General features: G+C 39.1%; 7 protein-coding genes across 9 annotated transcripts in view; 4 read left to right on the top strand and 3 right to left on the bottom strand.

Moving 5' to 3' along the window:
• The window catches only part of zgc:113054 (uncharacterized protein LOC541322 homolog), a 10,076-nt gene extending 7,959 nt beyond the window's left edge, over positions 1-2,117 (bottom strand). Inside the window, exons 1-4 of the mRNA XM_034690272.1 lie at positions 1,912-2,117; positions 645-834; positions 462-553; positions 124-356 (exon numbers count right to left, since the gene is read on the bottom strand). Of these exons, the coding sequence (XP_034546163.1) occupies positions 124-356; positions 462-553; positions 645-834; positions 1,912-1,927 (531 nt within the window). The 5' untranslated portion in view covers positions 1,928-2,117. The remainder of the gene's footprint in view (positions 1-123; positions 357-461; positions 554-644; positions 835-1,911) is intronic.
• A 3,408-nt stretch (positions 2,118-5,525) lies between these two features.
• eevs (2-epi-5-epi-valiolone synthase) lies at positions 5,526-10,225 on the top strand. Its single transcript, XM_034701694.1, has 5 exons — positions 5,526-5,719; positions 7,011-7,644; positions 7,920-8,150; positions 8,480-8,732; positions 9,230-10,225. Exons 1-5 carry the CDS (start codon positions 5,577-5,579, stop codon positions 9,322-9,324), a joined length of 1,356 nt encoding a protein of 451 aa, XP_034557585.1. The 5' UTR covers positions 5,526-5,576; the 3' UTR covers positions 9,325-10,225.
• Positions 10,226-14,061: 3,836 nt separating this feature from the next.
• On the bottom strand, positions 14,062-22,388 carry mitfa (melanocyte inducing transcription factor a). 2 transcript variants are annotated; one of them, XM_034700978.1, is made up of 9 exons: positions 22,219-22,388; positions 17,889-18,101; positions 17,693-17,788; positions 17,480-17,588; positions 17,030-17,113; positions 16,648-16,704; positions 16,131-16,206; positions 15,749-15,896; positions 14,062-15,039 (listed from the first exon to the last, which is right to left on the bottom strand). In XM_034700978.1, the coding sequence occupies exons 2-9, from the start codon at positions 18,039-18,041 to the stop codon at positions 14,641-14,643; spliced, it is 1,122 nt and encodes a 373-aa protein (XP_034556869.1). In that variant the 5' UTR covers positions 18,042-18,101; positions 22,219-22,388; the 3' UTR covers positions 14,062-14,640. The 2 variants fall into 2 exon arrangements, with proteins under 2 accessions (XP_034556869.1, XP_034556791.1); XM_034700900.1 differs by lacking the exon at positions 22,219-22,388 and adding an exon at positions 19,051-19,275.
• A 27,259-nt stretch (positions 22,389-49,647) lies between these two features.
• Positions 49,648-105,129, top strand: frmd4ba (FERM domain containing 4Ba). The gene is given in 24 exon segments (XM_034688144.1): positions 49,648-49,868; positions 72,108-72,173; positions 72,783-72,877; positions 73,038-73,130; positions 73,428-73,512; positions 75,336-75,392; positions 75,730-75,752; positions 82,707-82,790; positions 83,435-83,500; positions 84,851-84,908; positions 86,363-86,449; positions 96,015-96,091; positions 96,899-96,933; positions 96,936-97,036; positions 99,144-99,285; positions 99,412-99,545; positions 99,631-99,747; positions 100,088-100,316; positions 100,415-100,471; positions 100,574-100,709; positions 101,285-101,449; positions 101,543-102,291; positions 102,381-102,519; positions 104,073-105,129. Coding segments are annotated over 23 exon segments (2,889 nt in total). The 5' UTR covers positions 49,648-49,868; the 3' UTR covers positions 104,167-105,129.
• Positions 105,130-108,503: 3,374 nt separating this feature from the next.
• arl6ip5a (ADP-ribosylation factor-like 6 interacting protein 5a) lies at positions 108,504-114,301 on the bottom strand. The gene is made up of 3 exons (XM_034682906.1): positions 114,074-114,301; positions 109,879-110,096; positions 108,504-109,737 (listed from the first exon to the last, which is right to left on the bottom strand). The coding sequence occupies exons 1-3, from the start codon at positions 114,250-114,252 to the stop codon at positions 109,562-109,564; spliced, it is 573 nt and encodes a 190-aa protein (XP_034538797.1). The 5' UTR covers positions 114,253-114,301; the 3' UTR covers positions 108,504-109,561.
• A 21-nt stretch (positions 114,302-114,322) lies between these two features.
• Positions 114,323-121,703, top strand: trnt1 (tRNA nucleotidyl transferase, CCA-adding, 1). 2 transcript variants are annotated; one of them, XM_034682871.1, is made up of 8 exons: positions 114,323-114,429; positions 114,741-114,870; positions 116,041-116,234; positions 117,494-117,632; positions 117,712-117,838; positions 117,974-118,167; positions 118,499-118,752; positions 121,155-121,703. In XM_034682871.1, the coding sequence occupies exons 1-8, from the start codon at positions 114,418-114,420 to the stop codon at positions 121,398-121,400; spliced, it is 1,296 nt and encodes a 431-aa protein (XP_034538762.1). In that variant the 5' UTR covers positions 114,323-114,417; the 3' UTR covers positions 121,401-121,703. The 2 variants fall into 2 exon arrangements, with proteins under 2 accessions (XP_034538762.1, XP_034538771.1); XM_034682880.1 differs by having other exon boundaries at positions 114,336-114,469.
• Positions 121,704-121,979: 276 nt separating this feature from the next.
• Positions 121,980-130,259, top strand: LOC117812237 (oxytocin receptor-like). The gene is made up of 3 exons (XM_034682894.1): positions 121,980-123,040; positions 127,315-127,475; positions 130,061-130,259. The coding sequence occupies exons 1-3, from the start codon at positions 122,212-122,214 to the stop codon at positions 130,145-130,147; spliced, it is 1,077 nt and encodes a 358-aa protein (XP_034538785.1). The 5' UTR covers positions 121,980-122,211; the 3' UTR covers positions 130,148-130,259.
• Positions 130,260-144,179: the final 13,920 nt, after the last annotated feature.

Here is a 144,179-nt window from a genome sequence, read left to right as displayed (position 1 = left end):
CTTGTCTTCTGACCACTCAAAGCTCTCAAAGAGGAGTCAGGGTTAATCTTCTAATGCTTAGCAAATTACAGAACCCATTCTCTAACAGGTCTTAAATATTGATTAAATATTTCTACATCTCACCTTTAGGGTGTCCATGGCAGATCCAGTATGGACTTCAATTTTTTTTCCATGTGGAGACTTGTCAAAAATCGGCTGGGCAAAGTCTTTGAGGTATGGCTCCAACTCACAGGCAACTAAGCGACCATCTTCAGGAAGCCCTTCAGCCATCGAGAGTGCACCATAGCCTGTAAACATTCCAACCTCCAGAACCCTCTTTGCATGAGTAATGTGAACCAGCATTTTCAGGGTCTGGCCTGCAAAAAAAATAAAAATAAAAATAAAAACAAAAACAGCTGAAATTGCAACATGTTAAATTAGTGAATTTAATAGCAATGAACAGTAAACAAAAAAAGTCAAACCTTCAACACATCCAGTGATGCACTCCTTTGGAAGCTTGAACATGGTTTTGCCTTCCTTGTGCACCTGGTCCCAGTCGTGGCAAATTGTTTTCCTGGAATTAAGAAAGAATACAAATATGGAAAAGTTTGCCACACAGGGTTAGTATTATTTATTTAACATGTGAGCAGGAGGCCAAGCCATACTTATAGAGCTCTGCAAGAGGTTCACTCTCCTGTGTGGACATCTCGTCCAGGTAGACATCCAGGCCACCAGCTATGTCCAAGGCCTTCTGCAAGTAGTGTGTCAACTCTTTTGGCACATTATCACTTTTTGCAGCTATCTCATTAGCTTTTGTGAGAAGATCAACAAGGATTTCCACTGGGGTGTCGGGAGCTATAACAAATGATATAAAGCAATGAGTTATCAGTTAAGTTATCAACATACAATGGTCCCCCACAGCCAGCTTTATTTCTTGCTTTGTCCTACACACCATCACTCAAACTCCCTAAACCTGGTGCCCGCAGGTGCCCTAATGTCCGAAAGAAATTGCGATTAAGTGCCCTCTTGGATTAGATAAAACATTACAAATTGCCTTCTCTGGTGCCCTTTCATTGAATAATGCATGCAAAAGTGCCCTCTGGATGTCCCCCAAATGTCCAAAATGTAAAAAAAATATTCCTGAGTCTATAAATTGTTAAAAAGTGCCCTCTGGGTTCCTCTTTGCTGGACTGAATGCACAAATGTGCCCTTTGGATGCCCCTCCGATGAATTGAATGTAAAAAAAAAAAAAAAGCCCTCTGGAGGCCCATGTAGTTTATGATATATTATATTAATTATGTATGTAATCAATTATGTAATCAATAATATAGACATATATCAATTGTATAGTGTTTTTCTTTTTCATAATTTAATTTCCACCACAACTGGTCACAAAAATACTCATTGCAATGTAGGGGATATAGTTTTAGATGCTGAAAATGTTCTGGGGGAGGACCCCCAGGCCCTTTTGTTACCTAACTGTGAAAGGAGGTGCCCTTTTATAAGTTTCAGCCCCCCCGAACAGCCCGAGTACGCCGCAGGCTAAAACAAACTGTAATTTTCCCCTTTTCCATTTATGCAAGAACATGAAATATTATCACTTCTAATAAAAAAATATCATGTTATAGATTAATTAGTGGAAAGTTGAAATAACGTCAAAACGAGCTAGCTCGACTTAGCCTACACGCATGTAAGTATACAAACACTGATTAACTAAACGTTGCCAGCTTTTGACAATCTATTGTCCGAATTGTTTCCAGCACCAAAAACTTTCAATCCACTCCGCAGACAAGACAGCAGACTGTGAAGGCTACAATGTTGTGCCAAATACTCACTAGACTCCAATACAGCTGATCTTTAAAAGTTAGGACATGTGTTGACACCTTATCTGTGCAGCGCAAAAACGTCTCCATACTTATCTGGCAATCATACCTTTGTCGGCTGGCATGTTATTCTTTTCCTGGAAAGATGATTTCAGCTGAGGTCAGGCGATGTCAAGCGACGTTGTGATAGAATGCCAGTTAGATCAGAGATCTGAGATCACACATGTAGACTGATGCGTCGGGGAGTGACTGATAGTATGCACAACAGACGAAACAACCAGTGCTTGCTCCGTGTCTCCGTGTCTTTATAACTTTGACGGGAGCGTGCCTGTTCCCACAGCCCTATGTCCCCTCATTTCTAAGGTTTTTTCTTCAGCCGAAACCCTTTTCCATCAGCCTATTTTATATTATTTTCCTGAGACCCAGAAGAAAAAAAGTTTTGATATTATTATTTTGTCTAGGTAATGTAAGTATTGGGGTTGAAAGAAACAATTCAGTATGTAGTTTCTATCATCTGTCCCTTGTAGCGGACATAGGTCTTGATAAGTCACAGAATATAATTGTATTATTTCATGGATTTGTGTATTTCTGTTAAGATTTCGTGTCATTTCATGAACATTAAAACACTTATATAGTGGGAACACATCAGAACATTAATATATAATTTATCATTTTAAAATGCATACTGAACCCTTGAAAGTCACCTAAATAAAAATGTATGCTGATTTGATGTGTCAATGTGTGTGTGTGCATGTATGTATGTGTGTGTGTGTGTGTGTGTGTGTGTGTGCGTGTGTGCGTGTGTGCGAGCGCGTGTGTGTGTGCATGTAAAATCCTATCTGCCTCACTCAGCCCTCTGCTTCCTGGAGTACGGAAATTGGTTAAACACAGATGTATTTAGTTATGCTGTCCACTACAAAGGACACAGAATAAAAGCTGTGTTTTGAAAGGGTTAAAATTACTGCACATTATTGAAATGTGATAATATAGTATAATATAATAACCCAGGAGGATGTGATTGTGACAATTTCTGCTGCTGCTGATCGAAATAGAATTACTCATTCATTGATTTACTATAAAGTGCTTCCAAAAAATATTGTGGTAGGATAGGGCTTAAATTGAAGGTAAATGCAGAAACACAAGACCTAGTTTTGGAAATTTCCTAGAAATGTGGGAACATAGTGCCGTGGGAAGACGGACGACCACACTTTGACTTTGACAGGTGTGAAGAAAAATGCAGTTAGGCAGAACTGCAAAGGACATTCCGTCCAAGATGCCTTTGGGCTTATACATAAGCAACGTGTAATTTCACGTTGAGTCTTTTTTCTTTGCTTTTGTAATCTAGCATTTATGCATATGCATAGGATAAAGACCAAATATCTGTCACACATGCAGTTGTTTATCAAGGTTTAAAAATGACCTGTTCCACGCGGGGATCGTTGGAGACAAACTGGTTAAATTCTCTGAGAGCCAGTCCATTACTATCTGTGGTGTCTTTGAGATAAACCTTGGCTTTGAATAGTGAGTTACACATATGAACCCTTGGAATCTGAGCAGGTTGTTGTCCAGAATGAAGTTATAATAGATGATGCAGTTATCCTTGTCAGCATCGATGAAGACCATGTCAAACTGCTCACCTGCAGCAGCCAATTCCTGGAAAGCATAGAGTGTTATTAGAAAACTAAAGTTATTAGAAATGTTTTCATACACTGATGGCAGATTATGCTATGTATAGCACCCATTAGTATTCATGAATCATAATTCCATTCACACACCAATGGTCCAGCCTCCCTCTTGCCCAGAGACACTTCGAACAAGTGGACAGCAAGAGCTGGGACCCAACCCCAGGGGCTTCCAACTGAGAGACTATATCGACTCTACCACTGATCCACAGCCGCCCCACAAACAGGAAAGATGAAAATAAAAGAGGAGTCAGGGTTAATCTTCTCATGCTTAGTACATAACAGAACCCATTCTCAGTTCTTAAATATTACTACATATTTCTACATCTCACCTTTAGGGTGTCCATGTCAGATCCTGTATGGACTTTAATTTTCTTTCCATGTGGAGACTTGTCAAAGATCGGCAGAGCAAAGTCTTTGCCTTTGGGCATATACGAAAGCAACATATATTTACACGTTGAGTCTTTTTTCTCTGCTTTTGTACTCAATTCCAAGTATCTGAATTTTCATAGCTTACTCACAGCAATATACATTTATGCTGTGAGGACTGTTAGAATATAACTTCAGAGAGGGGAGGAGGGTGATGACTGCAGACTGACAGAATAACCAGTGATAATGAACATTTGTCGACCTTGTTTTACTAATCTCACCATACAGGGTCAAAGGGGGATGTTTTTTTATGTCTGGCTTCTCTCTTTATCTGTTTTGCTATTTCAAAATTGATTGCAGTTCATGCTATGTGTTGCACGAGCTGTGTGCAACAAAAAAGTGTGAAGCTATTAGTTAGACTGTATGTGCCTCCAGGGCCTGCAACACTGAAACTGGTTTCTCCTACTAAGTTCTAGCCATACCTCGATAGAGTTACATTTCTTTAAACAACAGCATTTGTTGACTTTTCTCTGTTATTGTCCATCATTTTTCTCATTATTTTATTATACATATTTTATACAAAGACGTCAACCAATCAATCAGTCAATTATTCCCTCACTCCAAATTACTTTTGAGTTAGTGAATTTGTTTATCTGCATCATTGTTCATTAAAAATTACAGGAGTGACTGCATGACAGGCTGTGAGATGTATTGTCCTGTTTCAATACAGTAAAAAAAAAAAAAAGAAAATACTAAAAAGTTTTCTAAAAGTTCTTCTGACTCTCCCTTCCCTGTTTCTCTCTCTCTCTCTCTCTCTCTCTCTCTCTCTCTCTCTCTCTCTCTCTCTCTCTCTCTCTCTCTCTCTCTCTAGATCTTTCTTTCTATCTTTTTTTTCTCACCTCTTTCTCTCTCCCTCTCCTTTTCTCTCTCAATCTCTCTTTCTCTTCCTCTCCCTTTCTCTTAATTCAATTCAGAGGACTTTATCAGCAAAGGAAACATTCATTCAGATTACCAAATCACCTGAGCCCCCCCCCCCCCCCTTCTCTCTCTCTCTCTCTCTCTCTCTCTCTCTGTCTTCCTCTCTTTTGATTTTTATTTCATCAGTCTCTTGTTTGATGTAAACTGATTCCTATCTTCCTCAATTCACTATTTGCCAAAGCCCTGCAATTTTACAAAAAAAACACTAGAGGTATTTGAATACATGCTATTTATTTATTTGTTTATTTGTTTATTTGTTCAGTTATTTGTATTTTTTATTATTTTATAAATTATATTTAAAAATCGGTCAAAACCAAAAATGTATTTGCATTTATACATTCACACATGAATGCCTATGATGTACTGATAACTCAACCACATGGTAACACAAAGTCACACTAAGTCAGCGTCATCAAACTAGCACCATACAGCAAATCTCCGAGTACATTTTGACACCCTGTCAAACCTGGATTGAAAGCCCACAGCAAGGCTGCTTCTTTTTCTTTATGCACAAACTGACATTGTAGAGCCGCAAAAATGAATAATTAAATCCTGAAGTGTTACCTCACAAGTTACACAAATCTTACACAAGAGGCAAATCATGTAACTCCATATACTGGTTCCAGATGCTCCTCCTTACCAGACAGGCACCTAAATACTATAAAAGAGTCCTGGGGCGGGTTTCTACTTACAGACTTGTGTGAGCTCTTTTTTTCTTCTCTCTCTTAACCTTCTAACAGCAAGAATGGGAAAGGTTCATCTGAAGGACAAAGAAATTAAAGAAAAGAAAACTGAGTTCAGCTTGGTGCGGGTAAAAAGTACCTGGAAGTGCAAACCAGGAAAAAAGATTAATAGGGATGCAGTTGACTGTGTCTCTGATGCAAAAATGTAAGTAGAACATTGTTATTTGGTTAAAGTGATCTAGGTCCTTAAAGATACATATGTACTGTATTATACTGATTTTTTTTCATTACACTTCACTCGTTTCTTGGTAGGGTGGGGTGGGGGGTAGTTGCTCATATTCTTTATCCAAATGGTAGGTTTTCTTCTGTCACTGACTGTCTTCTAAGTAACGATTTTTTAATGATGGTGTCCATCCGGTTACAGTAGTAGGCTGAAAACCAGTGAATCTGGTTCTGCTAACAGTTCTCCTTGCCGTTATAGACAATAGCCTGCTCTGTATGCAAAGTAAATATTTAATAGAAGTATACATTACTGTAAGACATTTGCAACTACATTATTCTAATGATTTGGAGCAAAATAAATAAAAGTGATTAACATAACATGACTTTGACATGACATTTACATACATTTTGTGCACATGTTTATGTGTATATGTATATATACTACCTGTCAAAAGTTTGGACACACCTTCTCATTCAATGGTTTTTATTTATTTTAATTATTTTCAACATTATAGATTTATACTGAAGACATCAAAACTATGAAATAATTACAACAGTAGTCTAATAGGGCTATCCATTGTGTACTAACCCTAACTCTGAACAACACAACTGATGGTCTCAAACACATTAAGAAGGCAAGTCATTCTACAAATGAACTCTTGACAAGGCTCATGTTAATTAGAAACCATTCCGGGAGACCACTTCATGAAGCAGACTGAGAGAATACCAAGAGTATGCAAAGCTGTCATGAAGGAAAAAGGGGGCTACTTTACAGAAGCTAAAATATAAAACCGATTCTAATTGGTTTAACACTTTTTTGTAAATTAAATAATTCCATATATGTTCTTTCATAGTTTTTATTTCTTGGTATTAATCTACAGTGTTTCAAATAATTAAAATAAATACAAATCCTTGAATGAGAAGGTGTTTCCAAACTTTTGACTGGTAGTGTGTATATATATATCATTTTGTAAATGTTTGAATATACGTATAATTTTGTATACATGTTTATATATGTATATATATACATGTTGTCTATATGTTCATATATTTGCATGTGTATATAAAATTATGTATACATGTTGTATATATATATATATATATATATATATATATATATATATATATATATGTAATGTACATATAATTATACGTAACATACTGTCAGTAGAGTTTATAAAGTGCATTTGACTCCCTGCAACCTAAATTTTAAATTAATGATTCATGTGTCATCACAATAACTATTTCTTCATTGTTTTGTTTTTTTGTGGCAGTTCTGAGAGCAACACAGGAAAGGGGACTACTTGGACAGTCAAGAGCCCCATTGTATTTACATACAAGGTAACTGAGAGTCCAGGCCTGCTGGACCCAAGCAATGACACACTCTTACTTGGCCACATCACTGACCCCCAGCAGTTAGAGGACATTAAAAAATCCAACAAGCCATTAAGACGCTTTGTAGTCATTGACCAAGATGTCTACAAAATCTATGGTCCCAAGCTAACTGAATATTTGGAGGCCAACAATGTCAAGTACAAGATATTGGCACTCCCCACCACTGAGGAAAACAAATCCATGGAATTGGTTTTGAAAATAGTGGAAGAGGTCAACAACTTCTCTCTTGACCGCCGCACAGAGCCCATCATTGCTATTGGTGGAGGGGTGTGCCTGGACATAGTGGGCCTGGCTGCCTCACTCTACAGACGACGCACCCCTTACATCAGGGTCCCAACCACTCTACTCTCCTACATCGATGCAAGCTTGGGGGCTAAGACAGGGGTAAACTTTGCACAGTGTAAGAACAAGCTGGGTGCTTATATTCCTCCTGTCGCTGCCTTTCTTGACCTGTCCTTCATACAAACTGTTCCACGACGACACATCTCTAATGGGCTGGCAGAGATGCTAAAGGTACATTATTAAGGTTACTGAATATTTACTCGAAGCTGTTACAAATGATGATAATCAAAACATGATAATCAGCTTTCACTTTTACAGCATTATGAAAATTAAATTTGATATAGCCCTGATAAAAAATGCAGAGCAGTTGTTTGGTCAAGAAGTCAAAAAAGGAAATAATTGTCTTGTTCAGACAGTGACAAGTCTTTCTGACTCTGAGTGATAAAATGAGATTGTTAAGATCCCAAGATGCTCATCTAAGTTTTTCATGTGTTTTTATTTTACAGATGGCCTTGATGAAACAGAGAGGCCTCTTTGACCTTCTTGAGAAACAGGGCCGTATGCTGTTGGACACTAAATTCCAGGCTGACAACACTGTATGCGGACAGAAGGCTGCATCACAAGCAACATATATAGCCATCAAAGTCATGTTGGAGGAGCTTGCACCAAACCTTTGGGAGGACGATCTTAACAGACTTGTGGACTTTGGTCATCTAATCAGCCCTGCATTAGAGATGGTAATTGTCCCTTTAAAACTTGGTTGGGTCGTGTGATTCACAAACATGGTTCTCGTATGATACATCTATTTCTTGCAAAATTCTACAAATACCTTCAAATAGTTTTTACATTTTGCTGTGTTTTGAAGAGAGATGCAGTGTGTTGTCAGCTCTGGCTAACTTTCATTCAACAGCAGACCGCATCATGGTTTCCACCATGTGTCTGATTTTAGTTTTAGTTTTTGTCAATGTTACTCCGCAATTTAGGATTTTGAATGGAGCAATGATTTCTTCTTTAAGTTGAAAAATACCTTTACTAATTAAATCACTCTTTCTTTTTTTACATACAGAAAGTTCTCCCATCTCTGCTGCATGGAGAGGCAGTGAACATAGATATGTCTTACATGGTGTATGTGTCCAAAGAAAGTGGTCTACTGACAGAAGAAGAAAAGCAAAGGATCATCAACTGCATGGTGGACCTGGAGCTGCCTGTCTGGCATGAGGCCTGTACCATGGAGCTCATACAAAGGTCTCTGCAGGACAGGCTCAAACACTCTGGAGGGCTGGTCAGAATGCCCTTGCCTGTTGGTCTTGGTCAAGCTGGTAAGAATAATTTCCTTCACCTGAAACTGTACAATGCTATTTCAGTCCAAAGATTTATCACCAACTAATATGTCAAAGCTTTCTGGAAAAAGAGGCCTGCAGGTACAGCTAATAGGGTTTCCAAAGAAAAGGCAACGTGCTTGAAGCTATAGTGCAGAGAATAATACAATAAAAATGCAGAGATAAAAAAAATGGCAGAGATATATGTAATGAGAGATTGGCTAAGAATAAATAACGAAAAATGTCCAGGTAGTTACAGATCTTATGAAGTGACAGCAGTCTCCACTCTAATAACTGTAAACCCAGACTTTTATTTTCGTAACTATAAAACAATACTTCCAGGGTGTCCTCAAGTGATGCCAGAAGATGAGATTAAAGAAGTCTCTTGTGAATCCACTGAGATGTAAATTATGTTATCTGTAAGATTTTTTGTATGGACTTCAAATGTATAGTATAGCTAAAACATCTAATCTTTGTTCTCTTTTCTTTCAATGCAGATATTTTCAATAACACATCTAGTGAGATCCTGCAAAGAGCTTATGAAAAATGGTGTGATGACTTGGGCGTCCCCTCTGACAACCAGGATGATTAACATGCCCATGCTACAACTACCTGCTTCTGTAATATGAAATGAATGGAATTCATAAAATGTACTCTTCATAGAGAAAATTATATTTTTGAAAATAAATTGTAATCGAAATAATTTGCATGCTGTATTTTTTACTTTACGACATCATAGACCAGATGATGTTATTTGTTATGATGCTTCTAAAAGCTTCGATCAAACATGTATTCTTGCAGTTTTTCTTTGACAATGCTGACAACACCAGATGCTGCATGTCTGTCAATGAATTCAAAGGAATGGAAGTAGATCAATTAATAAAAAAACACCTGATTTCACTGTCAAAAAGGCTGCCTGTTGCTTTAAGACAGTGGAGAGTGATTAACCAGCCAATCAGTGGCCACCTGGCCAGCAGAGGAAGCTACCCAAACACAGCTCTCACACCATCAGTGCCTGCTGCATGTAGGATGCAGAATTTACACATTACTTCTCAGTTCTTTGTAGAGTTTTTGGGGCTTGTTAGTGCGTGCTCCATCTCAGGTAATTTGTACGTCCATTGAATAGTAAGTTGTCTTAACTCTCTGTTTATTTACTAAGTTAGAAGTTCCCCTGCTAATTAACCTGATAGGTTGCAGTTTTGTAGTTTTGCATTCCTGTTTGACACTTGTAGCGTTACATTTGATGACAGAAGCGTGATTAAGCACACAGTAAGATTTCACAGTTAAGAGATTGGTTTTCATAGTTATCTTAAAGATAGAGTATGTAAGTTTGATGTGTGTACTTTTTATGTTCTTTAAGAGACTATACACACACACACACACACACACACACACACACACACACACACACACACAAACATACCTTTATGAAGAAGATTGTTATGTCTGGAAGCAGATTACAAGCACTTTAAGTAATAAAAGGACACTTCTACGACAGCGAGCCCTGGTTATTGGAGTTACCTCTTAAAGCAAAGCCATAGTTAAGACTCTCCACAACAATTTGAATTATCCAACTTCACTAGGCGTACTATTTTTCACTTTATAATTTTTTTTAGATTAGCTGCTGGTAACAAGCAATGAATCAATCAGCTTGCCAACCACTGGTCATGTGAATCAAATGTGTTGTATGCCTCATTCTAAATTGCCATTGGTAAATATAAAGGTTATATGCTTTATGTTAAAGCAGACCCAGAAAATGTTTGACATTCTTACCTTATTTTCTGTTTGAAATATAATAAAAAGATTTTGAGCAATAAGTTGAGATCAGTGCAGACGTGGAGTTTAATGAACTATAATCCTTCTATCAATCAATCTTTATTTATATATTCACAACAAATGTTATCTCAAGACACTACAAAAAGAGCAGCTCTAGACAATACCCCTTGTTGATATTAGTTGTAAGGACCCAACATCAAAATAAGATAAGAATCCCGTCATACAATAAAATAATATGTCTTATTGCATCTTAATCCACCGTGAGCAGAGCACTTTGTAGCATTTAACAAGTTGCAGCGGCATAAAAACAACTTACTTTTAACAGAAAGAGAGCTTAAGCAGAACCACTCATCTTGAACAGACATCTTCCTCGATTGTGTTGGGATTGGAAAGGTACCGTGGCCCTGAAGGTCAAAACAAATTTACAAAAGATGAAACACTTTTACAAAGTTGGAGACAAATTTACATTTTGGAAAACGTTTTTACATTTTGGAAAACATTTTTACATTTTATAAAACAAAATTACATCAACAAAACACTTTTACCAAGGCCAAAACAAATTTAGCAACAACTATAACAACAACAGCAACAACAAAAAAACTGCTCATTCAGACTAATGATTATTAATGATAAAAGTAAAAGTAATGATATGTGTATGTTGATGATAATGATAATGGACTGATCTTTATGTTTATGGCAGTTAAAGTCAACAATTCTAATATTTGCGTTTACTATAATGATGTTGATAATTGGGATAGGAATGAAAGTATCACTTATAGCAGTTAACAGTAGCATTGTAACAGGGATGATAAAAGTGAGACTGATATTAGTAGTTGTAACAGCTGGAGTCTGGCAGGTCCACAGCAGCAGGCCATCTACATCAAAGATCCAGAAGAACCTACGAGACAAGGGAGCACAGGGACTCCAAGCAAGATCTGTGGTTAGTATCTGTAATGGGACATGAAGATTTAAAGTTAGTGAACAGCAGACAGAGGAGAGAGAGGGAAAGACAGGAACTGAGTGTGCCAGTTTCCCCAGCTGGATAACAAAGGATAACAATAATTTGATCATCACTGATGAGAGAATTAAGGAGCAGAGTGGAGCATCTCAGCTGTGGTCTCTCAGCCTTTCTCCCTCTTATCGCCCTCTTCCTCTCCTATCTCCCCTTGTATTTTGTCCTTTCCTTTCTCTTTCTTACTTTGTCTCAAAATGTGAGAAAAGCAGGAAAGCTGAAAAGCTTCTATGGTAAATGGATCCTCACTTGATGCTCCAAATTAAAACAAGGTCAGAGTTCATCTGTCAAGGAAGTTCAATGCGCTATCATGCTTTAGGTGCATGTTTTGTCATTTAAAACAATAGATGTACTTCAAACATGCACGTTAAACTGACTTGACACCCGCAGTCCAACCCCATTTTGGTGAGAGCAAAAACACTTTCTGTAATGGGTATGAAGAGACAGGAGGGCTGGAGACCTTTAGAGTTAAGTTTTGTTTTGGGTTGGACTTGTTGCATGTGTTAATAAATGTTATCATGAAATAAAAGGTATTATTAATGGCATTGCAATCTCCAGCACTATAAACGTATTCTCATGTCAAGCAACCCCTCATCCTTCTGTGTGTTTGAGCTGCATCCAGCACACCTCAGATGACCAAAGGTGAAAGGTTGTCATGTGACATCAGTTACCAGCTAATTTTGTCATTAGCAATATTACATGAATTGTATTTTATTTCTTTTCATAGGCATCGTTTAACCTTGTGTTTTCCATGGAAGCTATGTATTTAAGTTATATGTATGAAATCATGTTTGATTATTATGTGTATTGCATGTGTTTTATATGCTTGTGGGGACTGTTGCAAACCAAGTTGCCCCTTAGGAACAATAAACATTTTCCAATCCATAAAACAGGCATTTAGTCTTGCCCCTTCAAAAATAAAAAATATAAATGAGAAAAATAAAGTCAACTAAAGTCAACTACCATCTCCTTGGTTTTGGACACATTTATTTCTAAAAATAGGATGTGCACTAGTGAACAAAAATGGCCAAAACAGAGCCATGATCAGCGTCATGGTCACTGGTAAAAAGTGAAACAATCACAAGTGTAATGACATGACTCCTTTTATGTTGACTGTTACATTCAACCGTGTATCAATAAATAAAGCAGGGATAGAACAAAGCCATCAAGAGAGATAATAAAATCAGACAAAAACGTTAACCTTAACATGCTGTGATCTTACATTTAAAGAGTCAATCAGCCAGCATGTCAGACCTGGCCAATGATGTAGATGCTCTATGTTTTTCTGTCAATAGGTGGGGTTGGATACAGTCAAAAGCTAAAGATCAATCAATATAAAGTAATAACACAAATATTTTACTTCCTCAAAATGCTTCCTCAACAGCTCTGCTTGACCCACAATCTGAAATGGGTCTATATTAATATGGATAATAATAATGATAATAATGATAATAATGATAATAATAATAATAATAATAATAATAATAATAATAATAATAATATCAATAATAATGATGATGATAATAATAATAATAATAATAATAATGATTAATAATTATAATAACAACAAAAGTATTATTCTAATTAAAATACTAATAATAATAAAAATAATAATACTACTAATAATAATAATACTAATAATAATAATATTTATTATTATTATTTTTACTATAAAAAAACTACTACTACTTCTTCTAAAAGTAATTCTTATTATAATGAAAATAATAATAATTATATTTGTCATGAACTTGTCTCCCTTTTTGGGATCTGAAAGATTAAGTTGTGATGTTTGAACAGACGTTGATTATTAAAATAAATTTGAGAAAGATTCTGAAAAAAAAAAAAAAAAAAACTTTCCCTTAAGTTCTGGTGAATATTAAAAACAAGAGCTCACTGCACTTCATAACCGCCCCATTTGTTCCATGTGTTTGGTGGATTCTTGTCATTGACAGAACAATAAAGAGCATGTTTTACACCAATACATTTTAGTTATCCAGTCTATGTGACAGTAGATTTTAGTGTTGCTCTCTTTATCCAACCCACAAGTCAAATGTTTCTGAACTGAACCGTGTTTACAACATGAAAATAAGAAAGAACTTAAATGTCAAAATTAAAATACAGCACATTTACATTGGTGTTCACGTAAAAAGACAAATAGATGAAAAAGAAATATACAATAAAAATAAGATAGTAATAGCTACTCAGTACTCTAGTAGTTGCCCACATTACCTACACCGCCCCTTTATTGAGAAATTCACCTGTAAACCTGTATGGAGGCTCTGTTGTCAACTTTACTACTAACTTTAGCAAATTTATCAAAAAAAGTGAGTGCCTTCATTAATGTAGACGTAAGTGTATGCTATACTCAGAATTGTTTCAGTGCTTTTCTTTGCTGTCAGGAAACTAATTCGTTTCGGCACTATTTTCAGGCATTATTTTCAGACACTATTTTGTTCTTCTGCCTGCAATGCACTGATAAGCTGTTCAGGTCTTTGGGCTTTAAAAGAGACAAAATATACAACCAAACTGAAAAATAAGGGATTTTAACAGCGACAATGATTTTATTCACTGTGAACTCGAGAAGACAACTTGATATGACAGGGTACAGAAAGGAACGATGTGATTCAACGAACCCTCGGAAAGAGGGGAACAACTTGTGTGCCAACTTGTGTAAAAGAGAGATAAGTTACCTGGTGGTGCAGATGTGTAAACTATGAGCCCATGCACATGTGTTGTCATGAATGGGACTTGCTAACATCAGTAAACCAGGACTGAATCAGGGGATATCAGTGGCTCACATACACCTGCAAGTTGACATTATAGAAAAACCAAACAGTGCACTGTAGATGGAGAAACATGCATGAGAAACAGAGCTCAAACAACATGACTGTCTGATGGCAAAGTAAAGCACTAGAAAGATTCTAAATATAGTTTAGGTCAGCCTTTATTACAATTAGCTAAGTTACAGTTGACCCTTGCATCAGCTGCTAGCTTAGCTCCTGTGTGGGTCCACTGGCCAGTTTCTCAATAACATGGCAGAGCTGATTAGCTTCTCATGCAGGTAACAAGTACCTCATACAACCCCATTTTAAAAATACCAAACTGTCCCTTTAAATGATGCTAACAGCCTTGCTCCCTTTCCTCCATACTAGAGCTGGAACTGTGTTGGCTGCTGCTGTTGCCACCTGGGGACATTGCAGACATCAGAGGATCGCTTGGAGAAATTGGTGACAGGGTGTTTTCCCTTACCAATTCCTTCATTTTACAAGTCCTGGAATTTCTATAAGAGCCAGGCTCCCCAGAATCTGCGGGAATACGGTCAAATGTGATTGTTCCATTGTTAAGGTCAAGTGTCGTTGGTGGAGACATGTCAGGTGCTGTGTTATGCTGGTAGAGATCTGAGGGGCAGTCACCAAGGAGAGGCTCCTGTTTAATGGATCTGGACATCAAGTCTGATGTGCAAACAGAAGAGGATGGCACCACTGTAAGTCCATGAGCTCGGGCCTGGATTTCTAACTCCTAAAAGAGTACAGAAAAGAAAAGGGACAAGAAAAGAGAAGTAAAGAAAGACACAAAATAAAAGTTGAACAATAGATATTGTTTAATATATTAAATACTACCCTGAGATTATTATTAGCCATATAAGCTGTTCATTGAGTCCTTTAAGATACAGTACATGCTTATGTAACATGCAACTTCATATAATGATTATGAAACATAATCTTTGCCATCTTAGCTAACCATATTTACTTGCTTATAACTGCTTTGAGTGGTAAATATAAGTCAGGAAGTATAGAGTCAGGGGGCTGTTAATTTAACAAAGGTGCATATATCTTATCATCTTCATCAACATCGACATTTAAAAGATACTGTATCGCCCTTTCTTTCTCAATAGCCAAGCTTTGCTCGCTCAGTCTGAAGAGTGCCAGCTTCCCTAAATCTGGGATATTTTTTTTTGTTATCAGGTAAGTTGCCAATAAGAAGACTCTTTATAGAGACTGATTGTTTTTGCATAGTCTATGTTTTTTCCTTTGCAATTTGGTTTTCTTTTTTGTTGGTTAAAACTTGGTTAGTCCATATTTGGTTGGTGTTGAGGTCCTTAGGCAGTCTGAAGAATGCTCTGTTGTATGAACAAAGCGTCATGATCAACTGGCTGAACAACTTTCCATTCAACAGCCCAGATATCTGCCTGAAGACAAAAACTTGAAAACCAAAGACTATGACTTACCTGTATACGAAGCATGAGATGGCGGTTAGCATGCTCCAACTTCCTTTGCCGGCACTCAAGCTCCTTGGCCCTCTGCTGTTCCCGCTGAAGCCTCCTGATATAGTCCACTGAGGCTTTTAGAATGGTGCCCTTATTCCAGCGCATGTCTCTGGGGTATTCAGAAGACAAAGGGTACAGTCAGAGTCAGCTGACCAGCTGACCAGAAAGGCAGTCTTTATGGCCCCACAAATAAATCATTACATTTTTAAGGTCACTAGGAAACTAGGAGGTGAGAGAAGGACAAAGATGTTAGAATTATGGTTAACAAATTGAAAAAAGGCTGATAGATGACACACAAGTGTCAAAGTGTAAACACAAACAAAAACAATTTAAAAAACCTCACGGGTCATTTGACTTGGGTATCAGGGTTCCCAGTTCTTTGATGCGATCGTTGATGTTGAATCTTCGTCTTCTTTCAACTGAAATATGATTTGAAAAATAATACACAAGGAGTATATTAGCTTTTGCAGTATTTCATTTATGAACACAGAGATACAAACGGTTTTTCTTTTTACAATAACCTAAAATACAGATTCACATCTAAAATTGCTAATATTTAAAATGATCTGTGCTTCTTTATTCTGGCAACAACTCTTTATAATTAACAAATAACTGAAACAAGTTAACCTTAATATTGACTTATATTAACCTCAGAAATTAAGGTTATTATGGTTTTCCATAAAATACCACATAAACCTGCAAAAATTGTGAAGTAGTTCAATGAAGTAATGGTAGAACTAGAAGTTCAATGAAGCAGTGGTAGAACTACATGTGAAGTAGTTCAATGAAGTAATGGTAGAACTACGTGTGAAGTGCACAAAATTTTGAGGATACAGTTGTTTCTATTTTAGATGACTCACTTAAGTTGTGGTTGTCTTTCTTCTGTCTCTCTTTAGCAAGAGCACGTACTTCAGCCTCTGTGAAGCAAAAACATGCCAATGTCTCTCTTTTTTTAAGTGTTATAAATAAATTGATTCATTCTTTCTCATAGCACATGGGAAATATATGTATTTGCTGTGGAAGGTTTGATTTTCAAAGCAAATTAAACATTTGAATGTTTTGTGGAGTGATTTGTAGACATGGATTAGCATTAAAACATGCCAATCTCAATTTCTACAGTAATAGATCATTAATTGTGTGCAAATTCAGTAATACACAAAATGTGTCATTTGCAATTTCTGGTGAGATCAGACTTAAAATAACTTTTATAGTTTCAAAGCATCATCGTTTTACGTTGCTTACCTACTGGAATACCCTCTGGCCTGTGGAAGCTTTCATATTGGCCACAGGATCCAGTCTTGTCCAGCACTTGCTTCATGCCAGGAGCTGAGGTAATTATTTGGCAAATGTATTAATAGTAACTTGTGCATTTCCAAACTGCACACAATATTGACATTTGCGAAGAGTCATGAAAAGGGCTGATTTTATCCTTTGATAAAAATTCTGTCATGATAAACAGTTATCTGGATTAAATAAACATAACAAACTTTATTCCAACCTTACTACCATTATCAAGAGCCAAGTGTGTGGTCACAGAGAAGTGGACGAATTTGACTATGAAATATCACATTGAGGTCTCCATGGCTCCCATAAAAACAAAACCCAAATGTATGTAAGAATAGAAAACAACAATTAACAGAATAATGACTCATAACCTAAAATAAGCGTGGAAAGATGTGTTTCAAAGTTTACCTGCATATTCTCTCTTGACGTTGGGTTGGCAGGAGTTACTAATGCCGAGACCCGGGAGTTGGAGTCCTTGGTTGCCATACACATCAAGAAGGTGACCAGACACGGGAAGCTGAGGAGTAAACGTCACAAAAATGAGAAAAACATCTCTTTTGTTTATTTTATTGGCACATTTATCAACAGAATCTTTAAAAACTGAATCGTGTGAAGAATTACCGGGTTGTTCATTTGGAGTCCTGGATCCATAAGTCCGAGTACATCTTCATTATAACTTGACTCTAAGCTTATAATATCATCAATGACATCATCCATCTGTATGGTGGGGAAACATGTTTTATTCAGAAATGACAGTTTATTTGGGAATCTGAATTTGATAAAAGTAAAAGTGTTGGGTGGTAATGAGCAGGCATACCTCTTTCTCACAGCTGGAGCTGAGAGTAAGCAGGGCCATGGGACTGTTTGGGGCACTGCTGCCAGGCCCGGGTGGCATGCCATGCTCAGTCGGCTGGCTGGGGCACTGGCTGCCGGCTTTTCCACCCAAGGTGGTGGATAGATAGTGCCTCATCTGCTGCCTCTGAGCCTGCTGGATGTGGTACTTTGTGGGATTCTCAAGGTGGGACTGCACCTATGTGAGTAGGGTGTAAATATTACTGAATTAATTATTTGTCCAAGTCCAGCATGTATTTATAGAAGTTCAAAATGAAGGGCCACAGATCACAAACTACAGCTGACCTAGGAATGGTTCTTGAAAGTTGTTTAAAAATTGTCAGATTTTGATTTAAAGCACTGCTGTGTATATGCTAATGAGAATAAAGAATAAATTGCAAAGAAACCTTTAAAATCTTAAGCTTTGTTTCGATCACTTTATATTCTATGCTTTTACTTTTAATCATAATCTAAGACTTTGCCAGAACAAATAACAGGACACATCGAGTTACACGGCTGTGTTGCACTTACATTTTTAATACTTTGTGTATGAAGATGAACAGTCGATCTTGAAAGTCAATTTCAAAAGTGAGACACGCTTGAATTTTAACACAGCTTTTGAAGTATCCTAATATTCACGCAAAGTTGTTGGAACTTATTTCAAACAAAACGTTTTCATTTCATTACAATTCAATTATTCAAATGACAAGTGGAAAAAGTGTAGAGGCCAAACTGATCTCAAATGTGACGTTTTCATCAGTGTTAACACTTCCATGGGCCCATTTTCGTTTACTTGAAACACAAACCCCCCACAAAGATGAGACTCAGAAGTTTTGTTCCATTATCTATGACCGGTTAAAGTTCCTGCAAGACTTACAAAACAATAGAGCAGATAAAAAGTATTTTTCTTTCCATAGCTTTTAAACTATATATTACATGTAGGTTTTGGTAAAGTGCAGCTTTGAACCAAAGCATTGAAAACAAACTAAGAAGGCTATTGACACCGTTTTGGCAGTCTATAGGCTTATATAATGTTAATTAAACTGTTTTAATAACAAGTTAAAACTGGTTTAACCTCTTCCTAAACCCTTTCAAACTTTCAGTTTTTCTTATTCTATCAAATAAAGACATAAAACAACCCATCTTACCTGATAGTGGCTGTATTCCAGCATCTCCAACATGTTATTTGAGTAGTAACTGATCAAAAGTATTCACATACGGTTCATATTCCCTTTATCCTGTTAGTGTTCACTGTGGACGGTGAGCTAGATCCAAAGAGAAATCACTAGTCTCACTAAATGTATCTGGGGCTTAAGGCTCATTAGTTATGCAAGTTAAGAAATGGAGGAGGACACTGAGACTCATCCTCCTTCTGTTGTGTTGTACCAGCTCAACTATGAATTTATTTCTTTATACATCTCAATTGACGTCACCACCTCTTGCTCACAAAGGAGTCCTTTTATTTGGTAACCAGTAGTCTGCGAACTAAAGCTTGCTTAAGGCCAACTATCGTTTAATCTTTAGTTCTGCTCATCTAGCATAAAACATTATTTGTTCTAAGTTCAGGGAACACAATAAACCACTGTTTGATTACAACCCAACCATATGAAAACCTAAAAGTATGGTGTTTATCAGCTCAACCAATTTGGGAGGGATGTTTAGAGGTTAATTACATGTAAATGTCAATTTTTATGCAGTTGCAATCACAGGGCAAACCTGTTTGACTTTCCAGAAAAACATCCTTACTTAAGGAGCATTAGGAAATGCTTTAGTCTTCCCTTTATAAGCTCTATTTGTGGTGGAAACTAAAATATAAACCATCATATTTATTAAGACAGAATTATTATATTGATAGATAGACGGTATATTTCTCTTGAGAGGACATATTTGTGAATCAGTTATCCATGGCACCAATCCAAGTCACCAACTGGTCCTTCAAGATGTAAATTAATACTGATAATGCGTGTTTATGTGTGGAAGAGTTAGATATATAAATAATGAATAATTAGATGATTTATCATTTCATTTTTGTATTTGTAACTTTACATGTCTAACTCTAAATCTCATCCATTGTGTCAACAAATGTAAGCTTTTTTGATGCAGCCTGTAATCATTATATTATCAGATAATTCCCAATTGTAAAGTAAAATAAGGAAACATCTGCAGAAGCATCAGACACACAACAATTGAAAATACTGTTGGAAGGGGAGAAGGAAAACAAATACTTTAAACTATCGTCAGAGTTTGTGTAAAAGTGGTCAACTAAATGAAAGTCTTCCTTCTTGGAAATGTGATTCACTCATCTAAGGTCTTGCAAAGTAATATTCTGCATATTTTGCTGCCTCTAACTTTTCTGTGAATTTTTGGAAAAATTTTCAAAGCTGACACAAATGATTTTCCAGAGAAACAAAAACAACTTCAAAATCTAAATCTAGACTGCCTGTCTTTTTATGTTCTGCTCCCAAGGACCATAGACCTTCACTCAAACTATTTACTTTTCTATCCTTACAATTCCAACTCACAATTTTCACCGTCAATGACAAGGACTGTGTTTACAAATTGCACAAGGATAATTCACTGCTATGACAGCAAATTTCATGTTTGTTTTTTTTGTCATTATGAAATATTTATCTAAATGAATAAGGCAGCTTGACAAGATTTTCATATAGGACCTTATCGCTTATGCAGTGTATGTACTTAACATCTGCTACTGCATACTTGTAATACTGCTTGAACACTGAGTATTCTATCTGTTCCTGAGCTATTGAAACTCTCCAGGAGCTGAGCACAAACACAGGGGAAGTGCCCCCTGGCTGGACAAACCCTTGTATGATAAAACAGAGAAAGAATTCTTTGTACTTCATAGTAGAGCATTCATTTGTCTCCCCTCCGCAGTGTGCTCTTTTTCCTTTAACCAAACCTTTGGGTTGGGTTGGAAGAAGGAACTATTAACAAGGGATGTTTTTCATTTATCCCTACAGCTAGCCAAACCATGACTTTATTTATAGACACTTTCTGAGACAGAGGTTTTATTACCTTCTCAGGGGGAGCACATGGGTCCATGTTTTACTTATGCCTTGAGGACCAGTAACATTTAGAGAGAAGCTCGTCACTCCCTGACCCATGAAATGAAACAGATCGATTCATATCTCAACCAGTTCCCCTCTGCGTCGTTCTTTATTGGCAACCAGCTACACGTGGAGACATTTCATCAAAAGAGGATGCTAAAGATTTAATGTGCAAGACTAAAGCTGAGTTGCTGACCAATGAGACTTTGAAATCACATCAACAGAAGCTGAGTGGATGGATGTATAGATGACTCTCATATTTTAAAAAGTAGGCACATCCTGTTTCAAAGCGATGCAGAAAAACTAGTCCATGCATTTGTTACCTCCAGGTTGAATTACTGTAATATGCTCTGACGCTGATCTAATTCATTCTCACCTTGTCTGGAGTCTTGGGTTGAGGCTGCTTTGACTTCCTCAACCAATGGAGGTGAAAGCAGTTGATGGACACTAGAGAGTGACCTACAGAACTCAGACACTCACCTTCCCTGATTCCCTCTTTAAGAAGCTTAGTTTCTACATTTCTGATGCCCCTCAACCAGAGGTGTCACCTTACTTAAGTAGACATTTTGGGTATCTATACTACTTCTTCTTACATTTTCATGCAATTATCTGTACTTTCTACTCCTTACATTTTAGAAAATAGCCTCGTTACTCCTCTTTCACTTTAGCTTGATTTCATTCCGGCTCGTCATCGTTCAAAAAAACACATTTATGTACATTGACATTCCAATAAAGGTTTTTGATAACATGCCCGTGAATTCTGACGTTTTGCACCATTACAATACTTATAGGCAACTAGTCATCATATCTTCCGCTCCATGAAACACGTTAATGCTCAGTAGTACACATATATGTTCTTTAATGTATTTGCCTTGTACCAAAATGCGTTCATTTTCAATGGGCATAAATGCGGCTGAAACAGGTGCAACCCAAATATTTCAACATTAACATATTAATATAACATTATAGTCATTATGGCCTTTAGAAACATGTTTTTTTGGGGGAGGTGGGGTAGTGCACTACAGGCCCCTGTGGCGCAGCCTACGCTTTTGTCCTAAATGACATTTTTTCCCCTTACATTACTTTTATACTTTAAGTAGTTTTGAAACCAGTACTTTTACACTTTGTCTTGAGCAAAAAGCTTGAGTTGATACTTCAACTTCTACATCAGTATTTTTAAACCCTAGTATCTATACTTCTACTTGAGCAATGAATGTGAAAACTTTTGACACCTCAACATCAACTCACCCTGGGGCATCACAGTTCAGATTCTCCCATGGGGGCAACCAGAACTGTCTTCTGTGTTCTGTCACCAGAACACTTTAAATTGATGATTACTTTGCTTGTACTAAAGGTGAGAAAGTTATTCCCACTTGTCTTGGCTTCCCCCTTGTTACCATGATTGACATTGCCTCCTGGGGGATGCTCTTTTCCCAGCCCTGAAACTCATGGCATGCAGGGACCTGTAGAGAATTTATAGGGGCAGGCGCTCAATTAACAAAAGGCATTTTGCGAATGATTGTAAAAATGCTTGGAAAAACTACCACTGAGACACTACTGAAGAAGCAATACAATATGTGAATTTATAACAAACTCATGACTGTGGATATTTCAAACAGTGATAAATTAAAGTACATGCAGATAATTTGTGGGAACCATTCCAGCAGTTAAGAGTGTCAAATTTACTGTCGCCCTCAAAGACCTTGACTTGTTCTTAAATGTTTGATAACTTTTGAACCGCTAATCCTATCAACAAACTCTAAAACTCAGTTAAATTGGACATTCTCAGCTTTCCATTGATACCACATTTGTTTCATTCAGCATATTCAAAATAAATCCAGGAGAGTCTGGCGCTCCCACGCATGGTCTAGGTCTTTAAGGGTTAATTGTTTTACAATTTTATTCGGTATAATTTCTTATTTCATGCTTGTTTTGACAATTGTTTTGACAATTTTGCCAACAGTGTGACACACTCTTCCTGCTTCACAAACAGAAAGCCCCCTGGAGCCTATCCCACGTTGGGCAGAAGGCAGGTGCACCCTGGACAGTTCGCTAACCTGTCACAGGGCTAATATGGAGAGACAGACAACCTTTCACGCACACACTCACACCTACGGGAAATTTAGAGTGACCAATTAACCTGGTGAGGATGTTTTTGGACTGTGGGAGGGAGCCGGAGTACCCAGAGAGGACCCACGCATGTACGGGGAGAACAGGAAACTCCACACAGAGTGCTAGAGTTAAAAACTGAACTACTCTACTTAAGTAGACTTAACTGTGAAATTGCTGCAATCCAGTAACAGCCACACACAAAGATACAACTACCACTACCACTACAGAAAAATGACCACATGAAAATGTGGACTGCACTAACTACAATACAAAATGGTCACACTGTTTTCCCCTCTACAGAGTAATGCTGCAAATTTACACCTAAGAAGCAACTTACATGTTACCCACAGAATGTGGAGAACAGTAACCGGGACAAAAGCTCACTTTAATCTCCTTTAATTGATTAATCTAACAGCTGTCAAATTACAGTTCTCCTCTTAACCTGCCTCACCCTGACAAAACTTTTTCTCTTTTTAAACTAATGCATCTAGCTGACCAGAAATTGATATCAGGTTTGTACCAAGTCTTAAAATCTGCACAGTTTCAGAAACTTCATACTTTTGCTTGTTTAATATCTGAATTGAATAGTTTCCCTAAACTTACCTGCAGAGAGAGGTTCACTGGGCAGACAGTTTACGACTCTCTGAGCTGCATTTTCATGTTTGATGAAAATTAGTTAATCAAAACTTCAAAACATCTGACTAAATATGTCTAACGAATCTCCAAACTAGGATAAATCGAGTAGTTTTTACTGAGCTATTAAAAGTAACAGCAGGAAGAAACGTCAAATATTCGTCATTTTCACGAACGTCACACACTTTCAAAATGACAGTTGTTGTTCAATCAAAAGTGCAAGCTGACGAGGAGACAAGCCCAATTATGCTTCTGAAGAATCCCATTTGAGAAAGCAAATCCTGTGAGGGGGAGATGTGGATTAATTATATTAGACGCTCCTCTGTCCCTGGTGAGGTACAAAACTTTGGAGTTAGTTACCTTATAAGAATCAGAAGTGACACCTGCGCTTTATTTTGCATTTATTAATTAGTATTGACATTTGATTAGAGTAATTGATCCTAAAATTAGTAGCGTGTGAGTATGGATATATCAATATCACAGAATCGATACGCCCACCACTACCGGACACTCTTATCCTGACACTCTGGTGATAAGGTGTTCTTAGGTAAGTTAATATTTAGTGTTGAGGCTTGACAGTGAACTTTTGGGAGATGATGACGCATGATCGATATCAGTCACCTTTGCTTTCATGACAAATAATATCTCACCTTGCAACCTTCAAACTGCAGAGTTACTGACCCGACTGGATTCAAAATAAATGTATCTGTCTGAACTTTTATAGGCTTTCATCCTGGCTAAAGTGTAAAGAGAAGTACTCTTGTTGAGATAAATGTAAACATCACCAATCTGAAGTTCTGGCAATGACTTGTCAGGTGATAATAATCAGCCAAGAGATGGACAAGCCTGTGCTGCAGCTCCATAGAGCGCTCAAAAGAAGGCGTCATTTTACTATACTCTTTTTTGCCCTGCAGGCTTCCGCGCTGGTAACGTGACTGAAAACTATAAATTAAACAGCCGTCCCCCCCGGTAGCTGGTTGTGGCTTAGTCACTAACACACTGGGAGTTAAATGATCAATGAACTTGAGAAAGATGCATGGAGATAGTGAGAACTTGTACCGACAGCCCATTTGTTGCAAGCTAACTCTGCAACCCTCAACTATCTAATTCAGCCTGTCATATGACTGCATTGCTTATATTTTGAAAGCCGGGACACATGAGGGAAAATATCACAGGTATTCAATGCTTGGCAGTCAGCCACTAACATTTGTGTCTTGTCATTGTCTCGTTTATGAAAAAGATTTGTCAAGTATCAAGTATTTTAGTTTGTCATCGTCTCGTCTTTGTCATGGATAAAAGGGTCATTGAAGAACATTGTCATAATTCTCGTTTACAAAATTAACACTGCTCTATGCCTATCCACAGCCCACCCCAAATGTTATAAATACAGAACAGTTTGGAATTGAATGCTGTACATAAAGATAGTCACCAGTATCAAAACAGCATTTTGAGACTGTAAGAACGTTTGTATTTAAAGCAATGACATGACTAGACCAAGCATGAATGAAATGATAAAGACAAACAAATGTGAGAAATAGGCAGAATAAGCTCATAGAAGGCTGGCACACTAAAACAACCTGAGGACACCTGTGTGCCTTCCAACTTCAGCCTAATTGTTCAAGCAGTAAAAGATGTAGCAGGCTTTGATGCAGACAATAACATCTAAAAAACTCCACATTTGGGTCAATAACTTGGTTATAGTCTCAAGAATACTGCAAATACTCTTGAGTGAGAAATGAGAATGGCAGAGGACTTTGTTTTAAAATCCAGAGTGGCGCCAGGGCCTCTATGAGGAAAAGTGGGAAGTACGTATGTCATCAAGTGCCCCAAAAAATCTCTAAAGCAAGGGAAATAAAACACCCTCTTATCCTTTTCATAGTAGATGCAAAGAACATGTAAATGCACGCTGATATGTGCAGAGAAGAATATCAAAGCAGATTACAGAATGATCCGCATAAGAAGAACTGGTCTAAGATGGCCAGTTGGATTTGTTGTGAGGAAATCGTTTTTTTTAACAAGAGATGAGGAGGTGAGCTGACAAAGAAGAAACCTTGTGCATTTACCCTGGAGACACTTTCAGAGCACAAGCAAAAGCATTAACAGCATTTTTAGTGCATCCAAACCAGAGGGCGGGGAGACAGGAAATCCTCTAACCCCAAATACAGTATGCTTACCTCAATGGAAACCTTGGTTGCATATCAGCTGGCCTGTGGTGGTCCGGGGGGAAAAAATCCCTTTTTCTTCCCCAGACCTGAGGGGGAGACCCGTTTAATAAGGTACTGATTCCTATTGATATATGAACACATGCAGGCTTGACACTAGTGCATTGGCAGAGCAGATTTAAGATTAGATATTATCAGTGTGCAAATTTGTGGGGAAAAAAACTGAGGGAGGGATGTTTCCAAAAAATGTTTCCAAAAATGTTTATTAATTCTTGCAGACTTAAGAATGATGATGAAACCACCTTTAACACAGTAATGCTGAGCTAATATGTCTATTAGCATGTTTAGCTCATGTATTCAGCTAACAGTAGTCATCACATAATTTCTGTTGGATGTCTGACTGTGTTTTATAATTGCTGGTTGATGTTGGAAAGACGGGCAACTCTTGAAGAATGGGATGTTGTAAGGCATTGCACAAGCAGATCTGTTAACTTCAATCTTAACTGATTGGCTGTCCTCCACACTGCTTACAATTTCTGTTCATTTGAAATGCACTTTTGAAATGCGACTGACACTGTCCATGTTTCTGATTTTGTCATTTAACCTTTATCCGGTTTTGGGCGCCAGGAGACCAGACCCCTCCACTTCATGTCAGAGTCTCAGAGACTCACGCCATCTGGATTCTAATTTACCTTACTACAAATTCCCCATGAATGATCTCTTACTTAATGTGGAAGTGACCAACCCCAAAAAGGTTCTTCCAAAAATTATTTGGAGGACTTGGATAGGAAGAGTGCTAGCATCATTTATTAAGAAAATCTACCTCTTGCCATCAGCAGTTACTATTGCAGGCAAGCAATTATCTAAAAATGGTGACCAGTTAAACACGTTTTGGTAAACCCCCTTTTCAGGTGCTCTAAAACCTTGCCGTATAGTAGTAATCTCAGAATGAGTTGTCCTACTGTACCCTAAGTTTGCATCCAACAAAGAGAAGTATCCGTAACCCTGCAGGTGAATAGTGTGTGCAGCCACCCGATACCCATTATTCTACCAATATCTAAACAAGTCCGAGGAATGGTGTTTCAAACATTCACTCAACATCTGGCATTCTACAAAGGATTTGGGCAAAAGGTATGGCGAGTAAGTCATTTTCCATACTTGTTCTTACACGCATAACTGTAACTTTTAGGCTTCACGCACCCCAGCTACATCCAGAACCCGGTCAGGTTGATGAAGAGGGCTCTGCTCAGGAAAATAGAGACTGAGATGGAGATTCAGTGGCTGGAGAACAGTGGCACATGTTCTGAACTTGTGTTCCCTGACATTGCACTGGCACAATGAAGGACCATTCATGAATCATGGCATGGATCGTGACTTTAGGGAATCACCACCATACAAGCAACTTTGGAGTAATTTAAGGTACGTCGGTAGGACATTTGTTTCATATAGCGAGTAGCTATAAGCATTAACCAATGGATGACAACAGGTGGAAAAAGCTGTGGATAAAGCAAGGTGATTCAAACTAGTATGCACAAGGTCATTTCTATTGCTGTGACTGAACTCAGTTATTCTATCCACAAAGATATTGTGTTTACAGGTTCAATGACACTTAGGGCCTGATCTACTAAGATCCCAAATAACGAGCGCTAATTTGCGTGTGCAAATAATAATTTTGCACGTGCTATTTCTGGGCGTGTTGCGGGTGATCTACTAAGACTGCGTGCACAAATGATAACGAGTGCAAAAGTGGTGCGGACCGCCCTATTTTAATGAGGATTTTGCGTGTGCTATCGGCTGTCACCATGTAGAGTTTGAGAGAACAGAGTGGTCTTAAGCGATAAATGAAGTTTGAAGCCATGGAGTTGGAGGTTTTAGTGGAGGGGGGAAATAAACACATCGGTGAACTCCAGCAGAGACATCTCAGCGTTAGGAACGCGATTTGGGAGGCCATCTGTGAAAAGGTGAATGATGTGAGAAAAAACAGAAGATCTGCCAATGAAATAAACGCATCTACTCTTCTCCAAAACGCAATCAGTGTTTTGATGGAGTTTAGAGAGCAATTTGATGAGGCTTAGTCTGCCACTCTTGCTCTAGAATAGTTAGGCGTCACTTGGATGAAGACAGTCGCCTCACTGTCCCAGGGAGCAACTTTCGGGTGAACGTTTTCAATGCCTGATATCATCATCCAGCAACTGTCCCAAAGATTCACCAGCTTAAATGGAACTGGGAACATGTTTGAAGCAATTCACCCCAACACACTGCTGCAAGCACGAGATGAGGAGTTACACCAAGCTGCCTGGCGCAGCTCAGTGAGCAATCATTCTCCAAGTTAAAACTAACTAAAAACCCCTTGATGAGCACGATGGGACAGAATAGACTGAGTGGACATGTAATGTTATTTATTGAGAATGACAGATCAAAGAAAATGGACATACAGTGCATCGTGGACAAGTCCGCGGAGCTTAAGGCTCGTCCAAACAGTGGTGAGTAGGCCGAGTACTTCATATAGATTTTTTGTTTGTATGTGAACATGTGGGCCGCTGTGCCAATTTTACTAAACTTTATATCTGTTGATACAGTGACCTACTGTGCTCTCATTAGTTGAAAAAGTTAAAGTGGGTGTCAGAATGATGCGGTCGCTATCCGTGGTGCTGAACTGCTTTGAATTTGTGTTGTTTTATTATTATTATTTTGTTCTCTTGGTTTGATTGACTAAAACATGTAGTAATGCTTGTAAGCCCAGCTTTTGCGGGCCTGTTGTAAAGCGATGTTATGATGAGCTTTACAGTGACCGCAGCCATGTGTGCGTAACGCTGTGCCAGTTTGCACCTGCCTTTCAAACGTGCTAAATATAGACGCAAAAACAGCGCGCGCTATCTGCTTCAGGTTTGATAGATCACATTGCGTGTGCTAAATGATTACATTTGCATCTCCTCCTCCCAGTATTTTGCGCGTTCTGATGATCTACATGTATTCTGCATATTCATGAAGGCAAACACGCTAAATGATTTGCGAGTGCTATTTTGCTCATTTGACAGACGCAATCCTCGGTGCTCCCGGTTAGTCAGTCAGCTTTGCGCGCGCGCTATCAAGTTTGCACGTGTTTTTTTTTTTATTTTGATTTGATTTGATGACTTTATTTCGAACATGTAAAAGTAAAAAAATTCAATTTTTATACACGCAAACCTTTAGTAGATCGGGCCCTTAGAGCCATTGTCCTGAAGAAGTGCTGGTTGACATAAGAAGGTTCATCACCCACAGGTATGCCTTCAGTGATGCAAATGTGTTTTCTACAATGGATTTGTCCATGTCCTTTATTTGAAATGACTAATTCGTCAAGTATAAAGTGAGTTGTTATGTCATTGTTCATCACAACCACTGACTTCCATCCTTAAGCCATGATGTAAGTGTTTAGTATAACAGTTGTCTAACACCCAAACAGATTGTTATAGCTCTTACCTAAATGATTGTGAACAGTATGTATGCCATTCTGAATGCAAAAAAAGTCTGGTGTCAGATTGGAATCCTGACAGGGTGAATGTATGTACAGTATGTATCGCTGACCGACAAATACGGCTGATCCTTGACTTTAACTTATCCATAACAAAAGATAATGAAAAAAAATGAGTCCACTTCATGAAGATGATTGTTTGTGGTCCTTGACTTGATGAGTCATGAATTTAGTTGGAAATCATTTTAGATTGTAAATAAGAAAACAAACAAAATCTAAAACTAGCTATTTAGATTCTACATGTAATCTGGAATCTACCAGCATTCACCAGCATTTAATTTTATCAGTGAATCTAAAACAGATGAGGCGAGGAGAAATAAAGGGATGAGGAATTAGCAGACTAATCCATGAGCTGGTTATCTACATATGGCATTGGGGATATGATTATACAGTACCAGATGCTTGGAATTGGATGGTTATCCAGGAAATAGATTTTTCTTGCCCAGTGCCCCGAGTAACAATTCGGTTTTACAAATAGCAGTAACAACAGAGTCAGGCCATTTCTTCAAGAGGAGGAACATGGGACAAAGGGGTGTCTTCTCTTCTTTTTACCCTGTGGCTAGAGTAATATTAGCAAGCATTTAACATCCTCTTCTCAGAATGAGACACATTGTCAAGTTTCTGAAGGAAGAGGAAAAAGCATTTTCTTAAGTGACAAACAAGAATCCTAATTTAGCTGCTACACACAGAGCCCAGTTTGCACAGCTTTTGAAAGGATATGGAAGCAGCTGAGCTGGATAATACAGAGTGAAACAGTAAAATTATTCCTTTTGTTTTTCAAATCAACAGTGGCAGAGTTCTGTACTATTATTCTAAAAGTAGATGCACTCTAACAAAAATAAGAAAAGAAAGAATGAAAAAGAACAACCGGCTGGAAATGTGCCGTGGTGGATTCTGGAACTTGTACAGACTTGTCCTTTAAAATTGTTATCTAGGAGAAAATCTACTTGCTACCAGAAACAGAGAACAGACCTCTAGGTGTACTTGAATGTGTTTAATGAACAAAAGGCCCTCTTAGCTTGGCCTCCGCTGACTTTGAGACCTCAGAGTTTGCCCTGAAATCAGTGAGCACAAAGATGTAGCATTATTCAGCTTAATATGCCTGCAGTTCGAAGAAAAGGTCAGTGTTAACCACAAATGTCTGCACATGGAGAGGAATCTGATGATTTTTAAAAGTCAAAGCTCTTGTGGACTATCGCATAAGTATGTCTTTGATCCCATTGTTTAAACAATTCAAAGCCTCATTTAAGGCTGAAAATATTCTCAAACAGGGCTGGTTTTAGGAACTGATCTTTTAGGGGTGCTCAGCCCTTAAAGAGATTGTGATGTGGAGAGTTCCTTGCAATTATTCAATCCTTCTTCGAAACCTCTAATTTCACTGAACAAGAACATATATTTTTATGTATATGTGGTTTACAGTGGCAAACAAGGGCAGATGATCTGCAACGGCAAAAGTGCTGCAAATGTTCAAACAATGCAAATCCCAAAACACTTGCAGAAGTCTAAAATAAATGGAACAGTTGAAACATAGAGCAAATTATAAAAAATGTGCTGCAAAAAGCCCGAACAACTGCAGCAAATGTGCTCCAAATACAAAAACATTGCAAACAAAACCAGGAATAACTGCGAAAGATAAACACTGAAAATCTGAGTCTTTCTGAGAAATGCTCCAGGCCTGTGGGGTTGTAAAGCTATCTTACATAGCTCATTCTTGACAGGACAGAGAAGCCTAAATCATTTGTAGAATGCCTGATGTCGAGTGAATGTTTGAAACACCATTCCTCGGACTTGTTTAGATACTGGTCGAGTATTGGGTGGTTGCACACACTATTCACCTGCAGGGTTAGGGATACTTCTCTTTGTTGGATGCAAACTTGGGGCCCGATCTATGAAAGGTTTGCGTGTATAAAAACACGTGCAAACTTGATAGCGCGCAAAGCAGATGTACTAACCGAGAGCACCGAGGATTGTGTCTGTCAAATGAGCAAAATAGCACTCGCAAATCATTTAGCGTGTTTGCCTTCATGAATATGAAAAATTGGCACAGCGGCCCAAACAAAAAATCAATATGAAGTACTCGGCCTACTCACCACTATTTGAAGGAGCCTTAAGCTCCGCAGACTTGCCCACAATGCGCTGTATGTCCATTTTCTTTGATCTGTCATTCTCAATAGATAACATGACATGTCCTCTCAGTCTCTCCTGTCCCATCGTGCTCATCAAGGGTTTTTTAGTTAGTTTTAACTTGGAGAATCAGCGCTCACTGAGCTGTGCAAGAAAGCTTGGTGTAACTCCTCATCTCGTGCTTGCAGCAGTCTGTTGGGGTGAATTGCCTCAAACATGTTCACAGTTCCATTTAAGCTGGTGAATCTTTGGGACAGTTGCTGGATGATGATATCGGGCATTAAAAACATTCACCCGAAAGTTGCTCCCTGGGACAGTGAGGCGATTGTCTTCATCCAAGTGACTCCTAACTTTTCTAGAGCAAGAGTGGAAGACTAGGCCTCATCAAATCGCTCTCTAAACTCCATCAAAACACTGATTGCGTTTTGGAGAAGAGTAGATGTGTTTATTTCATCGGCAGATCTTCTGTTTTTTCTCACATCATTCACCTTTTCACAGATGGCCTCCCAAATCGCGTTTCTAACGCTGAGATGTCTCTGCTGGAGTTCACCGATGTGTTTATTTCCCTCCTCCACAAAGATCTCCAACTCCATGTCTTCAAACTTCATTTATCGCTTAAGACCACTCTGTTCTCTCAAACTCTCCATGGTGACAGCCGATAGCACACGCAAAATCCTCATAAACTAGGGCGGTCCGCACCACTTTTGCCCTCGTTATCATCTGCGCACGCAGTTTTAGTAGATCACCCGCAACACACCCAGAAATAGCACGTGCAAAATTATTATTTGCACACGCAAATTAGCGCTCGTTATTTGGAGTCTTAGTAGATTAGGCCCTTAGAGTACAGTAGGGCACTCACTTAATTCTTACTCCTTCTGAGATGAATACTATACAGCAAGGTTTTTACCAAAACATGCTTAACTGGTCACCATTTTTGGATAATTGCTTGCCTGCAATAGTAACTGCTGATGGCAAGAGGTCTTTATTGTTTGGTTTTGATGGAGAGGCAGCTTAGTTTGGTATCAGAGGATACAATTAAAATTTTTGAGCCAGGAAATCAAACAGAATCTAACCTGTTAGACATTTTGTCTTTACCCTGGGAGTCCTGGAGAGGGGTTCTGTTGGGCTGCTGTGGGATGTCCGGAGCTAGCGCTAACTGCTAATGGCTTACAGAGTTTTGTAGCCAACGTGGCCTCCTTCACAGAGTCTTAGGGCAGAGTCCACTTGCTATATCACTTGCTGTGAAGCTAATGGTGGATCATAGTTGGAGTGCAGTGCGGTGGAGTCTTTGCTGGGCTTGGCTTCAAGCATCCTGTGGCTGCTTCCACCAAGTCACCACTCAAGTCTCCAGAGATGGGGAGATAATTGTACTGACATCCTTCGTACTCTCCTCCTATCCCAACAGTGCATTCTTCATATCTTGTGTTCAGAATGGACTGGCTGTAAATATGTTGCGTACAGTATATATGAATGATCTTGGGGTTTTTTTGTATTTCTAATCATTCACCAATCTAACTAACTTCAGGATACTCTAGTAACTTTAACAATACGCCCTGTTATTAGAACACTGTACTTTCCCAAGCATCATACAATTCCCGGGCCTGATAACTTTGGTTTCTTGGTAGTCTGAAGACTCTGTGGTTGTTAGAGAAGTAACACCAAAACACCCCTGTACTCAGGGCCTGACAGTGAGTAGAGTCAACTGATAGCACTGCTAGCTGCACAGCTAACAGAGCTGTTGCTGACTGAAGTTACATGGCTTAGCAGCAATAACTTTAGCAAAGCTTTCATCAGTAAATATATTTAATAAAGTTGTGCAGTGTTAACTTATATGTGTATATAGTTGTGTTTTGGCACATGGTCATCAGACGCACTCTGCCCTTGTGGGGTTTATTGTCACATGTCTAAGAGCAGATCACTTCAGTGTCTTCTCCATAAATATATAAAGAGTAGACGCCACATCGACCGCAACTACCTATTGGCGCTGACGAGCCGTGGCGCCGCCATCTTGGTCCGGTCCCCCGCTCCACTCAGTGTAATCTGTTTGGCAGTATTTTAATATTCATAGTGGGCCTAACAGTAATAGAATATATGTGATATATTTGATGTATGATATTTATTTTGCCACACAGTGCTCTGGCATCTTGAAGTCTCTGATGCTTCAGTCTATGTTTACAGGAAGGATCATGGGTAGGATGACCGGACCAAAATGGCGGCTGTATTTCTTGCACCCCAGCAGCCAATGCAGCATCTACTCTTTATATGTCTATGGTCTTCTCTCTTTCCCATCCATAATAAAGCATGTGTGAGCTAGTGCCCCCACAGGCCTGGAGGACTTCTGTTAAAAAATCTTAATTTAGACTGACCAGTTTAAGTGGATTGAATGAAAGCCCTTGGAGGAGTTTTAGCTCCTTAAAATGCAAAGATTACATGTAATTCAACTTCAAACAAAAATTGTGAACTTCCTGTTGGGTTTTAGATTTGGTAAGTGGACTTTCTTAGAGCTCAGGACATGATACAAATATGCCTTGCAAATGTTGTGCATTTCGTAGAAACACACTGTGGGATGTACTTGATTTAAAATTGCAATCTGTTCAGTCTCCAAGTATAAGATTACGCTGGGGTCTGTTAGTTCAAGCTTCAGGTCACAGGTCCCTCCAGGAGCAGAGTAACCTCCCTCCCAATAGTTTTAAATTCACTCTCAGTGCCAGCCAGCTGGAGAGATAGCAAAACATGTTACTGTGGAAATCAAGGTCCTTCTCAAGGATTCTGCTCATATCTATTGTTTATCAGACTCAGTGTCGCCAGTCTAGCACAGTTGCGTGCACACATTGTGGTGTCAATCATCGTCTTTAGGTAACAGTTTAGGAATAATGCATTCATGGAATAGCTATGTATGGTGGAGGAACTTGCCTCCGACTTTATTGTCATCTTTTGGGATAAATACGATGCCAGACGGATGGTCTGACAGAAAGGACTTGGCATTGCACTGCACTCTCCTTCCTGTGAACTGTTGATGTCACTTCTGCTTCGGCAAGTTTTACATAAACAATTTCTACATAAGCCATCAGAGTATCCTGAGTCTTATATGTCTGGGAGTCAAGTTGATGATGAATCCCAAGACGAACTTTAAATGTATACCCATAATCTGGAATGAGCTGCATGCAAATAATCAGGCTCTATGAGTTCACCACAGAGGGTAGGGTTGTGAGGTGTGGCAGATATATTTATATTTACAGTGATGTCTCGACGTAAATATTCAAACTGTTATGAATCATTTAACATTGATCAGTACGCCAAGATGAGGAAAACACTGCCTCAAAATAGTCCAACTGAGTTTGATGATCTCCTTACAGCAAACGATCAAGCTCAAGAAAGCATGCCCCAACTTTAGCAAACTGTCATGATTTTATTCCAACTTTGGAAATTTGTCTGGGACTGTAAAATTCCTTAAAAATTGATTTGGCCAACATAAGACTAAAATAAAGTTGATTGTATATCATAAATCATGAATTAGGAGGTTGCTGTGATTCAAACACAAACGGCCAAAACAGGCCCAAACTTGACATGTATGCCTAAGTCCCCCGAGCATCAAATCATCATTCCAATATTGCAATGTTTTCTTCAAGGCCCCACCTGCTGGTAAGAAATACTATGCTTTTGCATAACATGCTTTGGTTATGCTCTCACTTTGCTATGTGTAAATCTTCTCACAATTCAGGGCAGTTTTGACTTTTCTTTTTCTGAAAAAACGGTTGCTGCAGTATACCTGCGGCTGTGCCATATCTCAAGATGCAACACACACCAACCACAAAGGTGCCGGGGGCTGTTCAGTGCTGCTTGCAGCCCCATTATGATCTTGTTCTGCAAGCAAAGAATCTGAACCAGCCTGCTGCACTAAAAGATAGAGACTTATGAATGTGTCTGAGTCTGTCAGTGTATGTTCTCCTTGACGTTTCACATAAATGGTATGCAGTTCAAATTATGCTTGATATATGGAGTAAAAAACTGTGGCATATTATTTCATCCTCCTTCAATCCAGCATGAGCAGAAAAGGCCTCAACGTCATTCCAATTACTCACTCTGGTTTAGAGATCTCACAAACAAGAAATAACACAGCATCTAGAGAGAAGCAAAACAGCAGCTTTCATCTGCACAGCGCAGAGGATAAACGTCTATTACTTATCCTTCTCTCTCCTTATATCAACTCATTTTTTTTCTCTTTTTCACTCATGTCTACCCAGACCCACTCCTCAGACTGCTTTGTGGAGATGAAAAGACCAGAGTGGTTATAAACACATGTGTGCCTGATACCAAGCAAGTTGCTGGGCATGCCAATGCTCCTGGTATGTCTTAAAGGTGACATATCATGCAAAATTGACTTTTTAATGGTTCTCTACCTGAAATATGTTTCCCTGGCATGTCTACAAACCCCTCGAGAATAAAAAAAATCCATTCTGCCTCTGTTTTGATTTCTCCACCTTTCTTTAAATGTGTGTGAAATGAGCCGTTTCAGACTTCCGTGTTTTTGTTACGTAACAACAATATCCGGTCTGTCACGGAGTCAGAGCTCGGAGCTTGTTCAGCCCATAGACTGTATAAAATAATACTGAATCCCCCCTCCGTTTTTCATTACCTGCACAAATGTGTGCTAACAAGGAGCTTAGGAGGGAGGCATGCTAGTTGTAGGCTGTCTTAATAAACACAAAGGTTGGTTTTACTCCCCACGTCTGCAGATTTGAAGATCTAGTGGATGATTTTTATTTATCATGGATAAGTGCTAGCGCTAGTTAGCATAGCTACATAGCTACATGTCGTAGCTGTAGCTGTGTACCAAGACACACGTCAACATACTGACAAATAAAACAACAAGAAACAGAATCTGTGACCAATCCTTCAGAAAAGGTCCTGCTGCCTTTCTGGCAGAGGTCGGTTTTACTCCCCACGTCTGCAGATTTAAAGATCTAGTGGATGATTTTTATTTATCATGGATAAGTGCTAGCGCTAGTTAGCATAGCCACATAGCTACATGCTCGTAGCTGTGTACCAAGACACACGTCGACATACTGATAAATAAAACAACAAGAAACACTAAATCTGTGACCAATCCTTCAGAAAGGTCCTGCTACAGGCGCCTCTCCGTCAGGATCAGATTCTGGATCAGATTCAGAGGGTTGAAGTAACGCGATCTCTGAGCAGCCGTGTATATTCAGCCAACATGTAAACATTAGATCAACGTGCTGGACAGCCGAGGCACATCCACTTCCTGAGGGGGCGTGGTCAGAGGGAAAACAGAGTGTTCTGAGGAGGACTGACGAAGAGGGATTTTCAGGCATGCCAAAATCTGATTTCAAAGTGTTTTTTTGAGCATAAACTTTAAAGACATGTTTTGGGGACCTCTTAGACCAATATATATTGATGAAAAAAGCGTGATATGTCACCTTTAAACACTTATCACCCAGCAGGTGGACACATTATGGACCTGCTGCTTCCTTGAATATATCTTTACCTGCTCTTTCATGGCCTACTAGTCCTGATTACATTGTAGTTAGTCACTGGAGGAGGGTCATTTATAAAATTATCTAAGACCTTAAATAAACAAGAATCCCTGACCTAACAGGAGCTGTTTTTATTGAGTAATTTTGCTGTCCTGTTTGATTGTGATTGCGTGAATGTTCTTGTGCCCACATTATGTATCGGGGGAGCCATCAGGCAAATTTCAACCTTGGTGGACAATAAAGATTTATTCTATTCTATTTCACACTATTTTGATCTATGGATTTTTTTGGTTTTCAACTCTGTCAGGGATGAAAAAAAATTTGCTTTTTATAAAGAACATCAAAGGCAGCTTCATAATCTCCTAAGATAATCAGTATTTCCGTTGCTTAACGCCGCTGAAGTGGCTGCTTGTTGCAGCAGCTCTCTCTTCGTTGTTCTTATATCTGTCTAGTTCTTTTTGTATTTGGAGCCTGTCATGACTTTTAATGACTCATTTGTTGGCCATAGACACCAAACTGGCTACGTTTGCAGTGTTTTTTTTACTATTTTTGCTATTTTTGTTCCTGTGTGTGTCCGGAGATCCTGCGTGTAACCAATGTAACATTGTTAACATACGACATGAATTTCCCCCTTGTGGGACAAATAAAGGAGTATCTTATCTTATCTTATAATAAGTTACAATTTTGAATTTCACACTTGCTAGGTAAACGACAAAGGGTTAAGTTAGAGACACTAGTTTAGCTTAGCAGCCACATCAGGTGCCCCATACTGCTGACCCAGCATACCTGAGACTTCAGCGCTGTGCGACATGCCAGCCCCACTATCTTCTTCCCCATAAAACCTTTCACTCTTCAAGTGCCTGTGAATAACAACAACAATAATAATAATGATGATGATGATGATGATGATGATGATGATGATGGTGATGATAACTGAACAGTAAATTTATAAAAAACAAGTATTTCTCCTAGTTTTGCATCACTATACTATCCACTCCCCGCTTATAAAAATGGTCATTTCCAAAGACCCTTAAAGCTTAAGTCTAGGGTCTTTAAATACACAATGAACATGCTTAAACTTCAAGCCCTTACCAAATGAGTCAATAAAGTCATCCTGCCAAATAATCATTGACATCATATCATATCAACAGCTGCAGGCATGCTGTTCAAAGATGTAATGAATCACAGTTCTTTCACGTTTCTCAAATGTTTTTACCTTTGTAATCTTTTATTATTATTATTATTATTATTATTATTATTATTATTATTATTATTATTATTATTATAATTATTATAATTATTATTATTATTATTATTATTATTATTAGTAGTAGTAGTAGTAGTAGTAGTAGTAGTAGTAGTAGTAGTATTATTATTATTATTAATGTTATTATTATTATTATTATTATTATTATTATTATTTCCATGAGCTCAAAGTCAATCTTAAATGAGTATTTGTGCTAACTGAAGTAGACCGTGTGAGAAAACATGGTCCCTCCATGGCGTGATCCTTAAACTCTCTTCATTCTCACCAGGGTCAGAGGTTCCCTGGCTTATTAATGTCTCCCCCCTTCCCTTTTGGACAACCTCATAATCTTTATGTTTTCACTTTATGGTCCAGCAGCTCTGTCTGGTATTTTGAAGCTCATTTTTTTCATGCCTGCACGACACTGTGTGATTGGGACTTGATGGCCCAGAAAGTGTTTTTCAAAAGAATCTGGGAAGGTTGTCTTGACTATTTGGTATTTAAGTTATTTAGCCTGAGAAAAAGCGTATCTAAAATAATTCCCTGTATTGTTTTCCTGCTGTAACACCTTTTCAGTTGCAACATGCAGAATGTAACGACTAAAATTTGTTCTGCACTATGCAGAAAAAAAACTGTAAAGATACTTCCATGTTATGACCAGTGCTAAGAACAAAAACACCATACATCAAATTGTATTCATAAGAGTCAACACATTATGTTATTCAATTATTTTACCATCTGAATTTGACATCAAACACTGGCAAAAAGAACAAACTTATCCTATGAAACATTTTGGACCTTAATATATGATATCAATTATATTCATAATTACTAAAAAAATAGAGTAGTTGTATTTACTTGAGGACATAGAGGGTAGTGTCCATTGTCTGAAATGACCTTGTTACAAATGTTTCAATCTACTTGTATTTATGTTGTATAATTCTAAAGGGTTGGAAACTGAAATCTAATACTGATCCTATAATAGCCTCAAAGATGCAATTACTTCTTGGGTCAGTTTGATCTCACCATGTATAAGATTTATGAAAATATGCCTGTGTCGAGGAGCAAATAGGGTTAAATGTGTGATATGCCAAATGTCTGGGAAATGGAATTCTGTCAAGAGATAATCCTGCCTTCGGATTTACACTGTGTCTCAGGAACTGACAGAGACGTAGGAATTTCTGTAGCATAAGTCCTTGCTCATGCTGAATTTGTGATCCAAAGACATGCAAAATGTATAATTCAGTTCAGGAAATGTAAACGTTTAAGATACTGCCCCTCCACTTTGTTACATAGAACAATTCACATCACTCAGTCCTCTCATACAGGTATATCAAGGTTTGTCGACTTACCTTGAGAACTTCCATGTGGTTCACAGCATTGGTAGGGGAGGCTTGACATGGATGGTTGAGGTGTATTGGGTGCTCCGGTGCACAGCAGCCCAGGTCTCACTTTGTGGGCGATCCCCTCTCGCTTGACCCCAGAGATGGGCAAACAGTCTGCTCTCTGAGTCGTGCATGTGACATCACAACTGGAAGAGGGTGGGAACTTTTGAGGTGCTTGTTGAGGCCAAGCAGGTCTGAGGACCCATGCCCACCCAAGAGTAAAGAGCGGAGGGGGTAGTTAAATAGATCAGGATAAATAACACACTGAGTAAGTGAGTAATTTGAGGTATATTACAGAAGCACAATATGATGATTAAGGGAGAGGAAGGCCAGACACGCTTAACTAAGAATATGTTATTCTTTGTTCAATGAGGCTGGAAATGCATGTTTTGAAAATGTGATGCTATGTGACAGAGCCGTGTACAGTGCTGTCATTTACTGTAGTTTGAATTGTCATAACCAAAATGTTTATTATACAAAGATTATTGTTTTATAAAAAAAATCTACAACATATTTAATTTCTTTTTTAAGATAATATAAAAAAAATTTAACCACATGGTGACCGCAGAACAACGTCTTTTAACAAGATGTGATAGTGCTAAAGAGGTTAAATGATCCTTTTTGTATTGCTTATTCATGCCATATGCTAATGATCAGTGGCTTTTTGCAGCTGTTCTGCTAACAAAAGCTACATGCTACATTTGAAATATGCTACCGTTGCAAGCAGTGAGTTTAATCATCAACACTTAGGCTATGGAGCAGACACCCAAATCAAGCCGGGTGACAGCTCTAAAGATTCATCACTAAATGTCATTCCTTTTGCATGATAAATAATTATATGTACATTTTTTATTTATGGAAATATGAATTACAGCAGCTTTATGTGTCAATTAAAAATTAATTTCATTTTAGACACATAAGGCAAATCCAAAGCTGGTTTAGGCATTATATCAATAGTAAAGTCGCTTAATTAGCCCGAATCTTTGCCAAATCTGTTTGGTAAAGTTATTAGAGCCTAAATTTGGTTTACCCTCCCTGCCAGCTCATAGTATCATTTTGGTGTAAGCAGGTTAGATTATGTGCCAGTTCCAATGACCGGTCTGATGCAACGCTTAAGCCACTGCCCATTGCAAAATACAATGACTGTAGCTTTACTCATGTGCAATAAGAAGAAAGTAAAGGCGCAGTGTGGCATTTCCACTATCCTCCCTCCACCCGCAAGTTGATTCTTTCACATCAGTAGAACATTTTAGCAGACAGTTCATGCACATCCCAAACCCAAATGGATCTGTTGGTGTATATGCTGTCAGAGTGAAGCATTCCCTGAGAAAATGATCCTTTTGATGAAACCACTTTAAATCCTCTCAGCCTGTGCAGCTGTGTGATAATCGCACTAATTAGGCTGGCATGTCAAATTTTGCACCAGTCAACAGCTATAGCTTGACCACCACAAATAGCTGTGCTTGAGTTATTGTAGGGAAACTCAATTATCTTGTTCTGTTAAAGTATATCTCACTATACACCAAAAGATTGTGGGATTTTTTTTAAAGTTTCATACAGCAGTTTTACATTCTTCATGGAACGCCTTAGGCTAAGACTTTGAGCATGAAGTGAGTACTGTACCAAAGTCAACACATTACACGTTTCTCAGTTTAGTAGTTGACACTGTTCAATAACTGTTTATTTCTCTCTACAGTGAAGTAAGTTGAAATACAGTGGGAAACATGAAGTATGTAACACCAGTGGCATACTCAGGCTGTTTCAGGGGCAGGGGTGAAAGCCAAAAAAAAAAGGGTACCTCCTTCTTTCAAACCCCAGTACTCACAGTTGAGATTGAATTGAATTGAGAGCACCTTTTTTTTTTTTTTTTTTTTTGCTTTTTATACATTTTAGGGGCATCCAGAGGACACTTTCTCTACATTTTCTATATTTGAGGGGCATCCAGAGTGCACTTTTTGCATTTTGTCACATAGTTGGGGCATCTAGAGGGCACTTACTTGCTTTAATAAATCTTAGGGGCATCCAGAGGGCACTTTTTCATGCATTTTCCGCTGAAAGGGCACCAGAGAATGCTATTTTTAATGTTTTATCTACAGTGGGATCCAAAAGGGCCCTTTAGCGTTTTCTTCCGGACATGATGGCACCACTGACTACGCCATTGATATACACATATTAATTCTGTCTCCTAAAAAGGTATTCACATACAGTTAAAAATAAAAAAGTCACAGTGTTTAATCATGAATATATTGTTTTTGTGTCAGGGGTGAATTATCCTTGCTTTCTTACACAAAGCCCTAATACAGGAATGGTACTGCTGCTTAGAAGTTACAGATACAGATTAAACAAACCTTATCTCTAAGACCCTGGTTTGAAGTACGGTGCCATTGTATGTAGTGGACTGCTGAAAATCTTACAACACAGAATCACAATTTAGACTAAATATTCAAATAGAAATGCATGACACTGGTGCCCCACAGTGTACGATGCTGATCTGTTTCTTTCAACTGGGCTAAAGCTTGTTGTCTTTTTCTGGAAATGGGAGCATTAGTGTTGTGACGAGTGGAAAAAGGCCTTGGTTTTTCTGTCATTCTGTTAAAAAAACTTCCTAACAGCCTAAGGACCATGATGTGCAATGTCATTGAACTTTTTTTTCTTAATTTTTCCCTTATCCTGTTTTCCTTTTTGAATCTATTGACGTGCAGTGAATCTAGGATAAACTCTCAGTTTTGAATGCCAGAGAGATCAACAAAAGTTGCCAATATAAGACAGTAGTTGGTAAGTGCAGACATAAAATTCATATGTATGACAAAAATGTCTGTCATATGAAGAAATGGAAATTCTGAGCAGCTTTTTGACCATTTGGTTTCATAGAAAAGTTCTGTACATGTTCCATGTGGTACCCTCACCATGCATGCTGCATGTCTGCATTCTGAATGAAGCAGATCAGTACAAGGTCTGCAAATATAGTACTGAAAATGCTTTTGTAACCATGATGGAGGGCCACAATAATAAGCATAGCGTGATATTGTTTGTGTGACATTAGGAACATTTTGTCTTGGTTTGTGTTCAGGGTCTGTCAGTTTACAGGGCCTTGGGGTTTACAGACTATCATTCAGCTGAGAGGGCTGTCTGGAGTACATGACATCAGGACATAAAGCTCTGTGACCCTATGATTAAGTTGAAGGCTGTGTGTGGCTGCTCAGAGTGATAAAAAAGACTCAGCCACTACAAGTTTGGGTTTAGCTTTGAAGATATTCTACAAATCAGTCCCTGTGATCTCCTGGGGTTGCTTTTTCAAGTTGGTATTACAAAGCTGAAGATGTTTGCAAGAGGGACAAATAACAACAGCTCTCAAGAGTTATTTTTTCTATTTTATTTTCCAACAATACAAAACATCTGTTCTTTTTCGTTCTTGCAATCCTTTTCAGAAAAAGCTTCATGATTAGTGGTGAGTGGCTTGAGCAGACAGACCTTTGCAACACCTGGGAAATAAATTACTCTTCCTCTCTGTCTCTTTTCACATACACATTGTATATACCTGTAAATGTATGTTCCCCCCTTTTATAAATAAGTAAGTTATGTATGGATCAAACTATAGTTAAAAAAAAGTCACATGGGAAGGTTTGTGTGATGTGCAGAAGTTTATTAGAGCTCTCCACTCCGCAGTTTAAGATGCACAGTCAGTTCTCTCCACTTGGTGGTACTCTTACAGCTTGTAAAGGCACTTTGACCTACTGTTGACAAGCAGCCTTATTACCATGGTGAGTGAAAAAGAGAAAAACAAGAATGGAACTTAAGTTTAACACAAGAGAAAGTCCAAATATCTCAATGAATATTTAATAACTTGTTTTCAGTGTTTACAGCCCATGTATCCTCACTGAGCTCCCTGTTTCTGTACATTGTCTTTTCAGCTTTGCATACAACATTTCAAAACATTAAAAGGTTTCCGTTCTCTCACAATGTGATCACTGATCACATACTATTTTTATGTGAGCAGCCAAAAAGGAATGTCCATTCATTAGACTTGATTACACACGAAAAAAAAACAAAAAAACAGACATAGCAGTTCCCTAGTATTACAGTTAACCTTTTAGCTCTCACTGCGCAATGAGGTAATGACACCAAGGCATGAGAAGGCTCAGGATACTTGAGGACACAAACTCAATGCCCTCTCAGCAGCTTTATCAGGCAAAGTCTAGTATGGCTACATAGGGAAGGATAGAAATGACCAGTTCTGAAAATCACAGAAATACGTTGTCACAAATAACATCCTGAACACTTTTTAAACTCTGAATAAAAGACTATTAAATGCAAGTCAATGAAATTATAACATTAAATGTATTTTTTTTTTGTCCAGAGATGAAGAATAGGCCAACTGATAGACATGATTTATATAATAATATACTAATTATTTTTTGAAGGATAAATATAGCTTCCACATGTGCTACAAAGACCAAGTTACACAAGCATCTAAGTATCTCAATAGACTGCAGCAACCCCATGCTGCTAGAACATAACAAAACTGTTTTTTTTTCTTTTTGTAAAGGTTATTCTGGCATCAAGTACATTTTTTTTTTCAATATTAATGTTGATCTAAGGCCCTAAATGGTGCAACATCTAAATATCTCTCTGACATCGCTGTGAACTATGAACAACCAAGACCCTTCAAGTTCTGTGGATAAAACTGACTGTCTCATCTGGCTGAAAAGTGAGTGAAGCTGTCTTAAGCCTTTATGCTCCAAGCAGCCCAGTCTGCATTGTTTTCTCACAATATTGAACATATTAGTTGAAATATAAAATTCACTGAAATCATATTAAGTTTTTTTGTAATAGTCAATACAAAAAACATTTTTTTAAAAAGCATAATAACTACGCTGAAATTCTCATTGAAAAGAGAAAAAACCTTTGCCCTATTCATTAAGCTTCTGGGAGGAACTTTTGGTTTGAGTTGATTTTGGTGCCCCTGTGGACGAAACGATCTTTGCTAATCTTTTCCTGTCCATGTAAAAAGTGGATATTTCTATAAAAAACCCAGCCTGCTGTCTTTCAGCAGGCTGAAAATATATTACCCATCAAGAATCTTTGCCTGGAATATTTGAAAAATAATGCTGTTTTAGCAGTGTTCTGGTAATCCCTTCCCCTGACACCTACCCCACAGTGGTTTCAGACATTAAAATAAATATATAGAAATAATCAAACCTCTCTTTAAATGGTCTTGTTTGCTTTGTAGGTCATAGAAAGGCACCAGTATTAGTTACAGTCTATTACATAACCAGCTGAAAGCTTCTCACTGGAGCTTTAAAAGGAATGAAACGAATGTGAAGACAGAACATATCTTTCTTACATAGGGGTATAATAAATGAACAAAATAACATTTCAGTGTGCTGATCACTGGAGAACATGCCTGTTTTGACAGATATGACAATGAATTAATTTATTTTTTTTTGCAGATTGTAGCTGTCTTTGTTATAACACATAATAGTTGTCGGTTTTTTTTATTATTATTTTTATTATTACCATTTGATCAACATACACAACAACTGTCTGTTAAAGTTGCAGATAATTCCACAAAGTGTTCTTAAACATAAGGAGATGTTGCAGATAGCAAGAAAAGAATGTAAAATACTCTAACTAGATTGTATGACAAACGTTTTGACCGTCAGCTCTTATTTCAGAATTCACCCAAAGAAACTGGAACTGTTAAATGTGAACATATTTCTGCCCTCAGTTTTTTTAAGAACAGGGTCAGTTTTTACATCAGAATGATGGAGAGCAGTAAAGACGTACTTACCCTGACCAAAAAATTACTGAAGACATGCTAAAATGACCAAGCTATCATGAAGAATAAGGACTGGTGGCACGAGTACAACAAGACAACAGCTGACCTGCTTAGAGGTCTGATGGGAGGATGACAGAGGGTGGAGGGGTCAGTGCTCACTTATTGTTCATGATACTTGTCAGCCATCTTTTGTTTGTTTCGAGCTATTCACAAATGCATAAAGTTAAATTTAAAGAGAAGCATGGATTGAATGTCTGTCAAAGCACAAAAGAGCATGGCATTACCAGTCCATCAAGGTCAAAGCTGATAGCAGGGGGGCTAGAGTTAATCTATCCTGAAGGGGGGTGGGGACAATCTGCAACTAAAGAATCACAAGACAGAATGCACATTGACAAAAGACCATGACTAACTATGGGACAGTATGTGAGTTGGGGGCCGCTCTCAGGAGGGTAGACCTCTCCATGTTAACATTTGTTCTATGAGGCAAATAACCCCCCTGTACTTTAAAATTCATAGCTTCTTCCTTCTTCACAAAAAAGGTGAACAATCACTTGGACTGTTTGCAACAGCTGTTGTTATTGGTGACCATAGCAGCACATTTCTGCTTTTTAAATGATCAAAATGTTAATCAATAACAGAAGATTCTGCATTTCTATTTTTCTACAAATAATAATAAAATAAATAAAAATAGTAATTCAGTGCTGTATTATGAAGTGTCTTTAGAACAATAGAGAGTTGGCTAATCTTAATAGGAGAGAGGCCAGGCAAAGAATTAGTGAGCATGTGTACATGTAGAGGGGCGAGGGAGGGGGCTATGGGCACACATGGCACCAGGGTTAGACTAATCACTGGCTTGCAGAAATCCTTTAAATGGGGAGGGGGATGGGTGCTGTCTCAAGGGTGACTCATTTAGATTTCAAAGAAAGTATTGTGCGGGTTATGCAGCTGGGCTTCCCCCTTTTTAATTGCTTTTTATTGTTCCTTCCTGCATCTGTTTGCACACTTAAACACCTACAGTAGCTGCCCTGACACCCGGTTCCATTGGTGTAAAATAAACTGGACAGTCTCATTCTGATATCCTTCCCATTTCCTCGAAGCTGTAGAGTCTCAGAATTTGTTTTCGCTATCCATTGTGCTGTTTATATGTATACAAGCTTATAAGTGTATAATTGATTTGCTATTGATGTAAAGAATATTGATTTGTGCAGTGTCAGATTATACTTCATGATGTGCAGATAAGAAGTGGTATGCAGGGGTGAAGTGTAATAATATCATACATTTTTGCTATGATTTGACTCCTTTGCAGAGAGATGTGCTAACTAGGTAGCCTATTGGCCGTTTTGTCACATTGTCATCAGCATGGTAATGGCTAGCCCTGTGTGCAGACTAACCTGGTCCTGTACCAGCAAACAATGTCACACATTTGGTTACATTTCACTGCATCTGTGCCAAGACCCACCTTCTCCTAATTATCTCCCTTACTGCTCCAATCTCCTTTTCCTCCCTGTGTTATATCAATATCAAGCAGCGAATAGTCAGTTGCTTTTTACATCGAGTGTAACACTAAGAAGCATATCTACAGTACAGCAACTGACTGAGCACAATAAACCATACTCACATATGATGATCCATACATTGACAGACGTCTATTCACTCAGTCTTGTCATTCAGACTGACTGCAGGCCAAATAGACCCTCAGGCCACTGGATAATGTCCCGGTGCTCCCAATGTACAATAGGCTCTTTGCATGCATCACATCCGTGTTTCACATAAGGCTGCATCTTCACTTCTAGTTAGGATTTCAGATTGTTATTGAGAGAAAACAGCGGTGTCATGGCAGAGACATTGCTATTTGCTGTTTGCTGGAACGTATTTTTATGTTATGTTATGTTTATACATTAGGTATCTAAAAGGTGTGCACACTTTCAGACATGAATGCATCATAGTTGTATTTCTTTTTAGTACAGTAGGATTTTATGGCAGAATAGAAGTGGCATAATATTAAATTCTAGCTGTTAAAAGGTAGAAAATCTTAAATAAATCTGACAAAACACTGTTGACATTTTTGCTTGACTAGTTTACCTAGTGTTAAACCTAATGCCCTCATCAAAATACGGCAGCCAAGCTTGTTGCTGATGACTATCTCGTCCATTTGTTTCTGTAGCCTCTAGATCTCCTCACAGAGATCTTCATGGTCCAGGGTGAGGCCCAGAAGTGGAGAAGTAGTTTTGGTCTGAAAAAAAAAGCACCAGTGTTTTTGTTCAAAGTGTGACCCTGTTAGCTGGCGACTTTCAGCCAAAGGCACCTTATAGTTGTTGTAGTAATAGTAACGTTTGAAAAGGGAGAGGTTACATAGCTGTCATCGCAAATGCCTCTTTGTTTAGTTTTTCATTTCAGTGTCAAAATACACTCCTCAGAACTGTCTTTCAGTTCTTGTTTGGGAAAAATGTTCATGTATTTTTGCCTACTCCCATGTGCACCTTTGGCTGAATGTTACAAGTTACCAAGGTCACTGTAAACACTGGGACAGCTCCGAAGTCTGGGTCAGGGGGGGCTCCGGAGTCTCGACCAAGACTGTACTTCTGAAAATTTTCAGCTGCATACTCTTGTGTGGTTCATTATTGTAAAACTGTCTCGTCATACTTCTTCTTTCTTTTTTTGTCTTTTGGAGATGTGTGGAATTTAAGAACAGAGTTAAATTTAAACACACCTCACAGGAGTGATATCCATGAGTGCCATCCTCCTGTCTTAGAAATGACACTTTAGCCTCTTATTACTCCTTATTAGCACACAGCAGAAGCACTACATACAAACACACTCAGATGTGCACAAACACGCACAGCCATTCCGCCCTGCCGGCTCTGACGCTACACATTGACACCTTCTTTCCCCAATTCTTCTTTTGTTACCACCTACAAGGGAGCATCAGAGGAGAGAGACGTTGCCCCACTATTATGCCACTGTTATGTGTCTTACACATTGCAGAGGAGGCATAACAGGGGCGTAAATATCCCGCCTTGCTGGGCAGTATCTCAATGCCTTTTGACATGTTTGGATGTCATGTTAACATTGTGTAAACATAGAGGCATTGAAATAAAATAAACAGACAAATAAACTTAGTTGAGTCTGTTTTGTTAAAACTATGTCATCGGAGGTCTTGTGTTTGCATAGCCAGCTAGACTCAGAAAGAGTTCTCAAGCAACCTTAGATTTCATGAGAAACACGGGAAAAGCTGCTGCATATCCCGTCTGTGCCTGGTTGTGTGTATGGCTGATATTGCACCGTTTTCCAAATCAAATCTCCTCATCAGACTGAATTTTTACTCATACAAAAACCAAATGAGACTTTATTAAGATTAGAAAAAATATGGGCTCACTCATGACAGGATCACCCAGAGGTGCCTCAGAGGAGCTATGGTGCTCACGTAGCGTAGAGGTATTTGAGAATACTGCAAAGCTGATGTGTAATGATAAAGGGAGTCAAATGGATAATAGACGAACAACGTGTGCATGGAGGAATGTCCTGTTGTTCTGCAATTGCACTACAAGTGTTCATAAGTTATAACAAAAAATTACCAAAATATATGTCTAAATTGATATTTTTCTGATATTAGATAACCTATATAAAAACAGGTGAAATGTAGCTAGTGTGTTAATCACATTAAGGTTACATTTACACGTATTACTAATTTATCAATGAAAGACGCCTCTATCATATACATTTGTAATTAATATGTTGTGTAGATATATTTCAAATTAACTTGTATTATATTATATGCTTATCCCTGTACATATTTTTCATAGAATAGATTTATTTACTTTTAATTACTTAGAATTTAATATTTAATATTTATAAACTTGCTATTATTGTTTGCACTATCCGCTTTTCTGCAACTACCCTGTACATTTCCCCGCTGTGGGACGAATAAAAGTTTATCTTATCTTATCGTAATGTACGAATTAAAACGTCTACATAAACTAGACACAAAAACAAAAACAAAGAAACACAAATGAATGGTCGTTCAATTTTAAGTCTTTTAATTGTAATTGAACGTTTACACAGAAGAGGGCGCTGCTCCGTTTCCAACCAGACGCTCGCGCTGTGGCAGTGCACGAGGAGATTGTTGTGTCCCATCCTGTGAGGTAGTGGAGAGGAGGAGGAGGAGGAGGAGGCGGGGAGTGTTAATAGATGGGACTGTCTTTGTGGACGGTTGGAGGTAAGGTTATTATACCGAACAGACATCCGTGTCCACTCCTGGATTTTATTGCCTGGTTTCTCATGACCTCTCCATCATCCTCACAACTCTCATGTTTGGAAAGTCTGGTCAGTTTTTGTTTTTCTAAAAGAAAGAGGTAGATTTATTTGATTGAGCGGTGCCGGCCGGCTGAGACGCTTATTGTGGCACAGACAATAAGTGGCAGCGATCAGATCTCTGCAAAAGACACAAGGTGAGACACGTTTTGTTTTTACGCAAACTTGCAAAGTTTACACTTTTACGTCATTTTGTTTAATCCAAGAAAGATGTTCGATTTTTGTATCAGTGACGCGCTTTACGCAGAGCCGGTGGTTGGATAATCTATGTTACATTATTTATATCTCGTGAACTTCGCTTTTATGTAGGTCTATGATAAACTTTAGCTTTAAATGTGGTATCATATGCACTGTTTTCTCTAAGAAACATCTGTTTTACGAAGGAACGCTCACTGTATCCATCCAAATCACGTTTGTTAAGCTGTTCTGCTTAGGTGTAAATAAATCCACACCTCCTGTGAACTCACATGGCCTACAGGTCTGGATGTGTTTTACCTCTGCTGAATACTCAACTTAGTGTGGATCAGTTGGTTTCTAAACAAAAGTGATATGCCACTGAGTAACTTATTTATGTGTCGTGAGTGTTACTTAGACAGCTGGAAGACAATAACAGTAGATTGTGGACATCATTTTGATTTTTGATACAGAAGTTATTTTTTTGTTTAGTTAAAGGAATCTCTACCTCTGTCTTTGCTGGCTCCAGACTGTGGTCAGCTGGTCTGCTTTCCTCTGTGTGAATATCCTGTTTCCTGGACAAAACAAACAATGGGCAGGCCTGCATGGAAGGCATATGATATCCTGTACGGGTTTTGTGTCACAGCAGACCAAAAAACAGGCCTAGTGCTTTGGGTTGGTGGGAACAGGATGAGTAGTTTCATGCAGAGCTTCACAAACACACATTATGCATTAAACGTGTAAAATGTTATTAAATATATTTTTAGGGCAGTTCATAATATGTGACAGAGCAGATCTGGTATGAGGAAACACAGAAACATAAGGTGCACAAGTGGAACAAAACAAAGACAGGACAATGTTCAATATGTGTCTCATAGCGGCAACATGTGCTGTCTCTTTCTTTCTGACACACAGAAAAACTGCATAGGCAGCACTGCTTTGTGTTGACTTTAGTCCAGGATATTCAGCTGCTGGGGGGGGTCAGTGCTTCCAACTCAATAAAGCTATTAACCGCCATAGAATATTCCACAGCATGGCATGGCATGGCACAGATAGGAGTTATTTGCCAATTAGGACCCATCTACAAACATATCCATATATCCATATATGGAGGTCTTTGAAAGGCTAAACACAACTGACAAGCCGGTCCAGTCAACCTGGGAAGTGTGAAATGTGCTGCTGATGCGTTCCCACCTCCCCTCAAACACTTTGTTTGTGTTAAAAGTTGTTCATCAGCATTTTTCTTTTTCTTTCTCACACATCTTTATTTTAGTGTCTGGCCAGAAATTGGCATTTGTAATCTGAGCTACATGATACTGGTGTCACACAGGCTCACACAATTCACACTTCTGGTAGAAAAAAACGGGTTCCTGCTTGACTGGTTTGTAGTTGTTTTGTTTTTCAAACTTTAGAGCTCATTTGTGTTTGGACACCCTTTAAATGAGATTTTTCATCTCAAGGGGCTATCCTATTATACATTCAAATTGAATTGATTGGAGAGCTAAGTCTTCTTTTATACTGTGAATATATTTCAGAGCCCATGCTGCTCACATTTACTCCAGTTATGAGACACATTTTTATTTTCATAGGTGAGCTGGTTGCAGTTTATGTTTAGTTTGTATTTTAAGTATTATTAATCAGTTGTTTCTGAGCAGACTTCAGTTGCATTCAGGAAATAATCTTTGGAGGGAAGGCATACTGAATGCATTGGATCAATATTAGAAATCTCAGAATATGTCTGCCATCATCTGACTTCTGATTATTCTCTACATAAATGTTACTTATATATGAACGCAGTAAACAATCTGGTCTTACATTTCATTTGTAAACTCTAGCTCTGTTCTTAAGTTAAGATAAGTGTCAAACTGTAAACGGTGACCACTGAAACAAAAGCCTTCACCAGGGAGTATGTTATTGAATAAGGCGAAGAAGCACAAGAAGTTGTTTAAAATTGAGAAACAGATTATTTTATCATTAGTGAATTCTGCTTTTCATTCATGAGAGTACACTTTTCAATTATTCTCCTGGTTGTTACATATTCTCACATATATTTTACAGAAAATCAACAAAATATAAGTAAAATCAGCAGATCAAGAAGTGCTTGACTGTTATCAAATTTGGGAAACATGGATGTGGTGGGTTATTGGCTTTTTATGCAAACAGGCTTGTGGCTTCAGGCATTATTTGGGGTCAGGGAGTGGACTGATTTCTAGTTAATGGTTTTGTGGGTCAACACTAATCTACAGGCTTTGCAGTGAAATCAATTTACACTGGCCCCAATGCTAAGGGGATGTCTAAGTGAAAAAGCTGGGTCCTTGTTTGATGAGTATTTCTAGTGAATTCAAGTCCAGCTGTCTGAATGCTCCCCCTTTTGTTGTAAATGTCCTTAATAACTTTAGCAAACTTTAATATAATACCTGCATGCCTAGTTTTGACTTAAGTTGCATCAACAGGACTCTGTTCCTCATTGACCACATCAATCATTTAGTAGTGAAGAGACACTTTATCTTTTTCTGTGTTCCATGTCAATCTATGAATGTACATCAATCTTTATTTATATAGCACCAATTTATAACATGTTATCTCAAATCCCTTTACAAAAAGAGCAGGTCGAGACCAAATCTCCTTGTTTACAAAGATAGAAAATCTATATCCACCCTGAGCAGAGCACTTGGCATCATTTAGCAAGTTATAGTCACAAGAAAAAACTTCCTTTCAGCAGGCAGAAACCTCAAGCAGAACCAGACTCACGTTGAACAGTCATCTGCTTAGACTGTGTTTGGATTGGAATGGGGATAGAGGGAGATGCAGAAAGAGAGAGATGGATAGAGGTAGACAATAACAACAACAGCTCATACAGACTCGTGGTTAGTGCCAATAATAATTGTAATTGCAGTTGAATCAAGGTCTAATACCAGCATTTGCAATAACACTGATGGGGGATGATAATATCCATTATAGCAGTTGGAGTCAAGCTGTTTTAAAATTAACATTGGCATTTTAACGATGATGATCCAAGAGGGACTGATATTAATATTTGCAGCAGTTGGAGTCAGGCAGGTCCACGGCAGCAGGCTTTGACTTGCTGGTCAGACAGGAACCTCTGAGAAATAAGAATAAAATGAAGGAGAGAATTAAAATGAAGAGGCTGGCTCTTTGCCTCATGAGTAAAACAAAGGCATTGTGAAAGACCCTGCACTCATTGTGGGTTTCAAATTTACATTTCTTTCTTCCAAGAAATAAAACATGCATAGACCTTTATTTGACAAAGATACTAGATACTTTTTTTGCTCCTGAGGGAATGTATTGGTATTGAAAATGATGAAATCAAATTCTCAAATCCACCTGTCTATGAATAACTTAAAAAAACAAACACATCGTAGAATTCACATGTGTATCAGAGGCTGTTGATGTAAGCACTGTCTTGATAAAAGGCCTTTTCCTGGGGAAATGGTAGTGTCAAATTTAATACAAATTCTACAGTGCGGGATTGATTCCGTTGCAACAACAACTTAAACAAATATGGTAAAACATTAGCTCGGTGAAATCCTATCTTTCAACCATGGCAAAGACAGCTGTTCAAAGGAAGACAATGAAAAGCTAGACAGATGGCAAACAAGGCTTTATGTTGGGATACACTCTTCACTAACAATTTCTGCAGTAAAAATCAACTTTGAAAGTCTATGTGTTAGAGCTGTCACAAAGACACAACTGTCCCTTTTAATGCTAAGAATGACCCTCACGCTTTTCAAATGATGATAACCATTTCGACACAGTATGTTCAAGCCCTATAAAACACACTAACTTGGTAGCAAAACATGTTCTAGAGCTTTTTATTTGACATGTCTTAACATACTGATTAGTCAATTATCCCTACATGTTATACCATCAAAATACTAGAGCAAAGTGAAGTTGGAGTGCTGAGCCTGTCTGTATCACTTAGAATTGTACTGACATTGAAAATGTCAACATCTTCTATTAAAATCCATATTGCAATGTAACACACTCCTAGAAGTTGCAGTATTATATACAGTATGTGTTTGATTATTAGCATTAGCATCAACTCCAGCTAGGTTTAAAACTGATCAAAGTCTGTAGTGTCTTAACTCAAAGCTTGATCCGAAAAGTCAACTGGACTTGGTATAAATTCTTGAAGACCAAGTTTCTACCAAGTCCAGTTGGTTTTCGGATGAAGCTATTAATTACCATGACCTGGATGACTGAGATCCTTCACAGACATGTAGTGTATTAAGTAACAGGACAGGACATATAAATCAACATCAATCAAGAGTATCCAAAACCAGTTTGAATGCTTTCAAGGTCCTGTTCTCTGTCTACCCAATGTTCACCCAAAATAATCTCCCTGTTACCTTTGTAGAACCACACTCACTCAAAATAAATCTTTGCCTTTGTACACGAACCAGTCAGAGATTCTCAGAGTGAATTGCATCCATAAAATACACAGAAACGCAGAGGAGTTGGGTATAATTGTAACAATAATGAGATAAAGTTGAGCTGATAATTTAGAAACATCTAAAATTGTGTTTGACACATTTTCCAATACTGGGAAAAATGTTGAGGGAGCTGTATTTTTCATTACTAAAATAATAAAAGTTTCTTTAACTTGGGTTGGAACAGTCATTATTGTTTAATTTAATGGTCAGTTTATTCCTTTTCTGACATGTGTGCCATAATACAACTCTTCAAATATGTCTGAGGGGACTTTGTCTGAAAGGATGCACTTTTCTATCCCAGTGTGTATTGTTAATCGGAACTCTCTTAGTGTGATCAGATGCTTTCTGCTCCTAGAGTCCATTTGCAGCAGATCTAATTACTTCAGCCAAACCGTTAGTTTGAAAAATTGTCTTCACAACCTTTAAATCTCTGTTTATGGGTTTTCACCTGCAAAGTGTGTAGAATATATGAAGTGATTGTTAAGCCTCTCCTTATTATCCCAATATAGATTTCCTTATTTATGCTCAAATCAAAACACTTTGTGCAGCTGCACAGATGGGATGATGTAAATCTGCTACCAGATCTAAACAGGTGACCTGCCTCCTGGTGAGTTCAACCACAACCTCGGGCAGTGGAGGTAGCCTTGAGTGCAACAGATCTATTCCCTGTTACACCAGATCTACACCCCTATCCCACCCCCACCCCCCTCACCGCCAGCTCTTTTTTGTTTTTGTTTGCTCCCTCCTCCTCCTCCTCCTCCTCCTCCTCATCCTAGCTTTTCTCTCAGCAGACTCGGGTGAAATTGCGATGAGGCTGAGAAAATGAAAATTAGAACAAAGCAACGCCTGCTTTCTGTCTGTTCTGCTGCTAGCTGACCTACACGGTTTTAGGAGGAGAGATGGAGGCTGGTTATTCTTTGTAATCATGCTGCTTACATGCATCTCCATTTCCCCACCCGTACATCTCTTGTGATCACTCACAATTTCTTCCTATTTTCCTCTTAAACACACTTCGCTGATCATGTGCACTCTCACACACACCAACCCTCCAGGAGAGCTGTGAGACCATAATGTTGAGAGGATGTTTGAAAGCCTGGATGGTAATTGTCAGAAAGAGACTCACTACACCCTGAGTGTGTGTGTAAGGTAAATAAAGAGGGGTCTGAAAGGGTCTGAGTTGCTATTATTACCCTCTCAGGCACAAATAGAAAGGTACATGGTTTCAAGTCTGTGAAAAATCAAGCATGCTCAAGCAGCAGACATACCCCACGGCCTCAGATCCTCAGTGATCGATAGTGTTCAACGCTTAAACCCCTGAGTGAGTGTTTCAAAGGTTTAGTGCCAGAGGGGATAGAGGCATAGTAAAGAGAAACTCTGGAGACTTCTGTGAATATGTGATGCTCTGAGTCTCACAACCCCCCACAGTCATTTCCTGTTGGATTGTGCTCGATTTATCATTTTTCGAATCTTGCCTTAATACGTCAGTTTTGTTTTGGTTGAATATAAAGTGAATTTATAGTGGGTGTATCTTTGGGCGTGGTATCGTAGACAAAAGAAACTGCGGCTGAATGGGTGCCACTATTTTAATCAGCAATGTAGTATTATGTTAGCTGCTGTTTTACAGGGCTAATACTGGAAACCAAAACCCAACCGAGACCAATACCCACACACAGAGTAGTTTCCAGATGCTACCCAGCCTCCACGTGATAAAGAACAAAATCATGCAGCTGCAGTCACCTCCATAATTGCAGCTTGGATTGAGAGAGAGGAGGACAAGCCTGTAGGAGGGGGAAGAAGTCATTACCACTTGCCCTGTGGACCATAACAGAGCATCCAGCTTGTTTATTCAGACAGGCCGCTGTGAGCTCTGTGAGTAGGATGCAGAGCTGCGGAGAAATACTTGGCTTTTAGCAATGACATGGAACACAATTGTAGTGTGGTGTTACAATGAAAGGGGAATATTTTCACAGGTAGTTCAGTAAAATAATGTTGTATGCTATATGATATATCCAAGCGGCAACCTCAAGTCTCAAAATATGAAGCCCATGTGGAAGTGTTATAAACTGCAGTTCATTGAGCGTCCGCTTGAGGCTGACTGCACAAACACTGGAAACCACATACACACCAATTCATAAGAAGAGGATCTTTACAGCAATAAAAAACATGTTTACAGCCTGGTTCAAAAAACGGCTTCGACATGAAGAAGAGGCTAGTTTCTCTATTGGCACACATCGTATGGGGGTGAATTTTTTTATACGACAGTTCAGAAGATATTAAGATTACGAGTTTTACCCAATTAAGGACATGATTGACTTGACTGACAGGCGGGAACACTGTAGCTGTTGGCTAGGAGGCTAAAGTCCCGCCTCTTTACCTCACACTAGCTCGTCAGAAGTTAGGTTGCCATCAACATTTCCAATATGGCTCCCACCGACGATTGCCCTCCAAACAGCACTTCAGAAACAGATGGGTTTCCCTATTCTGGATTTCCCTATTCAGCCTTAAGATTTCAAATAGATCATTTTGTGTTGGATAAGCATATGACTGTAAGTGGTTTACTGTAAGCAATCTTTTTAGTCATGGGGTGGCCGTGGCTCAGTGGCAGAGTCTGTCATCCCTCAATCAGAAGGTCCTGGCTCAGGGGTTCGATCCCCGGTCCTGCTGCCCACATGCTGATGTGCCCTTGGGCAAGACACCTAACCCTGACCTGCCTCCTGGTGGCTGTCCTGCTATCTACATATTTTTCAATTAACTCATTCAACACTGCACTCAATGGCCAAATGAGGTGTGAGACCAAAACTCTGCAACCTCTGCCACGTGTTGGGTTGGACCGCTCTCAAAAGATTACGCCCGTTGTTGGTTGTTATGGCAACCAGTCCCATAGGGCTGAGCATCCAGCTAGTAAGGGCATCCCAGTGGGATCTTGGGGAAAATAGCTGGATTGGAGACAGGGCACTTTTCATCTTCCAGTCTTTCATAAAATGTGCTTTCATACTCATAGGTGGTTCACAGGTCCTGCTGGATCACATATCAGTAGTCAGCGCTAAGTGAGACACTCTTGCGGGCTGTGCAGCAAGGCTCTCTCTGACTTCAGTTTACATTTTTGGAAGTACATTTCTTGCAAAGTAATTGCAACTGTGTTACTGGTACCTTTGTCAATGGTTGTTAGCAGCTGCATGTCGTAAGCCTAGGGCTGGGCGATATGGCCTAGAAATAAAATCCCTGATTTTTTTACTAAAAACTCAATTTATGATTGTAATCGATTTTGTGTTTTTCCCCTGAAAATAGTAATAAAAGCAGTGTAACTTTCATCTAGATGTCTAGCTTGAAACGAAGCTACAGTACAACTTAAAGAGACTTAATTTTCCATCTCATGATAATAATCATTTCTTTGATTGTGACATTAAGCACCATGAACCAAAACTACTTGAAAAAGGAAAAATAAAAGTACCTCCTGGAAAAAAAAGTGTCTTTTCTCGAATAAACATCCTTGAAAACGAAGGTGGTTACGGAGAAAATCTAGATTTTCTTTTTTTTAAATCGCCTGAAACAAAAAATGTGAATTAATGAATTAAATTGATTTATCATACAGCCCAACTTAAGCCCCTTTTTTGATACTCAGCACAGGTAACTGAAGCTTGCAGTGTGGATTGTTTTGGAGCAGAAGGCTGTGAAGGCTTCACGTTCTGGGCTGCAGCACTCTTTGTATTGCAATTTATGGTGTTGCTGTAAATGGTGGAGGAGATTCATTATGCTCAAACTTTTATATTGTAGCCTGTTTTCAACATTCTCTATAAATACACTATTCTACTGCTCATCTGAACTTTTAAACCCAAACCATCTCCAGATTATTGAACCAGCATTTTTCAGTTTTCCAGTCCCCTTCCTGTAGCATTGCTCCCACCCTTATCTGTCTCAATGTTGTTACTACATACAGGACTTGTTGTTGTGAGTGAGCAGGGTAAAGTCTGGTTTTTAAGTTTCAGTTTTGCTCAGAGGGAGAAAGGCAGGTCAGGGTGAAGAGGAACAGAAGGTGACAAAATAAATATATAAACTGACTGCTCTAAGGAAGAAACGTATAACGTTATTGAAATGGAACATAACTTTGCTGATATAAACAATATTGTCTTACCCTATTTCTCATTTGTAAATCTATTGATATATCTTAAAAACTTGATATATTGCCCAGCCTTTGTTGGGATTATATTGTGCTGCTAAGAGGCTTGGCTGATTCATTTGAAATATTAAAAAGATATAGTATTACATACATTTTCCCTGCTGCACTGTACCTTATGTAACAGCAACACACGTCATGCAGCTGGACTGGTCGCAGGATGCGTGCCAATTCATGACAACTACTTGAGGTCTGACATTAACCAGTCACTCACTTGGCAGAAATGAAAAACATGAGGACAGTGTTTAGTATCACAGTGTAAGGGGTTGGCAAGAAAGCTGAGATGGGGTCGCTGTTCAGAGCTTAGATGTGACAGTTGTCAGGCAAACACAGAGGGAAGATAATACTTTATCCCCAGGGGGATTCAGTGTATGTTTGAACGGTCTTGTGGCATATTTGCTTTCAAACCAGACTAGGTTTAGAATGTTCACCTGACAGCAGTGCTTAGATAACAGGTTACCTAATTGATTTAATATTTATAGACCTAACAAATTATTTCAAAATTTCAGCTAAGGCACTGTAAAATGAAAACAACAGTTCAACAACGAAGAACTTGCAAGTTAATTAAAAGAATCAAAATGAAATATGAAAAACGTTTGCAGAAATTACAGATTGGATAGGAATTGGAACATCAATATTAAGTTTCACTTAATGTACTATTAATAGATTATCCCTTTATGTCACAAATTAGTATGGCTGTTAAGTAAATGAATGATATTGGAGAAAAGTGCAATTATTTTAGTTCCTGTCACTTTCTCCTCTTTTGAAACTCAAACTAACCCAACTGAAACAGTTAGGATTATTCCTCTGTGATGTTTTTGAAACAATATGGACCCTATCTTGAACAGTGTAAACCCCATAGGTTATCATACTGTCCAGTTGGCTTGTGAGCGGCATGTGAGAATGGCCAAAATGGAGTTACTGGCAACCCTTGGTAATACCAAATGTGTCCAGAAAGAGCTCTCACAGTGCATGTGTGTTTTAACTGTATTCAAAGAGCAGCAGTCATTTAACAACACAGTTTGAAATTGTACGAGGGGAAGGAATCTTTTGATCCAGCTGACACTAAATCTCTTTACATTCCTTAAGTTTGGTCTTGTTTGAGGTAACACATTCTATTGATTTGTCATCACTGTGTAATGTTAAGGCAGCATTTGGTTTTGTGTTTTTATGAGATTGGGCAGAATTCAATTTGATATTATTACCTAGCTGATTAATCCGTCAGCTGTGTGGAACACTTTATTCTCATTGGTCAAACCCAATAACAATGTTAGTTGATTATGAATAGCAACACTAGGGACAACCAGATCATACACGTCATATCAAATCAATCTACAGAAAGGAGCCTTGGCACATTTCACCTCTGTCTGTTGACGCTGAGGAAAAACCATCGGTTTCCATTTGCATTCTAAATTCGTAAACATTGTGGCAAAACGTTGTCCTGTCCTGCAATCCAGGTAACGGCAGCAGAGTTGGGAACTACCTTCTAGCGGCTTACCTTGTCAGTCATTCTGTGATAAATGCAAGAGGTTTATCAGACCTACTTCAAAAGCAGGTTGAAAAAATGATGCTGATAAACAAACACACATCTGGTTTGTTCTTGTTATGTAAGGGATAATGTATGGTGAGCAGATGGGCACCGCAATATTCTGCTTATTACCCAGCTACCAAGAGAGAAACTGGTTGTTGATCTAAAGATAATTGTATTCATTTATAAATTATTATCTATGACGCTTAAAAAATAGTCCCTCAGATTTGATGATTGGTAGTGCTTCCATGGCATTATCAGCCAAACATGCGTGTCAAATTAACATTGAAGTGGACAAGGTTTTATTCATGTCAAAGTCTTAACATTAGCCTGCTTAAGGTTGATTTATACTTATGCGTTGAATCGACGGCATAGCCTACACCGGGGGTCCGTGTAGCTCCCGTACCTACGCAGAGGCCTACACACGTAGCTGACGTGCACCTCCTCAAAAATGTAACTACTTGTAGAATCCACACAGACCGCAAGCCCTGTGATTGGTCCGCTTAGCAGCATTGTATTTCCCGCATTTACAGCACTTCCGGGACCCCCATTCATCTGCCGCACATCGGCCGTGTATTTCATCTTCTCCTCTCTATTCTTCATGTAATCATGTCTGTATGATAAACAGCAACATGTATCAGCTGTAGATTAAACTAACACGCTCTGAATCGCTGTGGAAAAGTAAACAGAGATCGTAGTGGGGTCGGAAGCAGGTGACCGGACTACAAGAGAGACCGCACTGCCCTCAAGCATTTCGTGGGGGAGAATTGCTGTGCGACACGGACACATTGATGCACAAGTATGTGGTGCTTATGTCCGCATCAGCCCCTGTTGCGTAGGGGCGACGCAGAAGTATAAATCAGCCTTTACTGTTATAAATCTCATTAAATGTAACATTTTTATTCACAGTAAAGTTAAAAAAAAAATTTCCATTGACATTTTCAACAGCTGCAGAAAATCACAACAGCACCTGAGGTCGTCTTTTACCTGTAAAGTTTCTGTTGTAGTTTTCTTTTCCCTCAAACAGTCCTGAAACAGTACCTAAGCTCGTACCATGTTGAGTTTTGTGGTTGCTTCGTGTCTGTTTGGTCGACGTCTCTTTCACTTTCTCTCAGCTTCATGTGTGTTTTAACAACTCTCTAGTTTCTGCACAATCCTCCTCTATTATTATTTTCTCTGCTGTTTACCCGTCAGACATGAACCCCAAAGCTAAAGTTCTGTACTCTCCAAGTAAAATACGAGTAATAATGAAAATATCTTCCAGATTGTTTGCTGATGCTATCAGAAAATATTGCTCTTGCTACATTGTCAACGGTAAGAGATGAAATCAGACTGATTTGATATGAATGTATGATCTGGTTGTTCCTCGCATTGCTCTTCTTATTTAGAATTAATAACAGTCTACAACAACAACAAATTACTTGAAAGAACAAAATGTTGTGTTGTGGAAATTATGGAGAAAAGCATAAAAAAGGCTTGTTCTAGGAAGTTGTATTAGTAATCCAACTTGAATGCAGTGGTTCATATTGTCAAAGTGCCAGGTGTTCAAAAAAGCACAGAAGTTGTTCAACTTTGGGTCTTAACTGGGACACCAACTCTTGTATCCTGTGTTTGTTTGACCCAAACTCTGGACTGGGACTTTCCTGCTCTGTCGCCTGACTTCCTCCTGTGCTTTTCTCCCTTTAATATCTACCACATACAGAGGTTGATGCTTTCATTTATTATTAAGTTTCCCAAAAGAAATAACAGCTAACTCAGTCAAATAGGAAATGCAGATTGGTCCTAAGATGCAAAGACTTGAGTTCATAAAGAGATGTCTGCAAAACTAATGACCTACCTGAGGTTTGGTACATGCAGTGGAGAGCAGGAAGTCGAAATGTGGTGCTAGTTGGATATGGTGCGTGTTCCTTTTCCTAAAACTCAAAATTCTGGACACTGTGTTGGGTTTACAATAAAATCACACGTGTTTTTTTTGTATAGGTCTAGCCATGATACATAGCCCTACTTAAGTGCAGAATTAGAGGTTCAATATGCTTTCGTGGGAGGGTGGGAGACTAACTAGCTTAATCTTGAAGTTTGCCAACAGCAATGTAATATGAGTACTAATATAAAACAGCTTATTTTACATCTCCCTTGCTTTTAAAGTTTTGTTCGTACCTTTTGTTCTTTTGTAATACAATCTTTCTTATTCTGTCACGAGGTGTGGACACAGGTGAAACAAATCAGGTTAATCAGAAAGCAGGGAAACACACAGGGGCAGGAAGTAAAATAAAACAGGAAACAAAATGTGTTTGAATGTGTTCTTGACTTTTACATGTTAGTTCTAAAATCCTGTTTATATGCATAAAAATAATACAATGCTGAAACCAATTGATTTACTATAATTCTATTTCTTGTTAAATTAATTTTACACTTTTCACTACCTCTGGGCTCATACATATTTTCTTTGTGTCCCCTACCCCTTATCATTTATGCTTTTGCAGCACTCTCTTTGTATCATACAGATGCCTGTGGAGATGTCAGCCGTGGGCTGCATCACTTGGCTATGATATTGAAAGCTAATGACACAGGCTCTTTACGCTTCTTCTAAGATATGTCTGAGCAAATCTGTGCTTCACAGTCCCTCAGGGCAACAATTTGTCGCAGCAGAGCCGGGGCCGTTTGCTGACAACTAAACCTCTGCTGCCTCACACTCTTTCCCCTTGACCTCCTCCTCCTCCTTAACATCTGCTTTATGCAGACGCTTGGTTTATCAAGGCCTGTGGCCTCCAGTGATCCCCTGGAGGCGCCACCCCACACAGCAGAGGAGCCGGCCCCAAATCCCCAGACACAGCAGACAAGCTGATAGGTGGATGGTGAAAGCCTGAAGCTCTTGGGCCCTTGCCTCATTGCTTGCCTTCTTTTCTTTTTTACCTCCTGCTAGGTCACACAAAGCTGGACTTTACTGTGCCACTTAAATGCAGACACAAAGCTACTCTGTATTGCAATTTATTTGCAGTGAAAACTTCTATTGGCATGATTAATTACTACAACCTGCTTACTGGCACTTATTTATACTAGAAAAAAATAAACGATAGAACAAAGTCATGGTATTTTATGGTTTTATTTTCTGTATTCTCATGTACGAAACTCAGTAAATACAAGCTCTATGGGACAGGCTTTGGTCACTACCAAATATAGCCCTCTTTCATGTTTTATGAACTCATTCTATTCATTTATGATGTATGACTTGCATCCTCCCATTGAGTATGTATGCAGGTAGGGTTTTGTGAGGCAAAATAAATTAGAACTGGGGGGGAAAGTCCTTCATGTATGTGTGTGCATTATGCAGTGTGTCTGACACACGCACAGAGTGGGTTCTATTCATCTTGTCAGCTGCAGTCTCAGTATGTGGCAAAGCCTGTCAGCTGTAGGTCCTTGTGGTTGACAGCTGTTTCTCTGCTCTGCTCAGGCTCTGTTGTGTTCACTCAAAGGCCTTCCCTGTTTAAAAAATAATTTACCTCTTACTGTACATGGCAAGGATGGTCCTGGCACAGTGCTGCCCCCAACCTGACCGTCTTTATATTCTCAACAGATTCAGTGCTATTCATACTTCAATATTTTGGACAGAGCAAGTCTCAGGGCTGCATTGTAAAATCTATTCTTTCTTTATTCGCATTAAATAAGTAACCCGGGCAACAAAAACTAAATGTGGTCCTCGTGTTAAAAGAAAGAATATGACATTGGTTCTTCCAAACAGCAAATGCACCTAACAGCTCAGAGTAGTTGGTACATATAGGCAATGTGTGAGAAACTCAACTCTTCCATCTGCTGGCTCTAATGCATATTGCAGCCTGAAAGTAATGCGTGTGACTCTGCTACATTTGCACAACAATTGATTGTGTTCCACCAGGGGGTTGGGGTGAGAGGTTGGGGGTATCACAATAGCCTGAAAAGAATAAGCCCTTAAGTGAGCATAGTGTTGTGCGCAGCACATGACCTGCTTAGGGAAATGGAGTGACACTATAGTTACATCAGAGAGGATGACAGACTGCTGTGTGAGGTCATTGTGTTACAGCCATGGTGCCAGGCCAGAGACATCAGCCATGAATACAGGGGTACTGTGGTAGTGTAGTTACTGTCTACAAAATGGTATAGCACAAAAATGCACTTAATTGATTTAGCTGACCTTTCTCATACATATCAAATGTTCAAATGGTAGATTGTTTGGCTTCACAGTTTGAATATTTAAATATAAAATGGGCATTTTAATGGACTTTCTGTAATCATGTTGAGTTTCTTATATTGATTAATAAATAAACAGAGCTTGAAGCTGCTTTAATCAATATTTTGATAATAACAAGCTGCATATGAGTGCATGCGGTTGATAGATGTTGTTGATGGTCTAACATAATGAGAATTATTTCTGGACTTTTTAATTCAAGAGTATTTTAGCATCTTTCAGCTAATAGTGTTGCGAGCCTAATAGTAATAAATCTGTGGATTTTCAACCATTTATACACTTTTTTAATTCAAGCAGCATAAAGCTGTGTTTTACAACAACCTCTAATAAACCTCTGTTTGCTAACTGCAGAGCACCAATGCTAAACAAAGTGAGACACTAGCAAGAAAAGAACTGGAGCCTTATTTTACATCTCTCAGAATTACCCCAGATTGTAAATACACACTTTCCCATGGGGTTGACTCTCTGAGGGTCGTCTTCCATAGATTGATTCTGCCTGAGGTTTTGTGACCTTTTCTTCATCTTTACCTTTCTGAAACCTCGATGTAGAATATGGAAATCAACTGGGATTATCTGCTTCCTGTAGGCATTTGGCATGTGTGTGTTTACAAGAATCATGCATGGACTTATGACACTGCCTCCTCTTACATTGAGCATTTTATTTTGATCTTTTTACATTGCACACATAAGTGTATGTTTGAATCTTTTTAAGCATTTTCTGGCATAAAAAAAGAAACTGTGAATTGAATGTTTACTGTATATTCCTGCAGAACTTCGTTGTTTCTGTCAAAGTCATAACCAATGCTGGCACAAATTTAGTAAACATTATAATATCATTTTTGCATCAGAAACGTTCCTTTATTAACATGACATGGCAATAATCTGCAGCTCTCTTTTGCATGGTCACCATGTGTGTGATTAACAGCAGCCTATTCTGACCATGTGTCTGACTATCCGGTCCCTCTAGGCAGTTGATGCCTCTCACATCTGATAGAGTTTATCCTGTTAGCAATTTGTGATTCATGTTTGCCTCCAGTGTTAGTCTTTGATGATGACTCCTGTCCTCTAAAAATAGATCTGCACGGTTCTTGCAATGCAGGATAACGGCATCCTGGTATTTAAACTTGTAAGGTTATAACACACTAAAAGGTCTTTAAATGGTCAGTTAGAAATCATCTCTTTAGCTTCATCAAAATTATTTCTGACAAATAAAGGGTGATTGGAGTTGCTCCCTCCCTAAAAGACAGTTTGGGATTTTATTTCAACCTATTTTAACCTTTGTGATTTAGAATAATACCAGTTTCAGTGAGCTGTTTCACACTGAGCAGTTTGAATATCAAATCAAAGGATATGTTCTTAAATGCAACAAGCTTATTTTTATATGACTGTAGACATATATTGCATGATACTGCTAGTACTTTGGTCTGATATTACCATAGACTGTATAATTAATGGACGTAGTGTCCCTGGCATCACCCGTCTGGTCCTGAACGCTGTTTTGCAGCCAGTCGTCGACGAGAGCCATATTGGAAATTTTGAACGCAACCTAGCTTCTGACGAACTAGTGTGAGGTAAAGAGGCGGGCTTTGAGCCTCCTAGCCAACAGCTACAGTGTTCCGTCATGTCAGTCAAGTCCTTAAATGGGCAAATTTGGAATCTTAATATCTTCTAAATTGTCGCGTTAGAAAAAAATCCCCCCCCCCCACACGTACAGTGTGTGCCAATAGAGAAATGATCCTTTCATGCCAAAGCTGTTTTTTGAACCAGGCTGTAAACATGTTTATTATTGCTGTTAATATCATCCTTTTTTGAATGGGTGTGTATGTGGTTTCCAGTGTTTCTGCAGCCAGCCTCAAGCGGCTGAACTGAGTTTATAACACTTCAGCATGGGCTTCATATTTTCAGACCGGAGGTTGTCGCTTGGATATTACACTGGGCTGCAGAACAGACAGGCTGTATTGTTTGTATTATCCAGACATCTGTGCTCAACAGTTTGACTGTAGTCTTCTTACTTTCCATTAGTAGTAGAATTGTACAAACTGAAACTGCCCAGTTCCTTTTTTTTGTCATGGTTGAGAAAGCAGTTTTTTTCAGTGAATACTTTTGCAGAAGTAACTGCACACAACACACTATGTTTACTTATAAGTCAAACTAAAGACAGGGCCATGATGTTTACTCCAGTTTCTAGTCTTTATGCTAATCTAGGCTAACTCTCTTCCTGTTGTAAAGACATTAAGGTACATTAGGTTTACAGCAGAGAGTGCTGTTTAACTCTTGGTCTTATTATTATAACCCTTAGAGTAAAAAACAAAGAAGTGCATTGCACAATGTGATAACATTTTTTTTATATTAGTCAAATATATGGATATTTTTGTGCCCGAAACTGATTTGTCGAGTAGCATGACTGAGGACACGGGTGCCATGGGAGCTAACTTTTCAAGGGATTCGCCATTGTTTGAGAATCCATGATGCCAACTAGTTGTTAAAATTGGTGAAATAACTTTTTTTACCTTTAAGACTATCTGTGTCAGGAGTACATCTTGTTCCTGATATTTGCTGGTAAAATGGAAATGTACATAACATGACATAAGGCTGTGCTTTCTTTCCATTCCTACACAAAGCCCCTCTTATGTTGTTCTTGCAGTATCATTTTTAGTTTATCCCTTTAATTTCCACCATTACTGTAGATCCCAGCTAGACTAATAAGTTGTAGCGTTCCTGCAGGATATAATGGGTGGATGTTCAGGAAATAGCTCCCAGACAAAGTGTTCGAGCATTCCCACACCCATTTGCAGACAATGACAATAAAATACATGCTGAAATTAAGTGTTGAAATAGAAGATGAAGTCATTTGCCTTATTAAAACAAAATTATACGAGAGCGACTTCATTTTGCCATCTTTATTTGAGAATAGAGCATCACGGATTGGGCCAAACTAACATACTTTCCCCACTATGCTGCTGTGAGTCACTGAGGAGAGTATTTATGGCTTTAGAGGATGATCGGCAAGTCAGACTTTGTTTCTATTTATGGTGTGATTCTATATAAGTGCACTTATATTGAGGGGAGATGGATCCTCTGAAGCAGAGGCCTTGTGTCTCTGTCTTGCCCTCCCCTTGCACTCAATGAGACATGTGTTTTGGACTGGGGCCCAGAACCAAGCCTGAGGAAAGCTGCCCCACTCCAGCCTCTCTAGAGCGCTGACTCTCACTGACATTACATCAGCTGGAGGGACATAGTAAACTATGTGTGCGTAAAGTGTGAATCGTCTATACCGCTTGTTGCTGTGAAGAAAAACCAAGGGATCTGTAGACCATCTTTCTCTTGGTTCTGACAAAGTGAGGTTTCATCAGCATTAGGGGCAGAGCCTGACTGACAGGAAGAAAAAGCACCTTATGATGGCTTTGCAAATCATTCGAGGAATGGAGGACTTGGTGGCATCAAGCAGTCAGCTCGTATGGAGCCTGGCGCATCAGACCTTGAGGAGGTGGTACAGCAATGGGATGATCCCGTGCAGACGCTTTATTGAAGCTTGGCTCAGAATTGGAAAATGCTACCAGGTATGACAGCTCCTGAAGCAAAGGTAGTGTCAATAATGTTTGTAAAAACAAATAAGAGTGTAATTGTCGCAGGTTCTATGGATTGCTTTATGGGCGACAAATGTTGATGCACCAATAAAGTGCCAGGTGGATTATTTGGGTGCACATTGAAGTTGTAGGCTAATGTTACCTCGATTTTTCCTTAAACTTTTCTTAGAGTAAAGTCATTTTTTTTCATCTGGCTTGTTGGCATATATATGCATTTGTGAGTGCGTGAATTTCAGGAGGCAAAGGCTGTTTCTTAGTTAGGCACACACCCTGTCTCCAACAAGAGTTCAGCACATATGGCAATCATCACAAAGCAGCATGACCAGCTTTTTGATCACCCCGTCTGGCTGAAGAGGAGAATGTTCAAAGTTGTCTTTGAAATGCTTTGTAGCCAAACAGGACTGTCTGTATGGTTAACGCACATCCTTGTATAAAGTGCTCTGGTTTCACTTTTAGTTCCTTACTAGCATACTGCAATGTAAAAAACGGATGCAGTTCTTCAGACTTTGCATTAATAATACAAAGCAATAGCTAAAACAAAATGACCATAGGCACTTTTGGATTACTTTGATGGAAAAATTATTTCAGTTTCACCCTTTAAATGTAAGTAAACCATTGACAGTCTTTAAACATTCCTCTGAGTTCCCCTTTATTTAACAGCTCACCCACTAGAATGTTTCTCCTCCTTCAGCTATGCAGTGATTAAAGAAGTATACACATTACTGCTTTAAGTGATTTTAAGTAGCATTAATACAACATAACATCATTGACTTACATGTCAACATCTTGTATGCCTTAATTTGCTCAATAATTGTAACAAAGTGTTTCCAAAAAACTCACTTAAAGTTTAACTTAAAAGCATTGTTGTTATAGATGTATCAACATATGTTGTTCAAGGGGAAGCCACTTGGAACTGATTTATGCACTTATAACTATTAAAGTCCATACCTTAATACAATTGAAAAAAACTTGGAGCAACATTCAAAATTTCCTCCTGCCATGTTTCAAGCCTTGAATGAATGAGTATAAAAAGTACTAATGCTTGTGTAGGAATATGAAACTACACTATAATACATTAAGAAATACTTCATACAATAGCAGATGAAAGTATTTTATGTTTCCTAGAAATGGTGACTCTGTAAGGATGGAAAGTTGTAGGGGTAGTTAAAGCAGGATGGTCCCAGCTCAACCTAAGTGGGTCAGGGTGGCTGGGGTCATGCGAAAACAGTGTCATTAAGGCTTTAAGTTCTTAGAGAGCTCTTGGAGAGGAGACCGAGAGAAGACTGCTTGCTGGTTTTAATCCAATTGTGGTTATCATACAGTAGATCCGGATTTTTTCATGTTGTACTTTAGTGTACCCCTGAAGGATTTATTAAAGAGAAGCATTGGGTTTGACATAGCATGCAGGGATTTGAGGGTGAATCCGGAATTCACTGGCTGAATGTGAGCTTGAAATCAGACTGTGAACTAAAGGCCTTTGTTAATTCTTCAATGTTTTGACGTCACTGCCTTGAAACAATACTGTGCTGATGGATGGGCCATTGAAAGGATTGTGCCGTGGACAGCCACAACAACTCTTGAAAGGGTTGTTGTTATTAATGCTGGATTCAAAGATGAAACACGTTTTATTTACCACCTCAATTATTTTCTCCATCAGGAAAAATAAAAAAAAGATTTAATTGAGCTTCAGTTATTTATTTTGTTTATTTTTGTCAGTAAAAAAAGATGCATGCGTCCTCTGTACCACTAATATTAGCAGCTTTAACATATCCCTCTGTGGAGCCCTCATCACACAGTAGAAATAGTGAGCATTATATCGAAAATCTGAAGTTATCATGAAAGCAAGTTGATTATAATTACTTGATTTATATGGCACCTTTAAAAACCAAATGTTTAAAAAGAGCTTTGACAAGCAAACCATAGAAGGATTCGGAAGGCATAGTAAACCATCAACATACTCAGAGGAGTGTAGGAATTCTATCAATGCAAAGACAATACAACGCAAAAGATTAACAAGAATAAATGCAAATTAAACAGAAGACATTGGTGAGACAGTAGACAAATGAGCCATTGTTGAAGAGGTTTTTTGTTTTTTTTTAAGTACATAAATAGATGAATAAATAAAATTAGATAAGTAAATAAAAGCATTAAAGGAATAAAATAAAAGCTTTTAAGAGGAAGACAACATCACATCAAAGAAAGCGGAAAATGAAAAAGGATAAATTAAGAACGAAATTAAAAATGAATCAATAAAATCATTAAATAATCAGATACAATTAAAACAATTAATTAGATGAATAAAAAGAAAAAAATTATAATAAACAAAAATAAAAAACAGTTAAAAAGATGAAGTCACATAAAAGAAAGTCTGTAAAAATGGGTCTTAAGAAGAGACTTAAAATATGTCACTGAATCTGCATGCCCTATCTCCTCTGGGAGGTTGATCCAAAGTCGAGGGGCTCTGATGGAGAAAGCGCGATCCCCTTTGGATTTAAGCCTCGACTTTGGAACGACCTAAAGTGCCTCACCTGAGGATCTAAGGCTGCAAGATGGCTCATATTGTGTTGCATTTCTGCATTGTTGCTCAGGGCAAGACCCAGGCTAGCTTTACAAGTGGTCATTAAAATCTTAAAATCTATTCTAAAACAAACAGGAAGCCAGTAGAGAGACGCCAGTGGACAGGAGTGATGTGATGTCGCCTGCTAAAACCAGTTAGAAACAGTTGATGTGAGTATAAGAGAACTTTATTAAGAAGTTCAGCTTTATCCACAGAGCTGTAAATCTCAGTGAGGTTGAGGGCATTAAATCACAAAGAGGGAAAGAAGCTCACTCAGTATAAAAGTGAAATGACAGCTCTGTTGTGGTGTGGAGAACACAGTATGGCCTTGTAGACTGCGGTTTAGTAGCATGCTAGAAAGTGTCTTGCAGCCTTTTGGCCACAGTGGACGTCAGAATGACCTGCACTTTCCACCACAAAGGCCAAGAAGTTGGATACAAAGAGTTTTTAATGAAGTCATACAAAGTAAAAGGCGTACGGGTTGCATTCTTGTTGTAGCAACGCAGCATCCAGTCTGCAGATAGACAACGTTATTGCACTGAAGATCTGCTGTTTGCACTTTGTTTAAATGTCTGTAAGCTATGTGATGATAAAGATATGAAGTTCATAGAGCAATGGAATATGATAGCATCTTTATTACAGCATGAGTCTTTTCTGACTCTGCTGCTGTGCTAAGCTTGACTACAAGATAGTCCTACTGTAACAGAAACTCATTTTATTTTAACGAAATGACACAAATGACTCCTGAATTCATCAGCAATTCATTATACCATACTTAATTCATTACAGTCAGGGTTTTATTGCTACAGCCTCCTGTACTACATTAATAAAACATATCCTACATTTTTTATAATATCAATTTCTAGCAGTTATTTGGATCAAATTTCACCAACTGTTTCATATATCATAAACATGTCAGAATTTGTACAAAGTAATTAAGAGTATTTCACAGTACCACATATAAACTTGACAATCACGGCAAGATTTTAACATGCTAAAATATGACTTTTCATTATATTTATTTATCACCACAATCATATCTACCTCGCCCCCCCACTGAAAGGCAGTTCTGCTGGCTGCTGCAGAATGGCTCTAAAACCCATTCTTCTTTAACAATAGACTTGGAATTCAATTAAACCATGCACCAGGGCTTCATTGTCTTTTGGCTTTTTTCCTTAACAGAAGAAAAAAAAGCATGGTGTGTTGATGTTTTAGAGATTTCCTATAGACTAGTAATGTTCATGCAGAGAAAGAATATACAGTATGGGTGAAAAACCTATCTGTGTGGAGATTTAATGGCAAGAAGAAACTCAGATAATACAGTATGTAAGATTCAATGTGCTTCTGCAATAATTCATGGTTGAATTATCACTGCTGCTCTTCTCCTTTTATACTTTAAACAGGTATTATTTTTTATATCCAAATGACTGGAGTGTTTTGGAACATGGCCTCCAAACAGAAACTAGCCTATAGTGCATCTTACTTATATTCAGAATAAAGACAAACATATACTGAGTCACTATTCAACACCAAAAAGATCAGCCACCATTTAACTCACAGGCTAAGATAGTGGGAGCTTTTCTTTTAGTGAAGAGACCAAAGTGGAGGGAGAGACTGTTTTTGCAGGTACTGTGTTGCCTTGTAGAAGTTGTTGAGCTCATGTTATTTTTCTTCCCACAGATGACGGAGGGTCGTCTGTGTCAGATCCACCTCCTTGATGGCAGGAAGCTGGAGCTGCTGGTTCAGGTAGTTGACTCATCCTGCTTGCTTCCTAATGCACAGATTATTCTGTACACACCCTGATTTACTCCTGACCGATTTTCTCCATGTACTGATTTAATCTTGATTTAAGAATTGGGGTTCACTCAATTTCCACTCAGTACTTTTTGTGTTATTCTTGTGAAACTGATTTAAAGCTCCTGTGAGGAACTTTCTGTTTGTGTTGACTTTGGCGCCCCCCTGTGGACTAAGCGATCTTGCTTATTTTGTCCTGTATATGTATAAATTATGTTATCTCCTCCTGCTTTCAACTAACAGTCAACTATTTCATTCATTAAGAATATTTACTGCAGAAAAAGGGTTTTTATTGACATGCTGTCAATTACCTCATTTGACACCTACCCTCTCACAGCGATTTCAGGCTTTAAAATAACAAAACAGAAATGATCAATACCTTTTCTAATAATTTTGTTTGCTTTTCTAGGTCATAATGAGGCATCACTGTTCATTTCAGTCCATTTCATGACCACTGAAAAACTCCTCACAGGAGCTTTAAGTTTTCATGGTTTTTACAGAATTTTTTGAAGAATGACTTTTGAGTTGACATTAACATTTTTTTTTTAATAAACTTTACAGCCCAAGCTGTTGTCCCTTGAGCTGTTAGATTTGGTTGCATCCCATTTCAACTTGAAGGAGAAAGAATACTTTGGATTGTCCTTCATAGATGACACGTAAGTACATTTCTTCATGTAACACTTTAGTTAATGATGAAAAAGGAGGGATTTTTTTTAACTCATTGTTTGATTTGGTATCAATACCTTGCTGAAAGAAACCTGTAAGAGAGTAAACAGAGAAAATACATTCTAATCTAATTCTTTCTTTTCTGCTCAGTGGCCAGAATAACTGGCTCAAGATGGATCGTAAAGTCCTTGATCATGATTTCTCCAAGACCTTTGGGCCTCTGGAACTCAAGTTTCTTGTGAGGTGAGTGCTCTGTCTTTGAAAATATCAAACACTACAGTGTCTCAGTGTTTCAAATATTTGACTAAATCATGTTTAAATAAGGCCTAATATATGGGAGGTCTGTGTATCAGGAGCTGCACAGCCTCCATGTCTTGTCCTCACCAGCAGGTGGCAGTGATATTTAACTACTGCTATGAATGCCAAACTATGGGCCTATTGAACATGATGGAGTCTCTAACCTTCTGAGTCACTGGAAAAATGCATTAATAAAAGTCGATATTTTTAATGAACCAGGCTTACCAGAAATGCTCTTTGCAGGTTTTATATTGAGAGGATCACCTTCTTGAAGGACAACTCAACGGTGGAGCTGTTCTTCTTGAATGCTAAATCTTCAGTGTTTAATGTAAGTTTTTGTAAGGATTTATAGAACATTTTCATCTCCTTTCTTAAGGTATACCCAGCCTGCCTACATTACTACACATGACAATTTACAATGTAATTTATTGCATCATTAGAAGATGCCAATCTAACTATCTAACTAGTCATTCTTTATATTTAGAAGTTTATGCTCAGGGGGTCTTTGGTTATATGACCAATTATTTGTTTTTGTCTCAATTTCACAAGACTTGACAATTAAGTATTTCACAGGATATTTACTGAACTCTACACTGGGTTATTTCCATGACTCCATACTCAGTGTTCTGTTATTTTGACTAGAATTTCTGTTAAACTCTAATTATATTTGATGAGTAAAAGTCTCAATCATACATCTGAAGAATTTTATGCCCACATTCTTTACATTAATGAAAGTCTTACACAGGGATTCATGTTATTATTATTATTTTTTAAAAATGCTGTTTTCAAGTGCTGTTAGTGAAAACTTAAATTTCACTAAAGTTGAAGACCCACTTCCAAGCAAGTAAAATTAAGTTATCAATTTTTTATAAAGTAGTAAAACTTAGCAATAATCTAAAGGTTCTAGTTATCATTTAGGCCCAGATACAACGGGGTAAAATTAGTCAAGCCAAGTCCAACTTTATTTATATAGCACATTTTAAAACAACCACAGTTGGACAAAGTGCTGTACAAACTTAAAAACACAGTCAATAAAAACAAATAGTAGCCCTAGTTAAAAAATAATAGATATTAAATATGTATTAGGCTATTTTCTTTGTCTTTTATATTGTGAAGCTTCATCTTACAGCTACTGTTGGTAGGAATGGTGTCAAATACGTTACTTTTTTTCTGCTGGGTTTGGAGAAAAGGTCATAATACCCATGTATTTATCTCTGTGTTTTCCAATGCCTATGTATAAAGCAACGTTATTATTCCCCTTGTTCCCGTTATGACGGACCAATCAGAGCCACTCCCCGACCCCCTGTCCTGACTGGTTGATTGGCGGCCCCACTACGCCGCCCTGATTAGCTGAGAAGCCACTACTTCCCCATGGAAAGCGCACAACGATCTTTTGTGGGTGGGGATACGGGAGCAGAGAGGGGAGGGGTTGTTGACATTCAAAATCTCTCAGAACTGATGTTTATATCACAACTACCAACAGCAGCTTTAAATCAAACGCAAAATTAATGACAAAGTTCAATATGAAAGTTTTCGGTCTGGTGATCTTAAAACTTTTCTATGAGCGATTTCATGATTAAAATAAAGACTACACATCAAGTACTTTGTAAATATCCGTGTGGGAAACAATGATAATATTGTGGGGAGTTTAAACTTTTTTGGAAGATTAAAATGTACGGACAAGTGTGGGTATCATACACACGAATTACGAGGAACACATGAAGGCACCATGTGATCAAACGCAGCAGTGCAGTTTTTTTCGCGGGGGCAGCAGATTGGTCACCATGGGAGACAGTTGAACCTGCTTATGGGCCGTACCACTATCCCGATGGGGGTTGTAGCCTAAGGAAGGACCTTCAACCGGGGTCTTTATCTATCCTAGTGTCTCTTACTGGAGAATGTATCGATAACTGAGGCACAGAGCGACAGTATTAAACGGACATCACGGGCAGATTTAACCTCTGTTGTGTCTCTGCAGTAGTGGTTCAGTCGGTAACGCTGGGACCGGGGCACGGGACGGGAGGGTTTCTCTCCCTCACTCTGAAGTCAAGTGTTGGAGTCTCTGCTTTGGAACAGGCTGCTGCCGCTGCACTTTGTGTGGACGTGTTATTTGAAAAACCGAAGCTAATTTCTGTTTTGCATTAACGACAGGAGACCATCGAGGTGGAAAGTGAAAATGTTTTCAAACTAGCCGGATTCGCATTGCAGGTAAGAAAGAGTTTGTCGCAGGCTTCCTGTAATATGTCACCCACCTTCAAATGTGAATGAAGAGGGACCGGATACACAACATTTGAAAACAGTTGTCTCTTGTCGTTAAGAGACTCACCTTTTTACAGATATTGTCCAGTGAAACCATCTCATGTTTATACACAGTTAAAAAAAAAGGCATATTTTGTGGACTAAAGCTCAATGTAGTTAAATGTGTTTACCTTGTGATATGTGCAGATAGTGCCCTAAGCTAACATTAGCATATTGGGAAACTCAGTGTTTAAATTTCTGCTTGTAATTGTTGAACTAACTTGTTTAATACTTGTTTCTTTTAAAGGAGGCCAAAGGGGATTACATCAGGTAAGAGGTTTTCAAAAGTATAACATGAAACCTTGCAATGATTTTTGTTGTATTAGATTGGCCTTACTTTTTATACTCTTTATAGTTAAGCATGCTCCTTTAACCCTCCTGTTACCCTCAAATTTACTAACATCTTTTATCCTTGGGGTCAATTGGACCCCAGCAATTTAAACCTCCAGAAACTGATTGTTACCCAGGTTTATGTGTCAGGTATACTTTATATTTCTTTTAGAGATAGACCGATATGTTTTTTTCAGGGCCGATACCGATTGTTAGAAGTCAAGGCCGATAATCGATATTTGGAGCCGATATTCATTTGCAGTGAAAGGAGAAATATTGTTGTCAAAATTTTTGAATAATAAAAACTCCAACACTTAACTTTGTTTAAATGCCTTTAAGCATATGTTTATTAAACAGCTTTTCAGATTTGTAACATGTTAGAGTTTTTTTTTTTTATCATAGACAATTAGACATCTTTGTTTTAAAATTCTAACACATAGTGCAGGGAGCTCCCAGGCTCAGCAGCATGTCTTATAAAGTTCAATGAAAACTAATAAATAGCTCCCTAAAGTTTTCTACAGTAAAATAAGTTTTCCAAAATTTCAGTATAACTGAAATGTTAATCTGTGACTTATCTTTGTTTTAAAGGGATATTTCAGGTTTTTTTTGAGTGGGGCTGTATGAGTTATTAATCACAACAAATGTGTGTAAAATGTTGATATTTCTTATGTTATAAACAGCTAAAACAGCCTGGGGTCAAATTGACCCCAAGGAACACAGATGCGTAATTTTTTTTTACATGAAATTGGAACATATCAACATTTTAATTTTACGTTTTTCCAGTTGTCCCAATTAAATTTGGAAATGTCATGATATATGAAGCCAAATTTTAATTAAGAGACTTTAGATATTGAATGGGGTCCAATTGACCCCAAGGATAATAGGAGGGGTAAGTGTATTGGTTCACACAGAGCTAATGTATCCCTTTGAATCCCACTCCAAACATTGAAGTGTTTCTCTCTGTGGTTTGTGAGGTTGTTTGATCAGTGATACCTTTTGTAGTTGGTTAATAATCAACTAAACTCACATTCCTCAGTTAATAATTACCGTGATGTGTTTAGTGACATTGAACTGAACCCCTTGTGTCAAGCCACCCTACACATAACTCAAACACTTCCTTAAATCAAAACACTTGACCTTTGTACAATGCTGTGAAGTAAGATCCACGTTTTACTGATTTAAACACAACTTCCAGCTCTCTTTTGCATGCTGTGGATACATCTCTACACAGATCCTGACAAACAGGTCTTCACACAAACATGCATAGGTTGTTCAGAACTACTGTAAGTGCTCACACATTATCATAATGTTATCTATAATCTGTGGCTTCACTTCCTCATAAGTTTATGTTTTTATGACAGAAATGGAAGTAAAGGTCTTTGGCTGTGATAGTAAACACTGCTCTGCTTGACTGAGTGAATGAACAGGTTAAGGCAGCACAACCTGTGTTTTTCTCAGTGCGTTGCCTCGTAGGGCCTCCCTGTCTATTATGAGAACTCGTAGACTTGTTCATGAATTGTTTGAATGGCAAAACAAAAATGCTCACTGCTGGACCGAGTGTCAAACCACTCCCTTTGTTCTGTTGCAGAAAAAAAGAGTCACATTCAAACTGCGTCTGCTTGTGTTTATGAAACACTAAATGACTTACAGGTAGAGCTGGACGATAATTCAATAAAGATGAGTATCGTGATATAATTTTTGTCAATATTAATATAACAAATGTTCAATACAAATTTGATTAAACCTGTAATTACACCCCCCAACCACTGGAAAGGGAGGGGCTTAATGTGTCTTAGTTGCCTCCCAACATTATACAGTAGAAGAAGACTGCATTGAACAGCCAATCATGTCGCAGGGTGAGAGGAAGGCGGGCTTAAAGACGCTTGGAGCGGAATGTAAACACAGCTGAAACAAGCGACAGCGACACGAGAGAAAACTCCAACCTACCAGCTCAAAGCAGAGTCGTTCGTCTAACATTGTTCTGACTCTATCTTAAATATTAACTTAATTAAATACACTTTCAGGCTGTGGGTAAATAAATCTGATTAATGCAAATAAGCTCAACCTGAGAAAAATATGAATCTACAAACTAATACTTCACAAAAATCTCATCTTACACAAAAGACCTACGAGCTAACAAACTGTCTGGTTTCTTCAACTTTCACACAGGAGCATTAATCTGCCTTTAAATTTAAATGAAATAATGATTAGATTTTTATCGTGATAATTGTCGATATTGACTTGTATGAAAAAAAGATATCATCACAACATCTTTTTCAATATCGCCCAGCTCTACTTACAGGCACCATTGACCTGGTAAAAGTAAATTATTATTCATTCCAGCTTTAGTGCTGACTTGTTTCATTATTGTTTCACTTTAATACCCTGGAGTGTGAGAGTGCAGGCTGAAGAGGGTTTATGTGGGTGTGGGGATGGGCTGTACTTTGTCCTGACTCTGAAAAGCACAATAAAAGACAACCTGCCAACAAGTATGATACAATCAGCCAGGGTTTGGGTGTTAGAGCTGTACTGAGCTCTTGTATTTCCACTGACACTGAACATTTAGTTACAGTACAGATTCTATGTTTAGAGAAATTATTTGTTATCCTTAAACTTTATTTCTATTCAGCCCCCCTCTGCTTTCATGTTGCTGTATTTTTAATTATTGCGTGCAGTGCAGTAAGTTCTTTGAAAAAACAACTTAAATTCTGCATAAACCGCATGATAGAAATGTGTCCTCCATGAACTGTTTGAACAAAGCACCCTGGAGCAGTGAGATTAGCTATGGATGAGTTAGGGAGTACTCCTTCCACTACAGGCAGTTGCCTTAAGAAGGATGAGCCTGACAGTCTGTCCAATGGTAGACAAGTTGGCGTCAGGAGGACTCACTGTAGTCACGGTATTATGGAGCTGTTGGCCAACTCCTGCTGTGCATTGAATTAATGCACAATCATTAAGTTTTAGATTCTGCTTGTATAGGAAGTCCCTTTCTATGTCAGTGATTGCATCTTATGCATTGCATTGCTCTCTGAATACTCATTCAAACAACGTTGCTATTGCTCACCAGCTACAGGAATAATGAAAGCTCAGTGCAGTGATGTGAAACTCTCCGCGGGGGGTTGATGAAAGGGATTGCGGAAAACATGGGAAATAATGAAATTAATGTCCTGAATCATACCCATCTGCTTCAATTTCATAATGGTTATGAAACTAAAGAAGTGAGCTACAGACGTCTGAATACCACTATGTGTATGGTATAAGTATACATAAGTTGCTAGCACATTGTAGCTTCCCCTCTCTCCTGAACCCGCTCTACACTTGGACAGCAGCAGTCACCATTTCTATTTGCAGGTGTAGCCTGTAGTTAGTGGTTCTTTCACGGCAACAGGCTCTCTCATTGTACTCCCTTTACAGTAACCACGTTGCAGCCCAGTGGAATAGCTGACATATGGGTATTATCTCTTCCCCACTAAGGTAGGCTGTACTGGGCTGGGCTGTACCGGGTGTAGGAATTGCCCCCACGCCGCAGGCTGTGGGGAGATAACAGACACAGTAATGAATTCCAGATTGCTGACAAAGCAGCGCTGCTGCATAGTAGATCACCCAGACAACACCAAGTCCCTGCTCCCAATAAAGTGTATACTATGAAACATGCAGCAAAGTGCCGTGGCAGCAGAACCCAGTCAACCTTAGAGAGGGAGCTACAGCGTGGAGTGATTCAAGCACCTCTACCTTTGCAGCCACTCAACCTTGTTTTTTAGCTGTTTCACATTACTGGGTCATTATGCTCCTGTCCTTTCATGTCAGCATCTGTTGTATTTCAGTATGTTTTTAAACCAGAAGACTTTAACAGATGTTCAGGAAAGCAACTTAAGGTCAAACAGCTATTTGCCCTAAACAATCAGATACTATGTTGTATGTTGACGTCTCTGGTTTATCTTGTTGTGAGGATTTTTTAATGTTTAGCCTGAGATACACAGCTGAGTTTTGTGTCAGATGCCACAGACTGTTTTGAAACAGCACTCTGGCTTGTACTTCTCAGCACAAGGAGAGGCTGCCAAGTGCTTGTGAATGGCTTTTGTTCAAGTCTCTAGTGGACTGACCGACCAAGCCAAAGCTCTGTGTGTCCAGCAAGTAACAGCAGAGCAATGCCTCCTACATGATGCCGGGGTGGCTCATGTTTCACTCTTACAGACCTTGACAGTTTTCAAACACCACAACTTGGATGAATACATAACATTAGTACGCTTTCTTTAACTGCTGTATGTAAAGGAAACAAACTCTACCTTTTTATTTGTAAAGCAGCATGAAACGGTTTTTAAAATTAGAAAAATGATTATATGGCCTTTTCAAACACTTCACTGGATTTTCTGTGATAGTTACAGCTAGGGCTGGGCGATAATTCAATAACGATAATTATCGTGATATCATTCTTCTCAATATAAATATAACAAATGTTCAATAAAAATTTGATATATTCATGCCTGTAATGACACCCCCCAACAACTGGAAAGGGAGGGGGCACTAATGTGCCTTAAACACTAGTTGCCACCAAATATTAACAGTAGAAAAAGACAGCATTGAACAGCCAATCATGTCGCACGGTGAGAGGTAGGCGGGCTTAAAGAAGCTTGGAGCGGAATGTAAACACAGCTGAAACGAGCGACAGTTACACGGAGGAAAATCCAAACCTACCAGCTCAACGCAGAGTCGTTAGTCTGACATTGTTCTGACCCTACGTTAACTATTAACTTAATAAACTTAATACACAATACTTACAGGATGTGGGTAAAGGAAGAGCACAAAGACAACTTCTGCTGTGCATTTCTAACACGTTTAATGTCCAACGTGGCTGTAGTACAACTGAACACTGAATAACCGTGATGCATTCACTGCACTACAAACTCAAACTTCACAAAAATCTGATCTTACCCAAAAGACCTGCTTCCAGTTAGCATTGTCACAAATGAGGCAATGCAGGAGCTTATCAGAGAACTAAATCCAAATACAAGCTAACAAACCATCTGGTTTCTTCAGCTTTTACTGGAGAGAAAATCTGCCTTTTAGATTTAAATGAAATAATGATTTCATATTTATTGTGATAATTATCGATATCGACTTATATGAAAAATGTTATGGTGATAACACCTTTGCAATATTGCCCAGCTCTACTTGCAGCCTTAAATGTGTGATCTCATGGTAGCCTTTTGCAAAAGATACAATGCAAGTTGCAGATGTGTTTTTGTTTTTGTAATACATGGCACATCAGCTGTGAGTGACAGGGACAGACGCTCCAATAAAAGCCATCTGTTGGCTCAGCAAGCTCATTGTCTGTTGACATCCCTTTTAGTTGATTTCTGCGTCAAGATGCCAGTTAAAATGTGCAAAAGTTAAATGGACACGAAGTTAATGGACACCAGATTCTAACTTGGCACAGCACATGCCCTTTGTTGCGATCCATTTGTGCAAATTATATGATAGATTATTAAACATGTGCTGGTGTACTCCTTTTTCCAGTGTTTCCCTGTTGTAAAAGCACCGGTCGTAAACAGAGATCACTATCTCACTGTTGAAACACTCTTTGAGATTGTGCTGACTCAGTTTTAACAGAACATCTGGTAAGCATGGAACACATTAGAACCACACAGCTGTCTGCTTCACAGCAACACAAAGTAGGTCTCCAGCATGTTGCATTCCAAAGACACAGTCAAACAAAGTCCTCTGATGTTTACACAGCAATGCAAATCAGTATGTTCAACATCATAAAGGGAGTTTGGTGGCATACATGTCAAATCTGCAACAAAATTGTTGAAATTGGCCATAGTTGCAAGGTTTTAAGAAAAACTGCAGGGATTGGTTGACTCTGTGTGAATTTGCTGAATCGCAACATTGCAACTTCCTGGACTGCTGAAGGCTCTGCATGTGCTTTTAGACTCATGCCTTGCCAGACCTTTGTAATTAAGTCTGGCAAGACATGAGTGTAGCTCAAGTCTAGTCTTGCAAAGCGATATAACTCTTATACTGTAGATGAAATAGATTAAATCAATATCCAGAAACTGCAGCTCTTCTAAAGGTTAGCACACACAAACTTCTGATGCTGTTCTTCAGTACAGAAATTTAAACCACAATGTGAAAACGTAAAGGTTTTCTCAACACGTGTCTGGACTCAGTGCCAGTTATTGTGTACTCTACTTAGAGCTTAAGCTGTTCAGGAGCACTCACTCAGTCATAACAGAATCATATAGTAGGCAACATTTAAAGATTCCCATGTGCCTTGGAGTACAATCTGTTTTTTACCAAACATCAATGTAAATATAGTGCTGTGATGTGTCCCTCCCAAGCGGCAACCTCCGGTCTCAAAATGTGAAGACCATGTGGAAGTGTTAAAACTGCAGTTCATCGAGCGTCCGCTTGAGGCTGGCTGCAGAAACACGGGAAACCACATACACATCCATTCAGAAAAGACGATCTTTACAGCAGAAATAAACATGTTTACAGCCTGGTTCAAAAAACAACCTAGGTCTGCGCGACGGTTCAGAAGATATTAAGATTACGAGTTTGCCCATTTAAGGACATGACTGACTTGATTGACAGGCGGGAACACTGTAGCTGTTGGCTAGGAGGCTCAAAGCCCGCCTCTTTACCTCACACTAGCTCGACAGCAGTTAGGATTAGTTCAACATTTCCAATATGGCTCCCGCCAAAGATTGGCTTCAAAACAGCGCTTCAGGAACAGATGGGTGACAACACAGAGACTACGTCCATTATTTATACAGTCTATGGTCCCTCCCAGCTAAAAAGCACATACGGTGTGCTAGAAGGTGTGCTAGAGAGTACTTTTTTTGTGAAAATGTATTTTTTCTGTTCTTAAGTTTGCTTTTGATTTTTTCTCAGTGCGGAGACTGCAAGATCAGACCTTAAACTGCTCCCAGTTTTGCCCACCAGAGTTTTAAGGGAGCATCCGTCTCTAAATTACTGGTAAGTCGTCTCAAACATTCCTAAAAATTAATGAAAGTTTAGGTATAATCACACAAAGCCCTATAGATATTGTTGTTCCAACGGTACAACAGATCGTCCTCTGCAGCAAACACTAAACTTTGTACTTGGTAGACAGTCTTGCCTTGGATTAGGGGACTAATAAATGCCAAGATAGTATTAATCAAGTTTGCCCATCAGACCTGAGAAAGCAGAGTGAGGAGCTGACAGCCACTGGATGGTGTCAATCCATCCTGCTGTTTTACCTCCTCCCTCTTCTTCTTGCTACATGGTCCATTAAGAACGCTGCAGCCTCTGAAGTTGATACATCAGTCTAATATCAAAACACAAATAATTGTCTTGGGTTTCTGGGTGAGCTCAGCCTACTCTGCCTCACTCTAACTTTTTCTGTCCATTCAGCTGTGTTGCCTTCTCACTATGCTATTAAAGGGATGATTACAGTGGGAAGTAAATGGGATTCATTTAATGCATTTGCTGGGGAGTTAGATAAGAGCCATCAGTACACCAGATTGCATTTTCTGCATGAGCAGACTGAATGTGTATCAAAGTAAAGGGCCCTCTCATAATCCTCCTGCGGCTGGAATGTGTAACACTTGATGTAATATTCATTAAACGTTCATTTACAGTGAGGACAAAGTGATTGACCATTACAAGCAACTGAAGGGGCTGACCAGAGGAAAGGCCATTGTGCAGTAAGTGGAAAAACAGCTGTTGTACTTTGTTGTTCAAACTGGGTTGAGCCAGTCAGCTTTTGTGTTTCTTGTGCACGATTGTCTTTGATGCTTCAATTTTCTATATCAGGGGTTCCCAAAGTGGGGGTTGCGACATGACTTCTGGAATGTTTTTTAATTAATCTTAAACTGCATATTTTACCCATCATTGGAAAATATATTGACAAAAATAGTAGTTACATTTGAAAATTAACTTTTTTTCTTTAGTTTTCTGACTTTTTTTGTTGCCAGATGACTCATGAGGTTAGGCTTGGTTAATAGTTAAAGGTACAGTGTGTAGTAATCAGCAGCATTTAGCAGAACAGACGTGGCAGAAAAGGAATACAATATTCATGAGTATGTTTAAATTATAGTTTATCACCTGAATGAAACAGTTGTTTTATTTCTTGCTAACTCTAAATGAGCCTAGGGTCCCCTTCAATGGAGGCTGCCATCTTGCACCGGCACACTTCTACCGTAGTATGGACAAACTAGAAACGAACAAAATTCCTCAGTTGGAAGACAAAAAAGAAGAGATTCACTAAATAATTTGTATTCATAGAGGCTTCTGAAGTTAAAAAGTTATAGAAATAGAAGGGATAGTTTTTATGCATCACAGAAGCTTCTTGTCCTCAAAGGCCATCGTGGCTTCACTGACATTAGGAGTGAGCAAGGGAGCTTTCAATCCAGAATCAGACTGCTAAATGTTCCCATTTGTACACACTGTACCTTTAACAAAAGCATCAGTCACAGCAGGTCCACTCACAACAGCACAGGAAACGGCAACAAGCATGCACGCTCATTTTCTGCAGACAAGTTAAATAAAGTATAAAGAAACATTTAATCACTTTGAAGGACAGTTGGGGTCGCGGGTCTTTGGCACCCATATTTGGGGGTCACGGTCTGAAAAGTTTGGGAACCCCTTCCCTACATTATGTGCCCCTTTATATAGTCTGTACTGTTGTACCTTTTGTTCAGAGAGATGGCTGTCACATACCAGTGTGTGCCATTAATTAGAGGAGGGTTTCTGAAAGTAGGCAGCCAGTGAGCCTTTTGAGAGTATCAGTCCTCAACTGAGTTATTCCCGGCACTGTAACTCAGGGCAACCCTGATTCACGCTTGAATGATTTGTACCCTTGAACTGATTAATTGACTGTCCCTCTCTCTATCTATGGCCCTGAAAAAAAATCAATGAGTGTGCTACTGCAAATGACTGGCTTCTCAATGACTGTGGCTCAAATTCCACTCTATCTGTTGTACAAAGGCCAACAATCAACAGTGATCAAGTGACAGTGTCGGAATTCCTGTTAACCTGTTTATCTTTCTCTGAAGATATCTGGCCCTGGTGGAATCCTTGCCCACATATGGAGTCCATTATTACCAAGTGAAGGTAAACATGTTGTTGTGTGTCATTCTGAAACTTAACCTTTGAACCAAGCCTCTTTCTACATGTTATCTTCATATCTCCCTCTGCATGCAACCCTACACATCAAACCAACATTAACTCCCGTAACATTGCTTGACACTTAAATCATGAGGTCTTCCGGTTGAAATCTGAGCTGTAGCTACCACACTGAGTCCATTACAGTAGGAAGGGATAATGTATGGTTAGCAGGTAGTTGGTAGCTGCTTACACTGCTCAATAATGGATGCAAACCCATTTTTAAAACCTTAATTTTTCTTTCTGTAACTACAAACTACTTAACTAAGTGTAGCTAAATTTACTTTCTTTCTTTCTCGATCTTATATTTTAAAATATTTTATGTTTTCATGCTTATTTTTGTTTAATGTCATATTTTAAATTGGGTATTTGTAAGGTATGGCGTTATGGAATGAACCTGATATTGGATCTACAATTAAGTGTCGGGCATACGGGCACCCTGTGGGGGTGTCAAGAGGTCTGAGCCAGCTTCGGGCTGCGACTTGACACAGAAAAGATTCAATGTGTGAGTCTTAATCCTTGAGAAGAAGTTCTGAGATGAATCGAATAATTAAAGGTTCATTTGAGTTGAGACAAAACCAGTTGTGATTCTGTGTCCGGCGGGACAGTAAGACTCTGCAAGTTACGGACTTCAGAGCAGTGAACGGGGCTGATTATTTATAATAATCCCTCCTAATTTAAATAAATAACAAGACCCAGGACTATTTACTTTGTCCGTTAAGTTACATAAGTACAGAGAGAGAAAGAGTAGATCAAACATAACTGGCCGCATATAAAATGTTAATGTTTGAATTGTTTGCTGTATATTTTTGTTGATTGTCACTGTTCTGGTTTTTGTTTTGTTTTTAACTCTGTAAAGCACTTTGAATTGCTCTATGTATGAATGGTGCTCTATAAATAAACTTGCCTTGCCTTGCCTTGCCTATTTATGGGAAATAGAATCCCGACAGGGTGAGGCAAGAACCTGACACAAAGCCTTGTTAGCGAAGCCATGTTAGTGAAAGTTAATAACCGTTGTCAAGGGGTTCTGACCAATCAGAATCAAGCATCTTACACAGCTGGAAGATCAGTAAGAGAGCCGGGTAATAAACTCATGTAAAGACTTCAGGAAAAATCCAGGAAACCACTGCAGCATGTTTAGTCTAGCATGGTTACCCCTAATAATGAATTCCTGTAACTTTCCTTGCTTTAACTGCATCCATTAACTTTACTGTCAGTTTAATGAAGGTTTCTGACCAGATCAAAGGCCTTTAATGTATTTGATCTCCATGTGTTTATGCTGCTGTGAGCCTTATAGTGGTAATTTATTTGGCAATGGGCCTATTTAGTTTTTTCTTTACTTTTTTTTTTTTGTCATTAAAACTACCTCTAACAAGTGGTGTTGTGTTTGTTCTTTCATCCAGGACAAGCAAGGACTACCGTGGTGGCTTGGAGTCAGCTACAAAGGCATTGGGCAATATGATTTACAGGATAAACTGAAACCAAGAAAAGTAAGTGTACCTCTTATCACACCACAGGTATATTTAGTAAACCTCTCATTAGTTTCCTTATTGTTGTTTTGTTCCTTTTTTGTGTGTGTGAAAGAAAAAATCTGATTTCTTTACTTTTGTAAAAAAAAATCTTCTAGCATTTCGTTTCAAACACTGCTCTCTTCACCTTGCCCTTACTCAGCCGGTTAATGATCCATCCACACTGTAAATAGGTGAATAAAGACCATGATTCCCATGCCAGCCAGGAGAAAGAGGAAGACAGATAGGAAGCCTGTAGTCAAGGCTGTAGGTGTAAAAACAAATCAAATACGAAACCAGCAGAGGTTGAGTGAATAGTCATCACAGTTGCAAAACAATGTGTAGCATTGGCTCTTTTCATTGTTCAAATTACTATCTTTGGGGTAATGAGCCTTGGAAGGGAATTTTAAAAAATCTAGCATACATGGTTTCTCTGTCACTTTCAACTGATAGAGAAGAACACAGCGCACACATATTGGCCCCTCATTTATCAATCTGGTTTAGAAACCAGCACAGATTTAGGTGCAGAAAGCTGCTAATAACACAGTTCAAGTGTGATCAATAAAACATGCATATCTGGGCCAGTCACAGGGGATACATGATCAGGCTATGATGAATGTAGCGGCTGAACACAATCCTCATTTACATATCACGCCCCTGGATATTTACGGTTCAGCTAGCCTCAAACACAGAATTTACGACAAGGAGGGACACACTACTGTCAAAAAGAGAAACTTCTCTGAGCTGGGTATCAACACCATAACAACAGAGTTAGAGAGAAATAACATAGTGTTGTTGGCAGCCTGAAAAGTGGCATTAACGGAAGCCAGTAAAACCATGTCTGGAATGAGGTCACTGCAGCAGTCATCAGCGTGGGTGTGTGAAACTGAACTCCAGCTGAGGTTTGAATATTTAATTTATACATCTCTCTTTTAGACCTTCATTTATTCATCCGTGGTATGTAACTTTTATAGGCCTTAATATAATCACTTCTTTACACTCAGGTAAAAACAAAGTGGTCAGGTCTTAAGATTGCCACCAAAAAACATGTTTTGACTCCCAAAAGAAACTGCACTTAGTTTAGAGGAGGCCAGCTGGACCCCAGCCTGCACTTATCACAGACTGAGGAGCGAGGGGCAACACTTACCTGGTCTGCGTTAATTTCAGGCATAAGTGGCAGAGGGGACACATAGGAACCCGCGAGACCTCAGTCTATTAACTATAAATCCAGCATAGGGATCCAACAATTTCAGATTTTGATGGTATGATTATAATCTTAGAGAAATTAGCAGTTCCACAATTATCATGATTATGATTTGTTCATTCATTTCAGAAGGTTCCTCATGTTTAAAATTACAAACAATCTCTAGAAATGTTATTCTGCTATTTATTTCTGCCTCTTGAAACAGAAGTAACACAGTAATTGAATAAACAATACAAAATAATAAAGATTAAAAAAAGTGTTCCCCTTTTGAGTAGGAAACATGATATTAAGAATATCTAGTTGAATTTTTTATTTTTAACCTAAACTGGTGCTGTCCTTTGAATCATAACTAATACTTAAACAGTGAGAATGAATCACAATGGAAATTAAAATACACAAAATCTGTCTCTTTTGAATTCAATATCAGTGACATGAACTATGTACTTCCCCTTCAAACTTAACAAATGACAATATGTTTGTTTACACTGCAGTGAAAGCCGAGTGTTCACTGCTATGCCACTGATTGTTAGTGACACATTTGTATTTAATTGTCTTACAACTCGATGTTTGAAACTTGCAACTACTATAATATCACTCAGCTATGTGGATTACCTTTTGTAGCATGTAGCATGGGTAATGAAACCACAGACTCTCTATCAAGTTTGATGAGTTTGACACTTCAGCCGCAACTTTTTTCCATCATATTTTGGAGCGGGTGATCCGTCATCCTAAACAGCTACCTTGATGTGCCTGAAATGCCTCCACACTGCCAACGCACTGTTTTAGTGGATACAGAGTTTCACAGCATGGTTCCCTCTGTCACAGTAAAGCTCACGTAGAGCAGCCTTGATGTCTCTTTAGTATGGGGAAGCTGCTTGGCTCATTTTATGCTGGCTGTGCAGTCTGGGAGAGTTCTGCTTTCAAAACAGCAGAGGAGACAGAATATATTTGCAGAACTAGGTCTCTTTATTCACACATCACACACTTCAAGCACCTCCTCGACAATCACACACATTGCATACTCATCAGGCCTTCCTCTTGAAGGACAGACCAGTAACACAGTGCTATTGCTAAGACACAACACTCAACCAGCGTTCTACATTTTAAAAAATCATTAGTTTTACCGCTGAGTAGGGCTTGGCGATAATTCGACAGCGATAATTATTGTGATATAATTTTTCTCAATAGAAACATAACAAATGTAACATAAAAATTCAATATAAATAAACCTGTAATTACACCCCCCAACCACTGGAAAGGGAGGGGGCGCTAATGAGCATTGAAACGCCAGTTGCCACTCAACATTAGAAAGAAAAAGAAGACAGCATTGAACAGCAAATCATGTCAGGAGCTAAAATCTGCATTTAAGTTTAAATTAAATAATGATTTGATATTTATCGTGATAAGTATTGATATCAACTGATTTGAAATATTTTATCGTGATGACATCATTTTTAATATCGCCAAGCTCTACCGCTGAGTAATTATGGTTCTAACAAGCAAGGGTTATGACACAACGCTCTCAACTGGGCATTTCTCCTCACCTCCTTTCATCCATGGAGGGAACCTGTTGACATAGCATGGGTGTACTTCTCCGCCAAGGCACTAACAAGCACAGCCGCATTGTTTCTCTACCCAATCCTGTTGGAGGTGTAATTAAGGTTCTCTGTGGAAAGCAGCAGGTGTCCGAAACTACAGTTTGCCCTTAACCAGTCAGGTGGGTGGGTGCTTGTTTTGAGTTGTAGGACAGTAATGAGGGAGTTTGGGGTGTTGGTGGCTAGACGTGTCCTTTTTACCCTCTCCAACTACTCCGAATAAGACGGAGACAGGGTGTCATTTTCTGTGAACTGCCTTTTTTTAATGCTCTTACTGATTCTCAGGAGAGTATCGCTTCTGTTCCTTTTTTCCTGAAGAGAGACGCTGTATCTAATAATCAATGTGCCTTCTTTAGTTAAAAGACGCTGCTGTGTATTCAACCAATCCTTTCCCTCTTTGCATTTCATGGCATGGCAAGTGAAGGAGCAGAGGAACTTCAAAAGTTTCACTCTGTTCTTCTTTCAGTCGCTGATTTTCACCATCCACTTTTCCTTGAGCTGTAAACTTGGAACACACCGTTTTCGTGCATTCTGGGGTCCTACAGCTGGCAAAGTGCCGATATGCAAACTGCTCCATAAATGAAAGTGAAAGTTAAAAATTGCACTCAAAGCATTGGACCACCAAAATGCTCCCATACGTGTGGCTTAAAAGATGCAGGAGGTTTTTCAAGTTCCTCTGCTCCTTCACTTGCCATGACTACCGCTGCGCTTGACGAGTGATTGTGGATTGAACATGCGGTCTTCACGTGAACACGCGCAACTTCTTTTTTTTCATCAACTGATCCGCGGATCCGTTGCACCACTAGCAGTAATTGATTCTTGGTGAACTCGCCAACTTAGCTTGCTGCCCTAAACCCAAATGTCAGAATCAGTTGCACCAGGCATTTAACAGACTTTACCCTGTGAGTTGTGAATGTGCTTGAAGGACTTTGTGTGCCTGAATTTCTCATTCTGTATAGGAAAGATGAGATGCACCTCTGGACTAATGAATCGCAAGTTTACTGCATCCTTTGAGATATTAATGCGCCACAGATGCAGGTATCTTGCCTAGCATTATTACTGGTATAACTCATGGAGGTTTAACGGTGGGGCAAAGTCGTTTAGGGGCTCATCTGCTACCAGAGGTAATAACAGAGTCGTAAAGGGTGAAACGTGGGTAATGTACAGCGTGGGAGCAGATAGGGCTGAACAGTGCAGTGTGTTTGTGTTTGTGTGTCTGAGCATGTGTGTATTTACTAGGGATGGGCGTTTCAAGCCAAAATACTATTCGATTATCATTGGCATCTATTCGCATCTATTTGAATAATCCGCCCCCCACACACACACACACACACACACACACACACACACACACACACACACACACACACACACACACACACACACACACACACACACACACACACACACACACACACACACCTGTCCCGTTCACAGCCTGTTTGTGTGGCAGTCACGAGGTGCTGCTAGTAGCGGGCACTGACAGCGTCTGTCTCGATCTTTACGTCAGTGTTTCTGTGACGCGGCGTGGCGTGTGTGTTTACATGTTACAGCCATGCTCAGTCTCTGGAAATACGTGTGTAGTAGTGGGAGATTCAGAAACAGAGCAAATCGCCGCGACTGTGGCTAATGTTATCTTCTTCCTTTGCTATTTAATGCAGTTAGCATTCTTCTTCTTCTGTTTGATAATGCGTTTAGCAAACAGTTTTAAGACGCTCTATAGCCACCGTCTGGCGGGAATACCGTATTACAACCAGGCACCGGTAAAAACAATGAAAATTGTACTTTTAAAATGAGAAAATATTCAAAGTAAGTATTCGTTTTTTTTAAGTCAACGAATATTTGAAAATTATTGCCCATCCCTAGTATTTACAGTCATGCCTGTCATGCCTCTGTAATGCCCAAATACAATATGAAATCCCAAACTGGGACACCAAATATTACACTGTTGCAGGGTTCAATGTATAAGTACAAAGCTGTTGCAGAATTGCTACGTGTAAAGGGCTAACACAAGTTGTTTATGTTAGTGTGCAACCTTACTGCTGAGTAAGTCCGAGTGTCGAAACTATAGTCCCCATCTCTGCTCTCCTCTTCCATCAAAATATCTGCAGATGGTGTGGGTGACGCAACCCAAAAGAGAAAACAAATATGGAGAGCAAAATGCAGAAACTTGTATAGCTGCAAAACAAAAAACTCACTGGGAAACTGAACAACACCAACGCAAACAAGTTAATATATTTACATGGAAACTGAGAGGTCTGTAACTGAAACCATCATTGTTTAACAACATAATCACAGACATAATCAGAGAGAGTTCTCCCACTTTCACACAGAGCTGACTGTCTAATTGGCATAAAACCTAAGAGCAGTTAGCACCTGTAGAGCAGGGGACAGCGATGTGTCTGAACCTTACCACTGCTGAGGCAAGAGCACAATAGTGAATTAAACATGGCTCCCTTGGGGCGTTGGTTTCACCCCCTACCCCCCCAAAGCATATCTCAAAAACAACAAACCAAGGAATCCCTTGCCAAAGTGATCTCTCTCTTATGTGACTTTTTGCCACAAGTCACATGTAAGGTTACAGCCATGTGTAAGTCCAGCTGGTGCACCTGGCTCTTGGAGACTTTTGTCTGTTGTCCTCACTCTGTATCTCATGGGCTCTCTCTAGGGCTGAACGATTCATTGAATTTAAACTGACAAAACAATGTAATAGAATGCAATTTTCAAATCGCAAAGGCTGGGATAAAGAAAAAAAAATGTACACAGACGCAACCTTACGTGACATGCATGCACTAGGTGGCCGTAATGCACCTTTCAGCTGGTTTGCCTACGGCCAAAAATCTCCGAAGAACGAGACACGTGCGAGCGGGGGATTAAGAAAAGAACTTCAGCCACGCTAAGTTTTGATTTGTTGTTTTGTTTTTGACCTCCTTTAAAAATGACCTCAGCAGAAGAACCGATCATATTGAGGCATACAAAATAATCAACACGCTGAATATCAACATATGGAGCAGGCTTATAAATAATCTCCGCAGAATCATATTTTAGACTCACAGTGTCCAGAGAAAAAATAGCATGTTTACATGGTCAGGTGTCAGCCAGGAGCGCAACCGGGTCATAATCAGTCTGTTAGCGGAGGGGAAAAAAAAGACCTGTCACTCAGCCGCAGCCCCCAGCTGAGCGTCTCCGCTGTGCGCAATACCTTCAGCTGATTCACATCAAAACATACTTTAAACTTAAAACACTTGTTTGGCAGAATTTTGTGAAGTAGTTGTGGTGAACGCTTACAAGACTGCAAGTCAAAGTATTTAGTAAGTTTACAACTGTAATTGAAGTAGATGAATAAACCGTCTTTCATATTAATTCATGCTTCATTTGCCTTTATCTTAACATAAGCCTAGCCTATGAGAACCCTAACCCAGTTTGTGTATAATAAATCTGATATTGTTTATTATAATACTGATTGATTTATTGCTTGTGTTTGTTGAAAAATACATGAACAGGACCTTGAAAAAATAATCTCATTTTAAATCGCAATCGCAATATTAAGGAAAATAATCGCAATTAGATTATTTTCCAAAATGGTTCAGCCCTAGCTCTCTCGAAGCTGGTAGTGGGCTACTCTGTCAGATCACATGCTATTCCACATAAATGATGAGCCGACAGAACCAAAACAAACCCTCGATTTATTATGGGTGGCAAACCTGTCACCAGTTCCTCCTTTCTTCAGTTATATTTGCTCCAACATGGGGCGCCGTTGGCCTAGCGGTCTAAGCGTGCACCCCTTATACGGAGGCTATAGCCCTCGTCGCAGAGGTCGCGGGTTTGATTCCAGCCTGGACCATGTGCTGCATGTCCTCCCCCGCTCTCTACTCCCCATATTTCCTGTCTCTCTTCAGCCGCCCTATCGATTAAAGGCAAAAATGCTCCAAAATATATTTTTAAAAATAAAAAAAATTGCTCCAACTTGAATCCAAACAGATGGTTGCATCACATCACGTTTCACTTTTATAAGATGTGTTATTGTGTTGAAACATACAGCCAGACAGAACTTGCATGTGACGTGTTGTGCAATGGGTGAGGCAAATCTTTTTCTGTACAGGCGCGCCACTCAGTGCTTTGACACATTTTCATTGGTTTATAATTTTGCAGACTTCTGGCCCTGGGGGTCCTTGGGTTGTTTGGGTGTGTGCTGGATCTGAACAGCCTGATCTCGTCTGAAACCACAAGCATTTCCAGATTATTTCCACCTACTATTAATGACACTTTGCAAAAAAAGAGTCAAACAAACACATGAAGTATTAGAAATACTGTTATAAGTCGAACACTGATGAACTGCTGGCATGGTTCACAGCTTTAAGAAGTTGTTGTGTTCATTTAAGGATTGTGATGATGAGTCAAACCGCTATGGGAACTGAGTCAATGGTTTCTTCAAGTGTTTCCTCTTTGAGACGTCTACTCACAGTCCTGTAATGAAGAGATTGAGGAGTGTCGCGTCCTGGAAATATTTCGGGAGTGGCTAGTGAAGTAGTCACAGAAGTGTCCTCCTTTAAGTCTATGTGCTGTCACAAAGGTATGGAGTCTCTCTAATGGAGTGAACGATCCTGTGGGAGTGTGGGTTTCGTGCCAAGATCTTTGTTACCTGTTATAATGTAAAAGCTGATAAAGATAGCGGCAAGGAAGCGTTGTTGAGTGTGTGTTCTCTTTTCAATGGAGTGAGCTATTTGGACGTGTGCCCAGCTGGTTTCCACTGTTTAGAAAACACCACTGTCTTCATGTCACTGGAAGTCTCACTTAGGTATGGATACAGACTGCAAAAAGAAAAGCAAAATGACAGTAAGGCTCAGGAGGAAATAATTCACACTGTATGTTCTGTATTTAGAATCCAAAAACACCTCATTACACAAATTCAAAATGTGGCTGGATACTGGGAATCCCTTTTGTTAGCTAGTGGTTGTAACATGGAGCATAGTGTCAGTTTTGTCTGAAGGGGCTGAGCTCAGTGTGCCCTTGGCAGATGAAAGCAAAGAGAGCCCCTGCTATTAATGATTGCACAATAGTAACAAATGCCTAACCTGTTTCCCTAAGAGGGTCAGATTGGTGTTGTAGATTCTGCTATCACAGTGCTTTGTACTATATTTTCAAGTTAAAAAGCAGAGCTTCCTAGATTGAAGCAGTGTTCAGACTCTGTGTACGATCAAGACAAGGCAGCTTTATTTGTATAGCACATTTTTATACACGAGGGCAACTCAATGTGCTTTACATTGAAACATTAAAAGCACTGGAAACATTCAGACAAGCATAAAAGAGCACAGTTAAAATGACAAGTATAATAAAACAGCAAAGAAAAGGGAAATTAGAAATATATTAAAAGTAATTTAACATTTACATTTAAAGTGAATTAAAATAAGCTAAGATAAGAAGGCAGTGGCAAATAAAAAAAAGTCTTTGATTTAAAAGAGGTGAGAGTTGGAGCGGACCTGCAGCTTTCAGGGAGTGTGTTCCAGATATGTGGTGCATAATGACTAAATGCTGCTTCACCATGTTTCATTCTGACTCTAGGGACTGAAAGCAGACCAGTACCTGATGACCTCAGAGGTCCAGATGGTTCATAAAGTAGCAACAGATCAGCAATGTGTAGTATTTAATGTATCAGTGATAAAAGTCTTCAAAGAGGTCAAAAATACTGCTCAGAAAATACTCAAGCACAACCTGCTTATCTGGTCTGGTTACAAAGGAAGTGAGTTGTGTGAGAGAGAGAGAGCGAGAGTGTAGGGCCTTGAAGACAGCAGGTATCTGTGATGTCAGAGGGGGGGGGGGGGTTAAGGGGCGTGGCCAGCTTAGCTGAAACTCATGCAACACCTATCTGGCTTCAGACAGACAAGAGGGAGCATTGTTCAAGGAAGCACTAGCCCTGTGGGAAACTCAATGTCAAAGGATTCAATATAAACCCATGAGGATTCAGGAGGGATTTGACAAGGGGGGAAAATATACGGTAAGCCTTTTGTATCTTTGTTTTACCTGTTGAACTGATAAAGGCAGACAGTCCTCATGTTTTATTTTCCCTTTTTGTCTTCTACATTTTTAATCTCTGTGACTGTGATGTATTACCTTTGTAGAAAGAATAAATGCCCAACATATATGTTTTTTAATGAACATGCAGATGTGCCACCTTGTGATTACTTAACCATGTCTGCCCCATGTCTTAGATATTCTATATCTTTCTCTGTCATTTATCATTTTGGCCTCACAGTTGTGCAGAATCCTTCATTTGCACAAAGCGACAGCGTGATTGAGTTATCCACGTCTGTGTGGTGATCCCAGTGTAGTGCAGCAGACTTTCATTCCAACAACAGAATGCGGGCCATGTTTTCCTCAGCGGCTGTGTGATTAGTGGTCTGTCATATTGACCCTGCAGTTTAAACTGCTTTGAAGATGCTTCTGTGTCAGCCTGGACGTACACCTGAATGTCCGGCCTGCTGTTTTTTGTAGTGTCTGCTAATGTTGCAAGTTGACCAGAAAACACTGTGCAAAAAAAGGCAGGCAGAAACCAAGTATGCTGTTTATGTCTTTTGGAAATGAAGCTGGCTTTCAGACCAATTTGGTGCAAATGTCTTCACAGTCAAATGACCTTTCTTTCTATGTACATTCAATCAACAGTCCTGTGTTACCTTATTTACTTAATGGAGTGTAATGCCCCCTCCCCCTCCTTTTCTCCCTCTCTCTCTCTCTCTCTCTCTCTCTGCAGTTGTTTCAGTGGAAGCAGTTGGAGAATTTGTATTTCCGTGAGAAGAAATTTGCTGTGGAAGTGAATGACCCACACAGGTCAGAAAAGGCTAAACTACTCATTCTAGTTTCATTTTTTACATTTTAGTCGCTCCATTACCTGTTTCTTTTCAGTGTTTCCATTTTAGCTGCTGCTCTCTTTCTTTCACTGCCTTTATCCTACACCTTACACTCAGTGAAGGGCTTCTGCAGCAAGTTACACATTTGAAACACATGTTAATTGCTGTAACCTGTCTGCTGAATGAATGTTCAAGGGCAATTTTATCATTCTATACCTTTTAATCTGACCTTTTCTCTGTACACAGGCTTTCAACCCTGTTATCAAATTCCACCGTCTCTTTAGAAATGTTCCATGTCCCTGCTTGTATCCTTGTTTCTTATTATCATCTCACTTTTGTTCAACAAATCCTTTAAAGATCTCAATAAAAGACTTTGCATGCTGCTGAACTAGAGCTGGGCGATGATTCAGTAACGATAATTACTGTGATATAATTTAACCGTGAGAAAAATAGAATGTAAAAACTCAAACTTCACAGAAATATCATCATACACAAAAGACCTGCTTCCTGTTAGCACCGTCAAAAATGAAGAATTCAAGAAGCTTATCAGAGAACTAAATCTAGATACAAGCTAACAATTTGGTTTCTTCAACTTTCACTCAGAACCAAAAATGTGCCTTTAAGTTTGAAATGAAATAATGATTTTATATTTATCGTGAGAATTATCAATGTGGACTGATGTGAAAAATGTTATAGTGATAACATCTTTTTCAATATCGCCCTGCTCTATGCTGAACTTGATTATGCCTTTAATATCAGTACTGAGTGTTTGTCTTCTCTCTTAAAGTAATACAGTGACCAAGCGGACTTTCGGACAAACTGGTCTGTTATTCACACATGGTATGCAAGCCACTCACTGATTAAAACCATCTGGGTGATGGCCATCAGTCAGCACCAATTCTACCTGGACAGGAAGCAAAGCAAAGTGAGTGTCTGTTTTCTTTTCACGGGTTTGGTTTGGTTTGCTTTGTTCACATTGCCAGCCTCAGATTAGACGAGAAACAGACTAATACTTGTTTTTACAGTCATGCCCCAGTTGTGAGGAGAACTTTACTCATTTTGTGTCCTGTATATCTGACTCACCTCAGGTTATGTGTCAGGTGCTTGCAGGTGAGGTCACTCAGCGAAGAGGAGTAGATGCTGGAGTTGTGAAAGTTCAGTGAAAAAAAACAAACACACTTTGGATGACAGCCAGCCAGTTTGTCATTATGACCCTAAGAACTTAATTTGGGGGAATACTATTTCAAACTTTTAGTTTTATTATTATTGTTTTTCTGTACTCATCAGGCTGTGAAAAATGTCTCTGGACTGGCCCCCACTTTGAACTGTAAGGTGAATTAAGACTTCAGCTCTGTTTTTAAGATGGTAGTTTAAGTATTGCAGCTGTTGACTGTATACTGAGTGAGCAACATGTCTTCACTTCCCCCTATTGTGAGATGTGAAGCCAAAAGACTCCCTCCCTGAGCACTGACATATTGTGCTGGTGCAGCCGAGGCATGCACAGAAGCAACCTGGTATAGTTGTGGGACTGACATTACACCCTTACCAAAAGACACTCCAAACTTACTGATAAAGTATAGAGGATCCCTCATGTCAGTGCAGTCCACAGCAGAACAGATTATTGTGTTTCTTTGAAGCAGACTAAAGGCTATGGAAAGTTCAATGACTTGTGTTTGGTTACATTTTCTCTCGCCATGCCTCCTCTACTTTGCAGAATGCTGCAAGAGCCTACATTTGTCAATCATGACATCACATCCACTTTTTTTCAAAATTTCAAAAACTCTGATATAACAGAAACCAAGTATGAGAATTGATTGATGTGAGTTTTGATTTTGATAGTCTGACCCACATTCCATCTGTTAGAATGGAAGAGGCGGGGATAACACCACAGCCAGTCAGCTGTCAGAGGGAGCGCTGAATCTCTTTGCTGCACTGTCATAGAAAACTTATGGCGTCCACTTTACCATACAGTCTTTAGTGGCAGCCTGCTGTAACAGAGACTGTTATCATGTGATATCTGCCTTAGGAGTGCCCCATTAGCACATGCCTGGTGTAAATGTTTTGGAAAACAGATGTCGCAGGCCTCCAGTTTCAGTGTCCTCAAATGATCAGCCCCATGTTGAGAAAGTTGTGGCGTCATTTCTTGAATTTATGTAGAATCTCTGTTAATAGTTCAACCTAAAGTAATGTGTAGTTGGAAAGCTGAAATCAAATGAACGATAACCCGTATGTGCTCTGAGTGAGTAATGTAGTAGCAGGGCAGCAGTAGTTGTAGTGATAAATATAGCAGCAGTAGCAGCAAAGGTGTCCTTTGAATGGTGTGTGATCGTGAGACAGAGATGGATGAGTGTGCATAGCTGCAGTCACATGAGGTTATTAAGCCACCGTGTCCCTCAAAAAGGCTCCCTCAGAGCTTGTCCAAGAACAGAGCCCACACTGGTTGGTGTTGGAGCAGTACACATGGAATACAGAGCATGCAAATGGAGCCTAATCTACTGCAGGGGTTCCCAAAGTGTGGGTTGGGACCCCCTTGAGGGTCGCAAGACACAAGTGGCAGGTAGTGAAATGTCTTCCAGAATGTTGTCTAAAAATAGTATATTTACCCATTATAGTAGAAAAATCAACAAAAATAGAAGCTAAATTTGAAATAAAACCTTGAAAATAGAAAATGTAATGAGTTTTCTGTCTTTGTTACCAGATGACTCCTAAGTTTAGAGTTAGTGAACAGTGAATTATCAAAAACCTCAGTAGCAGCAGGTAAATTCATAACAGCACAGGAAACACAGCCACATGCTCAAAGGTAGGCTCATTTTCTGCAGACCAGCTCAATTAAGCCACAATAAATCACTTAGAGGGACAGTGGGGGTCGCAAGTCTTTGGCATCTATATTTTGGGGGTCACGGGCTGAAAAGTTTGGGAACCCCTGCAGTGCACCGCCATTAGATAAAAGACATACATTGGGTTCTTCACTTTTCTTTTCCCTCGTCCTTTTCACATTCCTCCTCCTCACCATCTCCTCTCTTTCCCTCCAGTCAAAGATGACCACAACCAGGAGTTCAGTCGACATTGCCATGGACCTCACAGAGATCTCCGCCCCCCGGATCAGCAAACTTTCCAACATGGAGAGCAAAGATCAGCTTATCATGGCCAGCAGTGGCAGCCTCATCTCAGCCGGTAAGCAGAGAGCTAATCTTCTTATGTCTTCTGTTCCACATCAGATTGATGAATAATGTAATACCATTGAATGATGAATACAAATGATTCCCATAACTTGAAGTTAATCAGCCATGTGTTATCCAGATTCTGCAGAACTTGAAGTCAGTGAAGAACAGAAGAAGGAGAAAATTGCAGAGCTGAAAAAGAGAGAAAAGAACCTTCAAGACACACTGACACAGAAACTGGAGGAACTGAAGAAGATCTGCATGAGAGAAGCTGTGAGTGTCTCACTCCTGTTATTTTCCACTGTGGCTCAAAACACACACACACACACCCTTAGCTAACTTGTCACTGTCATCGCAGGAACTTACAGGCAAACTGCCTAAAGAGTATCCCTTGGCATCGGGTGAGAAAGCTCCACATATAAGACGTCGTATGGGGACAGCCTTCAAACTGGATGAACTTTTCCCTTATGATGAGGTTGGTAGAGCTTCTGTTGTGGTATATTTCTGTCTGCACTGACTTTATAGTCACCAATTATAACATAAATTATAATCTTCTGACTCAAAGATCATGTTGATGATTTAACTTTTTGAAACAAGGGTGCAGGATTCACATGTATGTTGGGTTTAAACTGCAATAATGCTCATTGAAACATTTGTAGCTGGTGTAACGGGAGAATCAATATGAATGAGATTATACATTTTGAAAAGGAATGTTCTGGCACACTGAAGGGAGCATTTCTAAATGATGTCTTTATTCTATATTTTAACTTGAAGATGTTTGAATTCTGCTTTTCCTCTTTCGTGTTGCGCTCTAGGACCCATATCTAAGGAATCTGGAGAGTAGATTCGCTCTGCAGCAGAAAATCGTGGAGGCAGCACTTAAGTTATCCAACGAAGGTGACCTCTGTAAGACGGTGAAGAGAAAGAGGAAAAATAACTGTCTTGACGCGATGAGGAAGCTGGAGGAGATCGAGAAGGAGATTAACAGCTACAGGATCAGGATAGGACAGAAACCAACCCAGAGAGCCTCGCTGATTTTAGCAGGTATATGTCACAAACAAGTAAATGATGGATCACTGTTATCTGAGAAGTGGAAACATTACAGGCATCTCTAAGGACCCTTTTCTATTTTCTGCTATCAGATGATGTCAACCCTTCAGATCTCAGCTCACTATCAGACAGCCTCACTATGGATGAAGGTTGGTGTCCAGACAAAGCCTTGCTCATTTTGCATATCTTCACTCCCTCCACCTTTCACTGTATTTCTAATCAATTGTAATTTACCTTCAAATACCTTTCAGATGATGATCTAGTTTCGCAGAGGCAGCGGTCCAGATCGGTTCAGTATTCCCCAAGACCACACCATGCAGAAACTCTGAACATCCACTATAACAGTGACACAAGGCCCTCTGCTAATGACCAGCATGCAGACAGCAGGTACGCAGTTTTCACTCACACCCATTAGAGATGTTATTGATTTCCTGTATTAGAGTGAGAGTTGTTTTTTAGAGGCTCAGAGCGCAGAGCTAGTGCAGACCTGTAGAGTAGATCTAGAGCCACATTCCTTTCACTCACCTCCTCCCTTTTTTTTTACTGCCTCACCAACAATCTACTTCTTATCAACTCCATGCACAAGCTTTAAAAATAGACAGAAGAGAACATGTGGCTGCCTGTGGAGGAGTAGACAACACTTCTAAACTGAGAGGGGAGAGGAAAAGGGAAACAGGACTCTTCAAACTTTGTCAGGCTGCGACTTCATGACTGTGTGCTAATTACATATATGTGCAACCCCCAGCTAAAACAATTCATACTTATTTGAAACCACCATAATGCTCACTGCTGTATGGGGAACAGATTTATGGACTACATCATGGCAGCCATTCAGCAGCGGCAAGGTTTTTTTTTAAGTTCCTTCAGTCTCAGGAGCAAGTAAAGAGGGAGTGAGTGTGTTTGTTACAAAACGTTCTGTCCCAAGGAGGCAAACACAGTGAAAATTGTTACCTGTGTTCTAGATTATATTACAACCAAGTCCAGGAACCGCTACACCCCAGTCACCGGGATGCCTTATCCACCCACACCAGCCTGTTTAAGGTGGCTTCCAGGCAGCCACGTGACGCCCGCAGCATGCCCCCTACCCCCATCCTCACCCGCAACGCCTACAGCAGCAACCAGCTCAGGTACGTTTTCCCCTCCTCTTGAATATCTGCTCATGTGTGTCTGAGTATTTGTAAACCAAACAACGGCTTCAATTTACTGTTTTCCAATTGTAGATCAGAGGATGCCCCACAACATTTTCGCCAGCGCAGTGGTAGCCTTGAATCCCAGTCTCAGTTCATGACAGAGCCAGAACCTCCAGCGCAACCGCCCACCTTCTTCCAAGCTCGACGCAGCAACAGCACCGAGGTCCTCGATGATGGCTCCTCCTACACAAGCCAGTCCAGTGTCGAATACTCAATCCCTGGCAACCAAACTCACAGACGACGAGCTCGTGGTCGACACAGAAAGGACCAGTATGCCAATACAGGCAGCATGCCCAACCTGGCTCAGCCAGAGAACTCCTGCCACGCCTACCAGTCGCGGGCCCGACCCACCACGACAGCCTACTATGTCACAGGCTACCCCGGCTATGCAGAACCAGAGCCTTACTCCAATGGTGTCTATATGTACGAGAATGAGATGGAGGGACACTATAATGTCAATCCTTCCTACCACACAGCTTATCACAGCTATGCCACGCACAGTAACTATGGTAGCGACGAAATAGATGGCTTGTCAGAGAATTTATACGCCACTCTGAGGCCACCTAGGAATCGTCCAGTGCCCCGCAGGAACGAGCAGGCCGGCAAGAACATCCAGAAGGCCATGGTGGCTGAACATTTAAGAGGCTGGTACCAACGGAACGCTGCACACAAGCAGACACCCTTCAACTATGACTATGACAGAGGCTCCCAGCAGAGCCTGGGATATCAGACCCTGCCTGCACCCTACAGCGTCAACACTAACATCGCCTACTCAACAGGTTTGATCAATCCCCCGTGCCTTGTGTTGTCAATCCTGTATTTTCATGCAGGAACATCATATTCTGACTAGACCTTTTTTTTCCTCCAGTGTCCTCAGTGCCCTCCAGTGCAAACTGGCACAGCAACATGAGTGTCAGTGGCATGTCTGAGTATGACATGCCTGTGCATGCACCGCAGTCCTACTCGTACAGTGCAGTACCCCACAGCCACTCCACCCACAACACAAGGTGAGAAAAAAAAAACTTTGCTTCAACTCAGCTCCTTATCCAATAAGTCACTCCCTGATCCGCCTTATCCCCAAAGCTAAGCACTAGTTTGTAATTACCTCAAATGGATGGTCACAGAAAACAGGAGCCATATGGTTTGCTATTAGACGATATTGTGTTCTTCTGCTAAGCCAGTGTTACTGTTTCTTCAAACTTGCACATAAAATCCAACACCAGACAGCATTGATCTGCTCTGCAACATCTTAGTTCAGCAGTAGGATTAAAGGATCTGTCCAGCCAGCAGCCAGTTCATCCTCAAACCTTGAGACTAGTTCTACTCCTTCCTTAACTGTCCACTGGCCCCTGCTTTCTTATAGGTATTGTACCTCCCAGCTTTATAAGGGCCCCTGGCAGAGCCCTGTTGCCCGGAGGCACTGTGCCTTCCAACCTGCTAGTTCTTCCTCCTCCGCTTCCTCCTCCACCTCCTTCCCTCTTCATTTCCCTATCCCTCCTACTCCCCTGGCTGTCCAGGCAGGCAGGTGGCCTCCAGCCCTGCTCAGGCAGAATCCTCCAGAGTCCACTGGCTCAGTAAGGTGTCCTTTGTGAAAGGTAGTCCATAGTAAGTAAACGGCAATAGCAGGCGTCTGTGCTTTTGAAGCTTTCAGTTTGTCTGCATCGTGACTTCATAGTTTGCTTGATAGTGTTTTGAAGTGAGCTTGCATTTTTGGGGATGTTTGATTGATGCTTTGCTGTCATGTGAAAGGTAACTGCATGGCTTTTAAATGAACATGCCTGCCCTACTTGCTCTTCAAGCATACTGCCATCTCCTGGTCAGATTGCTGTGCAGTATGCCTTTACTGCTCAGAAATGTTTGTTTTGTTTTTGTCCTCTGTTACCCTCCTTTTTGGACATACAGAAGCTCCCTGCCCATGAGCATCCAATCACCCTGGACCTTTGCGCCCTCTCATGTGCAGATGTACCCCAGAGTTTGAGTGATTGGATGCAATGCCCTGCTGGGCCCTTTGAGAATTGTGGTCATGTTGCTATTGACCAGGAAATTTAATCCCCTCCCTGTAGTAAACAAAGTGACCACACAAATGAAAGCGTGAGAGACGACGATGTAATGGTTATCACGGTGATGGTGGTGTGTGTTTTTTAAATATGGCAGAGGCTGTTTGAAAGTATCAAATCATGAATTATGACCCTTCCTGATTTTGCTTTGTTTCTCTGGGTGTCTTGTGTTTGTGGAAGAGCACTTTGTGTGGCAGAGGAAGAAAATTGACACCTGTTTGTCACATTTTGAAGGCTTTGTGTATGCATTATGTCCTGTACATGTACTGCTTGTTGGTAAAGAATGCTTGACCCTGGGTTTCAAAACAACATTTGTATTAACATGCTTGAAATGCATGAAGAATCTGAGAAAAAGAACAGTCTTATCTCCTCGTCGTAGCACAGTTCTTACCAAAAAGCTGAACACAGAGCCCAGGGTTAATTCATTCATATTATTCTGAACCAGTCAAATGCTTCATTCACTTTGCTTCCTGTCTAATGGTGTCATTCTTGTGGCTTCACAGATCCTACATAGATGTCAACCAAATGGAAAGTAACCTGGAACCAGAGGACAAAATTTATTGGCACGAAGACTCAAAACCAGGAACAATAGTGTAGCTGCCTATCTGTCATCGTGCTGTATTTTTTTTACCTTGACAAGTCGTCATCGTGCCTTAAACTGCACTTACTCGTTTTTGTGTTCAAGAGTATCCAAAGAATGAAGTAACTTAACCTCCATGGAACTCGGCATATGAAGGAGACAAAGTACTCTCATTTTCTTGAATGAAATTACCAAACAGTTTTAAAGCATAACAAAACCCCACTGGAGTGTCGACAAGCCTGGATTGTGTTTTTTTGGGGTTGATGGTTCTTGTGCACTTAAACTATACAAGGACACACTGCAAACTGTGAGGTGTCACCAAAGGGAATGTGGACTAAACGCAGCAGTCTGTCTCTCTGGAGATACTAACTCCCTAAACCAAGGACCAGGACTTTCTTTGAAAGAGGATATTGAGCCACAATGAACAAGAATGACTCGTACTGCTCTGCCACTTACACCAATGTATGAACATAGTGCTATTGAATGTGCAAAGATTTATACTTAATTTAAATGAAGGATTAAACTCATTCAAAGATGAGTTGGAAAAAAAGTGCTATGACCGCCTGCAGTCACATGATCAAGTTTCATCATAACATTGTTTGTAGCTACCACTGTGATTCCTGTGTTGGTCATTTATTAAGTATTCAACCTGTCTCACTGTCAGTACTTACATTTGAGCCAAATACTTCTGCCACACCATTTCCATTTGAGCATTTCCTGAACTTAGTGCAGGAATTAATCTTTTTAACATGGTTATTTCATCCATGCTGGAAATCATGGACTGGTGCTCTGAATTTCTCTCAAGAGAATGAAGCTGTATGTAAATGATGCTGTTGTAAATACTCCACTTTTGTCTTTTTATAGAGCATTTGTTTGTATTTTAAAAGCATGTAATATATAGTTAACAATTGTTGTTGAGCTGGTTCTTAGTCATTTGTATAATTGAATTAGTTTGAAATAAAAAAGAAATTAACAATTGATTTCAGTTGTCCAGTTTTGATGTTGTATAAATGAACAAATAACATAAATAAACAAAAAGTGACACAAAAATCACATCCGGCAGAGGACAGGGAAACTCCAGCTGACCTCCAAAAACTCCCAATATGTCCAGAACTCAGCTGCCCGATAACTCTCCAGCTCCACACCCATCCTTCAACACCTCCACTGGCTCCCCATACAGCACAGAATCAACTCCAAGATCCTGCTCATCACCTTCAAAGCCCTCAATAACCTCGCCCCCTCATACCTGACTGACCTCAAACGCCTCTCCTCATCTCACCGTCTCAGATCATCAGATGCCAATCTCCTGTCCCCTATCACCAAGACAAGCACCACACCTTGGGGGACAGAGCCTTTGCCATTGCTGCCCCAACTGTCTGGAACTCTCTTCCTCCACCCACCCGCAACTCTGACTCACCGCAATCATTTAAAAGCCGACTCGAGACCTTCCTGTTCAAATAAGCTTTCAACACATAACTTCTACTCCCGCCCCTCCTCTGTCTTTGTTCTTTTTTTTATAAGTTGTAAAGCAACTTTGAGTACCCATAAAAGTGCTATACAAGTCCTATCAATTATTATTATTATTATCATTATTATTATTATTATTATTTCTTATAATCCAAATCCCTTCATTTAGGTCATTTAATGTCCATTCGGCCAGCTCAGGTGATGGAATGGGGTTTAAAGAAGTAGGATTATAATAATGATAACTTTATTTATATAGCGCCTTTCAAAACAAATTACAGTTACAATTTTTAAACAGCAGTAGGCAGTAATTAAGAACATTTTATTATCCAACATTAGTATTTAAACAAGCATCAAAGCAATAAACCATAAAATCAAAGTCTACATTAATGAGTTTTAAAAGTGATTTAAAAGACCACAGTGTGTTAGCTTCCCGGATATCCTCCGGCAGGTCATTCCACAGTCTAGGAGCCTGAACAGAAAAAGCTTGATCGCCTTTTTGTGTTTTTGTTTGAGTGTGGAGTAGTTAGTAATGTTCTGAGGTTACATGAAGGCTCATAGAGAGTCAAGAGGTCAGCAATGTAGTTTGGAGCTGACCTCCTACAAGCTTTAAAAGTCAACCCCATCATTTTAAAATAAATTCTAAATGGACTGGGAGCCAGTGAAGCGATTTTAAAACGCGTGATGAGTCTTGCTGCTGCGTTCTGGATCAGTTGAAGTTTATTGAGGTTATTTTGTGAGAGACGGGAGTAAAGTGAACTGCAGAAATCTAACCTGGATGAAATAAAAGCATGAATTACTCTTTCTAGGTTTTTGATTGATAAAAATGACTTTTGACCATTTTCTTAATTGAAAAAAGCCTAATTGGACAACGGAATTGATGTGTTTTGCAAAACTGAGGTACTTTTTTCTACGCTGCATAAACATTACACAGAAGTGACAATGATAGTCACCACTTCAAAGATAATTATCCTACTTAACATTATATAACATCGAGTCTCAGTGTATTTGTCAGCAGAGCAGGACATGCCACTGTAGCTAAGGATGGTCAACCTGAACAAAAGTACATTCTCCACATTAAGACTCTGAAAACTGCTCAACTGGGTTTCATTTCCTGTTCTTTTGAGTTTGTAAGAGTAAATACTAGACTTTAGGGGACTTCAGGGATAACTAATAAATAATGTTTTCTCATCTATTTATTATTGGTTTTTTTTAATTATACTCTCCTGCTGCACAGTTCTGTCGCTCTGTTCTTTTAAAGCCTCTCTGTGTTGCCACTCTTATTTTTGTGTCCTTAAGCCATAAACTGACCAAACCAGTCCTTATAACCCGCCACACCCACTGTGGGCTATAACCTGTTCTTCTGCCCTCCAGGGAATGACAAGCTAGTATTAATAACACTTACCTCTCAGTTCCCTTCAGACTTTATAGCCCTTCATGCTATAACCCTTCACCTCCTTTCCTTACCAGTGAGTACACATTTGAAATCATGTGTATCCTGCAACTGGTTGCTTTTTAAAACAGGTTACACAGTTCAGTGTGTTTTCTTTGCTTGTTCTGCCCCTTGGCATTTTGCTTTTTTGAGCAAGCTCACGGGAGGTCTCAGACACTTCCAGCCCCTCGGCTTTACCAGATGCAGTGTAAGGGGGGTGCTTTGTATCCAGCTGTCTCCCTCAGTCTGTGCTCCTTTGCTGCTTTTCACCAGCTGCAGCCCGTCATTAGGGGAGGCTGTTCCATCTGACACCAATGTGGAGACACTGGGCTCTTATCTGTGTATTCCTCACCTGACACACAAAGGGCTGTTTGACTATTATCTGCACTTTCAGCAAAAGATTAAAAGACTGCACTTAGTCAAACAGCACGGTTGTTAATGCCCCAATCTCCAAACTTTCCCTTCAGTTCCTCTTTTCTCTACAAGGTGTTTCAGCGTCTCTTTTTCTTCTGTTTTGTTTTATGGCCAATATAACTCAGCCATGGAGCAGAAAACACCCAAGACACACACCTGTTGACTGTGCAGCAGCACACGTGTCAGTAAGGATCGTCACGGCAGCTGCAGCAGCATGAACAAGGGCCTCCTCTATGCACTGAGAAACATGACTTTACTTGAGTTTGCTGCCATTAGTGCTCCTGCTCACTTCACCACCATGCTGCACAATATGGAATATGGACAGAGACGAGGCACCGCGAGGAAGGTTATAAATTACTACTGTAGCCCAGAGAGTAAAAAGCTTTGCAGGTCAAGTCAAAGTTAAGCTGAAGAGCCACACATGACAACCTTGTAAGCAGAGATTATGAAAAGGGGTCATCAAATTAATACCACACATTCTTTTCAAAAGAAATGAATTTGAGTCACTGTGAAAGTTAATGAGTTTGTGGTTGGTGGTCTTATGGAATTATCTCGTGTTCAGAGGATTGAAATGTTAAAAATTGGTCACAACTCTCTGTATGTGCTTGGTCTCCCAGGGTTTTAAAAGTGGTTAAGATCTAAAGAAATCTAGTGTGTGGCCCGCGAGGCAAAGAACCATCCAATGAAATACACAGAAACACACTCAACAACCAAAACCATTGGATTTATTCAAACACGCAAAGGACTCAATCATACACAAGGATTAAATAAAGACTTTACGAAACACAGCAACATAGTTACAAAACCCCTAACTGAGGGGCAGCAGTCCCCAATTTCTAACGCCTCTTCTCTCCAAGATCAGCAGTGTGCTTTTAAACGCTTCAGAGCACGTGAACTTTGTCAACCCATCATTAGATTCACCTGCAGGGGAAGACACACAGAACAAGAACACATACAGCTGTAACATGTGAGGAAAGCAATGAAGACTTCACAAAAGTTTAGCCATGAAGGTGTGACTCAGAAGGAGAGGGTGGAGACACAAGGTGAGGGGGCATGTTTTATTACAATGACTCTCATTGAGATATCACAAGGAGAGCAGATTCAGGCATACAGATAATGAACAAAGGACTAGATTATTTAATTTCACATTCAGTGGGTCAGTGGACATTCCAGATATCCAAGTATACGTGCAAAAATACTGAGAAGGTGGGTTTATTCGTGTCCCATTTTTGCCATTATTTAATAGAACAGATGAAAAGAGACGGGGAATGTGGGGAGCAGAGAGTAGGGAAGACATGCAGCAAGCAGCCATGGCCCGAAGTCAAACCAGGGACCGCTGTGCAAGGGCGCACGCTCAAACCACTTGTCCAACAGACCTCCTAAATACCCACTTCTTAACCAAGGGGGTACTGTTAAGATTAAAAGAGAGGAGGAATATTGATGGACAAGATGTTGCGATTCTTTGATGTCTTCATTTTGAATTTCAACTCAGTTTATTTGAGTAACAAGCATTTAAAGGTGTCACTCTTTTGTTTGGCTCTTTTTATTTGCATGAACATGAAGTGGATTAGTTTCCATTCAAATGCATAATTAAGACAACAGTAGAATTTTATGTGATGAGACATTAGTCACAAACTTGAAACAGTCAAGCCTTTAGAAGAGCTTGGCCCTGATGGTGGTGAGTTTGCACTTTTTCTTTGTTGTAAAACAACACGTTCATTTCTTTAGAACTTTGGTGGATAGTTAACTGTCATGATTTAAGGTAGTTTCTGAGACTAATTCAACACAGATTTCATACAAAAGAAGAAGAAGTCTGCAGCTGTGTTGCATAGAAACAAATTGCATAGTAGAAATGTGAGGAGCTACAATGTCCTCATCACCGTTTAAGGAAAAGTGCCCCGACAAGTTCTGGGTGGAGTGACAGATACAAAAATACATCCCTTTAACATTTCTTCTTTTAGACAAACACACACACATTCTCACACACACATACACTTGTGTTTGAAAAAAACACGTAAGAGTTAATCTGAAAGATTTAGAAATGTTACAACCATGCTCATGTTCAAGAATCTTTGGTGAAATGATGTGCATGTTTTGTCCAATCATTCCTTCAGTTTTCCCTCCAGATAACTCTGGATCTTCATAATGTTGTCCTCTTGCTGACCCAGGGTTTCCAACAAGATACCCATCGGTGACCTCTTCAGTCCTGCTCCTTCAATCTTGTTCTCCAGTTTGTTTTTCATGTTGCGTAGGCGAAATGAAGCGTGTGCGGATATCACTAAAAAACAGAAGAAGAAGAAAAAGAATAAATGTGTTACCTAAGGATACATTTTATATCAAAAAGTGCTGATTATTATGTTCCATAGCTCATGCAAGGATTTTGTTTGGGATTTATTTCCCAACATCATTTTAAACTTACAAGCCAGAGGTAAAGTGATTGCCGTCATAAACACCACGACACTCCCCAGCATGGAGATTACAACGTAGCTGGCCACCATAACAGCGATCACAAATGCTGTAGGATTCTGCCTCTTAAAGGTGTTTATTGCACTTCTGTTCTCTCCAGCCCACACTGAACCCATGAAGACGCCCGACACCACGACCATGGCTGTGAACATCCCCAGAGGGTTCAGGAACCTGCAGGGGAAGCAACACAAGACACATGAGAGCAGAGGGGTCAGTTTAAACCTGATGTGACACATTGATAGCACAGCAGGATCCTTTGTGTTTCTCATTTGTGTCATTGCTCCACCAAGTGGTTGGAAATTGTTACTTCATCAATGTTAGCCACATCATTTTGGGGTTTCCATAAATAGTGTTGCTTGTTCTGAGAAAGGATGACACAAAATAGCAAATTCAAGTTCAAAATTGTTGAACATGAATTTTAGCAGTGAGGAAAGAAAACTGCACCAGGTATCAGTTGACTTTATATTTAAAAACTAAACAATCAGCAGTTAACAAACAAGCGTTATCTAATCCTCCATTGTAAACATTTGATGTTCTCTTTTACAAAATAGAGTATTAACATATTATATAACGTATTGGAGCATTTTTTTCAGCCCGAGGTCATCAGCGCTCAAGTCCAAGGCTGTTTCCGAAATCGCCTACTATACTAGCAGTATGTACTGATTTGTCCAACATTCAGTATGTACAGTCATTGCCAAAAGTTTTGAGAATGACACAACTATTAATTTTCACAAAGTCTGCTGTTTCAGTTTTTATAATGGCAATTTGCATATACTCCAGAATGTTATGAGGAGTGATCAGCTCAACTGCAATTAATTGCAAAGTCCCTCTTTGCCTTGAAAATGAACTCTATCACCAAAAACACATTTCCACTGCATTTCAGCCCTGCCACAAAACGACCAGCTAACATAATGTCAATGACACACAGGTGTCACACACATTAACACAGGTGTGGGTGTTGATGAGGACAAGGCTGGCGATCAATCTGTCATGATTGAGTGACTGGACACTTTAAAAGGAAGATGGTGCATGACACCATTGTTCCTCATCTGTTAGCCATGGTTACCTGCAAGGAAACACGTGCAGCCATCATTGCATTGCATAAAAAGGCCCTAACAGGGAAGTTTATAGCAGCGAGTAAGATTGCACCTCAGTCAACCGTCTATTGAATTATCAAGAACTTCAAGGAGAGAGGTTCAATTGTTGCCAAACAGGCACCAGGGCGCCCAAGAAAGTCCAGCAAGCGCCAGGACCGTCTCCTGAAGGTGTTACAGCTGCAGGATCGGGCCACCACCAGTGCAGAGCTTGCTCAGGAATGGCAGCAGGCAGGTGTGAGTGCATCTGCATGCACAGTGAGGCGAAGACTTTTGGAGGAAGGCCTGGTGTCAAGGAGGGCAGCAAAGAAGCCACTTCTCTCCAGTAAAAACATCAGGGACAGACTGATATTCTGCAGAAGGTACAGGGACTGGGGTAAAGTCATTTTCTCTGATGAATCCCCTTTCCCATTGTTTGGGGCATCTGGAGGAAGGCTTGTTCGGAGAAGACGAGGTGAGCGCTACCATCAGTCCTGTCTCTTGCCAACAGTGAAGCATCCTGAGACCATTCATGTGTGGGGTTGCTTTTCGGTCAAGGGAGTGGGCTCTCTCACAATCTTGCCTAAAAACACAGCCATGAATAAAGAATGGTACCAGAACGTCCTCCGAGAGCAACTTCTCCCAACCATCCAAGGGCAGTTTGGTGATGAAGAATGCCTTTTCCAGCATGATGGAGCACCTTGCCATAAAGCAAAAGTCATAACAAAATGGCTCGGGGAACAAAACATTAAGATTTTGGGCCCTTGGCCAGGAAACTCCCCAGATCTTAATCCCATTGAGAACTTGTGGTGAATCCTCAAGAGGCGGGTGGACAATCAAAAACCCACAATTTCTGACAAACTCCAAGCATTGATTATGCAAGAATGGACTGCCATCAGTCAGAATTTAGTCCAGAAGTGGATTGACAGCATGCCAGGGAGAATTGCAGAGGTCTTGAAAAAGAAGGGTCAACACTGCAAATATTGACTTATTGCATGAATTCTGTGTAATTCTCAATAAAAGCTTTTGATACTTATGAAATGCTTCTAATTGTATTTCATTATACCATAGAAACATCTGACAAAAACACCTAAAAACCCTGAAGCAGCAGACTTTGTGAAAATGTAATATTTGTGTCATTCTCAAAACTTTTGGCCATGACTGTATAACCTTATAGAATTGCTGTCTTAAGAAGAAATAAGCAACAAAATAGAAAACAAATAACTTGTTGAAGCCCTCTGGTGGACAAACTATGAATGGCACTACTGTTTACATTAATTTCATTTAACTCTTAATTCTATTTTATTTTGTTATGGTAGCTAATTCTTGGTCAGGCTTTATCTTTAACTTAGATCTGACACTACATTAAACTACCTCCCAACCTTTTACAGATGCCACTCTTCATATCCAAAGTAGGACATTGATTGTATGTATTTTCAGCATTTTTGTTTTGCCACATACTGAAATGAGTCAATTAGTCAAAAGTCAATGCTTTGGCTACTGATCTAAAGCAGGGGTTCCCAAACTTTTAGGCCCACCCCAAAACATAGGTGCCAAAGACTTGCAACACCCACTGTCCCTCAAAGTGATTAAATGTAGTTTCATACTTAATTTAGCTAGTCCACAGAAAATTAGCCATCTACATGCATATGTGTCCGTCTTTCCTGTGCTGTTATGAATTAACCGGTGTTACTGATGCTTTTGTTAATTAACTGCAAACTAACCCTAACTCTAACACTAACCTTAGGAGTCATCTTAAGAAAGGCAGAAAACTAATGAAAAAAATGTATTTACAAGGTTTCACTTCTAAATGAAATACTTTAAAAAATGTATAATTACAGAAATGGCAATATACTACATTTTAGATTGCTTAAAAGATATTTTTTTAATCTCACGGCCCCCAATTAGTGTCTGGCGAACACCCCAGGTGGTCCCAACCCACACTTTGGGGACCCCTGATCTAATGTAACGATGAATTTAATCCTGAACTAAAGCTACTTATTGTAGGATTTGCAAGTGGCATTTGTACTCAAAGCAACTAGAGTGGTGATAACTTTAGCTATTTTTGCAGACAGACAGAAAAGGAGTTAGCTGCCTTAAATACCGGTCCTGTTAGGTCATTGAAAAAAATATGCAAGTGTCTTCTACGACTTCTAACAACGTTTTTCCAATACCAACTTCATCTGACCTCTTGTGATAAAGCTGACCAATGACTCTTCACGTGAGACTTCTTATTGACTGCACTCAGAGCCTGCAATCATTACAAACCAACCATGCAAAAAGCACATGTCTGAACTGATCCAAAACAGGATTAATTGGCTGGCTAAGGTTTTTGAAATCGTAAAATCATTAGGTGAGAAGATAACCAGTACTTGATCATCTCTTTTAGACACAGGAGGCAGTTGAGACAGCTGCTGTTTCTAAAAACTGTTATCTGCAGTGTACGGCTCTAGACTCAAGGTTTAGGAGGCCTCCAAAGCAACAACATGTCATCATGCAGCTCAATGAGCAGACCATGACAGGGCATCACTATTTTTAGTAAACCTGGATTAAGTTGGAACAAAGTGCTAACCAAAGCCAAGATGAGATGAAAAATCTTGTTCAATGATCTGACCTTTTATGGAGTTCCCTTACAACAGAAGATGTGCTTCATTCAGTCTGCAGCTGTGTAAAAGGCTTACAGATTATGGAAACTGAACTCAGGATGGTGGTTTGTACACTTACACTGTCTCAGATCATTTAAACACATAAGCAACATTTAATAAAAATGTATTGCCTATGGTCACACTGTAAGTAACAGATCATTGCATTTTAAACTGGTACAGTAGATTTCAATTTGTGTCACTTCAAGCTCTGAATGCGAGAGATTCACAGCAGCAGACTCTACATCCTGTCTGTACCCTCATTTTAAATCCGGTAAAGTAGGCTACATCCTAGTTTAAGCTCACTATGCAGCAATGATGACAACATCCAAAATAGGTGACGAAAAAGTTGGTTCTGTTAAAATTTGGACACCAATGATACACTTCACATCTTACTCCATGCAGTAATATTACAATGTAACACACAACTCACCCAACAACGAGGAAAGCAACGACAGCCAAAGCTAAATAATTTGTTTGATAGTATAGCAAGTTGCTGACGACTCTGTTGTTCCATTTAGCTAAATCTTTAACATCTGGTTTGGAGAATCTCTCCGACCCAGGGAAGAAGTCGTCCCAGGGTCTGAGCGGTGTCAGCTCCACTTTAGCCATTAGTCTTTGCTGCTCCTGCTGCTGAACTCTCCTGAAAATCTCCTGCAACAAGCAACCGGGATCTCGCGAGAAGATACACGCTCGTAAGCCCCGCCCCATTAGCGTGACGAAACCAATCGCTATTGGTCAGCAAAAAAGTACTTCCTGCTTCGCTTCAGAGCAACGATGGCACACAAGGTGCAATAACTGAACATAACATCTTCTGTTGATGGTTTAGGTCAGTTTTTTTTTCATATGATGGCATGTTTATCCTGAATAACTAAATACTAATAATAGTGATTTGTAAGGGATGTAAGACTGTGGTAGAATTAATGCGAACCTCACGTGTAGCTCAAGTGACATGTAAATGGATCTGACTTTGATGAAGTTGAATAGATATTCACAGATGCAGCGTGTCTGGTCAATAACCCATCAGCAGGACGTTGATATGAGACAACACGACTGTCAAATAATCAAGGCACATTACTTTGTTTTTGTTGTTCTAACAGATGTGGAGCAGAATATTGAGTCCTTGTCTATTCAGGGGACTGACTTTACACCGGAGGAGTCTCTTCACAATGCAGCTGAGCTCAAGCCAGTTCAAATGTCTGTTCAACGATGGGCTGAAAGGATTAGCAGGTGAGATGTGTACCACCAAAAAAGGTTATATTTAACTCTTTTATCCTTGTTTCCTGGAATGTTAGTAAACGTGGACTGTTTGGAAATACGATAGCATGTTTACTTTCAGGCTTATAGAAATCCAATACAAGATAGACCTGATGAAATCAGAGTATTCTTATCTATTGGTGGTGATCTACTATTTTGCTCTCTTTAGCTTTAAAATGGCCATGTACTTCAAATGATTCTCAAGATTTTCACAATTGCAGTCATAAAATAGGGCAACCACTGACAGAAGAAAGTGTCTTAAAAGACAAACCCCGGTGGATTCCTAAATCCTCAAAAATAAACAAATCAAATCATTTTGTAATCGCCTCTTTTACACTCTTCACTCTAGATTGTATAATGGAGTATTAGGGCCTCCTTATATTAAAAAAAAAAAAGTCAGAGATCAAGTACAAAGTTGTACAATTACGAGAATAGGGACATAATATGAGAGTAGTTGTTGAAAAAGTCACAGTTTTAGGCCCGTTTTGAGTTTTATTCTTGTAATTTTGAGACTTTTTCTCTTTCGTCTTTATTCTCATAATAAAGGTCACTAGGACCTTATTCATGTAATATTGTGACTTTCTTCTCATTAACCTACAACTTTCTTCTCGAAATCTCTTTTTTTGGTACTTCATATGGTTGCATGGTCCTCTGTCGTAAGATTGGGATTCACGTCTTTCTTATAAAATGTTAAAGCTTCAAGTCCAAGCTCAAGCAAAGATCATCCTATTGAACATGTCACAGTTTCTTCAGAGACTTGATCAAGTTTACCCATTTTCACAGAAGATCAACAACTCTTAGAGGTTGAGCAGAGCTTCAAAAGACTAGTGAATTGGTCTTCATTGGACACATTGGTAGAATGTCCCTCAAATATTCCTTCATACACCTTGTGTCAGCAGTCAGCAGTTATTTTAGGCTTAAAGAACACTTCTGAATCAGCTCTGGTCCCAGTTGTGATCCATTAAAAAAAAATCAATAGTTGAGGTCAAAAAGACGAGTTGACATGTTGTCAATGTAAGAAAGTTCATTAAATGGAATTATTAATAACGTAAAGTCTGTCATCCATCTAGATACTTCTGCCTTTAACCCAGTTACTAAGTTACACCACCTGAAAAGTTACCCAATACGTTTGTCCTTTCCTAGAAGTGTTTGAGAAGCACCAGCATGAGCTCAGGATAGCTGGAGGTGCTGTACGGGACCTGCTGTCTGGAAAGCAACCTGAAGATGTGGACTTTGCCACAACGGCCACTCCAGACCAGATGAAGCAAATGTTCCAAAAGGCTGGGATCAGGATGATCAATAACAAAGGAGAGAAGCACGGGACCATTACAGCCAGAGTGAGACACCATCCTCTTCTTCTTTGTGTTGTGGAAACCTGCTTTGAAGACTGTAAATACAGACTTCCAGATTCTCTCAGGTTAATTTAGCTAAACCCAATCTGTAGGAGTATTTATGCTTATACAGACTAATGAGTGAAACACTTATACAGACTAATGAGGAAGACATAATGTTAATGTTTATGATTTCAAATATAATCGAAAGGCCTAAACCAAATGTTGTTGTTTTTTTGGCTTGGGTTATTTTTTTATTTTTTTTACAATATCTGAGATACACTGACAGAAAGAAGAGTATATGAAAGTCATGGATAACTGTGAAGTTGTTGGAGGAGGTTACATTACCTTAGTCCTAAACTGCAGCTCATCATAGTGAAGCTGATAGCCAGGTTGTGAAACTATGGCGTAGAGCTGGGCAATATTAAAAACGATGTAACCACGATCATTTTTTTAATATCAGTCGATATTGATAATTATCACGATAAAAATCAAATCATTATTTGATTTAAATCTATAGACAGATTTTTGCTCCTGAGTTTAAGTTGAAGACACCAGATTGTTTGTTAGCTAGTATCTGGATTGAGTTTTCTGATAAACTTCTTGACTCCATTATTTCTGACGGTTCTAACAGGAAGAAGGTATTTTGTGTAACATGAGATTTTTGTGAAGTTTTAGTTTGTAGATAATTTGCATGATCTGATTTATTTGCCCACATCCTGAAAGTGTATTTAATGAAGTGCCGGGTCAGCACAGTGTTAGACTAACGACTCTGCCTGCAGTTGGTAGGTTTTGAGTTTTCTCCCGTGTCGCTGTCGCTTATTTCAGCTGTGTTTACATTCCACTCCAAACATCTTTAAGCCTACTTACCTCTTATCCTGCGACATGATTGGCTGTGTGATGTTGTCTTCTTTTTCTGTCTAATGTTGAATGGCAACTAGCGTTCAAGACACTCCCCCTACCTTTCCAGTGGTTGGGGGAGTAATCACAAGTTTAAATATATCACATTTTTATCGAACGTTTTTTATATTTATATTGAGAAAAATCATATCACGATAATTATCGTTCTCGAATTATCGCCCAGCCTTACTCTGGTTCCAATATATGGAACAAGTTACTTTGCGTTACCGCAGGCCTAATCAGATTTAATACAATTTAAACACTTGAGTACATATGGCTACAAAGACTTTTATAAATACAACTATGAAAAGGGGCACTCTTTACAATGCTTTTAGTAATCGTTTCTCATTTGTCTTCCTCATCAGCTACACAATGAGAACTTTGAGGTGACCACATTACGAGTGGATGTTCAGACAGATGGACGTCACGCAGAGGTGGAGTTCACCACAGACTGGCAGAAAGATTCTGAGCGGAGAGACCTCACCATCAATTCTATGTTTTTAGGTTTGTTTATTCTCTACTGATTTAATCAAACTTGTTTATCAGACAGTTCTTTGCCTAACTTTTCTTTCCCTCTTCCTAGGTCTTGATGGTACGTTATATGACTATTTCAAAGGATATGAAGATTTGCAGAACCGTAAAGTGCGGTTTGTTGGCAGTGCTGAACAAAGAATTCAGGAGGACTATCTGAGAATATTGCGCTATTTCAGGTTGAGTGGCTTTATTTTGTTTTCAATTTACTTTGTAAAAAATAGTTCTTTTTTTTTTTTCTTGGAGATTAATGATATTGGAAAAGACAAAGTTTATATATTTGACGTAACACACACCCTTTCCTCTCTCCCCAGGTTCTATGGCAGAGTGGCTTTGGAACCTGATGAACACGAGCCAGAGACACTGACCGCAATAAGGGAAAACTGCCGGGGACTGTCTGCCATATCAGGAGAGAGAATTTGGACTGAACTAAAAAAGATGGTGGCTGGTAACCATGTTGCTCATCTGCTGGAGCTGATGTACAGTTTGGAACTGGCTCAGTACTTAGGTGAGACAGATAGTTTACACACAACTACTGTAATGGGACTTGTTCCACGTATAGAAGAATCACAACATATCAAGCAGAAAACTCAATTTGTCCTCTAAGGGAGTGGATTCAATACCTCTTCACCTCTGTAGCACTCTAAGCTCTGCTCTGTCAACCTCAAGACAGGGATGATATTCACCCTTAATTATTGAATTATTTTCAGTTTTGGTATTAAAAAAAGGCCTAATCACATGGAATGTAAATGTAACTAGTTTTATCATCAGTATTCTTTGTCTTTTCAAAACAGTTTTTTTAAAGCCTCCACCTGCCTTGTGTCCCTGCTGCTTTTCAGGTTTACCTCCAGATGGCAATGTTGAGGAGATGAAGCGAGTATGGCAGAATGCCAAAGACTATTCTCCCAAACCTATGACCATCCTAGCTTCTCTCTTCCACTGCCCAGAGGAGGTGGAAAAGATGGACCTCCGACTGAAAGTGTCCAAGGAGGAGAAGGTTCTGGCTCTGTTCCTTGTCAAACACCGTCGAGAGCTCTGCAAGAGTGAAGATGAGCCAGAAAGCCTGAAACCCTTCACTGACTATATAATTGACGTGAGTGTTGGAGTCCAAAGAAACACAAGATCTGAAATGTATGCATTTTAAAATTAGTCAGAAGTAGGAATCAATGAGTGTATTCACAATATTATACAATTCTTTTTTCTAAGAGGTTTCTCAAACATGAAGGTGTACTTTTTCTCTTAGTCTTTTGTGATATTTAAATTAATACAGATTTTAAAAAAGACAAGAAATTTGGTTAATGGTTAAAATAAATGTAAAAACTGACGTATTCTGAATGCAGGAATAGCACTTGCTGGTCACCTGCATGTAGACTATGTGGTCTGAGAAAAGTTAAAGTGGATCCAGCAGTGGTTAAAACACCCTGGCATTGTAGGCTTGTTGTTGAACATACCATACAATACACAAAAGCAAGACTGAAAAAATCCTGGAAGTCAGGTGTAAAATTTGTCAGAAATTAGTTTGAAGGTTTCGCTCTTCAATGCAAAAACTTAAAGGTGGAGTAGGACATGTTATTTTGATGCATTTTTCTCAATCACGAGCAAAAAGCGATGTATACATCGATAGGGAGTAATACACAAAGTGATCTAACACTGAGATGAGAAATCTCAGTTGTCTGTGTCAGCAGCTAGGCTGCAATAAGTTCGTCCAATCATTCATTCGCCACCGAGCGCAATGATTGGCTGACCGGCCGGATGACCTGTGACCTGCCGAAAGACACACCTCCTGTTTACAGGAGTGCGCGTGACCTGACTGAGATCGTCATCAACAGGCTGTTCACTAACGCAGAACATCTGATAAACATGTCAGAGAGAGAGTAACCAACGATTTAGCTCAACTTCTGCCCTCAAGTTCTGCCGCTAAACAGAGCAAGAAGAGGGAGACTGTGATGGAAAAGGAGACGACTTAAAAACACTGGATGAAGATACAAACACGAGTCAATATTCGGGCTGCATTTCTGCGACGACTGAAGGATTTGAAGGGTCTCTAAAGTACTTTGTACTTTGTACTTTGTTTTTACTCTATTCTTGAGCACGACACATGTTGCAGTGAGACTTTTTAGAATGAAGCTAAAACAAAATCCCTTTTAACACAAACCAAATATTTACTAAGAAAGGAAGTAGACCAGACAGGGTGAGAGCACAACAATAAAATAAGTCATTAAACAACAGAATATTATTAAGCATGCTTTAAGGTATTTTCCTATTCTAATGGTTATTACAGATGATGTGGTCCTAAAAGTTTACACTCCATCCAGTTAGTTATAACTGTTGTGCCTTTTTAAACCTATGGGAAGAGGGGTTTTCTAATTCTGTAAGATGTTATATATTTTTTTAATAATACAGGATTTAAGACTATTTTGATATCAAATGTGATTGAGTATTCAGGGTTGTTGGTGTGTTGAACAAGGCCACTGTCAATTGATTTCAATCAATCTTTATTTGTATGGCGCCAAATCACAACAAACGTTATCTCAAGACGCTTTTACAAAAATAGCAGGTCTGGATCATACTCTATATTAAATTATTAACAGAGGCCCAACATCAAGACAAGATAAGACTCAGTTTTATCTCATCTTAATCCACCATGTACATTGCACCTCACAGTATTTAGCTAGTTACAGCGGCAAGGAAAAACTTCCTTTTAACAAGCAGAAACCTCGAGCAGAACCAGACTCTTGTTAGACAGCAATCTGCCTCGACTGAGTTGGGGTTGGAAAGAGGGATAGAGGAGAATAAGAGAGAGAGAGAGAGCGATGATAGTGATGAGATGACTAGTAGTAGTAGTAGTAGTAGCTGTTGCCACTGGAGTCTGGAACACAGCAGCAGGACGTCTACAGCAGCTCAGAGGAACCTACGAGACAAGGGAGCTCAGGGACTCCAGAAAGATATATGGTCACTAAGTTTCAATGGGACAGGGAGAGTTAAAGTAGCGATGCATGGTTGGGGGGGAAAGGGGCGAGGTAGGATCCCAGTGTGTCAGTGCGCCAGTTCCCCCGGCAGTCTAGGCCTACAGCACCTTAACTAAGAGCTGGTCAAAGCCTGAGCCGCTCTAACTAAGCTTTGTCAAAAAGTTAAGTTAAGCCTAATCTTAAAAGTAGAGAGGGTGTCTGACTCCCTGACTGCCAGATGATTCCAAAGGAGAGGGGCCTGATAACTGAAGGTTCTACCTCCCATACTACTTTTAGATACTACAACCAGCAGGCCTGCATTTTGGAAGTGTAGTGTTTTAGAGGGGGGGTTTCTGTGAAACCACCCAGTTCTGACAGAGCAGTTGACTAAATCTTGTAAATTTGATAACCAAAATGAAAAGTCTGTTTTTGTCTTAATTATAACTTTGATCAGTGTTTATCTAGTCATGAATCATTATTGTTGAGAAAAACTTCAAATCTGGAACCAATTTTACAAGTTTATTAATTCTACACAAACTATTTTCAGAGTCGGGAGCTGGACTCCAATAGTAAAGTGTGTGAGCTACTGAAGTATCAAGGAGAGGAGAAGCTTCTGGCAGAGCTCAGCAGGTGGTCCATCCCTCAGTTCCCCGTCAGCGGTCATGACCTAAGAAGACTTGGTGTAACATCAGGCAAGGAAATCGGTGCCACTCTGCAGAAGCTCCGCAACATCTGGAAGAAAAGTCATTATCAAATGGACAAAGATGAACTCCTTAGCTACGTAAAGACGTAAAAGACAAGCAGTGGTGTGTTTGTGTACCAGAGAGTAGAACACCTTAGGCTGGAAAAAAAAACAATTAAAGGCCTGACACATACGCATACAACTTAAATTCCAACAAATGCCACTTTTGTTTATCTACTTAATTTAAATAAAAAAAAAAACGCAAACATAATTTGAAATAACTGCATAAATACTTTTGAACACCGACTGAAATCTTGACTCTGCTACTGTGTCAATGTTGTGAAGGAGGATAAAACATGATGGCAAGAAATCAGTGCTGGTAAATTAAATAAATGTGAGGTAACTCGCTATCTATAAAGTTTTATTTATTTTATTTGTAATTGAAAAGCCAAAATTTGGATTTGTTCTTTTTGATTTCACTTCAGTTTTAAAGCAGTTATTTTTTTTTCTTTGTCATTTTCTGTAAAGAAAATGTGTGCTATAAAAAAATGTTCTATTCATTGATAACACCTGTGTGTGGATTTTTTTAGCGCATGAATTTCAGTGTGCAAGTATATATGTTTAAATGAACTCTATGCCTCTGGTATTGTGGAGACGTGAGGTTGCTCCTCCTCCTTGGTGGGAAAAGATATAAAGTCTGCTCATCCACGTTTTTTGCTTGGACACTGTCAACATCTGGTATTTACTGCATTTGATGAAAGAGTTAAAAGTCGAATTCCAGGCTGCGTACCAACTTTGTTTTTACACTAATGGAGATTTATATGGATTAGTGATACATCGACATTCAGTTTCTTGTGGTTTATTTTTCTTTTCTTTTATGACCGCATGATCTGGTTTTGGAGTCAATAACACTAATTTCGACATGGAGAGCGCTCTATCGGCCGATGATCCGCGGGATGAGCGCTTGGCTCAGTTGGAAATAGCTCTTCTTTCGCTCATTTTCATCACTGCAGGAATGCTAAACGTAGGGCTCCTACTTGTGCTGTGGAAACGGAGGAAGCAGCTCTCTAGGATGCGTGTCTTCGTTTTCCACCTCTGCGCTGCTGATCTTGTTGTAACATTCTTTCAAGTTTGTCCCCAACTCTTATGGGACATCACTGACCGATTCATCGGTCCAGATATACTGTGTCGCTTAGTGAAGTACCTACAAGTTGTCGGGATGTTTGCTTCAACTTATATGATAGTGGTAATGACCATAGATCGATATCAAGCTATCTGTAACCCAATGGTGACTTTCCAGAGGCGCAGAGCTCGGTGGAACGGCCCAGTGTGCGCCGCCTGGTGCGTCTCTCTCATCGGCAGCCTCCCGCAGATTTTCATCTTCTCTCGAGTCGAGGTGGCTCCTGGTGTCCACGACTGCTGGGCACAGTTCATAAAGCCGTGGGGACCGAGAGCATACGTGACATGGACGACTCTGGTGATATTTGTTCTCCCCATTCTAACAGTGGTCGTGTGCCAAGTGCGCATCTGCCGAACCTTGCACTCCAATTTTGATACCAAGACACACCACGTTGGAGAGTCTGTCGAAAAGCCGCTGCCATCAAGAGCCAGCAGTGTGGGAGGATTGTCCAAGGCGAGGGTGAAGACGGCGAGGATGACTGCGGTCATCGTGCTCGCATACATCATCTGCTGGACGCCTTTCTTCACCGTGCAGCTTTGGTCTGTTTGGGATGTCGAGGCACCAACTCAAAGTAAGATGAGAGGGGGATCTCACAGTATGATGAATACACAGAAAACCATGTGTGTTTTTAACTTAAACAAATGACCATGGGTACCTGAAAACATAAGTCACTATGATTTTAGTTCCACTTTTAACAGTACTACATGCTTTACTGGACTCGGACCCCCTGATCCATCCAATAACTCATCAATTCCCACCATCATCACTAAAAGACAGCACATGGAACACAACACAGAACTGCCAGCAGGGGCTAATTTAAGAAATCTCAGACCCATTCTCACACATAAAACACCATCTGCTACTCCAACACATAGAACAACTTCACCCAGAACACTACACATGGCACTCTTGAACGCCAGGTCTCTCTCAAACAAAACATTTCTCATTAACGACCTGATTTTAGATAACAATATTGATTTTATGTTTTTAACTGAAACCTGGCTCAGCACTGATGGACCTGCAACCCTGCTGGAAGCTTCCCCACCTAATTACATTTTTACACATTCTTTTAGAAAAGATAAAAGAGGCGGGGGGACAGCAACAATTCTTTTAGCATCTCATGGTTTTAAAGACATTTTATTTGGTGATTTTACTTCTTTTGAATATCATTCTTTTGTTTTTAGCAGCCCACCCATACTGTGTTTAACAATCTATAGACCCCCAAAACGATGCTCCTCTTTTATCTCCGAATTTTCAGAATTACTCTCCATCATACACACAAAGTACAACAGAATTATTATTTCAGGTGATTTTAACATCCATGTGGACAATCAATCAGACTCTTTTAACTCACAGTTTTTACATTTAATTTACTGTATGAATTTTATCCAACACGTCACCCAGCCCACTCACAACAAAGGCCATATTTTAGATCTTGTTTTAACCTATGGCCTGTCAGCTAGCATATCGTCAGTTATGGATGTGGGCTTGTCTGACCATTTCTGTGTGTTTTTTACTGTGAATGATTTTATACAGGAAGAGATCCCTGAGCGAACTGTGAGGAAGCGCTTTCTTACTACTGAAGTGGCTGCAAATTTTATTGATTTTTTACGTAGTACTCCTCCAAATATTTTACCTTCTTCCTGTGATTTTATCGTTGACAGTTTTAACAGTAAACTTCGATCAACTCTGGACACAGTGGCACCACTCAAATTGAAAAAGATAAGAACAAAGCCAACGCCACCCTGGAGAAACAAAGATATAATCCAACTGAAAAGAAACTGTCGAATAGCAGAAAGAAGGTGGAGAAAGAATAAACTAACAGTTAATTATCAAATTTTTAAGGAACAAATGAATATCTACAACAAAGCAGTAAAACAAGCAAGAAAAGATCATTTCTCAAAGCTGATAAATGACAACCGCAATAACACAAAAATCCTGTTCTCAACAATCGACGGTTTAATCAATCCTGCTTTTAATCAACAGTGCAGTGTATATTCAGACGCAGCATGTGAAGATTTTGCAGTCCACTTCACAGGTAAAATAGAGTCCATCCGGCAAAATCTCTCTCACAGCCACCCAAGGAATGTTAAAACCCGAGAGTCTTTGTTTTTAAATGAGGAAACACTGGAGAAGTTTGTCCTGGTTGATGCTGACATGCTGGGCAAAGTTATTTCCAAACTTAGCCCAGCAACCTGTCTTTTAGATCCAATCCCAACATCCTTTTTAAAACAGTTTATAGCCATTTTTATCCTGAGTTATTAAACATTTTTAATTATTCTCTTCAGATGGGTGTTTTCCCCACTGCTTTTAAGACCGCCATGGTTAAACCTCTTCTGAAGAGAAACAATCTGGATTCATCCATGCTTGATAATTACAGGCCAGTCTCTAATCTGCCATTTTTAAGTAAGATTTTAGAAAAGCTTGTTTTTAATCAGCTAAATGATTTTATGAACTTTTTTAACATCGGTGAAATCTACCAATCAGGTTTTCGCACAAATCACAGCACTGAGACTGCACTGGTCAAAGTTTTAAGTGATCTGAGGTCCAACATGGATCAAAGGATGCCCTCGGTTCTTGTGCTGCTTGACCTGAGTGCAGCCTTTGACACTGTTGACCACACAATTCTTTTAAACAGACTTCACAATTTTATTGGCATCTCTGGCACTGTTTTTAACTGGTTTGAATCCTATCTCACTAACAGAGAATTTTATGTCAGCATGGGTGAACACAGATCAAAAAGTTACAAAATTAATTGTGGGGTTCCCCAGGGTTCAATTTTAGGCCCAACTCTTTTTAATTTTTATATGTTACCCCTCGGAAATGTCATCAGGAGGCACGGCATCAACTTTCATAGCTATGCAGATGATACACAGCTCTATATCGCCGTGTCTCCTGATGACCCAGGAACAATTGACACACTTTTTAACTGTATTTTAGATATTAAGTCATGGATGGCAGAGAACTTTTTACAGCTCAACCAGGACAAAACTCAGGTTTTAGTCATTGGTACTGGACCTCAGAGAGAGAAACTGAACACCAAACTCCAAGCACTGGCTCTAAAACCATGTGAGCAGGTAAAGAACCTGGGTGTGATCTTTGACTCACACCTCAGTTTTGAGCCACACATTAGAGAAATAACAAAAAAGGCTTTTTATCACCTAAAAAACATTTCCAAAGTGCGTCAGTTTCTCTCTCAAGCCAATGCAGAGACACTAGTTCATGCTTTTATAACCTGTAGAATTGATTATTGTAATGCTCTTCTTTCTGGTCTCCCCAAAAAGAACATCTCTCAGCTTCAGCTGCTCCAGAACTCGGCAGCTAGAATGCTGACGAAGACCAGAAAGAGAGCCCACATCACACCAATTTTAAAGTCTCTGCATTGGCTTCCAGTATCTTTTAGAATAGATTTTAAGATTATTTTATTGGTTTTTAAATCTCTTAATGGTCTTGGCCCTTCTTATTTATCAGATTTGCTTTTATCATATGAGCCAGTGAGAGCCCTCAGGTCTTCAGGTAGTGGACTTTTAATGTTACCAAAAGTAAAAACTAAGACCCACGGTGAGGCAGCTTTTTATTATTACGGCCCACGTCTGTGGAACACCCTGCCTGAGGATCTGAGGGCTGCCCAGAGCATAAATATTTTTAAAGGCAAACTCAAGACCTACCTTTTTAGTCTAGCTTTTAACTAAGTTTTATTTTTATTCTTAACAGTTTTATCTATTTATTTATTTATTTATTATCTATTTCAAATTTAGTCACTTTTATTCTACTTATTTATTTATTTTAAGTCTCACATCTGATTTTCTTTTAATGGTTTAATATTTTAGTCTTTTATTATCTTAGAAATGTATTTTACTTTGGTGATTTTAATTTCCTGTTTTGAGTTTTAACATCTTATTTTACCTCCAGTGTTTCCTCATTAAAATGACATGAGAGCGTTTCCTCAGTTCGTTCAGCAAATTCTTATTTTTATTTTTATTTATTTATTTATTTTATTTTATTTTATTTATTTTAGTGTTTTTATTACTATTGTTGCATATTGTGTTGTTAGCCTTAGGATTATGGGGTGGGTTCGGGGTCGGGGCTGGGGCTGGGATCTTAATTTATTCTATTTTAAGCTGTTTTTCTTGTACAGCACTTTGTGTTACAATGTCATTGTATGAAAAGCGCTTTATAAATAAAGTCTGATTGATTGATTGATTGATAAGATAAAATAAGATAAGATATTACTTTATTGATCCCGGGGGGGGATTCATTTGTTACAGCAGCACAGACATAAGGGGTCAGCATGGTGCAGTCTGTGGCCTCCGTTACTGTTTAACAGTCTGATGGCGGTGGGCACAAAGGAGCGCCTGAAGCGTTCAGTCTTGCACCGTGGTGGAATGATGCGCTGACTGAACGAGCTCCCCATCAGCCACAGCTCATCATGGAGAGGGTGAGAGGGGTTGTCCAGGATGGCACGCAGTTTGTCCATCGACCTCCTCTCAGCCACTGACTCCATACTGTCCAGTTCAAGGCCAACCACAGAGCGGGCCTTCTTTACCAGCTTGTTGAGCTTGCTGGCCTCACCCGTGTACATGCCGTGTAATAGTTAAAATCCAGTTGTCCAGTTGTTGTTAAAATATTTCATGTGTGTGTATGTGTGTGTACATCAAGTTTTTTTTCTATACAAGGCCATTGGTCTTTATGTTTTATGGGTGAATATCAGGAAAACCTGGGGTTGGTGACATTTGAATATTTATCCATATTGACACATTGATCCTGTCTTGTAAAATAGATCAAAATATGAAAGAACACCATTAACTATGTACATTTTTTTCATTTTCTCCTTTATTTTTCCAGCTGCAACCTTTACCATCTTGATGCTGCTGGCCAGCCTGAACAGCTGTGTGAACCCCTGCATCTACATGCTGTTCAGTGGGAAGTTGCCCAAGAGGCTGGTGGCCCTTATGTGTGTGAATGAGCCAAATCTGAAGGACCCCATTCAGGAAGAGACCACTGTGGTCAGTTCTATGTATATTAGTCTGAAGAGCTTATCAGACTGTAGATGAAACACCTCTGAATTTCATATATATATCGGTATATTGCAGTGAACGTAATGAAGTTGTTATAAATATGGTGATGTTACACAAACCGTTAAAATATGAACACAGCGATCAACTTTAGTTTTTCTGTTGCTTGTGTTGTGTTTTAGAGATAGCACTTTGTTAATAAATTGATACAGACAGGAATATTTCAGCAACTAAGAGATGCCATTACATTTTCCATAAACATGTACTGGTTCCCACATCATTCTGACACTGGTGATCCCCTGACTTTGTCGCAGAACTGTGTCAAAGCACCCTGGAAACTCTTGATTTTAAAGGTGCTAAGGGGTTGCTGTGGTACAGTTGATTAAAACAGATTTTGATTTGTTGAAAATCATTTAAAAACTGTATTTGATTGAATATAGTGCTTAGACAACATGTCAAATCTTGAAATTGGAAACTTTTATTTTTCTATGAAAAAGGTCGTCTCATTTTGAGTTTGATGCCTGCAACATGTTTCCAGAAAGTTGGAACAGGGACAACAAAACTCAAAAAAAGTTGTGTAATGATACAACAACAATTTCATAATAATGATCCTCAATGAAAAATTCCAATTGCATCATCTACAGTGCATTATATCATGAAAAGATTCAGATAACCTGGAGACGTCTCCGCACAAAAGTAAGGCTGAAAACCATGTTTGGATGGCCGTGATTGTCAGGCCCTTAGGCAACACTGCATTAAAAAACAGACATGACTCTGTAGTGTAAATCACTGCATGGGCTTAATATGACTTCCAAAAACCATTTTCTGTGAACACAGTTTATTGCTGCATCCACAAATCCGGGTTAAAACTATATAAAAGAGGAAACCGTATATAAACATGATCCAGAAGTGCTGGCAACTTCTCTGAGCCCAAGCTTAGTTAGGATGGACTGAGGCAAAGTGGAAAACTTTTCTTTGGTTTGACAAATCCAATTCACATTCTTCTTGGAGATCATGGACGCTGCATCCTATAGTACATAGAGGAGAGGGACCATCTGTCCTGTTATCAATGCACAGTTCAAAAGCCAGCATCTGTGATGCATAGGTGCCCATGGTATGGGTCGCTTACACATCTGGGAAGGAACTAATGAAGCTGAACAATACAGGTTTTGGAGCAATATGTGCTGCCATCCAGACAATGCTTATTTCAGAGAAGACCATTCATATTTCAGCAAGACAATGCCAAACCACATTCTGCACGGCTCAGTAGTAGAAGAGTCCAGGTGCTGAACTGGCCTACCTGCTGTCTCAACTTATAAAACTAAAATATTTGGTACATTATGAAGCATGCAGTTACAGTGTTTTATATGTTGTTTTTGCTCTATTTTCAGTTAAATATTAAGTTTAAACAATTTTGAAACCATCAAATTCTGTTTTAATTCACATTTGACACACAGTCCCAACTTTTTTTGGACCTATACTGTAAATATTTAATAGTCTATGTACTGTATGTGTCATATGTCCTTAAGAAATGCATTCTCTGGCTACTTAACATCTGTAAATAAAAAATTATGTATGCATAATGCAAAAGGAAGTTTGCAGGACAGGTGGGTCTGTGTTTGGTAATCTGCAAAAGGCAGCAAAAATGTTCACTGCTTAAAGTTACATCCAGATAAATCACATCACATATGAAATTAAATGTGCTGCCAAATAAACTTTGACTTTTCATGTGTCTCTTCCTTTCTTCCAAACAGCAACATCAAGTTATTCATTTTCACTATTTAGAAAAACTCACAGTTCAGTTTCTCTGTAGTTTATGACACATCGCTGTGGGTTCTGGTATGTCATCTCATAGTTTCCTAATCTTTGCTGAAAAATGGGAACATGAGGAAACTAGATGGCAGCAAGCTGGTTGTAAGATGTTTTTGTGTTTGGTCTCCGTATTTTACAGCATGTCATGGTATAGGGGAGGAGAGTTACATGAGCAAAACAGGCATACGTCGGTTATTCATCAGCTGAGAGGGGAAAACTTTAAATTGACCCTCATTTACTTCCCTGGGGATCTGAAGACACATGGTGTGAAATTCATTTTATCAAGAAGCACAAACATCCAACACCATTATTTCCACAAAGAGCACATTTATTCCCATCACAGACTCTGGCAGGTGGCTGGGACTCAACTCTGACCTTCAAAGCTAACAATCAACAGCAGCCACCACTGCAGTATTCTTAGCTGCTGTGCAATCAGAGGTCGGGAGTTGAATGGGATGTGTCTGATAAAGCACAGCATCATTCTTCAGTCAGACCATGCAACATGCACAACCTTTTAAAAAAAAATAGAATAAACATCAATAACTTTTTTTGTTTTATTAAAAACAGTACAGTATAATGCTGTAAAATATATCCCCCGTCTAGTTTTATGATGCTTGATCTGGGGTGCTGGTTTCGCTCAATGGTTAAAAACACACAGTGTATGTACAGAGGATAATAGTCCTCAAAGCCAATGACCTGGAATGATTAAGACCTGGTGCCCTGCACTGCCTGTCACTCCCCGCTCTTTCTCTTTCTCTCCTCAGTTTCCAACTCTATCTTGGCATCCTGTCACTAAAAAAACGCATGAGAGTGGATTGAAGTCTTACAATGGAACGGTGAATAGAACGTAGGAAAAGAAACCAGGTGCGCTCCAGGTGAACCAGTATTTCTGTACAGTTTAGAATGATTTTCACAATTCCTTGATGCAGAATGAGAACCACATGTAATCACCTCTGATAACATGTTAAATACATTACACATATAATATGATGAGTCATAAAGAAATGTCTTGTTTTCAAAATATCTGCTATACTTACCTTGCTACTAAGCAAACTAAGCATGCTTGGCTGTGCAACTCTGTGTTTACAAAGCTTTGCAATGGTGAGCTAAGAAGAATAAATTACTGGAAAAGTGAAAATGACCCAGTACTTTATTGTTTATGTGTTTATGTGACTAAATATCTTAGGTTAATAGAGTACCTTCGCACAGGTGCAATTGTTTGCTTTGTTTTTGTTACTGATTTTTTTTAATAATAAGAATATAATCTTGAATTTTAAGCATAACTGTCGTGACTGTTAAGAACGATGACAAAAACTGCCAAAAAAAAGGGTTTTGGTGGATTAATCAAAATTGGTAAATTGGATTTGACTGTAAAACTGAACATATCTGAACCTATACAAATAGACCCACAACAATCGAAAATGTCTTTTCAGTAAACTTTATACAAGCTTGTGGTCAAAAAGTGATTTAAAGGTACAATGTGTTGTATTTAGTGACATCTAGCAGAACAGGCATGGTGAAATGAGAGAATGATATTTTCAAGATTGTTTAATCTAGTGTCTAATCACCTGAGTATATAACCCTTTTTCTGTTTGTTTGTTTTTCTGTAACTGAGAATAAGTCTTATCTACATAAGGCGTTTTTTCGACCGCAAGAACTTTACCCTGCAACTAGGGACTTTCCCCCTGAACTACCTGCGTTTCGTCCGGAAGAATCAGGGTCTAAATTTACTTCAGGGGTAGTTAATTTCCCCCTGAAAAGCCCCTGCTTGGGGGGTAGTACTTTTCAAAGGTCCCGCGACTTTCGGGGGACAGGGCCTGAAATGTTGAACGTGTCTGATTGGTAGATTAACTGCAGTGTTTTTATTCCACCCGCCGTCCACAGTAACATCACACACATCTGTGATTCACTTGATTTCTCTTTCTTTAATTTGTTTTTATTTGTTCTATCTTTTTTGTATGTGTTTGTGTACATTTCAAAAGAAGAAGCTGTGATTCACTTGATTTAGCAGCTTGTAACTGTAATCTTATCTAAACCACTGTGAATGCGTCTCTCCCAGTGTTATGGTTTTAAAAGTGACCCTGTAAACTGGAGACCTTCAGCTAAACGTAATGGTGTTTGTTGAGTTTACACAGTTGTTGAAACTGATAAATCCATCTGCAATGAAATATAGCACAATCTAAAACAGCGCAAGCTGAGTCTCTTCCATGCTAACAGGGAACCTGTTGTGTTGCATATAATTATACCTGCCTGTCCGTCTGCTTCGAAGGTGTCATCTGTGATGAATGGCATTTGTCTTTGTTTTACTGCCCTCTACTGGTCTGGTGGTGTAGTGCATTTACTTTTTTTTTCTCCATACGTCACTGGCCTGATTTGCACAATCTACCCGGGACTTCAGCCCGCTGTCGAAACGCAGACAACAATGGGGGCACAGAACCTTTTAGTTCAGGGTTAGGTACTTCTGGCGGCTAAAAGACCCCGGAACTCTTGGTTGAAATGCACCTATAGTGAGCAGATTCCTTTCCATTGAGGCCGCCATCTTCCACTGCTGTGTTTCAACAGTTGCATATGGACAACTAGCAAGAGCCATATGTGTTGGCCACCAAAAAAAGCACTGGTTAGAAGATGATGAAGAAGAGGGTGGTTGTTGTTGTGCTATAAACAATTTGTATTAATAAAAGTTTTTGATAGTAAAACCTGACAAATGGAGGATCATGCTGCATCACAGAAGCTGCTTGTTGTCAAAGGCCCCTGTCACCTTTGGAATTTCCACAATAGGAGGGGTGAGCAAGGGAGCGTTTTATCCAGAATCTGACTGCTAGATATCACGAAATATTGCCATTCCCACATACGCTACCTTTAATGATCAATGAAAATTATACAGGGTCAAAATCATAATGCCTACTCCTTATAGACAACTGGTATAAAATTGCTTTTCCCAAAGGAGCCACTTATAAAGATTGCATATTGCATTTCAGTTCAAAAGAGCTATTTCCATTCTTGCACACACCATTACAGAGTCATTCATCATAATAGATCTTAAAAAAGGTAAACTTGTTGCTGTTGTCCGGGAACATTCACCCATCTGTAAATCAACAGACACCTTTAAATGCAAATACATCAACATCATGACGTGCAAAATCCTTTCATTCATCTAGCACAAGTCCTATCACACGGTACAGTGACTCTCATATTGCTTGAACTCCCAGGCATGCTCTGCCCTGTCATTTGACTGAGAAGCTCTCTTAGTGGCTCTTCACATTTAATGGAAAAAGCTCTGAGAAACAACTATAGCATATGAACCACAAATTATTGTTGAGTTCTTATAATGCATTTTCAATACAAGCCAACCTGTTTTTAATAAGGTCTGAAATATTGATTAACACAAATGCATCCATACATTTTGTGTTTTGTGAGCAATTGGAAATCGCATTGGTGTGTGAACTCCATCTCTGTATAAAGTTTGAGTTTTCTGGTCTTGTCTTTTGTCCAACAGCATGAGAAGAAGACAGAACAAACACCTGCAGTGCATGTTGACGGATAAATTACTGTCACGCCCAGCGGGGTATTTTAACAACGGAGCTAAAGAAAGCTGCTTACTTGAGAAAAAAAAAAACACACTTCATTGAACACTGACTTAGACTTTAAGCTTTTGTATTTTCACTCACATAATTAGGTTGTGTCATAAATATTAATTATGCAAGGTTGGGTTTCAGTATAGAAGCAGAGGCAACCCAGAAGAGTCTATTGTCAATAAAAATAGTAGCCTTCTCAGCACAAGCACTAAGCCTGCTGATATATATTCATTGAGTGAGGATTAGAAAGAGCTCATCACCTAGAAGGCAATAGTGTTACTGCACACCTCAAGCCCTCTTCTTATTTCATGTGTATTAAATACATAAGAAGGCTTTGCATGCAACAGTCAGACTGTGGCCATGTTATCAGTAGGCTTTATAATAGAAGAGCTAATTTCTCTATCGGCACACACTGTACTGGGGGTGAATTTTTTTAGAATGCGACAGTTCAGAAGACATGAATTACGACTTCTGCCCAGAACATGACTGACTTGACTGATAGGTGGGAACACTGTAGCTGTTGGCGGGGAGGCTCAAAGCCTGCCTCTATACCTCACACTAGCTTGACAGAGGTTAGGTAGAGTTCAACATTTCCAATATGGCTCCCGCCGACGATTGGCTTCAAAACAGTGCTTCAGAAAAAGGTGGGTGACGTCACTGATACTCAGGAGAACCAAGATAACTTCAATGTAGTTTCTTTGATAACATCTCAAAACATATATGAATATGGGCTGTATCGTTAATCAAGGTGACCACAAAACTGGTCAGCGTACCTCTCCTGTTCAACAGAGGTGAATGCAGGGTGCAGACAAAGCTGTTAACAAGGAATCCTGCAGAATGCATACTAGTCTTCTTTTTTTATTATAATGTGAAAATATACTCATCAGATATTTCTTTAAAGAGAAACTAAAAGCATTTGCAAGAGACACATCTGACTAAAAGCAGGGTTTCTTTTTAAACTGAAACACCAGCTCCAAGACTAATTATCATTTGCCAACCAAGGGAATGAGTTGTGGCTTGACTTGAAGCAGCGAGGATGTCAAATGACTCACCACATGAGTATATTTCTCAAATTATGTATCTATTAGTTCTACCTATTTATGTTTCAAATGCGATCCCTGTTTATTTGTATATGTATTTATGTATGTATACAATAAATTATATTCAATTTATGAAATACTTCATATAATATTTTATAAAAATAGTGATTAAGTGGCTGTTGTTCCCATTACAGGTCTAATTAAAACGTCATTCTAATTCAACCTGAATGGATGCAATTAGCTGACAAATGCGCTGTACAAGATATTTGAAAAGTCTGCACTAAGCTAAACCTCTAAACCAGTTAGGGTGTGTTTTACTAGATTTCCCTCGATTTATTTGGGTAGCTTATATCCATGAAATAAAGCCAAAATAAAATCTTAAAAAACCTAAAACCTTCTCCCTTTGCCTGAGCATTTTTAAAGATTTCGGGTTAAACAGTGTGGAGATGGAATCACAGTATATCTCCCTATAACAGAGCCCAAATCATCAGAGGCTGAATGGCATTTCCTTCACATACTGGCTTCATTTGGAAGGTACCTTATGCCCTGTTTGTATTGTGTGCAAAGGACAGTGGGAGATTGGTGAAGGCGTAAACTGGCTGGGAGATTGTTTGCTGTATTGATTGCAGGCAAGCTGTAGATGAAGAACAACTTCCATCAACCTCAATGCCCTCTTTATAAAGCCTGATTTTACTTCAGGACTTGCTTCTTCTTTTTCACAGGAAGGAACAGACTTGATTAGCAACCCTCAAATATTAACTAAAGTGGATCAATAGCGATGCTGATCTCGGCTGACCGCATGAATAAATAAATGAGCAATTCAAGGATGGAAGGAGTTTGGCAAACCCGCTTAAATGTTGTAGAATTACTGAGAACCAGAGCTGTGGCATTGCATATCAATAAGAAGGAAGTCATGATGAATCCCAAATTAGATTCATATTCATGCATTTTCTTCATTCATCATTCTCAGCTACATACTGCAAGCTCTCTGATCACACATTCTGTCATTTAGCATCAAGCATGAATGACTTTAAAATACAATTTGAGGTAACTACCAAAGTATCTCTCTTGAGTCATTTTTGCCGGTCCTAAGCCCAGATAAAGGATGAGGGTTGGAATTGTGACATTATAAATACAAGAAATCGACAGAAGGAAGTTCATTTGTAGTTCTAAACATATTAAGGTTTTTTTTCACTCACTTTTTTTTCTCTCTCATGACGTTATTCCTCTCTGACAGCATCCATTAAAAAAAGACTACAGGTCTGAACACACATTTGACAATTTCTGAACAGTCAAACTGCTCAATCATGATTTAGGGAGGTGGCCCATTTCTAATGTAGCTTACATAATTATAAGGCTGCTATACTACCTGTGTAGGGGCGGAGCTACACTATCAGTGCAAAGGGGGTGGAGAATCCTCAAGGGGCCCTTCTGAAAGTCAAATTAAAATCATAACCTTAACCCTAATCATAACCCTGACCAAAATCATTACCTTAACCCTAACAGTAACCCTAATCACAATCCTAACCCTGATCATAACCCTAACCCTAAAAGAAACGCCAACCCTGATCATAGCCCTAATCCTAATCATAACCTTAATCATAACCCTAACCCTTATCATAACCCTAACACTAACCCTAACCTTACTCATAACTAATCATAACCCTAACCCTAATCATAACCCTAACCCTAACCCAAACCCTAAACCTAACAGTAAACCCAACCCTAACCCTAACCCTGATCATAACCCTAACCTTAATCACAACCCTAACCCTAGTCATAACCCTAACCCTAATCATAACCCTAACCCTACTCATAACCCTAACCCTAATCATAACCCTAACCCTAACAGTAACCGTAACCCTAATCATAACCTTAACCCTAATCATAACCTTAACCCTAACAGTAACCCTAATCATAACCCTAACCCTAATCATAACCCTAACAGTAACCCTAATCATAACCCTAATCCTAATCATAACCCTAACCCTAATCATAACCCTAACAGTAACCTTAACCCTAAATATAACCCTAACCCTAATCATAACCCTAACCTTAATCATAATCATAACCTTAACCCTAATCATAACCCTAACCCTAATCATAATCATAACCTTTATCATAACCCTAACAGTAACCGTAACCCTAATCATAACCCTAACCCTAACCCTAACAATAACCCTAATCATAACCCTAACCCTAACCCTAACAATAACCCTAACCCTAATCATAACCCTAACCCTCTCTCATGACGTTATTCCTCTCTGACAGCATCCATTAAAAAAAGACTACAGGTCTGAACACACATTTGACAATTTCTGAACAGTCAAACTGCTCAATCATGATTTAGGGAGGTGGCCCATTTCTAATGTAGCTTACATAATTATAAGGCTGCTATACTACCTGTGTAGGGGCGGAGCTACACTATCAGTGCAAAGGGGGTGGAGAATCCTCAAGGGGCCCTTCTGAAAGTCAAATTAAAATCATAACCTTAACCCTAATCATAACCCTGACCAAAATCATTACCTTAACCCTAACAGTAACCCTAATCACAATCCTAACCCTGATCATAACCCTAACCCTAAAAGAAACGCCAACCCTGATCATAGCCCTAATCCTAATCATAACCTTAATCATAACCCTAACCCTTATCATAACCCTAACACTAACCCTAACCTTACTCATAACTAATCATAACCCTAACCCTAATCATAACCCTAACCCTAACCCAAACCCTAAACCTAACAGTAAACCCAACCCTAACCCTAACCCTGATCATAACTCTAACCTTAATCACAACCCTAACCCTAGTCATAACCCTAACCCTAATCATAACCCTAACCCTACTCATAACCCTAACCCTAATCATAACCCTAACCCTAACAGTAACCGTAACCCTAATCATAACCTTAACCCTAATCATAACCTTAACCCTAACAGTAACCCTAATCATAACCCTAACCCTAATCATAACCCTAACAGTAACCTTAACCCTAAATATAACCCTAACCCTAATCATAACCCTAACCTTAATCATAATCATAACCTTAACCCTAATCATAACCCTAACCCTAATCATAATCATAACCTTTATCATAACTCTAACAGTAACCGTAACCCTAATCATAACCCTAACCCTAACCCTAACAATAACCCTAACCCTAATCATAACCCTAACCCTAACCCTAACAATAACCCTAACCCTAATCATAACCCTAACCCTAACAGTAACCATAACCCTAAATATAACCCTAATCCTAATCATAACCCTAACCCTAATCATAACCCTAATCCTAACCATAACCCTAACCCTAATCATAATCATAACCTTAACCTTAACCCTAATCCTAACAGTAACTCTTACCCTAATCATAACCGTAACCCAAGCATAATCATAACCTTAACCTTAACCCTAACCCTAACCCTAACAGTAACCCTAACTGTGTATCTCATATGCTAATAACATGACTACATCACAGAAATCTTTATACGAACAATCTCCATTAAGCTTATTCCAATTGCGTTATGAAAGAATGCTCAATGCATCTCCATGTCTCCTGATAGGTGGTGGAGATTGAGAGTGAGTCAGAGACAGGGGCAGGTAGTAAAGGAAAAAATGTCACATGACTTATTTCTAAGTTTAGTATTTTCAAAATCCTCCAATGCCCAGTGCCTCAGTATATGTTTGACCAGAACATAATACTAGTCAATAATTGCAGACCATGTATGGTCTCCAAGGAAAAACAATGAAAGAGGGAGATAATTTTCAATCCAAAAACATGATAAAATGCACCCGAATGCAGGAAATTGCACCTACTTCTTTCAAACAGCCCCAGAGAGACTATGATAAAGGTTTCTTACATGGGTAAACATTTTCATCAAACATTCCTCCTCAATTTTTGATACCTAAATAATAAATAATGTTGTTTGGTTTCTCAGAAGTCTATGTTGGTTAGTAACAGCAATACTAAATAAATGGGTGTCAGTTATTTTTATGACTTTTTTCTATTTGTTTGATTTTCCTATGAATTTGAATGCCAGGTTGAGAAAGAACTGAAACAACGTTAGCAACTGTAAAGCTTCCACCTATTTTAAAAAAAAGGGGGAAAAGTGAAAAATTCGGAATCACGCCATAAGAAAAATTTTAAGATTCAAGATTCTTCATTTCACCTTTGAAAACTCTTCCAGTAAGCACAATACTGTGACAAAGAGTAAAACAAACTGGTTGATTGATGAAGTAAGTCTCTCATCAATTTATATTGTCAAATATTTTTATTATTCCATTTGATTGATTGACATATTTATTTTTTAGATTGTCTCAAAAGCAAATGATCATACATTATAGCTGTAAAAATGAATTGGAACCTGACATCAATTTAACTTGAATATAATTTAGATCACACTCAATGCTTTGAAAATGATTTTTTAAGCAATTCATCAGATTGAGTTGATTTATTCTGAAGCTTTGTTTTTGGCTTCATGTGGACTCTAACTCTCAGCCATTTTTAAATCAGTGATCACTGAGCTGAAAGCTTTATTGTGTGTTAATATTCCTTCAAAGCAAAGTATAAATACATGTAATTTAGAGCTTACAGTCTTGGTTGTTAGACTGCCTAAATGTTTTTGCTTGATTTGATGTATGGAACTCTGTGGAGAATGAATGTGGTGCCATATTTTCAGATGTCTAAATCTGATTAAAAAGTAGATCATTCTAACTCAAGCATTTTACTTTGATAGGCTAGTGTAAGCTCAGCAAGGTAACAGTGATAGCACTGAAAAACTAGACAAACCTATGAGGTTAAATGGATTTGAACTGCTTAATTAAAATGTTGACAGCCAGCTTAGGCATAGAGTTAATCTACTGTTACAGGTTGCTGCACTTCTTATTTAGCAAAGAAGTCCCGAAGAGAGAAAGCAAGCAAATACACATAGGTTAAATAAGTGATGATGGGACTGATATGTGTGCTTCATTCAAAGGAAGGCATGTGCCTTACAGAGCATGTGTTAATTAGTATTGATCGGGTCAACTGCTGTGGAGCCAATGAAAACATCAAACCTCACACATTTATTAATGTATATTTTAAAAATCTCTTTTAATTGTTGATCTGCTTTTTTAACATATACTCATAAAATAGCTTGCGTCATACAAAGTGTGGGCAGTAGTCTGTGTGGCACAAACAGGGACATTGTTATGTTTGTTTGTGATTGTTCCATTCACTTTATTTCATTTACTCACATTTGTCTCAATGTATGTGGTTGCCATAGCTACAGGATTTATCCTCTCCTTCACATGCAGTGCTCTGTGGAGAGAGGAGCAGGTGGTTGTTTATCGTTGGTTAATCATTAGTGGACCTCTATCCAAGCATGAGCGTACAGCAGGTAGAATTGTGTGAGGTTTCTGCATTGCAAGCCTTGTATTGGAAGGTACCATACTGTGGCAATTATATGCAAGATATTCACACCAAACTCTGGCTGTTGGAAAGACTACTGGTTCACTTGCAAATAGACCTCAAATTGTTTTCCTGAGCAGCAATACCAATATGCCGTTGTACTCATCTGCAAGTCTGGTTTAGTTTCACTGATTGGAAGAATTCTGTACATCTCTGCTTGTTACCTCAGACTCAAATCTGATCATTACAGTCCAATGTCAGGGGAAAGCAGCTTTCCAATCAGTTGTATTTTTGATTCCTCTCTCGTTGAATCACTCCTAATAATTGTAATATTGACAGAAACTTAGATGTGCCAAAAGGAGAAATACAGATCTACACTCATATCTTAATGTGTCCCAATTGAAAAGCCCACTAGCGTGAGGTTTATCATTTCAGAGCAAGTGAATAGGCCAGTATTTATATAAAAAAGACAGGAAAATTATCTAAACAGTCAAAACTATCAGCTAATATTACTGAGAAATGAATTGATCCCATCAGTAACAGACATTCTTAGAGGATCTCTTGAACCGAGATCTGGCAGGTAGAACCGCAGAGAATCAAGTTCTTGGTCCAGGCAGTCTATGACATCCTTCCTAGCCCAACTAACCTCCACATCATGGGCAAGATTGACTCACCAGCTTGTTCGTTGTGTTCTGGGAGGGGTTCCGTAGAGCACATCTTAAGCGGCTGCCCAACAGCCCTGGGAGAAGGCCGCTATCGCTGGCAGCAAGACCAGGTGCTGAAGCCCATTGTAAAGACAATCTCCAACTCCATGGCTAACATCCAACACGTGCCACCAGAGGGGCATTTGATTTGCCAGGGCTGGGGATCATCCCCATGCTTTTTTCAGTCTTTTCATTCCGCCACTTTGTTGTCGCCAGATTGAGAGGTAGCAGGCATATCCTCAACACCAAAGGGCCGCGTGTACCTTTCAATCTGTATGTACTTAAACAAGTATGTACTTAAAGTATGTAATTAGACAAGTATGTACTTGTTCAAGTATGTACTTCAAGTATTTACATAATCAAATTCCATGTTTTAGGTAGACTTCCCACAGAGTATAAAAATCACATGTAATCAGATTACTTTCCCATTTAATCACTTTTCTCCTGAGAAAGGCGGAAGCACCACCTTATACCACCTGGCGTAAGGTGAAATGTATGAAAAATACAAAGAAAAAATATCAGACCATTACATTATGCTTCTTGTGCTTTCCCTATTCCATATAAAACAATGTAAAATCACACACTGGGGTACACATTATTTGCTGTTTTGGATTAAATGTAAGAATCCAAAGGCATAGTTAAGGCAGTTTTTTCATTTCAACCCTGTTGTGTATGTAATGTAATGTAAAAAGGGATGAAGACAGGAGTTATAGAAACAGGAGATGATGTCGAGCTGTCGGATTCAGTCCAATCAGAAACAAGAATTGTCCCTATCCTTTCCGCTTTGTGAAATGTTGTTGTGTTTACTGAAATGTTGTTTTCTGAAATGTTGTTTTACTTCCTGAAATGTTGTTGTGTTTTGTGAAGTGTTGTTTTCTGAAAAGTTGTTGTATTTTGTGAAATGTTGTGTGTTATGAAATGTATTTGTGTTATCTTGTCAGGGCCAGCATAGCCATTTGAGCACTGGATGCCACTTATTTGGCTAAATGTCTCAGGAATAGAGAACCCAATGGATAGATGGGTGGATGGATGGATGGATGATAAGAGTTGTTCCTGTGATTAGAGTTGCATCCCTAGCAAAAGCCCGTTCCTTATAGCAACAGTTGTTACTAAGAAAAACAGACCTCTAATGCTGTTTTTGATCGATCAGAATTGTATATTCAATACAACCGTTAGATAAGTGTCATGAAACCTTTTGCAACATTGTGAATTAATACTGACTAGCAACCACTGACAAAGTGTATACCCACTCATGCAACATTGTAATCAGAACTGATAAATCTCATTGCCATATTCTAAAGATCTTTGAAACAGAAAATATTAATTTAATTTTGTCCCAAAATTAATGTTTAACTCATATGACAATGGCCCCTAGCTCTATAGCTATAATTGTGACATGTAATAGACCTGTACATAACATGACATTTAGCCCAAAAAGCATTGGGAAAGTGTTACTATAGCAAATGAAAGCAAGCATCATGAGGTACATGACCATTAACAAAACTCATTAATAACAAGACAGAACCTGTCTCTTTCCATGAGAACAAATTGGTTAACCATGAAAGAAACTCCTTTTGGACCATTAGTGGAATGAAGTAAAACTGTTGTCTGCTCCTTATTTTTCACCTCTACAACTGTTAATGACTTAGAATGTATAATTAAACTCAAGGACACATTAAGGCACAGATATACATTTACAAGGAAGCAGCTTGACTGATGAAGCTGTCATCAAGTTCAGTGTCTGCCTGGTTCAGATAAACTGCTACAGCATGAAACCAAACTAATCTGAGGAAATCGATGGAGAGCTTTTCAAGCATGCAGTTTGCTTTTCTGGCAGCAATTCTGTGCTATTGTGCATGTCTTGGAGTGCACCCTCTGCGGGTCGATAAAAGACACAATTACTGTGGTTGATAGTGGAACAAAAAACACCACTATCTCTATTACTGTAATCAAAACCTTCAGTTGATGGTTTACACCATGCTCATGAAGATTAAGTACATGAGTCTGTTTCAGGTTAAGCTTTAATTTTGCTGAAACTAGCTTACTTTGACAACCTAGAGAAGAAAATAATATATCTGCATTAACTAAAAAAAACCCAACGTATTTGGAACAGCTACGGCACACAAAATTGTCCTTTTTTGTTTCTGACAATCTTTCTGTAAGCACTGAAAGAACACTGAGTCATTACCCCTCCTGTTATGTTCAGGGTTAGATTGACCCTTTTCAAAGTTCAAAAATTAACCACTAGGATAGCAGTGACTCGTGTAACAGACATCAAGTCAGCTTTTGAGCAGGTCATGGTAAATAGTAAATGGTAAATGGACTTTTACTTATATATCTCTTTTCCAGTCTTCTGACTACTCAAAGCTCTTTTACATTACTCGCTCACCCAATGGTGGTAGAGGCTGCTATAGTAAGGGACCATCAGTATTAATCTTATTCTAGACAGTCATACACCGCTGAACAACTGAGGGAGCAGTTTGGGGTTCAGTGTCTTGCCCAAGGACACTTCGGCATTTGACTGCAGGAGCTGAGATCGAATAGAGACAAGCTGTCAGCCATTAGAACAGTGAGAGACAAATGGGTAGAGCAACTTCCACTACTCTTTAACCCAGGCCCTAATGTCACAGTGGATGAAAGGCTAGAGGCATTCAGAGGTTCCTTCCATTTAAGGCAATATATACCTTCCAAGCCAGCTAAATACAGCATCAAAATCTGGGCAGCATGTGACAGAAGAGGTGTCTCCTGTTCATTTATTAACATCACTTCATAAAAAAAATAAAAATGAATTAAACAAAAATCTATGTCATGTAAAACTGTTGTATTTATATTTAGGTCTTTCAAATATACATTAAAAAAAGCTTTAACATGAATCTTCATAAAAAACGAGTGAGTTATCCTCATTGAACCATGATCTGTGAGGATTAAAGAACACCATTGCACTAAATATTGATTTAAATGGTTAGTAATGGAGTTAATAATGAGATTTAAAAATGTTTATTGGGATTTTTTTGAGTTCTGACACTTCTGGATAATTAAACATGCCCCAGATCAAATTGACCCACAAACATTATTGCTGTCCCTAAGAAACAAACATAACAGGAGGGTTAAACAACAGAAAGTTACCCCAAGGTCAAGTCTTTTCCCTTTTGGTTATGGTAGTATACAGCAAATATGTTTTCAGAGGAGAATGACCTGCTAAAAGTCTGCATTATAATACAATAGCGCCGGGATTGAAACACACCAGATGACATACCACTAGCTCCAGAGTGGCATTATATTGGATTATTACAGGGGGGATTTTAAAACATGCAGAACGTGCACAGAAAAGTAACAAAAAATGTGAAAAAATACAAAGAAAAAATATATTTATTATGTATAATAAATTTAAGAATACAAAGGCATAGTCATGGCAGACCTTTGTCGCATCCCTATTGTGGATTCACAATGTAAAAAGGGCAAAAAAATGGACTGGATTTACTCACTTATTTGAACTTATTTCTCTAAAGCCTCCACTTCACCACACACAAGATGGGAAGTTTATTCTTGAACACCGCCCTTCCTGAGCAACTCCCCTTGGTCTTTAAGATGTTATACAATAACATAAACCTTCCTAATTGAGGCATATTATCACCAAACTTATCCCAGGCATTTATGTTCCCTCAAAAGCATTAAACAAATGAATTACTTGAAATTCTGTGCAGTTATTTACTGCCCTGGATGATGAACTCCAATTTATGCGGTGATCCCCACCTGGAAAAACCTCAGCATCCCCAGCATGTAGAAAGTTTTGTTTTCCTGGAATATATGTCAACATCTACAGGACAGATCACAGTCCCTAGAGGATGAATTCCCAAAGAGTGGGCCCTTCTCTCACTCTATAGTTTTCAAATGTACAGTGTTAAGTGAAATGTCTCTGGGGCCCCTCAGTAAATTGTCAAGCAATTGGTCCCTTTAAAATATTTCCCTGGATCTTATCCCAGTGATCGCAATCTGAGAAGCATTGCTGTGTGCATCCTGCCTCTGGTCATTGTGATGCTGTTTGTGCTATTTTCTTTATAGCACCACAGAAACTTTTATGGCAGAGGAAGCTAAAGTGTCTCCTGGGTAGAAATGAAGAAGACATTTTTCAGAATCAGCCTGTCATAGCCCCCAGTGTTGTTGGGAGACAGAT

Source organism: Notolabrus celidotus, chromosome 1 (genome assembly GCF_009762535.1).
Source record: "Notolabrus celidotus isolate fNotCel1 chromosome 1, fNotCel1.pri, whole genome shotgun sequence".
In the NCBI taxonomy this organism is placed as follows: domain Eukaryota; kingdom Metazoa; phylum Chordata; class Actinopteri; order Labriformes; family Labridae; genus Notolabrus; species Notolabrus celidotus.
This window is presented reverse-complemented; position numbering and strand designations above follow the sequence as displayed.

Bases quoted from the DNA above. Each gene is read 5' to 3' on its own strand.
- eevs (XM_034701694.1), top strand. From the start codon at position 5,577: ATGGGAAAGGTTCATCTGAAGGACAAAGAAATTAAAGAAAAGAAAACT. The intron at 5,720-7,010 runs GTAAGTAGAACA...TTTTTGTGGCAG, and splicing joins TGTGTCTCTGATGCAAAAAT to TTCTGAGAGCAACACAGGAA. The intron at 8,151-8,479 runs GTAATTGTCCCT...TTTTACATACAG, and splicing joins TCAGCCCTGCATTAGAGATG to AAAGTTCTCCCATCTCTGCT.
- mitfa (XM_034700900.1), bottom strand. From the start codon at position 19,083: ATGTTGGAGATGCTGGAATACAGCCACTATCAG. The intron at 16,705-17,029 runs GTAAGCAACGTA...TTTGCTTCACAG, and splicing joins GCCAGAGGGTATTCCAGTAG to AGGCTGAAGTACGTGCTCTT. The intron at 15,897-16,130 runs GTGAGGTTTTTT...TGAATACCCCAG, and splicing joins ATACCCAAGTCAAATGACCC to AGACATGCGCTGGAATAAGG.
- arl6ip5a (XM_034682906.1), bottom strand. From the start codon at position 114,252: ATGGCTAAAGTGGAGCTGACACCGCTCAGACCCTGGGACGACTTCTTC. The intron at 110,097-114,073 runs GTGAGTTGTGTG...CTTCCCCTGCAG, and splicing joins GTTGCTTTCCTCGTTGTTGG to GTTCCTGAACCCTCTGGGGA. The intron at 109,738-109,878 runs GTAAGTTTAAAA...TCTGTTTTTTAG, and splicing joins AATCACTTTACCTCTGGCTT to TGATATCCGCACACGCTTCA.
- trnt1 (XM_034682871.1), top strand. The intron at 116,235-117,493 runs GTGAGACACCAT...CTTCCTCATCAG, and splicing joins ACGGGACCATTACAGCCAGA to CTACACAATGAGAACTTTGA. The intron at 117,633-117,711 runs GTTTGTTTATTC...CCCTCTTCCTAG, and splicing joins CATCAATTCTATGTTTTTAG to GTCTTGATGGTACGTTATAT.
- LOC117812237 (XM_034682894.1), top strand. From the start codon at position 122,212: ATGGAGAGCGCTCTATCGGCCGATGATCCGCGGGATGAGCGCTTGGCT. The intron at 123,041-127,314 runs GTAAGATGAGAG...TTATTTTTCCAG, and splicing joins TGTCGAGGCACCAACTCAAA to CTGCAACCTTTACCATCTTG. The intron at 127,476-130,060 runs GTCAGTTCTATG...TTCTCTCCTCAG, and splicing joins TTCAGGAAGAGACCACTGTG to TTTCCAACTCTATCTTGGCA.